General features: G+C 33.4%; 8 protein-coding genes across 28 annotated transcripts in view; 3 read left to right on the forward strand and 5 right to left on the reverse strand.

Moving 5' to 3' along the window:
• Positions 1 to 5,171, reverse strand: part of LOC116340155 (decaprenyl-diphosphate synthase subunit 2) — an 8,588-nt gene extending 3,417 nt beyond the window's left edge. The window contains exons 1-3 of one of the 8 annotated variants that reach the window (XM_031766448.1): positions 4,725 to 5,171; positions 1,537 to 2,202; positions 1,121 to 1,347 (exon numbers count right to left, since the gene is read on the reverse strand). In XM_031766448.1, the coding sequence (XP_031622308.1) occupies positions 1,121 to 1,347; positions 1,537 to 1,743 (434 nt within the window). In that variant the 5' untranslated portion in view covers positions 1,744 to 2,202; positions 4,725 to 5,171. Of the gene's footprint in view, positions 1 to 1,120; positions 1,348 to 1,536; positions 2,203 to 2,279; positions 2,385 to 2,461; positions 2,577 to 2,658; positions 2,683 to 3,364; positions 3,483 to 4,266; positions 4,418 to 4,724 lie in introns of those variants that run through there. The other 7 variants (XM_031766440.1, XM_031766447.1, XM_031766441.1 and 4 more) reach the window with 7 other exon arrangements.
• A 4,944-nt stretch (positions 5,172 to 10,115) lies between these two features.
• LOC116340092 (serine/threonine-protein phosphatase 6 regulatory subunit 3-B) lies at positions 10,116 to 17,614 on the reverse strand. 2 transcript variants are annotated; one of them, XM_031766309.1, is made up of 13 exons: positions 17,516 to 17,614; positions 15,425 to 15,583; positions 15,160 to 15,256; positions 15,006 to 15,085; positions 14,141 to 14,902; positions 13,750 to 13,891; positions 13,547 to 13,665; positions 13,294 to 13,456; positions 13,161 to 13,225; positions 12,355 to 13,079; positions 12,169 to 12,282; positions 11,526 to 11,790; positions 10,116 to 11,439 (listed from the first exon to the last, which is right to left on the reverse strand). In XM_031766309.1, exons 3-13 carry the CDS (start codon positions 15,214 to 15,216, stop codon positions 11,262 to 11,264), a joined length of 2,670 nt encoding a protein of 889 aa, XP_031622169.1. In that variant the 5' UTR covers positions 15,217 to 15,256; positions 15,425 to 15,583; positions 17,516 to 17,614; the 3' UTR covers positions 10,116 to 11,261. The 2 variants fall into 2 exon arrangements, with proteins under 2 accessions (XP_031622169.1, XP_031622171.1); XM_031766311.1 differs by having other exon boundaries at positions 17,525 to 17,542.
• A 431-nt stretch (positions 17,615 to 18,045) lies between these two features.
• Positions 18,046 to 24,736, forward strand: LOC116340121 (protein mahjong). Of its 4 annotated transcripts, none has more exons than XM_031766358.1 (13): positions 18,046 to 18,942; positions 19,113 to 19,398; positions 19,516 to 20,595; positions 20,690 to 20,887; positions 20,977 to 21,143; positions 21,285 to 21,507; positions 21,588 to 23,253; positions 23,327 to 23,424; positions 23,493 to 23,706; positions 23,790 to 24,008; positions 24,131 to 24,256; positions 24,335 to 24,376; positions 24,453 to 24,736. In XM_031766358.1, the coding sequence occupies exons 1-13, from the start codon at positions 18,803 to 18,805 to the stop codon at positions 24,530 to 24,532; spliced, it is 4,539 nt and encodes a 1,512-aa protein (XP_031622218.1). In that variant the 5' UTR covers positions 18,046 to 18,802; the 3' UTR covers positions 24,533 to 24,736. The 4 variants fall into 4 exon arrangements, with proteins under 4 accessions (XP_031622218.1, XP_031622217.1, XP_031622219.1 ...); XM_031766357.1 differs by having other exon boundaries at positions 18,047 to 18,942; positions 21,273 to 21,507; XM_031766359.1 differs by having other exon boundaries at positions 18,047 to 18,942; positions 19,540 to 20,595; positions 21,273 to 21,507.
• Positions 24,737 to 25,483: 747 nt separating this feature from the next.
• Positions 25,484 to 31,051, reverse strand: LOC116340204 (protein argonaute-3-like). The gene is made up of 16 exons (XM_031766537.1): positions 30,703 to 31,051; positions 30,424 to 30,604; positions 30,289 to 30,320; positions 29,000 to 29,741; positions 28,708 to 28,876; positions 28,225 to 28,495; positions 27,847 to 27,895; positions 27,729 to 27,773; positions 27,595 to 27,661; positions 27,299 to 27,497; positions 27,030 to 27,221; positions 26,794 to 26,939; positions 26,536 to 26,736; positions 26,170 to 26,447; positions 26,019 to 26,108; positions 25,484 to 25,934 (listed from the first exon to the last, which is right to left on the reverse strand). Exons 1-16 carry the CDS (start codon positions 30,841 to 30,843, stop codon positions 25,819 to 25,821), a joined length of 2,919 nt encoding a protein of 972 aa, XP_031622397.1. The 5' UTR covers positions 30,844 to 31,051; the 3' UTR covers positions 25,484 to 25,818.
• Positions 31,052 to 31,375: 324 nt separating this feature from the next.
• On the reverse strand, positions 31,376 to 33,498 carry LOC116340125 (nuclear inhibitor of protein phosphatase 1). The gene is made up of 6 exons (XM_031766373.1): positions 33,038 to 33,498; positions 32,852 to 32,945; positions 32,657 to 32,786; positions 32,330 to 32,597; positions 31,782 to 32,054; positions 31,376 to 31,691 (listed from the first exon to the last, which is right to left on the reverse strand). The coding sequence occupies exons 1-6, from the start codon at positions 33,279 to 33,281 to the stop codon at positions 31,582 to 31,584; spliced, it is 1,119 nt and encodes a 372-aa protein (XP_031622233.1). The 5' UTR covers positions 33,282 to 33,498; the 3' UTR covers positions 31,376 to 31,581.
• A 1,426-nt stretch (positions 33,499 to 34,924) lies between these two features.
• On the forward strand, positions 34,925 to 59,330 carry LOC116340345 (serine/threonine-protein kinase Genghis Khan). 4 transcript variants are annotated; one of them, XM_031766803.1, is made up of 24 exons: positions 34,925 to 34,974; positions 43,001 to 43,308; positions 43,492 to 43,907; positions 44,047 to 44,151; positions 44,297 to 44,936; positions 45,011 to 45,765; positions 45,838 to 45,981; positions 46,062 to 46,536; positions 46,630 to 46,801; positions 46,868 to 46,974; positions 51,542 to 51,592; positions 53,530 to 53,639; positions 53,766 to 53,897; positions 54,034 to 54,222; positions 54,323 to 54,727; positions 54,819 to 54,914; positions 54,995 to 55,271; positions 55,343 to 55,771; positions 55,961 to 56,152; positions 56,239 to 56,424; positions 56,569 to 56,662; positions 56,726 to 56,937; positions 57,145 to 57,248; positions 58,474 to 59,330. In XM_031766803.1, the coding sequence occupies exons 2-24, from the start codon at positions 43,266 to 43,268 to the stop codon at positions 58,597 to 58,599; spliced, it is 5,460 nt and encodes a 1,819-aa protein (XP_031622663.1). In that variant the 5' UTR covers positions 34,925 to 34,974; positions 43,001 to 43,265; the 3' UTR covers positions 58,600 to 59,330. The 4 variants fall into 4 exon arrangements, with proteins under 4 accessions (XP_031622663.1, XP_031622666.1, XP_031622664.1 ...); XM_031766804.1 differs by lacking the exon at positions 34,925 to 34,974 and adding an exon at positions 39,659 to 39,815; XM_031766805.1 differs by lacking the exon at positions 34,925 to 34,974 and adding an exon at positions 40,366 to 40,442.
• A 14,160-nt stretch (positions 59,331 to 73,490) lies between these two features.
• Positions 73,491 to 85,855, reverse strand: LOC116340342 (tetratricopeptide repeat protein 39B-like). 2 transcript variants are annotated; one of them, XM_031766795.1, is made up of 13 exons: positions 85,353 to 85,855; positions 82,630 to 82,834; positions 77,410 to 77,453; positions 76,683 to 76,784; positions 76,396 to 76,579; positions 76,132 to 76,289; positions 75,735 to 75,900; positions 75,415 to 75,579; positions 75,180 to 75,343; positions 74,936 to 75,100; positions 74,540 to 74,863; positions 74,328 to 74,468; positions 73,491 to 74,256 (listed from the first exon to the last, which is right to left on the reverse strand). In XM_031766795.1, the coding sequence occupies exons 2-13, from the start codon at positions 82,750 to 82,752 to the stop codon at positions 74,133 to 74,135; spliced, it is 1,860 nt and encodes a 619-aa protein (XP_031622655.1). In that variant the 5' UTR covers positions 82,753 to 82,834; positions 85,353 to 85,855; the 3' UTR covers positions 73,491 to 74,132. The 2 variants fall into 2 exon arrangements, with proteins under 2 accessions (XP_031622655.1, XP_031622656.1); XM_031766796.1 differs by lacking the exon at positions 85,353 to 85,855 and adding an exon at positions 83,441 to 83,659.
• A 2,748-nt stretch (positions 85,856 to 88,603) lies between these two features.
• On the forward strand, positions 88,604 to 125,757 carry LOC116340343 (serine/threonine-protein phosphatase 2B catalytic subunit 2-like). 6 transcript variants are annotated; one of them, XM_031766797.1, is made up of 15 exons: positions 88,604 to 88,792; positions 112,440 to 113,173; positions 113,406 to 113,609; positions 114,914 to 115,038; positions 115,520 to 115,631; positions 117,959 to 118,104; positions 118,219 to 118,358; positions 118,441 to 118,518; positions 118,600 to 118,693; positions 118,772 to 118,897; positions 119,012 to 119,093; positions 122,023 to 122,067; positions 124,480 to 124,555; positions 124,663 to 124,760; positions 124,841 to 125,757. In XM_031766797.1, the coding sequence occupies exons 2-15, from the start codon at positions 113,014 to 113,016 to the stop codon at positions 125,074 to 125,076; spliced, it is 1,722 nt and encodes a 573-aa protein (XP_031622657.1). In that variant the 5' UTR covers positions 88,604 to 88,792; positions 112,440 to 113,013; the 3' UTR covers positions 125,077 to 125,757. The 6 variants fall into 6 exon arrangements, with proteins under 6 accessions (XP_031622657.1, XP_031622660.1, XP_031622662.1 ...); XM_031766800.1 differs by lacking the exon at positions 122,023 to 122,067 and adding an exon at positions 120,290 to 120,295 and having other exon boundaries at positions 124,471 to 124,555; positions 124,841 to 125,756; XM_031766801.1 differs by lacking the exon at positions 122,023 to 122,067 and adding an exon at positions 120,290 to 120,295 and having other exon boundaries at positions 88,606 to 88,792; positions 124,841 to 125,756.
• The last annotated feature ends 13,546 nt before the right edge of the window (positions 125,758 to 139,303 follow it).

Here is a 139,303-nt window from a genome sequence, read left to right on the forward strand (position 1 = left end):
TCTCTCTCTCTCTCTCTCTCTCTCTCTCTCTCTCTCTCTCTCTCTCTCTCTCTCTTTCATTCATCCGTTCACATGAAATGCCAAATGTAAAACTTTTGCGAAGCATATAAATGCGGTGATTAAATATGTGCGATTCTCTTTATACTGGCGTATATTGTCTTGAAGGTTTCCTGATTTTTAGTACAAAAATGTTATGCGCGTCATTCGAAAAATTTAATACTATTTAAAAATTAACATAATTTTTGCGCCGTTTTATTTGCTCATTTTGCATGTGTAGTTTTATTGCCATTGCTGTTGTTTCAGTTCAGATGGCATTGCTTATAAATTGTTAGACACGTATAAATCAAATTTAGCATGTTCATTTCGTATTGGCAATACATTATGGTTTTAAGACAACGGTTCGATCGAATACACACACTCAACCGACCAAATTACTTTTATCGCTGTAAAACAATCGAAAACAATTTCCAGCAACAACAACAGTTAATCATTTAATCTTGCAAATATGCTCCACACCCTGTGTGTATTAATGCAATTTGCGCAAAACCCAACCGGATTCCAACTTACTTTGTATGCATATTGCACACATAAAATGTTCGTTGTCATCGTCATTTTTCGTCGGCAAACAATACGTAGTAGCACACATTTTTATCGTAATGGGCATTCAAAATTGTCAACATAACACTATCTACCTTCTTCTTCTTCTTTTGCACCTAGTTTTGTTTCAAAATCTAAATATTTTTCAACCTGAAATCAGTTCAAGGGAAACGTATCGATATTCAAATCGATTTGTAATGATGAACATTTGAAATTAATCCAAATATCAAATAAAGTACAATGCAAATGTAAATATTGTGCACGCGCCAATGGTTTTTTGTCTTTCTTTGCATTTGCAAGACCTTATCGAACACAGGAACATAACTAATGATTGAATTCCGATTTGTGTGTGTGTGTGTGTGTGTGTCTGAGTATGTTTTGAATTATGACGATTGCAAACACACACATACACAATTGCGTGTGCCAGTTCGACTATCGCCTATTTTGAGCGCGCGCGTGCACTCGCTCCCTCACTCGCATACATATTTAAATTTCGAAGAAAACATATGAACAAAAAACTTACTTGGCCGTTTTGAGTAACGGATGATTATTTCCAACCAATTTCCTTAAATGTAGCGCAACATTGGCCACTTCATCGCTGAGTAGCCAACGTAAGCTTAGAAACGATGTTGGATAACCGACAATTTTTTCAGCTTCGCTTACAGCACGATCCCAATCATGTTTTGGTAGTGCTTTTGTGGCTACCTTCTCCAAATTTGATCCACTGGTCGATGCATACGAACAGCATTGCTGTAGAATATATGGAATACAATCAAAAACAATATCGATGTGTGTTTTTTTGTTGTTGTTGTTATTGTTGTTGTTGCAAATGATAAGAAATCATCGAAAGGAGTGTTTGTCGGTTTTTTTTTTCTTTCGTAAATTATGTTTCTATGGTTTATGGTCTGGCTCATTTGTGTGTGGACACATCATGCTTACCTGATCATTATGGATTTGTTGTGCATTTGATGCCAAATTCCTTTGCAACAATGTATGATGATGACGATTATGTACAGACACTACATTGCGGGCTGGTAATTGATTTGACGTTGTCGTCGACGTTTGCATACAACGCAATCCGTTTACGATTGATGTTGCCTTTGACGAATTTTTTGGCCACAAATATTTTAAACGATAAAACGACATATTTTCGATAAACTTTCTTTTTCTTCTGTTTTGTGTATTGACCGCACTCCGTCCAATGCGACTGTTTCTCTGTTATTGTAACTTGGTTTTTTTCTTCTTCTTTTTTTGAATGAGGTTCAGTGTCAACTCTTTTATTTATATCTATTTTTTATCAATCTCTTTAGGAAACCTCACTTTCACACCCACTTTTAAATTGAGTTCGTCGCCTGTATTTTTTGTTGCTATTTATTTCTAATTTTTGTTGGCTTTCGATGAACCTCAATTCATGGACCGACTTTGATGAATATGTTTGGCATGAAACTCTTTAAACAACAAAAAAAATGATTTTTTTTTTTCACTATTTCGATCACATTGGTGTGACGGTAAACAACTTTCGCGCGGATTGAGTTTTGTTTAAAAAAAAAATAATTGAAAACAAATTAATTGCAGCTTTGATTTGGCCTGTCCTCTGAATCTAATCTGCAAATGAAATATTAGATTGAAATGAATTTAATGCGATTAAGAGAAAAAAAACTTTTTAAAAACAATAATTGTACAGTGTTTCTTTCTTCTGCTACGACGACTAGTGTTAATGTATTAAATAAAACAAAAAAAATCGTTGTGTATTTTTTTTCTTTAGTGAACGAATTGAATGATCCAAACACTTTTCAGTTCAAAGCCAAAAAAAGAAAAATAAATATAGTAAACACATAGAAATGAACAAAAAAAAATGAAATACGTAGTTGAAAGAATGTATGCAATTAACAATCATATAGTATTTCCAAACACACAACTAGTCCATTCATTGAACGTAAATACACTGAAGAAATACCGCACGTTTTTTCGTCTCTCTCACTTTTGGTTTGGTCGAGTCGACGAGAAAACGAAATGGAAAACCAACAGCAACAGCAATTGAGCTGCTGATGAGACACACACCTGAATAAAAACCGAATAATAAACAACAACGTCGACGACGACGACGACCACGATCAATGAGACTACTAAAACCTAATGATTGAAAATCAAAAGTAAAAAAATGTTTTTCTTCTTCTTTTCATTCGTTTGTTTATTCAATATACCTGCACATATTGATCGGATTGCATTTAAAATATCGTCTCATGCACTCTCACACACACACACACACATGTAAACATACCACCCATACAAATTCAGTAAATTTTCATAAATGCCAGCGTGTGGATTGGATCGATGCTGGTAAGTCATGTTGTGCGTTATTCTTCTTACGGTGTTTTCAAATCGAATTATTTTTCTTGCACGCTATACAAAAATTGCATGCGTATGTGCAATCTATCAATAACTTATAAATTCCATGGATTTATCACAATCACACGTACACACATACACAAGCACAAATGTATTGGGAGGACAAAAATCGCTTCGAAAGCTTTTCCTGATCATACGAAATTTTACTGGATTTTGTAAAATGGCTGAGGAAAAACTTTTGAAAATGCGTCGATTTTTTTTTTGCGATCAAAAACAAAAGAAATGCGATTTCAAATTACAAGCACATAAGTTTTATATAAAACTCAAATCAGCTCAAAGCTTCAAAATGTTAACTGAACTCACGCAAAAATAAAAACGACAAAATAATATAGAAATGGAGTGTTAATAATTTGCTCACCACTACGCGACCACCAACAACATTATACTGTATACTGTGTACTATGAATATGGCAATCAACGTCTTTTCATAGTTAACTGTGTACTGTATGAGATCGTTATGTATTTGCGCGTTGAAACTAAAAAAAAAAACGAAGAAATAACTTAACCAACTCCAAATCCAAGCATGCAAAAGTGTGTGTGTTTTTTTTTTCTTTTTAAGATTTAAGCGTGTTTGTGTTTGTGGTATCGTTGTTTGTTTGTAAGTGGTAAGAGTCTCGGCCTATGGAAAAGACGGTTCACGCGATCTACGGCAAAATGAGTAAATACCAATCATTTTGGATACGATAAGTGGCACACACCGATACCAAAGTCATCGTCATTTCACAGTCAGGTGGCAAAAATGAATATACTTCATAAAGGCGCTGGCGCGACCGCGCGCATTCGCTTACCATTGAATGAATCGAGCATGTAAGCTTAAACGAACGATCAAGCTAGAAAGAAAGAGAAAGAACGAGTGTTGCCAGACTGAGAGAGCAAGATCCATAGTAAATGTGTGTATAGTTTTATATGGGAGCCATGCCGAGTGAAATGTAAATGATAGAATACACAGCCAGACCAGACATTAATGCTCAATTCGTACGCACATACGATGAAGACGAAGAAAAAAAAATGCAATGGGAAAAAAGAGAAAAGTGAGAGAAGAGAAAGATACGAAACGAACTGCCACCGAAACGAACCAACCGAAAGAGAAAAGAAGTGGAAGAAAAACAACAAGAAGAAGCAGGCAATGAAATGCCATTTATGAAAATTTATAAAAAAAAGAGAAATTTATTTACATACATATTGAATACACTATTAAAGCAAACCGACTGACTGACTGGAGTCTACCACACTCACATATGATAGAAATCAGACATTTACCTACTTTATGAAGATATACAACACTTTTCACTGATCAGCTCATTTTTACTTGATTTTTTTTTCAATGTGTCATTAGAGTTGGTTCGGTCGCACTCTCGATAACTTATAATATTCGATTTTTTTCTCTTTGCCGTTGTATGAACACTACACACACAGAGAGACACCTGTTTGCATAGATTTTTTTTCAGGTGGGAATAAATATCCAGTGATTTCCAATCAGCCTGATCGCAACGTCGACTCATAAAAGAATCGTAGTTAGCACGAGTTTTAAATAACATCGGCACCAAAAAGACTGGTTCCCTGCATAAATCACATACACATACACAACGACAAAAAATAAGTTCAGCCGATTTGATCGCTTTCAAACGATTTACATCATCAGCCTCTATGCCAGGCAACGATTGGATGATTCAAAGAAAAAACATTCAAAATATACCATTACACAATGTCATGCTTACCGAAAGTGAAGCCGCAGAGAGAAATTGTGAGATATTAAACTATGACCATTCCACACACTTGGGTCTGAATGATAAACTACTCGCACGTATTTCAAACGATCAAAATTCGGGTCTTTTTTTAACATTGTCCATTCGATATGAATATTTAGACATCAGAATATCTCGTATTAACTTGAATGCCGACGAGATTTTTCACATTTTTATCTGTTGTTGTTTACTTTTGCTTTGTTACCATTTAGCACACTTTGTCATTCGCGAAATTTTATAAGTGAAAGTTGTACACAATGTTGGATTTTGTCATTTTTCGGCTAAAATATCGAACGACATGTGCTACACTCTATTGTATTGTTATTATTATTTTTTCTCTTTATTTCTTCAAACAATAAATTAAAGTCTGTACATAAAATAGATTGTGCACTTTGTTTTGAAATTAAAAATTGCTGTTGTTGTTGTCATTTTTTGATTATGACATTTGGAGCTTTGCACGCACATGCATGATAAATAAAACCTGTGCTAAATGTCATACAAATACACATAGAATCCAAGACACTAAGCACGACAGTCATATGGTCGACGAAGTACTCGTACTTTAGCTTAAATACATTTCACATTTTTCTCAATAAGCATATTCACCTTCAGGCAGTAACATGAAAATAAATATAATGATTTATAGCAATGAAACAATTTATATTTCCCGCAAAAAAATTTCTTACTTCATTTGTTGGCAAATTTAGTTTATCTATGATGTTGAGTTTGAATATAATGTCCTATATTTTCTATCTCAGCCTTTTTTTTTGTCAGTAGAAATTCCATTTAGAAAACTATTCAAAGTGCTGAAAACATCACATTTTTAAATCTCACAACTTTACACGATACAAGCTGTAAATATAAAATCAAACAAATTTATTTGTCCATACCAAGTATTAATTCCGTTTATTTGAATTCATCATAACACATAGATGTGACAACTTTTGTTCTTCGAATTAATTTAGTAATCGTCATTATACATTTTTTACTCATAATACGTATTTAGAAAAAATCCACATAATTTGATATTTTTTATTGTTTACATTTTTTTTATTTGCGAAATATAGGTATGTATTGAATGGATCAAACGGTTTCACGTTTTTGTTTTAAATCTAAAATGATTGCAGTTATTTATGAAAAATCACGGAATAAAAAAGGGACGTGTGTGTATGTGTAAAAAACGTGCGAATAGCCACACGCGATTTGTTCGTGCATTTTTGTTTGTTTGTCTGCTTATGCGTATTTTTTTTTAATCAAACATAAAAAATTGTGGCTTTGCTTGTATCGATCAGGTTATGAACGCATTTGGGATTTTTTTGTTTTTCTTAGTGAGATATTTTGTCGATAAATTGATTTAGGATAAGTGATTGAAGCGATTTTCTTCAAAAAAAAAAGTAATTTTTACTATAAATGAGCAAAATTACTGAATAGGAATTTTAATCTCGCTTTCCTTCTTTCTTTGATAAATTCATCAAGTTTCGTTGTATTGGTTTATTTATTTTTTTATTAACGCTACATGAATATGCAGTTTTTTTTTGGATGATGTGACATTCTTCAGTTTTAAGACCAGAAAAAAGCTCTATAAATTTCATTATCATTTGGTTCAAGTTAAGATTTGTTTTCTTTTGCGATGCAATTCGTCTTTTTGTGCTTGTGTGTCTTTTCAAATTAAATTTTGAATACCACATTGATATATACCGGTTTTTATTTTCTCTAAAAAAATTCATTTTTATCACACAATGTCGACATTGAAAAAAAGAATTCACAAAAAATTTGTTCGCACTGGTAATTGTTTGAGCATAAACCATGAGTATCACATTGCAAAAATGAGAAAAAAAAGGTTAACTGCACCATATCACCGATCCAAAACTGATAAGGGAATGATTCATGCGAGAATGAATCTGGCGCGCATTTCAAAATTTCGATTCGGGTTAATTCGGATTTTTGCAGATTTTTGTCATTATCTACCACATAAAATTGCATTATATTTTGTTTAGTTTATATTTACATCAATTATATAAGTCGTCATTTGGGGGATGGGTTTTTTCGATGTGTGCGGAATAATAGTGAAATAACTCAATTGAATATCTTCACAAGTTTTCAAATCTTGTTCAGTACTTTTCGACAATATTTTTACATGCCAAATTGCCACGCATTTAAGAAAATTCAAACAAAACACTTTTTTTCAATAGATGTCTGAATTTTTGTTCAACATTTGACGTGACATTCATTCGCTGTGAAATCTAGCTGAAAAATGGTTTGTGAACAAGATTTAAACGATGTAAAGATTTTCCATGGATATAATCATTATATGGAAATTTTGTCTATATTCTCAAGCTTTTATGTAAAAACAAACACACACACAAACATCGAGACATTGTTTCAATGTTAAATATGGTTGGCTCATCTATTTAAATTTCTTTCATATTGTTTTAGTTCTGTTGTTAATTTTGTTCTATTTATCTTATAACATTTCTCTTAAAAATGAAACACCGTCGTCGCTAAAGCTCGCTAAAATGAATACCATTTAATGTAATATAATGTTTGCAAGAACTAACTCTTTTGTTATTTATATATCACACACATAGAGACAGAGAGATTAATAGATATACAAAGGGCTGTAGTTTATATATATACTTTCTTATTATCGTATTATTATTTTCCATCTAATTTTATCTACGTGTACATTTAAGAAGCAGTTTTAAATGTTTTGAAATTGGTTGTATGTTGTTTCATTTGTGTCTTCATTTTCTCTCTAAATTTTCTTTTGACATCCAACTATCACAGCCCCGCAAACTGTTGAGTTTTAGGTTCAGTAATGCAAATTTGAAATATTAGATTGATGTAGTGTGTGTGTGTGTGTATGTGTGTGTAAATGTATGTGTCCATCCACAATTGATGTGTCTGTCTCTCAAAAAGATGCACTTAGTGCTACATAGTTTTACTACGAAACGATATAAAAAAATGAACAAAAATCGATTGAACATTTATATCAATTTACCTAGAATTATTTTGAACCTGTCAATGATATCGATCCAATTGCTCTGGGTGTCGATTAGTTAATCTATTATTTAATTCTTTGTTTTACTCACAACATTGCATTTGTTTCATTAATTAAAACTGAATTCAGTCTCTCACATTGTTCGGACATCACAACGAAAGAAATGCCTACATAAGAAGAAAAAGATAAGAAAAAACAAACAAATAACAGAAGCAATAAAAAAAACCTCCCTTCGTTTGCACAAGAAACGAAGATTTAAACAGTTCTAAAAATTAAGCGTCACAATGAATTCCTTGCGTCTTCCATGTTCATTTTAATCATAATTACTGATTACTTTTTAAATTATTTGTTTCTTTGTTAGTTTAAAAAAGGCTCGGTTTTTTTTGTATTACAAATATTTACTTCATGTTTAATTGTCATTTGCTTTGACATCAATCGTCCATCGTTCAATGAACACAAATTTTTCGTGTCGATTCCCTTGTTTTTTTTAAATTTAGTTACTTTTCGTATCGAACCGACAAAAGTGAAGAAAAAAAGAGTCGTGCATATTTTTCATCTCTTAAATGGAAGTAAAACAATTCAACAAAGCCTGAAACAATATTCTTATGCTATGTCATGATATTTAAATAATATATTATTTTCCTTCATTTCTATTTCTCTCCTTTTTCATTTTCATTCAAAGGATTTGATGATTAATCAACAACTTTCTGATTCAGAAATTACCACAATTTAAGGCTCAATACTGTTGACTTTTCACAACAATTGAAGAATGTGTGTTTTATATGTAATTTGATTTGATTGGCATTCATGCGTTTGTCATCTCAGCACATTTGCTTCAATAATAATATGTTCAAGTCATCAGTGGGTTTATTTTTGTCTAATCGTCGTTGTCGCTGGTCGTGTTTGCAACAAAAAAAAAATGAACCGTAACAACAGAGAAAACACACACAATATTTCAATGTTCATTCGGTGAGTTGTATATGGTCTATCATCTATAAATGGAAATTAAATGTTTCTATTCATAATTATTTCAAGAGAAATGAAACAAATATGAATATTTAAGATTAAAAAAAATCATAACATCAAACAGAAAAAAATGAATGTACAAAACAAAAGAAACGAAATGCAAGAGAAACAAATAACTAAAAATTATAAATAAAACAAGCAAAAAATGACTCCAATCGGCATTACTCATAGCACAAGAAAGGTATGTATTTTTGTTCTCCCCAATTTTAGCGGTTCGAATGATTTAAGTGTTCTTTTTTTTTTTGTTTTAAATGTAAGTATAATAATTTATAGACAATTTTTTTAATTCATTTTTCCACTAATAATAATAATGTATATATATATTTTTTTGTCTCAAATAATTTGTGTTCAGTTCACATATAATTCTACAAATCTCGGTATTCGATTAATGCACAAGTTTCTTTTTCTTCGCTCATCATCTCGTTTATTTTTCATTATTAAATTTCAATATTTTTCTCTTTCTGTTGTTGTCTTTGAATAGGAAAATAAATTGAACAAAATGAATGAAGAGACGTCCTATTTTTCGTCTGTTCATTTTCGATATTCAACATAAAAAATATTCAGTTGAGAATCAATTTCTTTCTTATGAGATGCTTATAATTTGCCTAAATTATTAAATTCAATTGATCATTTCAACAACATCGGTGATTTTTTTTTTTTGTTTCCGATAATTAATTTACACTGATTATGAACTTTCTGCGAACGAAAACTGTAAGGGTTTTTTGTTTCATTTTGTATCAAAATTGAATGAAGAAGAAATGTTTAGATTGTTGGTTGTCAAAAATCAAATTCAGAAGAGAAACAATAATTGGAAAAATTTATTGAAGCAGATATGTTGGACATGTGGTGTGTGTGTGTGTGTCTAAAGCGAAGACCACACAATTTTCGTTCAGAATGTGATTCAAGTAGGTCACGTTTTTATAACAGCCTTTATAGCATAAAAATATGCAAAAAAATACCAACAAATAAATATGAAGAAATTGCTCCACGTAAACCGTGCATATTAGCTTCTGATGATGTAAACAGGGAATTAAACGTCCCACTCATTGGTTCTTCGTCTATTTTTGATTGTTTTCGATGAATATTTGAATTGAGCCTTCTTTTTGCTATGTACGTATGCTTCTATTAACCAGTGATAATAGAAATGATGCGTGTGAACGTTGAAAAATTGAGAAAAAGGAAAGCGGCGGTGGTGGAAAGTTTGTGTAATGAATTATGTTATGTGAAAGAGAATATGCTGTATAAGTAGTCGTAAAAAATACCTAACATAATCCATTCGTTCTTGTTCTCACAAAAAAGTATATGTACAAAATATTTGTTTCTTGTTTTTTTTTTTCTTCATCTTTTTTTAGGTTTTAAATTTGATATGAACATATCACAAATCATAGTTTAGCTTCATGTTCGTGTATGTTTTGTTTTTGTTCTTTCTCCATTTCGTATTATTTTTTTTTAAACGTTTTGTATGGGCATCGATCGATGTTGAGGTTGTAATTCTTTTTGGAGTTTTTATTGCAATAAGTTTTGAATTAAAAGGTGGAATTTTATAGTTTTTGTTTTGATCGTTTGAATTGAGAATATTTTTGTTTCATTCATTTTTAATATGTGTTCTTTTGCTTTCGACATCCCAACAAGAGTTTAACGGGAAATCAATTGGTATGCACGGTATATAAAAAAATGTTCAAAAAGAGAAAAGGACTGTTTCTCATTTTGTTTATTGGCGCTTGCATGCTTAACGGTCACTCGTAGGTTACATTTTTTTTCTTCTTTTTTTTACAATACACAGGTGTATTTATTTACAAAGTTTATCTTCATTTCAATTCACATGTGTGCGCACACACCTATTGCTGTCTCGCTCACTCCATTGCCATACTTTGTTGTTGATTTTATTTTCTCCATTTTTTTTTATTATATTATTTATCTTAAACGCTTATTTCGTTCATCTATTAAATAAATTCTAACAAATTTTATTTACTAAAAAATTAAGTCTGACCCTAATTGTGTATGCGTTTCATTTTGTGTCTGTTGTCAAATTAATTCATATTAATTTATTTATTTTTTGTTTATCATTAAAAACAATTACAATACTCTTGTATGTGTGTTTCACGTGATTTCGTGTGTTGAGTGTTTTTGTGTGATTTTTTGCTTTTGGTCGTTGTTGCATTTGAATTACTTTTTTTTCACCGGGGGGTGTATATTTGTGTTTGAATTATTTTTTTTTAGTTTTGAGCGTATAAAAAGAGTCCGAAAAATTATAATTGTTATATGTGGAACAGTATACAATGACCTTTAACACATTAATTTGGTCATTGAGTTTTTTTTTACTACTTGTCTTCATTGTTTGTTGTCTTCTATATTTCTTGCTTCTTCTTTTGTTTTGCTTTCAAGAGTGCCTCGAATCAAATCTTACAAAAGATAACGAACGAATCAGCTGCCAAATAACTTGAGTTGACACATTAAAACGGCTTATCGTTTCACAGTATTTTTTATACGTCGCTTATTATATCAGTTGATTGGTCTGTGGGTGACGACGACGAATCTTCTGATGATGATGTTAAATTGGCATCGGAATCTGACACATTCAAATCGTTGATAACCGATGTATTTTCATTGTGTTCGTTGGAAGTGTTATCATTTTTATTATCGATCGTCTCCTTAGCATTTCTATACAAATAAATGACAAAAGACATTGATGTAGCATGAAAATCATTCATACGGAATTGAAAATGGGAAAATGAGTTAATACTCACGATTCATCTGTGAATGGTCCGTTGTTTATGTCAGTCTCGACCGGTGATGTTGTGGTCGTGGACGTGATGGTTGTCATTGTTTCATTTTTTGGTGAAGCCGCATTCGTGGTGCAATCAACTAATTTACTCTCTTTGTCATTTTCATTGTCGTCTAGTTTACTGCTAACTAATTCCTTTTCTTGCAATTCGGCATTATCAATTTGTTCACTCGCTGATGTTGTATAACTGATCGTATTGGCATTTTGTACAGACGCATTTGTCTCTTCTGAAATTTTATTTAAAACAAAAGGTCAGAAAGGAATTCCACTTGTTGCCTATTGATTAATTGATCTTCTTATGAAATAGATAGCTTTATCAGATTTCTTACGTTTTTTTTTTTAAAAAAAAGGTAATTTAACATAGGTATTGATCCAGTTTTCGAGGGTCCTGCTTGATCCTAATTTGTTTTTTTTTTTTTTTTTTGATAATTCTTTCGATATTATTTAGACCAAAAATTTTCTCACCGTAATCACCTTTTATCCGAGTGGAACCAACATTTTTTCACAATTACCCCCTTTGAATTTTTGCCACACCTCTAAAATCTTTGGCATCAACACCTATGACTATTTAAAAAAAAAAAAAAGGTTGAAGAAAATCGTCTTACCCGTCGTTTTCTCCGCATTGAATTCGTCGGTTGTTTGTACGGTGTCTATATCACTAACAACCGAAGCCCATCGTTTGATATCTTTAGTGTTCTGTACTCGAACTGGTGACGAGTCTATAAAGTGAAATTAGACATCTCATTTCTGTCAACTATAAAAATATAAAAATATTAAAATGATCTATTCACCTGATGAGCTTGGATTTTTGTTATTATCGTCGTTCCATGATGAGTACGCGTTTGGATTGTTGCTGTTGGCCATCTCATCGTTTCGATTGTTATGGTTATTTTGTTCAAGTGGCGGAAATGCGATGTTATCGCTTAGCTGAAAATCGCTAAAATGCGAATCAAAATCGGCCCAATCGGTGTCATTTTTTGGTAATATTGAATCACTCAAATTGCTACTCGTTGGAAATGTTGAGCCGCTGCTGCCAAATATATTATTGTCACTGATATCATCACGAAATTCGTTCATCAGCTCATCGAAATTGTATTTGATATCCGAATCACGAATATCGAATGTGCTGAGATTTTGCATACTGCACCTTGCCTCGAATAAACGTGTTGCCGTATCATTTATGTCGTCAACAATATTATGTGAATTTGCTTCAATGTCGTTATAGTAATCGCCGGTAAAACTTTCATCTTGAAAATCTTTTGATGCGCTCGTATCGTAGGAATCACTTTGATTTGGATCGATGCCACCCAAATATGATTTTTGCTGTTTGAGCGCTGACACCAAATATCCATTATTTGGATCCGTTACTAATTTCCAATAAGACAGTTCGTCTTCAGTTAAATTTGATTCAACTAAGGCACGAAATTGGTGTGACACCAATACTAATAAATTTAATGAATCGAACATATAAATTAAATGGCCCATGTAACCAAGTCGACGGCCATTCTCTTTTGATCTACAATAGAAGGTAAAGGACAAACAAAAAATGAACAAATGAATCCATGGAAAATGTCCGTACTAAAGTGTAATCGCTTACTGTGATTCATCGTTGTGCTTCCAGCAATCAATTAACTTAGATGCAACGTTACACTTTACTAAAATCTGTAAAATTACAACCGAATATTTGGTATCAATTATCATGATTAATCAACAATCAACGAAATGCTTACATGAGTTTGTAAGGCAGAGGGTGTGCATGTATTATCATCACCATGCACAAATGCACTAAATGCGTACGAAAAACATTTTTTTACTTGACTATGCAAAATATTGTTCCAACAGTATTGCTTAAATAGGTCGAGCAAAACATTAAAAAAGTCCGTTTCGCAAATTCTAAAGAAAAAAGAAATTAAATCCAGATTTATCCACAGACACCAATAAAGTGAGTGAGAAAAACTTTAAGAAAATGCACAAAGATCTTACGCGTCGATAATATCTTGATTTCCCGTTTCAATTAATACTGATAACAGTGTACATATGTGCAATCTCGTGCTACCGAATGGCGGCGACAATAGTGTTACTGTATTCCTGATGTCAAATTTCTGCCGAAAAAATCACAAAACCGAATGAATTTCATTCGAAATTGATTGATATTTTGAATTCAACATCATATTTACGTCACTTACCGTTGGTGGGTTCACAAGTAGTTCATGTAACTCTTTGACACGTGGTTTAATTTGTTGCACAATGTTTGCGATAATCCGTTTGTGATGCTCTTTTTCCGCATCGGCCAAATACTGTAAAGCCGTGTCCGATGCCGGTTCATTACTAAAAAAAAAGTTACACATTAAAACCATACCAATAATTAATGTCAAAGAATTCAGTAACTTCTTTGAGAATTTTATGCTTTGTTCTCATCGTCATTTATAAGGAATCACCATTGAAATCACAGCGAACGGAAGTGCGCAAGAATCATGAAACCATCACGCGCTATAGTGTTCGCTATGTATTCATGTGAAATTTTGAATACAAATCTTAATCTAGCAGAATGTTTCTTTGTATAATAAATTCACTTACATTATCGGATTTTCCAATAGTTTCAAGATGATGGTGATGCCAGATACAACGGCACTTTCTGTTTTATTCGATAAAATTAAGTCTAACAGTAAATCCGTAGTCGATTCATCTTCCAGTATATGAATGAGTGGATCATTTGAATCCGTGGCACTGTCACTATAACCATAACCTCGTTTCTGTATTTCATTTTGTCGTGCACTTCGTCCAGTTGAAATCAATTCACACAATAAATTGGCAATATTTTGATGTTTATCAGCGTCGGCCTCATTGCCAAGCATACCAATTAAATTGCACACCAATTGTTGTTCGCTAAGCCATTGAAATAGTGAATTTCGCAGTTCATCACCTTCGATCGATGTTATAATTTGAAATAATAAATCAACAACAACAGGTGCGCTCATATGCTTATAAATTGTATTCAAAAAACCCGGACGTGATTTTATAAATTCGAGCATTTGCAAACAAACACATTGATACGAAAACCAATCTTGATCCGATTTCTTTGATAGTAGCATGCCAAATGTTTTACTACAGAATGATGTAAGCAACGGATTCAATGGCGGATCTTGTTCCAAAAAGGCATAAAGTTTCTCCAACGTTGAACGACTGCTTACGAGACGTTCAATTAAAACTGGCACTTCACTGGTTAGAATTTCGCACGCAATGTTCGAATATTTAAAGCGTACATTATCAGCAACATCCGATGGTGGTTCGGTTGTGATCATAGATACCAATTCATCGATGATTTCAGCTCGATGTAAACTACGGATAAAACAACAAACAAAAATTTCAACAAATTTAAACAGTGGCCAAAAAAACTACCGTTTCAAATTACAACAAAGTTATTTTCAAAACAATCACTTACAATTGGGTTAGATTTTTGTTCTGCTCTTTATAATCCTGCAGAATGTCTTCATCGTCAAGCAGTTCTCTCAGCGTCACATCCTATCGATAAAAAAAAAAACAATTTATCACAAATTCTCAAAGCAATTCAAAAAAAAAATCATTCTATTGATTACCTCTTTGTTTAGTAAAGTGTCAATGCTCTTTGAATATGAATTCACTTCCCAAAACATTTTGTTTTACACGATAATAATTCGTTTTAATAACAATTTACTGAAAATGAACAATAAAACAAATGAATGGTTAAGTGTGTGGCGACACATATAAAATATAGGAAGGGGCGGTAGTGGGTAACATATTTCAGTCGATAATTTGAATAAATGATCAATATGTGGTGACAGGAAAAAACAAAAACATAATGCAATTCAAACATAAACTCACCCATTTGAATAATCACAGTAAAATCATTAGCAAATAATTTACTACTTAATTATATAAATTTGAAGACCGAATTTAATACCACAATATTTCCGTTGAAGTTTTTTCTCTTATTTTCTTGTTGTAATTTGTTGTGATTTATTGTTCTTTTTTAGATGCAATCTGAAAATTAGAGACACAGAGAAAGAGATAACAAGACCGGTGGTTAAATCAATGATATGACAAAGAAATATTGTGTAGAACCGAATTTTTGTATTGTCCTTGCAATAAATTAACTGTCGATGTGGAGATAATGAGACTGTAGCGTGCGCTGTCAACACATTAGAAATGGAATATGAGTAAATGATGACAGTGCTCAAGATTGAAACGAAACCAAAAAAACAACAACACCACACAACAACTATGCAACATTTCACAAAATTATGAATTGAAAGTGATTTCTTTGCGCGAATTTAATTCATATTTGCGATAAACAATACGCACACAGATGGTTTATATCATTCTTTTTCTTTCTGTCGCTTTTTTTCACTTCATTTCAATTGTAGGCAGCAATTTTTAATCACACTTAAACACACATACATCGATTCAAGGAAATAGAAAAGAAGTGAGTCAAGTTTTCGGTGTATTTTTTTTTTGTTTCACTTATTGGCGATGAATCGTTGTTCCACTTGTTTTATTGTGTGTGGAAATGTAATCGTATGTGTTGCTATTCTTCTCGTTCATCATCATCAATCAACATTTGATATATTTAATTCAATGTTGCTTTCGGCAATTCAGGCGCTGAATTTTCAATTCTTCTATACATGCTTTCAAATGGTAATGTTGCGTGTGCTCCAGTATTTTTGTGCGAAAGCACACACTCATTCCGTCTGGATACAGCACTAAAAACAAATGAGCAACAAGAAAAATACTATATACACATACATGACCGAAAGATTGTTGTTTCTGATGCTTTTTTTTAGTCATATGTGAGATTTTAATTCAGCTTTATTAGTTTGTGAGCTCTGAATTCATGGAGTGCGCTGAATGGTGTTGTGTTTATACATGACTGTTTATGAAAGTGTGTGTATATGAATTTTTATCGGGGGAACACAGTGTCATGTATATGTATTTGTTGCACATGATATTTTCAAAGTTGAATGCACAAATTCATAACAAAAAAATTTCTTTACAACAAGTGCACTGCACAAAATTCCCTTTCGAAATGCCGTGCATACAAACAATTTTGCTCGATATTTTCTCGATTGCATACGGTGTGATTTTGATATCATAGTTTAATGTTATCCGATCCCATTTGAATTTATCGGTTTCATTGCTTTTGTTCGTTCTCTTTGGCTCACACGGATAGAGCGCAGTGATAACAAGCGAACAAATGGCAACAAAACCATGCTTCAATTTTTTTTTTGTTCAACCATTTTTCTTTTTTCCCCTTTCTTTGTCTCTCAATGGTTGATTTTTTTCGGTGAATCGACTTTCTAATACGATACGGCCAATATAATGGTACATACCTGCACCGATTAGGTTAATTTATTATAATAATGAAATTATAACAATAAGTTTAGGATGAGCTGCATATCGTACGAATAAGCATAGAGCGAGAGAAAGAAAGAAAGAAAAAAGAAGTCAGTGAGAATATTCAACTGAACGATCAATGGCTATTTTTAACACCTCGTTTTTATTATCAAAATGACAAAAAAAATCTGTTTAAAATTGACGAGCTTATGTTTTTCCCTTCCGTATGGATGTATGTGTGCGGAAAAAAGGAGAGAAAGTGTGTGTGTGTGTATGCATTTTATGAGCTGCTATTGCTGTTGTTGATCTCAAAAAAAAAACGACAAAGAAAAGTCGACTGAACTTTTTGCAAGTCTACAAGAGTTTGGTCGTTTTTAGTCGAAGTGTTTTGTGTGTGTTGTGTGTGTTTTTTTTTGTCTCTTTTTCTTTCTCTTGCACAAAATGACGACCGAATTTTTCAATAATACACCATTATTAATTCACTCATTTCACATCGAATGCAATTTATTTCACTCACAACATAATTTAATTGCAACAACAATACACCAAATCACAAATTTAGTTTGAATTGAAACTATTTACGATTTTTACTTATTCGCATAATGGCGCTGTACAATGTATAATTGAAATGTTCTCACATTCGTATATGAAAAACAAGCAGCGCGACCGTTCCACAAGATTAAAAGCAAAAACTTCAGTCAGAAATGACACGGGAACGAAAAAAAAAGATGGGAAACACACGCTGTGGTGTGAAAGTCTTGGATCTAAAGTACAATTGACAATTCGTACTAAAAATATGTAGTGCATGTAAATTCTGAAGTGCGCTTTAAAAGCAAACAATTTTTTTAGATAATTATCGAATGAATTGCATTTGAACATCGGATAGCATTCAAAACAAATTAAACATGGATTATGCTGTTATATACAACCGATATATCCAAAATGAATTTTACCCGCCGAAAATTCAAATCCAAATGTCATTATTCATACCTTGAACATTTTAGTATGTTTATAGTGGATATGCGGTGACAGTTCATAAAATGCGTACTAAAATCGAATGTGATGTTTTGCTCATCAAAGTACTAGCGTTAAGTATAATGTTCTATAAAATGTGATAAATTGGCTCGTGTATTTGCACTTGGTGTATGTGTGTTTTGAATTTCGAGAAAAGTTCGGGCATTTTCCATGGACAAATACATTTTAAATAGAAAATTCGACAGAAAAACAAAACCACATCGTGCGTCTAACTAAATTGACATTTTTTTTCATTCTGATTTTGGTGAATTTTCACAACGATTGTGTGCACACTTGTGTGCAAAGAACAACAGCAACGCAGAAAAAAAACGTGTGTGTAAACGGAATTTTTTTTTGTGTATATCAGAAATTGCGCGAAAGAACAACGAGTTTTGTATTTTGATTTTGGATTGATTTGGTTGCAATTATCATTTAAATCGCACATATATGATGTATATGATGGTGTTTTTTTCCTTGTTATCGAATTGATGTGTTATTGTTTCTTGTGTGTATAACTAGCAGTCGCATTTTCTCATTTGCCAGTGATTGAGTGTATGAAGGAAAAATATATTGTTGTATATAGGCATTGACGACATATGTGAAAAGTGTGGTTAGGTTTGTGACTAGTGTCAAAACCTCGAATTTCATCAAGTGTAGTAATACCGTACCATTGGCTTACGCGCGTATATAGTATATTTATTGCACATATATACGATCCGTATGATTTTGCCGTCATTCATAGAGTTTATTTAAAAAGTGTGATTTAAGTGATAAATGTGAAAAAAAAGAAGTTGAATTTTTGTTGTGTGTTCGTCAAATAATTCCGATAATTGTTCCGAAGGGAGGGAATTGCTAATGGCTGCATCTGGCATAATAATGGCTGCATCGGCTGATGATGAGACTATTTTACAAGGACGAGATTTACAATCCATATTCCAGCTATGGGAACGAAAACACTCAACACCCGGTTTCGATCCAGAAATCATTTTAACCAGGTATTGTGACAATGCTTTCTAAACCAAATTCAATTCAATTCAATTAACGCTGTCAACTGTGATTTATGTGAACGACGCATGCAAAATTCCACGACGATGACACTCTCTTTTTATTTTAAATGAAAATATGTTTGTTTACTGATTTCAATCCAATTTCAATGCCATTTCAGATTGTCCGAAATTTTCGAAGAAGAAACAGAAATTTATATGTGCAAAGATCCTGATCCGTTTGATGAACGACATCCATCGCGTACAGATCCCGAATGTGAATTGGGTCGCATGTTGAAGCTATTATTTCGTAAGGATCATTTCATGACACGTTTGGTCAATGATTACTTACGTGACAATTATTTTACGCGCCAAAGCATTCAAAAGAGTTCACAGTCACTTAACATTGCCGCATGCCGTTTGATTTTATTGATTATGCCTGGTTTGGAGACATCGGCAGTATTTCAGGTAAACTATTTTTATATGTTTGTTCATGAGGCACTTTCAGCCATTACATTACATTTGGAATAAAAGTGAACAATAAAAATCAATTATGATTCAAATCGATTCACTATTCACTGACAGTGTGAATTTTATTTTCGTGTTCAGGCGGAAAATGATAATTTAATCCAGCGTCTGTACAATTGGGCAGAGGAGAGTGCTGAACCATTGCGAAGCTATGCAACAGGTCTTTTGGGTGCTGCAATGGAAGTGCAGGATATTGCAATTGGTTTTCGAGAGAACAATACACGTTTGGTGCCGATTGCATTACGACGATTGCACACCCTTCAAGCTGAAGATCGAACCGCAAAACAGGCGGAAATATTGGCCAATGGTCAAACCGATTATCATCCAACATCAACAAATTCACAACGAACGATATCCAGAAAGAGTTCAACAAATGTTGAAAACAGCAACGATAGCAGTAATGTAACGTTTAATAATTTAACCGATTTATGTCGACCATTTGAAAAATTTGGAACCGATTTGGCATCAAGTGCATCAGTACCAAGTAGCCCAGAAACGCGCAGTCCAAAGCACAACGGTGCCCATGTTCCAATATTTCGGAATACAATCAATGTATCCGCACTTTTTGAAAATAGTCAACAAAGTTGTGATTTTAAATATAACGTACGATATTCGATTCCAATACATCCGTCAACATCGGAAACCTATCAAATGTTAACACTACGGTACTTAGCATCGCTCGGAGAATATCAAGAATTTTTGGGTCAAGTATTTGAACATAATGCACTTCAGTTGATTTTTCGCTATATTGAAAATTTAGATCCGAAAAATACATGCCTCGCATTTGAAGCGCTCAAATATTTGGCATCGTTGTTATGCCACAAAAAATTCTCATTGGAATTTATCAACAATGGCGGTTTGGAACGATTGCTTAAAGTGCCTCGGCCAAGCATATCGGCAACAGCCGTTTCAATTTCACTATACTATTTGGCATACTGTGAAGATGCAATGGAACGAATATGCCTGATGTCACAACAAGTCATACCCGAAGTGGTTAGCTATGGATTGTGGCTGCTATCGAGTGCACATGATTCGGGCAGATGTCATGCAACAATGTTCTTTGGGCTATCATTTCAATTCAAGCTGTTCCTCGATGAATTTGATCGACAAGATGGACTAAGAAAACTGTATAATGTCGTATGTATTCTGATTACTTTTGTGTTTTACATGGATTTAATGCGATTTTGTAGAGTATTTGATTTTGTCATTGTTTTGTCTATTTTCGCTTTAGATATCGGTTCTTCCTATTCTTGGAACAGAAGATCATAATCTTAACGATGACGATGAATGTGCTGCACGTCAAATGGTTCGTCATGTTTGTGTTGCATTAAAACGCTATATGGAGAGTCATTTGTTCTACAAGTACACACAACTATCGCGATTGAATGAACCAACGGTGTCGGCAGCAAATGCAGCACCATTGTTCAGAGTAAGTTAATGACACATTTGAAGAGAGAAATAAATCATGTTCGATTTTGTTTTCTATTATTAATAATTAAACATTGTTCGAACGTGTAGGCTCCGAAATTCACATTGGAAATGATCATGGAACAAGCGACAGCATTGCAAGAACTATTGCCAATTAGAATGCGATGGGAGCCGGTTGAAAAGATTTTATCATTAAATGGTGTTCAATTGATGTTACGTGTAATCGCCTATTCATACGAATGGAGCTTCAGTGGAAGGTAAACAGATATATATATATACTTTTGTAACTGTTTTTTTTTTTTAACTATTTCTTCATTTAAATGATTTTAATGTGTATTTGTGATTGTGTCGTTTCTTTTTTTACACTCTTCTAAATGGCCTATCAGTTTCTCTTCTAGAGCTGAAACCGTGCGTTCAGCCTTAGATGTTTTGGCCATTTGTTGTGTCATACCAAAAGTTCCTGTAGTATTTTGTGAAAAAATGGAGTTACCGGATGAACCATCAGCGGCTGGTATTAATTTCATACTGGGTGCATCGGAAGGTGAAATTGTGGCCGATGCCGAAGTGCAAAAGTCTGCTTTGGCCGTTTTGGTGCATTGCGTATGCGCTCCGATCAATATTGTATGTATCCTTTACTCTTATTTACTTTTTCATCACACTTCAAATATTTAATTTCGATTGTTTGTTCTTTTCCAAATCAGCCACAATCAGCCGTTCGTTATGGTACGAGCAAAACAAAAGCACCAAATAAGATGCTCTTGGATATGATATCAAAAGTATGGGAGAGTGTTCGTTCAAATAATGGTATAATTGTACTGTTACAATTGATGGAAATCAAAGTGCCAATTACAGATGCTGATTGCATACGAGGTTTGGCATGCCGTGCAATGGCCGGTTTGTCACGTTCCGATACGGTTCGTCAGATCGTCGGTAAATTGCCATTATTCACAAATGGCCTCTTACAAAGTCTTATGCGAGATCCAATCTTACAAGAGAAACGTTTCGAACATGTTCAATTTCAAAAGTATGCATTGGAATTACTAGAACGTGTGTCGGGAAAGACAAAAAGTTCCAATCAACTTGATACATCGTTGGCAAATATTCACAAAGCAAATGTCGTTGCACAGACAAAAATCCAATTCAACGATCAACAATTGTATGAATTGATTTACGATCATTTGATGTCGAGGGGCTTAAGTGAGTCGGCAAATATTTTGCAAAAAGAAGCAAATCTTCCAAACAATATTGGTTCATCGAAAGTATCAAGTGCAGCATTTCATTCACCATTTTCATTTCGAACACCAACAACACCGGCAAGTCGTTCGCGTATTCGAAATAAACCAAGCGACTTTAATGCAGCCCTAAATGCGCTCGACGCCCCAACACCAATGGACCAAACAATCACAACGAATGGTGAATTGAATGGTCAACAAAATTCAATTGCTGATCCATTATCGATCGGCATACCACCAATTAAATTAATAAAAAAATCCACCGGACCTCCAACACCCACTCATAATTCACAACAAAATCATCATCCACATTATCAACAGCGATCGTTACAAAAACAAATATCGGCCGTTGAACCAACAACACCAATTTATACGGGTTTTGCGGCCAGAGCGCAACAACCAAATGGCGTTCATACAAATTCATCGAAAAATGTAACGCTCGAGACAATAATCACCGAATATTTAACGAATCAACATGCTTTGTGTAAACATCCAATGTCAACATGCCCACAATTTGATTTGATTGTACCACATAAATGTCCAGATCCACGAACAAATAAAGTATCCGGAATGAGTACGAATTTTGCGGCACGATTTTTCCGTCAACAAGCTGGTTTCAACGGTCGACGACTGGATCGTCGATTAATTCATTCAAATTTCTGTGCAGCCCGAACAATTCGAGCCGAAGATCCAGATCTATTTTTTATTTGCTGTGACATTGCACCGTGCGCAACAAGCGTTGCGGTCGGTTCATACAATGGCGAAGTTAAAGTTTATAATATCAACGAAAGTGGCGAAGAGTTTTCATTCAGTTGTCACGATTCATTTATTAGCAATATTAAATACAGTCGAGATGGAAATTTTATTGCAACATCAACGACATGGCGTCAACCGTTGTCCGCACTGTGGAGCATTGAAAATAAACGATTCAATATGAAATTACGATGGGATGATGATGAATATATGGAATTTGCCAATATAACCAATGATCGAATCTTAGGTACAAAAGGCGAAAAGGCCACCATTTATGACTTAAACACCGGACAGATGGTCAGACAATTTGTGCCAAGTATTTATAATCAATATTCGAAGAACAGAGCCACATACTATCCAACCGATGAATTAATTTTATCAGGTGAGGAAAGGACGGTGAATGGAATTGTCTATTGGAATTATATTTAAATGCATTTTTGCTTTAATTTCACTAGATGGTGTACTATGGGATGTACGATCAGGAAAAGAAATTCATAAATTCGATAAACTTAATCAGGCCATCTCTGGTGTATTCCATCCAAATGGACTTGAGGTAGATTTCACTATTTTTATTTAAAAATAACGATGCCAGTCAGTTCAAACAATTTGTTTGAATTTCAGGTCGTTTCAAATACAGAGGTATGGGATTTGCGAACGTTCCATCTGCTGCGAACTGTGCCAACATTAGATCAATGCCTGGTAACATTCTCACCGCTTGATGTCATCTATGGTATATCATACTCAGAGGTTGAAAACCGATTCGACATGGATCAAGTTAGTTTCAGTTATGAGCCTAGCTTCAAGACGTTAGACAGTTATGACTATTCAAGCATAGGTTGGTTTCACTTAAATCTTCTTTTTTTACCGTTTTCACTTTGATTAAATCGACTTGTTTGTGTCTTTTTGTTTCTATTGCAGCAACTCACGACGTAAAGCGTGACATTTATGATTTAAGCATTAATAAATATGGAAGTCAAATAGCCATTGTGGAAAATCAAGGTGATTACGAATCAGTTCAGGAATCGGCTGTGAGAATTTATTCGGTGGGTCGTCGGAAAAATATGGAAGACGAAGCTGAAGAAGACGATGAAGATATGGGAATGTCGGATGATGGTTCATCAGACAATGATTCAGTTGGTTAGTATAAAAACGATGCTCTCAAATGAAAGCAAATCGGAAATTAATCGATTTCAACCTTTTTTCGTATCTATGTGGAAATATCTTTTTTCAATGTAAGAGTTAAATTTGGTTTTGTCTAGGTAACGAAAGTCGGAGAATGCCATTGGTTCCGTTCTTAGATGGTGACAGCGACGATGATCCCGACGACAATGCTGATGATTCCGACGATTCAGATGACAACTTGGAAGAATGGCTGAATAATTCAGGTATTAAGAATTTTTCTTTCAATTTTTTACGAAATTTTCATTCCTTAATCTGAATGCTAATCGTAAACTATTCTATAGGGAGTGATGATGATATAAATATCTTCAATATTGAGGCCGCAGGTATGTTTGACGCAACATCAAAGATAAACATTGAAATCAATTTATTTAAAAATCATTTTATTTCTGCGCATTTCAGATGGCCAAGGAAACAACGTAGATGATGCTGATGAAAGTGCACAATGGACTACGACCGACGATGAAGATGGCAACGATTAAAATCAGCGAGAACAGATAGATATAGGAAGAGAAAAAAATTGTGCGTCTGCGGGGAGGAAATCGAAAACAGTTGTCAAGAAAGAGAGAACACGAGATTAAAATCAAAATAAATTGTATTCAAATCAACCATTTTGAAAAGTTTTGTTCTTTATCTGTCATTTACTCTGTTAAGTGATTTCAAATAAATTTAACACTTTAGAATAATCTTCAAAAGATTTTTTTACGTTTGTTTGTAATAGGGATTCAAATGTTTTGAATTCAAAGCATCTAAATTAAGTGAAATGATGATTATAAAATAAATGCTTGTAAATTATGAAACAAAAATTACATTGCAAAAAAAGAAGCAAAATACTGAGAAAAACAACACCATTTTCAAGTCATTATAAATAAATATGAATAAATAAAAAAAACAGTACATTTTCTGGGGGTTTTATTTTGACTTTGTTTATTATTAAAATGGTGGAGAAATCATTGGGTATTAATGCCAATCTTCTTACCAACATAGTTTCACACTCGAGAATTTTCAATTTATCAAAAAAAACTACACAATTTATATTTGTTATTCTTTTTTTTACAAAACATGCAGTGTTGTTACGTACTTTTTAAAATAATTAAGAAAAAACAATACTTTATATTCGTTTGAATTGTACCCGAAGAATCAATAAAAATTTAGCGAATCATTTAATGTATAACAAAAAACAAATGTTTTCCAAAAAACCAAGTCACAACAAAGAAAATCATATACATTTTTTTGGGAGATTGATCCTTGTGACACTTAAAACTAAATGTATTATTGAGCTCACATTTGTTCTTGAATTAATTGTCGAAAAAATTGAAACGTGTAAAACAATTTGAAACGAAAATTCACTTTGGAGCATCCTGTAAAAAAAGACTTTTAAAATTAAAAAAAAACGTGTTCTATGATTTTCCAACAATAGATTTAATGGGCTGTTTCTTCGAAATGGCCATAAGTTATTTTTGTTTAACTTAATAATGATTCGATTATAAAAAATGTCTGTTTCCCCATTCTTTTTCATAAAGAATTAATTAAAACAGATTAACTTAAAAGAATTTAATCTACTTGACAAAATTATGCCAAACAGAATGAAAGTCATGTTGAAAGCAAAATGTAATATAATCTTGGAGAAAATGAGTGTTTTCTGTCAACGGTTCATATTCAGTTCGCGTCAAAAGAAATAATTGTAATCAGAATAAATAAAAAAAATTAGATTTTTTGTAATTCATTCTGTTTGGTGGAAGTAAAAAAAGTGATGATGTGAATCTCTTTAGAGGTAAAACAATCGATTGTTGAGCTGCTCGGCTGGTTCACGCTTCAACGAATTTCCAACCAAGAATGCCAATTTGTGTGCATATTGACAACAAGCTGGCACACGAACAGTACCTGAAATATAAGTCATATTTTAAAAAAGCATTCGAAGTAGAATGTAATGAACTTTATCAAAACATGTAACCAATGGCCAATTACCTGGCCAATTGTAGTAAAGGAAGCACAATTTGTACGTGAGCCGTTGTAAAACATCGGGCGGGAAATTACTTTCATCCTCAAGTGCGACACCTATAAAATGATGCGATTTCATTTAGTTGATAACATTTACCGAATGTTTCTTATTACTTACAATGAGTTGGCGTGACTGTACCTTGGCGCACACTTTGTGGCACCAAATAGAAGTCATAAAGACCGCGACGTGTGATTGTGTGATCCAAGACAGCACCTGGGTTTGGATTTTCGGCTTGTGCTCCTTTCTTCACATAGAATCGAGCGTTGATGCGCTTTTGTACCACCACAAATGTGAATGGTGGATTGTAATCTTCCGACATGGTTGAACACGCTTGTTTAAGCTGCGCCAATTCATAATCTTTAACTGCTCGTAGTTGGCCGTCACCAACACCATCGCTAAAGAGAGAAAAGACAGAATAATAATTAAAAAGATTTTTTGCTCATACCAAAGCGTATTTTTCTTTTTTTCTTCAAGAGAAATTACCGGAAAATGATGATTTTGCGAGGTAATTGGTTGTTGTTGACCTTCTTGTAATATTGCAATGCATGTTGCAATGAAACGACTAATCCGTGAACTAATTCCTCGTTCTTCGATTGGACAACAGCTTTGCTGTACCAATTGGTGTATGTGTCGTTGGTGCTGGCAACAAATGCGCTTACCGAGCCGGATTTTTTATCGTGGTGCCTTTAAAATGATGTCATTTAGTTGATAACATTTTATCAGATATTTTAATTTACTTACGTGTCGATGCCAATGATCATACAGTTTGCCAACGGAATTTTAATGCTCCACAAACTTCCGCCAAGCTTACAGTTCATCTGAAGTGCGATCTTTTGCACGATCGACCGATTTTTCTCCTCTTTACCTAATGTGCGAGCATTGATCACCTATTGAATGGGAGTGGTTTTGTTGGATTCAGACAAATTGAAACTTAAAACTGTTGACAAAAGATTCGGCTTATATTAGTTTTTATTTACCTGCGATGGAATCGGAGATTCTGCGCAGCAGATTTTCTTGATCGTATTGTAACGATCATCGCGAGCGGTTGGGCAAAGGCACACCACGATTTGTGTTTGTACATTGAGTGCCTGACGTAGAGTTGATGCATACGTTTCGGTCTTATCATTGTCCAAAATGATGACCTTCGGTTTGCTGGCTGTAATTCCCATCTAATACCATGAAATAAGCATAGCATTATACTTTTGATTTGTAAATTAAAAGACAATTTTTTTTTTGCCAAACCTACCGAACGTATATTCTTTTCCATACAATCCATGAATGATTTGGCAGCCTTTGTATCGTTTTTCACATGAATCAGTAGCCAATTGTGCAAGTTAACCACTGACATCTGTTCATTGTTTGTGCAGTATTTACCGAAATCGGCATTCGGACCAACACCAAATGTTTTGCCATTCGCAAAGATGACTCGCTCCTCTTCCATTTGACTATGGTGTTTCGACGCCGTTGTAATTAATAATGAAGATTTTAAGATTAATTTTTTTTTTCATTTTTTTTTAAATTCAGCATGTTAATCATTCTCACCGTAATGTTACTGCGACGGCGTTATCCATCAGAGACAGACCCCAATTGGCCAATAATTGTTTTGTCTCTAACAAATGCAAAACCAAACGATTTTATTTTGATGTTCATATAAATACTTTAAAAAACCAATTTACCTGGACAGTTGTTCACTCGTTTGCAGAACTGCACCAATTCATTTGCTACACAACAAAAGAAAACAAAATTTATAATAACTAGAAAAAAATTATTACATAAATAAATTTAAGACAAAACCTCGCTGGTTTGGAGAAATGCGTGTGAATGTAGCCACATCTCGCATGACCTGTGGGAATTTTTCGAAATCAATAATAATTTGTTTTAGTTTTGATTCGATTTAAATTGTTGAAAAAAGTTCCCGAGTGAAAAATGGCATTGAATTTTTCAATGCGTAGTGTCAAACGGCATTTAAGCAATGAATCGACACCGCATGGCTATAGCGATGTGGTGTATGCACTCAACGTGCGCACGGACCATGTGGTCTCGATTTATTGCTTAAATGCCGTTTGACACTACGCATTGAAAAATTCAATGCCATTTTTCACTCGGGTTATATTTGAAAAACCATCAAAAAATTTGACGTGATGAACAAAGGAATACACGAAATTAGCTTACCTTGAAGTCGGCACGCTGTTCATCGGTTAAACCTGTCAAGAAACTAATTTCTGGAATGATCGAATAAACGCGTGATTCCTTTTCCGCTTTACCAGCAACACGTTTCTCCTCACGACTGATGAGCAATGGTTGTTTCAAATCTCTGATTTCAATATTATATTGTTGCTTATAATATTGAACGTATGAAACTTCACCGGTTTTTGTTTGAAATGTGTTTGTCGGATTCTGGTCCCAATCAATGTCGTCGATGCGATAGGTTTTGTTGTTGTATCTAAGAAACGGATTTTTTTTTGGTTATAAGTGGAATCGGAATGTTCAATTCTATATTTAAAAAAAAAACTATTCAATAACTTTTTGTTTAAATTTCAATTGAATATTATTTAATGCGATGTTATAAAATAAATTTGATCACTTCGAATACCGTAATTAGAAATTGTGCAATTTATTTGACATTGGTGGTATGAGAACGCAGAAAAAAAATACCTGGTCAAAACGACTGCCCCAAGTAGTGCTTGTGTCACTTTGGTCTTGAAATCCTCGCCTCGAGAATTTCGGTACGCGTGCTGAAAGATATCAAGTACGGCCGTTTGACGTAGAACACGATGTGTTACATCAACACATAGCATCACACCATCGTGACATTCTTCCACCGCTATTTGAAAAACAAAAATTGTAAAAATGTCAATACTCATCCGAATAAAGATAAATTATATTTCCTTTTTTAAAAAATCGTACAAAAAGGTAAAAAAAAATGACATAAAATTTTCGAACAAACCTGTAACATATCCGGGCCAAATTTCCAATTTGTGTTGTGGAATGACCTTTGGCGCAGATGGATCAAAATTCTTCAAACCGAATTGTACAAACTTCAAAATTTTCATGATATTTTTGAAGAGAATACCGTACAGCTGTTGGCATTCAGAAAACTTCTTGCGACCTTTGTAGATTAGTGTGATCGTGACATCAGAGTTATCATTTGGGTTTGCGCTTTGAAGCTGTGTCACCTGATCGGGTAGCTGTATTGGCAAACAGAGTTTGACACCATCGAATGTTTTTGTGCGACCAATTACATCCAACTGTTGATTCATCAATGCATAGCGTAGCTGATTTGAATGAACCGGTGGATCAAACCGCGCTTCATATTCGAACACGCCTTTGTTCGGTTCGGTTTGAAGTCGAATGTAATTGGTAAGTCCCTGAAGCTGTGCACCCTTTGTACCAATTTTTGCTTCAACAACTTCTTCAACGGCGGGCTCGTCGAGAGGAGCGGCCAAAGATACATACTGTTGAAACGTTGTTGCTTCTTTCGATCCGCTTGACTTCGACGATGCCTCTTCACGTCGTTTCAAACGTAGTTGTGCAAGTGCATCGGTTGTTGAAGATATTCCAGATTGTGCTTCATCGACTATGGCTGCTGGCCCTGGTTGTTCTGGCGTTGCCATGGACATCAGCTTGCCGCGTCCACCAATGCTTCCACGTCCAGCCGTTTTTGGTGGTTGATCATGTTCCAAATTGGGCTACATTTTATAAACAATAAAGAAATATGAATAAAAACTTGCAATACCGAAATGTCAAAAATGGCGCTAAAACATGTTCACAGTTTTGAGTTGACATCAATTAAAAATTAAACGGTAAAAATATAGCGTGTTTTTTTATAATTTGACACAGCACAGTATCACTTTGCAAAGGATATGCGACCAAAGTAAAAAAAAAAAACCACACACGAAGCACGACACAGTTCAATAACATCGATGAAAAAATGTGTGTGCACAAATTATGTTGCTTAATTATCTCATATTGCGCGTCTTTAGATAAAACACAATGCTTGATGAAGTGAAATGAGTGTATAAAATCCAAGCATACAATTTTGGTGCGTGTTGTGCTGTTCAAAACACACACTACAAACGATTAGTGAATTTGACATAACTGTACTCTGGCTTGCTTCAAATCAAAACAATATTTTGCGACGCGATAATTTTGTTGTTGTACGTTTGTAAAGCGATATTTTTGATGCTCAATTCGAGGAAAAAACCGTTCAAAGAAAGAAAAAAAATGACGACTTACCTGCACCATAGACAATAATTTTCCACGTCCACCTAGAAATTGAAGCAATAACGACAACAATTATTGTGAAATTATGGAAAATTCTTTGTTACATTGTAATCCGTTTTTTTATTGTTTTGATCTAAATTTTCTCACCTATTCCTGGGCGTTCTGACGAGCCGATGGTGCCTTGCAGTTTTGCTTCTTCGCTTGACTTGGAGAATGATGGATCAATTGATTGGTCAATTGAACTTGTTTGTACCAAAGAGACCAGACGGCCTCTGCCTCTCGACGAACTTGAAGAAGTAGCCGCATCTTGTGGTTCGGTCGGTCTTGTCTTAAAGGATAATTCGTTCAAGATTTTTTTTTTTTTTTGAAAAATGAATTTTATCCCGAAAATGCACGTATCAATTTTTTTTCAAAAATGGATCTTACCATGGCGGCCAAACGCCCGCGTCCAGTAATGCGCGGCGTGTCATCGCTATCGGTTTTTCCTGGAGTGGTATAACCTTCATCAGTTTTTTTGTCGCTTGTGGCTTGGGACAAACGACTGAATGCTTTTCTTTCATCGCTCATTTTCACCGACTCTTTTCGCTTTTCAAATTCACAAATTTTTGATGGTCAAAATAGTTCTTTTTTTATTTTTCTGTAAAAATTTATTCGAAATCTTCGGTTGAACACGTGTTCTATAATGATTTTACACAAATTGCTATTGTTAGAATAATTTAACGGTTAATTTTTTTCATTGGTTTCGATGAGTACACAAAATATACGTCTACACTATCCGATTCCCAAAAATCAAATAAAGGAGAATATCGGATTGTGTTTGCACATTTCATCATAAGCATTGTTGTAGTAGTGGTGTTCGTGTTTGCATCGACATGCAAACATTGAGTGTTGTGTTGGTGCAAAGGAGATGGAATCGTCATATTCCATTCACTCGCATCGTATGATGCTGAGATTGAGTTTTTCGGCACTCGTTGAAAAATATGCAACCACAGCACAAAAATGGCGCGCGATTGTGCTTGTGTGGTGTTTGTTTGTTGTACAGCATCGACGACAAAACTGAAAAAATCTTTTATGCCAACTTTTTGAATTGAAACAATGATTCTCTTTGAAAATGTACTGTATTTTATTGAGTGATTTATTCATTAAAATCGTATATTACAATCAAAAACACTAATGATTGTCATGATGATGGTATTTTTTTGATTTGTACAATCAATAAATGATGACGAAAAAAATTATACGTAAGTCTACTCTGTCAAACATAAAATGAACGTTTTTTACAATGTAAAAGTACAAATGATTGTATTACAGTCCACTCAATAACGGCTTTCGACCTGGCCACTGCTCCTTAGCGTATTTCTTCTTTTTCGGCTCGTTTGGATTTGAAATTTCCATATTGTTGTCTGACATTTTATCTGTACCAATAACAAAATTTAAATAAATAATAAAATAAATTGAAATTTGGTAATTGCAAATGTGCTCTTTTGTTTTGAACGGATATTTACTTTGTGGTCCCATTCCGAATGGTGTCGGTGTCAATGAGATTATTTTGTCTGGATTTGGTGCAACTTCGGGCGCTGGATCGGGTAATAATAAACCAAGTTTCGAACCAAACGATGGTACCACAGACGGTGAAATATTTACATCTAAACTGCCATGACCTGAATTCGATCCAATGCTGCCGTCGTTCAATTTATCTCCAAATTTACTGCCAATCGGCGGAAGATCTTGATACAGATGAGGAATGAACGATGTTGGATTTAAATGCTTTGTCATATCTACTTGCAATGAACGAGAAATAATTAAAGAAAAAACTTTTAGTAAAAATCGGAAAAAATAATTTGACACATTTATGGGTGCGTGCTCCATTTCGATGCATTAGCAAAGCTGAGTAACAACATCTGTTTTTTTTTTATCTCAAATTATAAGCTTTAGTATGACAATTTTATTCTTTTGACTATTTCGTCAAATCGATTTCTTTCGTTATGCTTTTCATTAGAATTGCATCTATTTATCAATACTAAATCATTTCACATATATGCCAAACACCCACCTGCACCGCTTGAACTAGCTGTTGAATAGCCCATGAAATTGTTTTCAATGCGTGAACGCTTTGTTGGTATAACAGTTGTTTGGATTAAATTACGGAAGCGTCCAACATTCGGATCAACATCTTCTGGATTGATAATGCATTCCTCATCATTAAAAGTGACATTGCGTCGCTTGCGTTTGTTATTCTTGTTTTTCTTCGTTTTGACATCGTCCGTGATGCCGAGCATGGATATGCGTCGATTGTGGGCCGTATTGTATTCGGTTAAATTCTGTAAACAATGTCAAATGCGTCAGTTTTTGTTTTTCGTTTCAATTGATTAGTATTTACATCTAAATCGGTTTCGCTTTCAGGCAATCCTAGTAAAGCACCTTCGCCGGTTTCACTCATCGGTATGTCTTCATGAATAATGTTATCGGACCGTGATCCAGCCGATGGTCGTTCGCGTAAAATATAATATCTTAAATAGAACAAATAAAAATATATTAAAAAATAATTTCTCTCGAAAGCCGACAATTCATCTACCTAGTTGAAGCACCAAAATGAAACGTCGAATTAATTTGGAGTTGCGTTGGTTTGTGTGATTCAAGTCGTAGATTTCCGATAAATGTTCCATGAGCTTGTCACAAAAAAACCAAAGAGAACAATAATCTTGCAATAAATCTAATCGAATGAATTTTTTTTTTCAGATAGAATGGATGGAAAACTTACTGCTTCCCAGATCGACCAAATAGGAGATATTCAAATGTTTATGATAGACTAGTGCGGCATGAACTCGAGAACACGATGCATGATCGATACAAAAATCATTTAGCTGCTTGTTTCGTCCAAACAAATAGCATTTTTTTTCATCAATCATAAGTTTTTGAATGAGTTTATCGTCTTTCGTAACATCCAAATGATGGCCGGTGGGTGCCTTACCAGCCCATGATGGGATTTCATAGTGATTTGCCATATTTTGGCTGAAGATTGTAGGGTAGTTGTTTTAAATAAAAACGAAATCAAGCAAAAGAATCAAAACAATTTTCAACTGTTGTAACTTTTTATTTATCTTAACATGCACACACAAGCGTTCGCAAAAAGACAATAAATATTATTGTCCAAAATAAACCGCTTTTTTCAATGCAAACATTTTCAATTCTTCAATATATATACAAAATGTTGTTCTATCGATGCACACTTAAACTGATTACAGAAAGGCGATAGATGAAGTAAAAAAAAAACACACACATAACATTCGGAGCCGATCAAGAACTGTCAAACATACGTAATTTCGACTATCATCCGTTTCGAATGCGTGAGAGACCACCAGTGCATCTGGTTTGTACGACTTTTTGAATTTAAAACAATATTCCATGAAATGAATCAGCTACAGAGATTGAGAGTGAGGGAAGGCAAGGATAAAAGACAAAGAACAACATGTTGTTAATTAATTTAGCTTAATTATAGAATTTATTTATTTTCACATGGGAAAAATGTCATGTTAATTTAAAATTTATTGAATTTAATTGATTCATGGTGGAATTGTGTACCGTTTGGTGTTTGCGGTTCGACATACATACAAGCAAAAAAAATCGGTATATTTACTCTATGAAATGACAGTCTCTCGATGAAGCTTAAAAACAACATTATCGATGTATGAGTACATTCATTGAACATATCATCAAGTATGTGTACTCTCTCTCCTCACACACACACACACACACATCGCGTGCATGTGTGTGTTTGGTGTGTGAATGTTTTGTATTAGTTTCGATTCTAATACGTTTCCAATTTAAATTGCGACAACATAGCAAAATTAAATGAATATATGTTTAATAAAAATCACGTTGGGTGGCGCTATTCTCTATGGGTGAACACACACAAAAATATGCCGCACATACTCTCTTTCACAAACACATATATAAATAGAAATAGGTATGCGGTCGTAAAGACAGAATGTTTCAAATTCATGAATATCAGCAAAATTTCAAAAATGGTCTAGTACAACATAACCAACACATATCCAATTTACGAACGGTGCCAACGGTGAGATGTACACAGACACAGCGTATACAATCGCATCATCAACATGTACACTCACACACATGCACATACACTCAAACCGTTCATCGTTTGGCCAAATGCTTGCTATTCATTGTCGTCGCGCATAGATGCAAATGTATGCGAGAGTACAACTATCCAATCCATTAGAAAAAGACGACAAAACCTCTCTCGTATATCTTTATTTTTCGTTCAGTCAGTCACACAGTAGAGCAAAAAAAAATTTATACAATTAAACAACACACAATATAGAAAAAAAAACACAATTTTTTCGTGTCTATCTATAACATCGTCGTTCGATTTTCAGTGTTTGGTTTTCTTTGATTTTTTGATTATTCTGTTTTTGATATAGTGTTCGGTGTGTATTCCTGCTCTCACCTCTATCGGTTTTGTTCTTCTTTTTTTTGTGTGATCGTGTCGCATAGAATTTCATTTGCCATTTGCTCAAAATAAAACACACGAGAAGTGAAGTGTAGCAAAAAAAAAAAACACAAAATACAACACCACAAGAGTGGAAAAAAGAAATATTTATAACAAAATATTAGTTTCGGAGAAAAAAAATTTGTTTTCATCTTATGTGAGAGGAAGATAAAAAAGCAAATGAAGTAAGTAATTCATGAAAACAACGAAAAAAAAAACTGAGAGAAAAAACAACAACAACAAAAAATAAAATATACCTATCTATCTATCCATGTTATAAATGAAGGAAAAATAGCAAAATACATATATGTGTGTAGAGCGTCAAATAGAAATATAGAAATAAAAAGAAAAACCCCAATTGATATTACATATTTATCTCTCTATGTGTGGCATTTGTATTGTGTTGATGAAAATGTCGCAAAAGATTTTCATCGAAGGAAATTTTACTACAAAGAACTCACTGAATTTTGCTAATAGTGCAAAACAACAACAACAAAAACAATAACAAAAATTTTCTTTTCGAATACATAGTGACGAAGTGACTTTTCAAAAACAAAAGACGATACACAAAAAAATAATAAGTTTTTCAAGCCCAGCAATAAGTACGCAAAAAAATAAAATAAAAAAAATCATCATATAAAACAACAAACACGAAAACGCTATTATTAATATATGGTCGTGTGTATTAATATGCACACATGAATGCGAACAAAACGACGGAACGGGAACGAAAGAAGTAAACATTGAATGTAACAAAAAAGAGAAGATATTGAATTGTATGTGAATGTTTTTTTAATCACAATTTTTTCCTCTTCTCGAAAACTTCTTCTTTTTATCTCTCTCTCTCTCTACATGTCGATGGTTTTGTTTTTTAGAGAAAGACAGAGCCATCGAGAGCAAGAGAGCTTGAGCGAGAGAGGGACAGAGAGAAAGAGTTCTACATTCAAAGTATGCACTGCTAATGTTCGTTATAACAATCGAATTTATCAAAGATCATCCGCGAACCAAACGTTAACTGCACAAACATAACAGTTTTTGTTCGTCATTTTTGCACAGTTAAATTCACCACGCATCGCGCAAATAATCAATATTATCGTTAGTTGAAAGGTTGATATTTGATATGTGTGTGTGTGTGCACAGTTCTATTTTGTGTGGAAGTTTTATAGTTTTTGCGGTGCCACACACACACACACACCGGCCACACTCAATATGTAAAATATTATTGAATTCGATCGAATAAATCGATTGTTTATATGAAAAAGTGTGATTGATCGGAGTTGGCCGCAAAGCCGACTTTAAAATGCATACACCATCTGAAAATTGAAATCATAACAATTGCGACTATTTGAATTTAAATGCTAAAACTTTTTGTACCAATTGCACCGTTTTCATGTGAAATTCCGTCATTTTATTCGGTTTTCTTCGTTGAATGTGCAATTACATTACAATTTTGGCAAGTGCCTTTTGCTATTTGCGAAAAAAAAACACATTTCTTTTATGCATACAGACACACTGGTGTCATATTCTCTTTTCACTGCGATATAATTTTTTTGTTTCATTTTCCGTCACATTCTTTGCTCAGCTCGAATCTGTCTAATCATCAATTTCAAGTTCACAAACACACACACACACACAGAGATAGAGAGAGAGAAAGAGAGAGAGAGAGAGATCAAAATGGCATAGTTTTACTAAAAATTGAACAGGAGAAAAGGAAGAACGGAATAGCGCTTCATTACATTTCGTTTGCAGAAAATGTACAAGCCAAAGAAATGGTGATGTTTTTCTGCATATTTTATACCGATTTTATAAAGTTTTTGTTGGAGAGTGAATCATCGATGCTATCACACACAGCGGCAATTCTAATGGCCATGATAATGACGGTTAATATTATGGTATTTGGCGAGTGTTGTTGTTGTTTTATGCTGTTTTTGTTGCTGTTTTATATATCTGGAATGTGATTTAAGTAATTAAAACGAATACTATTCACATGTACTTACTTACATACATCACACACACCCCAAGTCACACGAGACACACATATATACATATCAAATATGACCCATCAAACATAAAATTGAGTTAAGTAGTCACGAAAATTGTCGATTAACAACGGAAAGTGAATGAAATGCAAACGACTTGATAATTTGTGGTGGCTAAAGAGAAGCGACATGAAGAAAAACGACACATCTAGACGAAAAACACCATCAACAACAACAATAACAATAACGTGCGTAGTAAATGAGAATATTCACAATGCATATAACCGTGGTTTTAGCGGCAACAAGAAAAGAAACGAAAAATTCAAAGAAAAATATGAAAACGAAAAAAAAAGCACAAATGCCATAAACATAGTATCGTTTTCATAATATGATTCATAGTTCGGTTTGCATTAGCTGCGAGAGTCACATAATCCAATTGCCGAACCGAAACGTTGTACGCTGTAAAAGTGCCCAAAATCGACCAATGCAGATAGAGACAGAACGAAGAAGCAAATGGAAAATACACAAAATTACTTTTCTCTCTCTCTCTCTTTTCCGATTTCAAAGTACCAGTGTATATAGATTACACCCGATTACATTCAAACAAAGTCGACTGGCGTTGTCGATTGCCAAGTAAATACACCACGAGTGCAAATTGATAGTTGCAAAACATAAAACAACGACAGACACATAGACTTTACAGAGTAAAAAAAATCAAACGAATTTGTCGGTTTCAATGATTTTTGAGTGTTTGTTGTTGTTGTTGTTCGTTTTATTCCGTCATTCGATTTTCTTGCATTTCATTTTGCAAACATACATATTTGGGGCCGTTTTGTGTGTATAGTTTTCATGCCTTCCCCGTTCACCAAAAACCCCGTTCGGGTGTATACCGCTACTATGATTCTCCGTTGTTGTTATTATTAGGTCACGACTAAAGCATACACAATGGAAAATGAAACTTGTGTACTCGCTCTCTGTGTAAAACGCCACACATGCATTCATTGTAGTGTACAAATAAAGTCAAGTCGAACAACAACAACGCAAAAAAAAAATACAGCACATAGAGAATCTATGGCTCCATTATGAAAGAAGAAGAAAAATAAACAATTCACTATTCAGTGAATAGTATTCACCATATAAAGATCCAAAAGAAATTGATTGTCTTGGTTTGGTGCTGCTATTTCTGTTGCCATTGCTGCTGCCAATGAGCGGTTCAAAGTTAATATGTATGCGGTGGTGTCATTTCTATTTTTTTCTCTCAAAGAATCACCCAAGCCACACAACAACAACAACAACAACGACGACGATCATTCAAAAATAGTAAACTGGACATATTATCTAATTGATGTAAATGAGGGAAGAAGTGTGCGTGTAGTGCGTGTTCAGGTCGAAAATGTGAATGATCATCGTATTGGACGCGCCAATGGCTACCAGTTAACGAGACTAACTATAAAAAAAGCATAAAATGGCGTTCAATTGTTGGTATGCCAATTTGAAATATTGAAAAAGATCTCGTCGTCGTTGTCATACACAAAAAAAAGAACCTAACAAGTTTCACGTGGATGATCGAGTGTGATGTGTGAAGAGAATAGATGTAAAGAGCGGCATTTTTCTTCTACTGACGCACACACTTTTCGGCATTGAATTCTCTGTCTCTCGGTCGTCGGTCGACCGATTGAACAACAAAAAAAACTCTCGAAAAAAAACAAGCATAAAAAGAACAGAGAGACAAAGTATCTAGATAAAAATCACATGCCTGAGTCATGATCTATAGAGTTTAGGATTCGAATGTGAGTAATGCGAAAAACCGAATTTTCGTTAATAGACATTTAATCGATTTGATCCGTGTAGCTATATAGCGCTGAACAATTTTAACTAGCTCCATTTCTAAATGGTTGTTTGTTGGTGCTGTTGTCGCCTTTTGCTGCACTGTGTGTCTTTTCGTCTTGGGTGTAATCTGTGCCAATTTTCATCATCACAGCCGTCGTTGAAGCCTTCAAGCCAGCATTCATCGTCATCGAAGTCAACAACGACGACGACGACGATCTAATGTCTTTGCGATTTCGCGATTTCTTTTTCATTCGACATGCCATTCTTTCCGGCGTTTACAGGTTTATTTTCTACGATGTGCGCTCACAATCGCTCGCGCACGCTTCTCGTCATTTCATTTGCCGCTTCACATCTAATGCGAAATTACTGCTTTCCATATCTTTTTCATTGATTGCAACAAAATACAACGAAAGAGAAAAAAGCAGCAGCAACAACAACAACATCAACCGCAAATCGACCAATCAAATTCATGAGCTCGAAATCTCGAATTTGCATTCATGCGATTACCTTTTTGCATTTTTCCCAATCGGTTATCGTTTTTTTTACAATTTTCTCTCTCTCTCTCTCTGTCTCTCTTTCTTTCCATTTCATTTGGTCGTCAAGTTGCTCATGTTGTGTATGCATTTCGATCCTCTTGCTATATCCATGTATTTGTTTATTTGTTTGTTTGATGTTGTTGATGTCTTGTTTTCTATATTTCTTACGTTGCATCTCTCGTGCACTCTCATCACAAACTCTTCGCCTTTTTTACCATCTGCGAATCAAAGTTTTAAAAATGTTCGAACTTAATTTGCAATGAATGCGTTTTCAATTCAGTGTGCAAAGTGTGCTTGCGCATCAACATACTGTATAAAACATCAATACATACATCACATTGACATTTGGCGATGATGGCTGTTATGTTATTTGTTTTCGAATGCAGTTCGCACGATGGCTGTCGGCTAAAATCAATCTGAACTCGCTTACGGATATTACAAACACACACATACACCAAAAGCATGTGAATTTTTCTTATTCAACGCTCTTTTTTTGGTTAATTTTTTTTCTCTTAGATTTTCGATTCTTCCTCTTGATCTGTTTGTGATTACAGTGCATTTGTTGCACACAGCCATGATTCACGTAATTCAGCGCGTGCGAGAGAGATGTAATTAATTATCCATGCAGACATGCAGACAACGATGTGATTTCAGCCCGAACGTTATATATTGTCTTTACGGGTGCGTGTGTATTTAGTAAATTTTGGACATAACAAAAACCGTCGCAACAAATTGGCTCTCCATGGAATTAACGAAGCACACTCGACATAGATGTTATTTGTTCTTAATCAAATTACGGTTTGTGGCACTAATTTGACGCTTTGTTTTGCCGTATTTTAACTGCTTGCGGTGAAGAATTTCAAAGAAAAGAAACTGTCGTTAACGAAAAAAAAAAGTAGCAAAAGAATGAGCTGAACAAAAAACCACCTCAATTCAAAATCAAATGCTTTTTTTTAACGCAAAAGCACATTTGCATTTCATGTATGTGTATGTGTGTTTGTGAAATGGCAAACTAAAAAAATTTATTACACATTCTATAGCGAAGAGACTGTCGATTTACATTTCAGCAAGCAACAGAAATTAAATTATGCAAACATTCATCAGCTATCAATAATATTGTGGATTTGATTCACGTTGTGAAATAACATAGCGGCAAAATTAACGATACATAACAAAAGAAATATAAAGAGAAACAAAAATCACGTAATTTTCGTGAAAAGTGAACAGTATTTTTTTCTTTCTTCGCCGGTGAATTGCTCATCTTGATCGATCAACAAATTTTTGAGAACGGATATCAAATATGTGGTAGTACGTATGTGTTTAAAAGAAGAGAATGAACTTTTGTGTCAAATTGTTGTGTCTGTTTTTTTTTTTTTGGTTTTGACTTGTAAACAAATTAAGACGCATTTTTTCTTTGTACGTTGAAGTTTCAACCGATGAAAAAGCGGATATCATCTGCTCTGGCGACTGTGTGACTCAATCTATATATACATGCGCAATTGCATTCAATATATGATAATATTTTTGGTGTACAAAAGAAGCAAGTAGACATAACAAAAGAATGCGTTTCAATTTCGTTTTTAATTTGATTTTGGCTCATGCCACTGAACATGATGGTTCAGTAAGTGTTGTGCGCATTGCGGCTAAAGAGAAAGATCTAAAGTGCGCGCATATATTGAATGAATTGAGAGAGAGAGAGAGAGCGCAAAAGACGAAATTTCCTTACAATCAAAAGAAAATAATAATATTGACAACAATTGCCACAGGATCATTTATTTAGTGGAAATTAAACCAAAGAAAATAAACAGATGTGTTGTTGTTGCTTCATTCACTTAAAAATCTTTCAATTTCTTTGTTTCCGTCTCATTCTCTCTCGGTTCAGACAGAATCAAAGCAACTCAATACAGAGCATTGAATGCCATATTAGTCGAAACGTTGTGATATTGGTTGTAGTTCTGAATGTGTATTTTGATGATCGGGATGATGAATTGCAATATCGTGGTTTAGTTTTTCCCTTTGTTGTTATTGTTTACGTTGTTGTCGTTAGCTCGTTATCCAACGATTGTTATTGAGAGCATTCGATTTGAATGAAACGCCAAATACGCAAAAACCAATTCGAGAGATGAGAAAAATGTATCCATAAAAATCGAAACAGCGTCAAACGAGAGTTGTTGAGTACAAAGGAATTTTGCGCGATAGGAAGAAGAGAAAAAAGTGGCAGTGGCAACACGGCACATACGGCAAATAAATTGAATCAAATAGCGCAAAACAACAACGAATAGCGACGTTGTTACACATCGAGATATGAATTCATATCGAAAATTTATTGTATTTTTTTTTTCTTCTTATTTTCTTGTATTATAAAACTAAGGCATTTCAAAAACTAGTGTGAAAATGAATTGACTACCGTACAATGTGCCCATGTATATTGTGGGGTATTCGAGTGCCACACACACAGAGAGATATATATATACTTACAACCACAACAAAATATTAAATTTTCTAAAAATAATCATCTATTTATAAGAGCCGATATATTATATATAAAAAAATATTTCGTTGAATTTTTTTTCTGTTAATATATTTGTTGGATTTTGATGCAACAACAATAACCAAAACGGCAACTGCAACAAAAACAACTGTACTATTCAATTAAATTATTGAAATGTATATTCAATTTTTATTTTTAAATGAGTACGCACACGCATATTACCAAAAATGAATAAATCGTTATGTGAACACAACAAAAAAAAAGTAAAATAAAAAGTGTACAGAATGAAGAGAGAAAGACTAATATCGGAGCGCATTCATATGGCATTCGCATCAAATCACGCACTTTGTGAAATCACACGAATGCTCTGAATGAACGAATCGAAAACAGAAGTGAAAAAAACCCAACATAAATTCAATGAAAATCACTTTTTCTGCGAAATCTTACGGGAGTGAAAGAGCTAGAGAAGTGAGAATATGTGTTGCACGGTACTGGGTAGAATTGTTCGTACAGCGCGTGCACATATACACATAATAATATAAATAAAATTAATTTCAATTTCCTTTTGTCACCATGCCATCGACATTTCAAGCTTCTTTTTCATAAACCACAGAACACACACACACACACACACATCACAGTCAGAATCAAAATCCATGCAATAACAATAATGTACAGAATTGGAGAACAAAAGGAGTGGAAATCGTATGCTTATAGTTGCGCAAGATTAAATGTGCTTCAGCACACACAAAATGTGATTGCAATTCGGGTTGAATTGGTCGCAGATTGCGCGATAAGCACATAAAATAGGATATGTTTCATAGAAATTACTTTTCGTTGATGTTTTTTTCTCCTCGCTCTGTACAGTATGCATTGGAATTCGATTGATCGTTTGAACTGTGGTTGTGTGTGTGTGTTTGCGCGCGCTTTTTGTTGCAATGTGATTTGCATAATTTTCCCTTGCGGCCACAAAATCTTTACATTTTGCGACCAAACAGAGAGAGAGAGAGAGAGGAGCTTAAAGAGACATGGATATACGCGAAACTTTTGGCGTTTGCACAATTCCAACGAGCATTTTAGTGCATCGCTTGTAATAATTTCATTGACGGTTTTGTACAAAGCCAAAGAATTTATACACTTCCATACATATTGTTGTTGTTGTTGATTTTATATTTCTATTTGATATATTTTGCTATCAAGTTCCTTTCGCTGTTGTGCCCTACTTCATAATATAATACATAATTTTATGATTTATTTACTCATGACAAAGAGAAGAGAGAAAAAACCCATGCTCATTCATATCACTGCCACACGTTTCTGTATTTGATGAATAATTTTTTTGTTTCGTTTTCTCTTATTTTGCCCGTGTTGACAGATCACGAACTTTATTGCGAAGACGTGAATTGGACGATCAATTTAGGCCCTGATGTATTCATAATTCGAAAAAAAAAAACCAGCAACCATTTGTACGCGCACCGCACACCAAACAAACAACAAAGCAGCAAACTGTACAAAAGACACATACAACTAGATTTACAAAAAAAAATCATAAATCCCAACAACAAAACAGATCAAATTTAAAAGTGGTGCATTGGTACGGAATACCATACGGAAAATATGTTTAAAAACTTCCGTTCAATATGTCTGATGTAAAAGCCGATAATATTATGAGAGAAATGCCTGGTAAGTGTTGAAAATAGATTCATTATACTGAGTGTTTGTTTTTATTGATGAAAATCATCGATTTTTCACTCACTCGAATCGACTAACCGAAGAAAAAAACCGAAAGAGTTATGACACATTTTTTTTTTTTTAATCGGTGCGTGTGGTTTTTCTTTTCACTCTATTTCATCATCTATTTTGTAGCTGCTGTATCTGGTTTGAAGCGTCTCCGTCAATTAGAATCAATAATCATCGAAAATGGTGCGTCTAGCGTTCTATTAAGCACAAGCGGCAGCAATAACGATGAAAAATGTACCAATGCATCGCTAAATGTCAATCCAGGTAAAACATTATCGGTTGAGGCGCTACTTGATGCCCTAATTGTGCTCTACGATGAGTGCTGTAATTCATCGCTGCGGCGCGAAAAAACTGTCAACGATTTCATTGAATTGGTCAAACCGGTCATTCAATTAATCAAAAATTTACGCTTGAGCCGTGATGATTTTGAGGTGCTGAAAGTGATTGGGCGCGGTGCGTTTGGCGAAGTATGTGTCGTTCGGATGACATCCACCAATCAAGTGTTTGCCATGAAAATTTTAAACAAATGGGAAATGCTTAAGGTAAATGAAACAAAAATTAACAAAACGAACAACCAGAGCAACATTCATTTATTGCGCAAAACTCATTCATTTCACTTCATTTGGAAATGTTCTAATTGGAAATTAATTGTTTTCGTTTGTGTGTTTCTGTGCATTACAGCGAGCTGAAACGGCTTGTTTTCGGGAAGAGCGAGACGTTTTAGTATATGGCGATAAGCAATGGATCACGAATTTGCACTATGCTTTTCAAGATGAAACCAATTTGGTATGTACAAAATACAAAGCAAATGTTGTACGATTTTCTATTCCTGTTGTTTTCATTTGATTTCATAACATCAATTAACATGTTTTATTTAACATTTCTCTCTATCTGCGTCGTCGTCTTGCCTCGCTTTCGTTTTCATTGATAGTATCTTGTAATGGACTACTACTGCGGTGGTGATCTATTGACATTATTGAGCAAATTCGAAGATCGTTTGCCCGAAGACATGGCCCGATTTTATATCACCGAAATGGTGCTTGCTATAGCAAGCATTCATCGATTGCGTTATGTGCATCGTGACATAAAACCGGATAATTTAGTATTAGATGTAAGTGGACACATTCGCTTGGCCGATTTTGGATCGTGTTTGAAATTAGGTGCAAACGGAACTGTGCAATCGAATGTAGCGGTCGGTACACCCGATTACATTTCACCCGAAATATTGCGTGCCATGGAAGATGGACAGGGTCGTTATGGGCCGGAATGTGATTGGTGGTCGTTGGGCGTATGCATGTATGAAATGCTATACGGTGAAACGCCATTTTATGCCGAAAGTCTTGTGGAAACCTATGGAAAAATTATGAATCATAAAAATTGCTTTGATTTTCCCGCCGACGAAGGCACCGACTATCAAGTTAGCGAAAATGCAAAAGATTTAATGCGACGATTAATTTGCCCGCCCGAATTTCGGCTGGGACAAAATGGTATCGATGATTTCAAATCGCATGCATGGTTTGAAGGTGTCGATTGGGAAAATATTCGATTGGGACAAGCGCCATATATACCTGGTAAGTATTGTTTTATCAAACAAAAATATTATTTAAAATGAAAAACTATCTAATTTACTATTGAACATTTGCAGAAGTATCAAGTCCAACGGATACATCAAATTTTGATGTCGATGATAATGATGTACGTTTATCGGATGCTGTACCACCAGCAGCAAACCCAGCGTTTAGCGGTCTTCATTTGCCGTTCATCGGTTTCACATTTACACAATCGAGTTGTTTGTCGGACGTTGGTAAAATAACGCGAACCAATGAAATACAAAATGATATTACACAAAATGAATCGGATGCGGTTGACAATAACATTGATATACATTCAAGTTCAGAAGCATTGCGTCATTATAAAGAACAAATTGATTCATTGACCGAACGAAATCGTGAACTTGAGAGTAAAGTTAAAGTACTCGAATTGAATGAAACACAATTGAAGGCTGTATCAAATGCGGCGGCCGATGCACAGGCAAATGGTCAACTCGAGGCTAAAATCAAAGAATTGGAAAAATTGGTGCGTCAATTGAATACGGAAAAAGAGGATTTGGTACGTGATCGCAGCGAATCACATGATCGCCTCAATGTTCAGGATAAAGAATTAAATGATGCACTTAGTCAACGGAAAATTGCAATGGCCGAATATGCTGAAGTTACCGATAAACTCTCTGAGCTACGAAATCAAAAGCAAAAATTGTCGCGTCAAGTACGTGACAAAGAGGAGGAGCTCGAAAATGCAATGCATAAAATTGATACGCTTCGCAATGATATGCGCAAAATGGAGAAGAGCCGTCGGGAATATGAGAGTCGGATCGAAGACGTTATTGCGGAAGCAACAAAGGTATGTAACTAATGGCTATTCTCGTCTTTTTTTCATCATCTGAAATTGATTGTCTTTATTTCATTTGGGTAGGAACGCAAACTAAGAGAACGATCCGAAGAGTATTGTCGACAGTTACAAATGGAGGTCAGATCTCGAACTACATCCGATCTAGGCTCATCTTCTTCATTGGGAATGTCATCGGATTCATCACGAATGGAAGTTGAACGATTGGAAGTGAGTTTAATACGATATCTTTACTCCATTACTATCACATGAGCCATTTTTAAATCACATTTTGTTTATCTATGTTGCAGGTGCAATTTAGTGAAAAATTGAATCAACAACAGGCACGCTATAACATCGAATTGACGGCATTGCGTGAGCAATTGCTTGAGGCAGAATCACAACGCGACATGATGCAGCGCGAAATGCAACAAATGCGTGAAAAATTGGATTCATCTCGCCTTGAATCGATTACCGATTCCGAAGAGACAATTTCGGAGTTACGTAAACGTCACGAGCGTGAAATGAAAATATTACTTGACGATAACCGTAAATTAATCAATGAGTTGGATGTTGTAAGCGAAACAAATCGTCGCATGCAAAATGAACGGCTACAAATTGAAAACGATTACGAAGAGCTTCGTAGCAAACGACAAGCAATTCATCAATGGGAACGGCAAATATCTGAAGTTGTACAATGGATATCCGATGACAATGATGCCAGAGCATATTTACAAGCACTGGCTGCTAAAATGAGCGAAGAACTCGATTATATCAAGCACTCAGGTAAGTCAAACATCTCACTGGCATCTGATTTTAGATGATCAAAAACAAAAAGAACACACACGCAAAATACAAAGAATTTCATTCATTTTATAGGTTCACTGCATCAGCATACGTCGGACAAAAATTGGCGTAATCGTCGTTCACAAAAATTAGATAAAATGGAATTATTGAATTTGCAGAGCTCATTGCAAAGTGAAATACAGGCTAAGGCAGCCATATCAGAAGAACTTAGCCGAACTCGAGCCGATTTGATAGCAGCACAAAAGTAAGAACACCCATACCCTACAAAACATACCAATTCCATTTTTACATTTTTTACTTTTTTTTGCAGAGATCTACGCGAAACGAGACAACGATTCGATTCAGTAGGCGGTGAAATAAAGCGAAAAGACAACCAAATCCGTGAACTGCAGCAAAGGCTAGAAGTAAACGAAGGCTGTAAGTGTCCATTTCCCCATTATCATATTACCCTAATCTCTTTCATTTAAACATCAATTTATTTCCTTCAAAATGGTAGTAGTTTTGTTTTTTTTCTCTTCTTCTTACTATTTTATTTTTGGAAAATCAAATCAAGATAAGGGAAATAAGTGTTTCCCAATTAGATACATTTTTTTACTTTAATTCAGCGATTTCAAACTGTCTTAGTTACTCAAAAACAGAAAAAAGTTTACTAGGGTTAGAAATAATTTAAAAGAATTGTCTGCTGTTTATTTTTTTTTGGATAGGTGATTATACTATATTCTTTTGTAGTGCAAATTTTCATGATCTCACTGATCATGAATCTGAAAAAAAAAATGAAGAAAAAAACTCGAGAAAAATAACTAGTAATTGGCTAAATCGCTCGACTTAATCACTTCTCATTCGAACTGTCCCGTTTTCGTGAAAGAAAATTAGTCCCTCAATTCCTCTCCGAATTTTAATCAATGAAAAATTTAATCAAAATATTTCTCTTTGATATGAACAAACAATCAAATCCAAAAACAAAACCAAACACTTCGACACAAATTAAAATAAACAAAAACCTGAAAACAAAATCCACAATCAAACTTGAATTGAAAAAGATATGAGCGGTGAAAATGAGCCGATTCGAGCAAATCGATTGAGTAACCGGGAAGTAATGCTATCAGCGGCCGGACTACATAATATGCCATCAACATCTGGCGGTAGCGGAAACGGTGCTTATTACACATATGGCAATCGGCTATCATCTGTATCTTCCAGTGATATAACGCCCGACCAATCAAAAAGTGACCAAAGTCCAAATGAAGCGACAACACTATCAACATCATCATCATCGGTTGCGGCAAATCGTGTATTCAGCTCAACATCAAAATCGAATGCCGACGAAACTGATACCAATATCGATGACGATGAACTATCTCTCTCCCAATATGAATTAGATATAGTAAATAAATACTTAAATGAAATGTGCGAAAGTGATGATCAGGCACAAATTATTGTTAGCGATGAAGAAAAACATGTTGATGAATCGATGATGATCACTAAACAAAATGACGATTTGGTAATTGTTGATCAATGTAACGACGTTGAATCGGAATCACAGTCACAGTCTCAATCACAATCGCAACCCGCATCTACGCCACCATCATCATCTTCATCATCATCATCATCACTGCCATTATTATCACCGGTGCAAGAAGCATTGCCCACCGTTTCAAATGCTAATGCAAATGATGAAATGCAATACACACAGACAAGTAGGCAATCCGGATTTGATCAATCAAACGCTACAATTAACCAAATAATGCAAAGCAATAATGCATCCGCGACCCATTCGCATATCGGCACGCATAACGATGTTAACAATAATATTAGCTTGAGCAACACTATTGGCAACAATCATAGTGCGTCGGAGGCATCGACAGCGGTAATAGACCATGGACAACGACGCTACCCAAACGATAGTCGTCGGCCATGCAATAATAACAATAATAATAGTCGCAGAGCTAACCCAAATTCAAGCAGCATTAATAGTCATATCAGTGCAAATTTGCCAATCGTTGTTGGCATTACATCATGCATATGGGGCCTTTTTTTCTATGCTGTGAAAAGTTTCTATTCAGACTTGACTTGAAATTATATTGGAATCAATTCATAACCAAAAAAAATCAATCGCTCACTCACTTCTTCGATCTGATTACGTTTTCATAAAACACATTACATCGATTTGGTTTTTGCGTACAAACAGCACCATACGATCATTGAGAAATAAACCAAAAATTCAAACCTCACACAAAATTGATATGATCGATTGATGTCTGTCTATCTCCATCAGCATAATTATGTGTCTGTGTTGCGTGCACAACGCCAGCCACATCAAACACTATCATTTGTTTCCATCGAATTCGAACAAAATATTGCGCGCACACACACACACACAATCAACCTACAACAAAACGCGACCAGAGTTCACATTTTCAATATGCGTAATTGTTCTCAATTAAAATTCAAATGAAAAACCAAAAACACAAATTCCCTACAACGAATTTTGGTGTAGTTTTTTTTATATGTTGATATTTCATTTTGATTTTTTGATGTTGTTTTCTTTTTAGTATTATTATTATTGTAGTAATGAATAAATTGTGTAAAATTCTTTTGTTCGATGCACGATCATTTTAATTGTCTACGAATTGAAAATATAATTCGATATTCTTCATTTTTGGTATCAGCCCTCAAGCGAAGCAAAATTTCAGTAATGTAAAGAAATCTCACTGATCTCCCGTTCATACCATTCACTAACTGATTCGATTGATCGCATTGATTTCGCAAATCTTGGTTCTCGCTCTTAATCTCAATCGTTGATTTAACAAAAAAAAAAAAAAAAACAATTCAATTCCAATTTAAAACCGTTGTATATAATAATTGGGCTTCCCTCCGGCTTCAGGTCATATACGCTCATTAATCATCATTTGGTAGGCATTTGATTGATATCAAATTAAATCATTTTCTAAATCGTGCGTAATTGTCGCTTTTTTATTTTCTCTAACGCTAATGCTACTGCTTCAATTGCAAATTTCAAACATAAGAAATCCAAAACAATGTGCCGTCACAACGAACCATTGGAATTAGATGCATTCATTTGTGTTGTTCTCTTCAACTTTCTCGCTAACCCGAAAAAAGTGTGAAGTTTAAATGTGTTTGTGTGTGTATGGATCTAACGCGTTCCGTTCATCATTGTCAATTAACGATTGTTTTCGTGTCACACACTCAACTAAACAAAAAAAAAAAAAAACCAACAAAAACCATCCAAACACCAAAATGAATGAGTTTCCAATCGAATCCCGTTTTTCTTTTCTCTCTATTCGTTTCAGATGAAGTAAAAAAGAAAAAACGCAAATACAAACGAAGAAATAGGAAAATTAAAATGTAAGCGAAATGTAGTCATAGCGTTTTGTTGAGATTGAGATTTCAACCACAAACAAAACCACGAAAACAAAAAAAATGAAAAAAAAACTGAGAATAGAATACAAAATGAATATTCGGATATTTTTGTAGCAAATAAAATAAATAAGAATATACGAAGAAAGTACTCTACAGCGCGCGCGTGCTTACATCGCGTTATTCACAACGAGATAAAAAGAATGAATGAAAGAAAGAAATTGTTTTCATTACTTTCTGCAGACACCGTGGGGATGTGATTATTTGACTTGACAATTTTTAAGTCAACTTCTTTTTATTTAATAAATTATAATGGAGAAATTAGGAATAAATGGAAAAGAACGAAATAAGAACATTTTTGAAAGTCATTTTTGAATAGATTTGATCAAAAAAACTAGGTATGCGTATCTTTCAATTAGCAACATGTGACTATTGTATTTATAGGCCATAGCTCCTTCAAAAAAAGGCACACACAAAAAATCTAGTCGTATCAACTTTTTGGCCCTATTTATTTTTTTAAACCGAGACGATTTTTTCTTTTCTTTGATAATTGGGAGCTGTGCATGTTTATGAAAAAAATTGCCTTTAAATTCAATTGCAGAACATAGTTACTTCTGTTGTAATGGAATAAACATATTTTTATAATTTAACTGTTACACTTTTATTATTAGAACCATTTTTTTAAAAATTGTTTTTCATTTGTTGAAGAATCGAATTCCGAAAGTGAGCATTAAAAATGTGTTGTACGATTGTCTCGTTTGTTCTTTTATTTGGTTGTTGATATTATATCGTATTATCGTTTATTAGAATATAAGAATCAATGTAACCATCGTTATTAAATACAATGAATTCTGTCGATTATATTCAATCATAAAAAGTATTCTCCTTAAATTTATTGTGTTGTCAATGTGCATGTTGAAATATTTGGAATATCTTTGCAACAACAACGACGACGGCGACGGCTACGGCTACGATTGTAGTTCTCATATTTAATGAGTAAGAAATCGAAATCAAGACACCCTTTAAATGCTGTATACTGAGATAATTTGCTTCAATGAACAATATATCATTGAATTACGAGCTTGCGAGATTTCTCTCATGACTATGTTGAAAAGGCAAAAGTGTAAGCCAAAGTGTTAGCATAAATGGAATTTAATTGCTCCATTTGCCCAAATCAAGAGTTAAACACTCATTATAATTGAAATGATCATATGGTGTGATTCACACACAAATCAAAACCTTAATAAATATATAGAGTGTGTTTGTTCCCACAGCAACAGTTCATAATTATAGAGTTTTTTTTTCGTTCCGATTCTCCCTCTTGTGTCGTTTTTATTTAAAGATTAATCGTTATTTTGTTTTTATTTTTTTATTTCAATGTTCTTGATTGAATTCAAACAACAACATATTTTCGTTCCTCTATACATTTGGACTTGTTTAGTGAAAAGCATTCATCCGAACTATTGATTTTCATCTATTTTTTTTCTCTTTCTCTCTTTTTTTTCTCTTTCTCTTCCCAACCCACGAAATAAATCAAATGTAATGAAAAACGAATAAAAATTCCAAATAATTCGATTTCCGAAATGCATACGAACTTTTGCAATAGCGCACATTTCTGGAAGATCGATGAATGCGTGGCTATCGAAAACCACAAATGGTTTGTGTGCTAACGTAACTTTTTATTTCTCTCTGTCTCTGTTTAATTTCATTCTCTATTTCACATACTCATTTAGTCATTTCAATCAGTCGATTTCAATTTCAATGCATTTCGATTTATTTGTTTTTAATTTAAAAACTTCATGCAAACCAATTTAACTTCTTTTCGTAAAGCAAAAACAAAATTCTTGTTTTTTTTTATACTTCGCCTTTTCTGCAACAACAACAACAACAACAAAAAATTGCTCATTTTATCACGAATGAATCTTTTCTTTATGTAGGAAATGACACAACTTTTTTCTACAACTTTCAGAATCAGTTCGTTTTTTTCTTCTTGTCTATTGATTTTGTTTACATAGGTTTATTTTTATATTTTAAGTGCAATAAAGACAAAACAAAATGCTTTTCGCATAACAAAAGTGCTTGGATTAATATATTATAGCAAATATGCACATTTGCACATAGACTTAAGCAAATGCCTATGTAATAATTTCGTTTTTGTGCGAAATAAAAGCTTTTCTAATTTAAAGACTCGATTCATTCAAAATTCATAAGCAAAATGACTAAAACAATTTTGCCCAACTCATGCTTTGTTTTTGGCTAGAGTAGATATATTTTGTTTTCTTCTTTGGATAGACATACCATACCGCGGTAAAAAATACGATTTTATTGGATTTTGATTATTGATAAAGCTTCTTTCTTACAGAATGTATTTTTTTGTTACTATTTCATCACTAGAATTTATGAATGCCATCATTCACACATGCATTAAAAATGGACAAAACGAAAATTGTTCATTTTTTTCGATTTTTATTGAAAACAGTTTAAATCTAGAAACATATATTTCATTTGAATGCTCATCATCAATTCTGATTTGATTGTTGTCGATATTGAAGCCGCAAGTCACTTGCGGCAAGTGTATTCAGAATTTGTCATCATTTTCAGGGATTTTTTGATATTTTTTTTTTATTGGATGAAACGGCATTTTAAAATTGGCAAAATTCAATGGAAATTCGTACCGCAATTTCATCCAATTCACATTTTTATTTTTGATATTCAAAAGTTTTCATTGAAGATATCTATCATCATAAAACAATCATTTTCGATCGTTTTTTTATAGAATTCATTTTATTGTTGAACATTTTATTTATATCAGCTTATACAATTATACATATAATAATTTGTCCTCTTGTTCAACTCTATCTTACATATTTTTTCTTCTCTTGTTCTATTAATTGTTTTTATTCAATTTTACTTAGTTTCTATACTTTCAAAATTAAGTGCTGTACATTTTAAGTAATATGAACTAACAATGAATTTGTTTTTTTTTTTCTATTTTCATTCTCCATCATGTATTTTGTGAATTTGTGCGCTGTACTTAATCCACTGTTCAATACAAAAAAAAAAACTTTGTGTGTGGCGTCATTAATTTGCGTTTTTCTTCCGCTGACTGCGTGTTTTTTTTTCGTGTGTGTGTGTTTTTTGTGTCACTTTTTCTCTCGAATCGAAAAAACAAACAAACAAATAAAATCGTTCTACAAAATACACACTACATAAAAATAAATTATCGAAATAAAAATTGTTTTCCAACATTTTGATAACACAAAATCAATAATAACATTAACGAAATTGTGTGATTCATTTGCTAACGGCATTTAATTTTGTTTCGTTCATTGTGTAAATTTTTTTTATTATCTCGTTCATTCGTTGTTTTATGCTATATTCAAATGAAAAACAAAAAATAAATACATAAAACGCGCATCTCGTAAACTCTTGACATACGGTCGCAATCGATCGAAATATCAATTATTTTATTCAATGCACACAACAATTAACACAACGCAAAATGTACACACCACAAAAAACACAACGACGACGACAACCATCAATTTTTGCTCTCGCACGCATCTGTGATACAAACAAAATACACAAATACAGTCCTTGAGAGACCGTCGTCACAGATGTCGTATCTGGATCATTTCCTTAAAGAATCGGGCAGCACGACAAATACCACGCACACCACATCATCAACCATTGCTATTAATATGGTAAGTTTTATTGCAACAAACGAGAAAAAAAACCAAATCTATTAAATATTTGAATATTTTCCGAACGGTATTGTTCCGGTTGGTGTAAAAAAAAATTATTTTAACCACATTATGTGTTTTTAACAGCTACCGTCATCGAATTCGATATCACAACCATTTCAAGCAAATCTTCAAAATCAATCGTCAACCAGTTCATCATCGAACAACATCCACAGTCAGCATTATCAATCTCAAACATATGCAAATCAACAGCCAACGGTACGTATGAATGAACTTTTATCTTGCTTCTTTGTTCCCCTTATGTTCTTTGTTTATTCGTCTATTGTGCGCAGTGTTTTTTTCTACAATCATTTTTAATTGATGATGATTGAATATCATTTTGTTTTCGTTACAGCCACAAGCACAACAAAAATTGATTCAACCACAAACACCACAACAACATGCGAATACAAATCCATTTACGCAACCACAAATGATGTTACACCGTTCCGGCTATTCAATGGAAAGTGAAGAAGGTGACATTGATGATAATCCAATACACAGTTTATCCAGCTCAAAGAGTAATTTGAGCGAAAATTCACTGGTAAGCGTATTGTTGAGAGAGAGAGAGAGAGAGAGAGAGAGAGAGAAATAACAATTTCAATTTAATAATGTTTAATAATTTTATTTGTTGTCTTTTTCAGGATCAACATAGTGTACATAGTACAATGATTCAAAAGCCGAAAATGCATCAATTTTTGGTGCGAACGTTCAGCAGCCCAACCAAATGCAATCATTGTACATCGTTAATGGTTGGTCTGACGCGACAGGGTGTTGTTTGTGAACTGTGCGGTTTTGCATGTCATACTGTTTGTTGTCAGAAAGTTCCTACCACGTGTCCGGTGCCATCCGATCAAACAAAACGACCACTTGGAATTGATCCAACACGTGGCATTGGCACCGCATACGAAGGATATGTCAAAGTACCCAAAATGGGCGCAGTTAAACGTGGCTGGGTCCGTCAATTTGTTGTTGTTTGTGATTTTAAACTATTTCTGTACGATATAACAGCCGATCGAAGCGCATTGCCAAGTGTGCATGTGTCACAGGTGAGCGTTGTCAAACCATTCATTTTTGCTCTTTCAATTTGCAAGACGGACCATGAAATTTAAACCAAAAATTCTTCACATCAAAACATAGGTATTAGATATGCGAGATCCAGAATTTGCTGTAACTGGTGTACGTGAAAGTGATGTCATCCATGCGGCTAAGAAAGATGTTCCATGCATTTTCCGAGTATGTAGATTTTTGAGACAAACATTTGAAAATCAATAACATGAACGTATGACAATTTGTTTCTTTTCATTTGCGTATAGATTACGACATCGTTGATCGATGGTGGTCTTCCATCACATACACTGATGTTGGCCGACACCGAATCGGAAAAGGCAAAATGGGTGGTCGCACTAAGCGAATTGCATCGCATTCTGAAGCGTAACAATTTACCAAATACAGCCATATTCCGTGTGCGTGAAGTATTGGACAGTAGTTTGTCGGTGCTTCGTGGTGCTCAAAGTGCGCTTATCATCGATCCAGACAGAATACTACTTGGCACCGAAGATGGCCTGTTCTGTTTGGATTTAGATCGAAGTGGTAAGAATTTGCCTTGTGTTTTCTTCAATTTCATTTGTAACTTTGTCTATGTTTGCTATCGTTCACTATAGAAATGGCGCGCATTGGCGAAAGTAAGAAAATAATTCAGTTATGGCACATCGTTGAGGAGCAAATATTGGTGGTGTTGTGCGGTAAACAACGGCATGTTCGTTTGTTACCAATTCGAGCACTTGAAGCGACTGATGTTGAATGGATTAAGGTGATCGACTCAAAGAACTGTATAACAGCGTGCATTGGCATAATTCGTCGAAATCCTCAGCCGGTTTATTGTATTTGTATTGCATTAAAACGACCAAATAATCAAACGCAAATCATTGTCTATGAAGTGAATCGGAATCGAACGCGTCATCATAAGATGTGCGAATTCACCGTTGCTTATCCAGTACAAGGTCTTCAAATTTTGTCTGACATGCGATTGGCGGTTGGACATCAAAGTGGTTTCACAGCATATTTCCTGCAGGGTGAAGCACAAGCAATGTGTAAGTAGATCACGATCACAATTCAATTTTGTAAAAATGTTAAGCTTTGACAGTCCAATGATAATGCAGTTGATCGTCAAATAACACTGCATTTTCGCCGTTTAACCGAAATAAATTGGTTTTATTTAAACGCGTAGTTAGAAATGTGAGCTTATCGATATTTTTTTCTTTCTGGTTTAAAAAATGCAGCCTTAGTACATCCAGAGAATCAATTATGCGCTTTTCTTAATTACTCGGGCGTTGATGCGTGGCGAGTTATCGAGATTCCAGGCCATGGCGAATTCTTGCTTGTATTTCAAACGCTTGCTATTTATGTAGACCTTCAAGGGCGCAAATCTCGTGATAGAGAAATTATGTATCCTGCATTACCAACACACATAAGTATGTTTTGCATTAAATTTACTTTGAATCAGCAGCGCTAGAACATAGAAATCGAAGTCATTAATAAATGTCTGGTGATTTTTCAGCTTATTGTGATGGTCATTTACTAGTCTTTTCCGAAACACATTTGGATATCTTCAATACACAAACAGCCGATTGGGTTCAATCAATTGGATTGAAACGATCACGTCCATTAAGTAACCATGGTAATGTGGCTGTTACATATATTAACGATCAAGCCATGGTCATCTATTTGGCTAATATGCACACAAGTAAGTTCATTCATGCACACAAGATTTTAATTATATCCAACAGAATTTAATTAATTGTTATTCAAATGAACTTTGTTTTAACTGAATTTGAAAAAAAAAACCGAAATTTCGACCGATTTGTGTAAAATGTTATGTTTTCCATAGGGGAGTTAATTAACACTCAAGGCGACCGAGAAGGTCGAGTGAAACCAAAACGACGATTTTCGTTGAGGGAAACCAATAATCGACCGGCAAGAACGTAAGTGTTTTACATGGATCAACGATGAAAACTGAAATTAATAATCATTTATTTAAATTTCAGAACGGATCGACGATCGAAATTGATTTCAGCGCCAACGAATTTCAATCATATATCACATATGGGGCCCGGCGATGGTATACAAAAGCAACGACTATTGGATTTACCAACGACCATTGAAACGGCCGATCAAACGAACCAAAGAGTTTCAACATCAATGAGACACGCTCCGGCACCACCACGACAAGCACAACGGCCTATTTTACCATACAACGGTGAGTCGCATTTCTAAAAGTTTCGACCTCCTTTGTGTGAGTGTGTGCGATATATATTTAGAACAAAAAAAAAATGAAGGAGTTTATCTACTACCATTTTCTTAACAAAACACAAACAAAAAATCAAATCAAATGACGAAAAACCATATTGTTGTTATTTTTATTCTCCGACAATTTAACGGCATACTTGGACACACAATAATATAGGTGCTAAACGAGCTGCACCGCAACGACCGCGTGAACAACCACCATCTCTACCAAGATCACCTAGTCCATTGGGTAGTATGTCCAGTCTTCATGACGTTTTGAAGGTGAATGATACTTTATAAAAACAAAAATCAAATCTCGCATCGTGTTATATTCTGTTTTGTACTTATAATTTATATAAATTACGATAGAATTATAATAAGAATTTGCGCAACATAAAATGAGACACAAAAACAAACAAATAAGAGAAAATATATTGTTTAGCTAAAAACATAAACAAAAGAAAGAAAGAAAACAAACAAATTTAATAAAACAAATACAAAGAAAAACCTTTGAACTATTTGATCTGTCAGCTATATAACATGAGTTGAATAGAAGTAGTGAATATTATCTATCCCAAGTTTTGTTTTGTTTTTAATGAGATAAAAACATTTATATATTATTTACTCCTCTTTTACTGTGCTATATAAAAACAATATTGAACATTATTTTTTTGATTTTATTTTTATGTAAACGAAAATAGGACAATTTGAAATATTTATTATTGCTTTTTTTTAAAAAAAAATTAGTATTATTTATCTCTTTTTTTATTATTATCAATTATTGTATCAGTGCTTTGTTGAGCTATTTACAGAGGGCATCCAACAGACAAACAAAGATTAAGTAAAGAAAAAAAAAAACAAATTAGAATAAAGTGCCCTGAAATATTTATTATGTTTTTACCGTTTATCATAAATTTTTGTAAACGAAATATTTCGTAAATGTATTTAAAGAAATTAAAATGAATTCTTTTTTACTTTGCTGTTCCGTATACCTTACAACAAAAAAAAACACAAAAATATATGACCTAATTTTTGGCTAATTGTAGTCGCTTCCAAAACCGAAGTTACTTTTAGTTGTTTTCTTTCATTTTATATGCGTGTGTATCTTGATAATTTGATGCTTCTTAAATCCCACCCTTAATTAGTTTTCCTTAGTTTTGTTTTGTGAATCGCTTGCCATTTTGCCTGTTTTGATATTTAGAATTTGGATTTAGTATATTTCCTTTTCTTGATTGCAAACTTCTGAAACCGTCGAGTACACAAAAGTTTCATTCAAAATTTGTCAATATTCACCGACTAGTTTCACTATTTTTTTTATTTCTTACGATGAAGTTTCCAAAAAAAAAAAATCAAGAAGAAACTCATTTATGCACTCGATGGTTAAGTGTTGTCCTCTTCGTGTTTGTTATTTACCTATTTGGAATGCTTAATTCTCTCTTGAATACTTTCCATTAAAAAAAACTATGATGTGTTACTTATCTCCCACTACTAACTGAAAAAAATACAGGTCGTTGATATGCAGTCGACTGGTGGATCTCGTCACAGTGTTGCCAGTAATTCGAGTTCCGTATCAAGTCCACCGTCACCATCACCCCCTTCGAACGATCGTCTCAGCTCATCATATGACTCCTAAGTCACATTCAAATAGGTACATTTCTCCTAATCTCTCCCATCACGCCCAACCTCGCCAACGATTGTGCTTGTGTGTCGTGTTTTCATTGAACTGTTTAGATTTAAATTCACACATTTCAAACAATATGGGAAAATACAAAATAAACCATGAAACTAACAAATGCCATCCATCATACATCAATTCAAATGACCAATCAAAAACGGAACGAGAACAAACCTAGTGAGATAGAGAGAGAGAGAAAGAGAAAGGAAAAAACAATTTACAAAATTATTTCTGTCAACATTTCAATAATATGTAAAGGAATGTGAAATAAGCAACAGCAGCAAGTATTTCGGTTAGATATACACACAGAACAAAAAAAAAACTATTAATTATACAATTCAAAAAGCAAAAATCAATTTCAATTATTAAAATATTTATTACAATAAAATACGATTAAACAAACAAAAATACCCAATGATATCATATTCGCATTCAAAAAAATCATCATAAACAGCAAAATGTAATTCACGCTCGTCGAAAATGATCGATAAAACTAAAATCAATGAACGATAACGAAAATAAGTGAAAAAACCGACAAAAATAGTTTAACTTGCTACAAAATCGAATATCGTACACAGAATAGAGAAATAGATGTATACAACAAATTTATATGACAAAAATGAAACAAAAAGAAAGCGACAAACGATTTTCACTGAAAATGCATCAAAAAAACAATACATATATAAAAACACACACTAACACAAACGAGAAAAGAGATATTGTTTCATCATGCCAATTTGCTAGTTAGCTTTTCATATAAAAAAAATGAATTATTACAATACTCGATGACTATATCAAATCAGCGACTAATGAGACTGACTCACAAGGGAAATTACACCCCATAAAATGAACAATTTTTAATGCACGCACCAACAACAACATTAATTTCATCATCAGCAAACAGCAAATAAGAATACGAGCAATTTGATGGAGAAAAAAAACATGGTTCACATTTGGCAATATTGAGAGAAGCTATGCATCACGCATACACAGTGTTTTTTTGATGGCTCAATGTGATGGTTTCACATCGTTTGAGTATTTTGTAAACTGTTTTTGAAAAAGAAAAAAGAGCGAAACACACCAAAAAATGTTTTTCATTGTTCATTTCATTCATTTTATCGCTCAACCTATCCGAATCGCCGATCGAACATTTTATACAAACCAAATGCAAAAAAAAAAAAATCTTAAATAAAATGGATAAATAAACGAATTTCAATGTTAGCATCACTGATGACGAGAACAGTGATGATGGCTATTAGTTAGTTCAACAATAAATCACATAGCATAAAGCAAGGTAAATCGACATACGACCATATTGAGATTTTATATAGAAAATAAATTGATTAATTTGCTTTTCGCCAAAAATTACAACAATAACTAAACCAAATGGTTCGGATCTTCCTAAATCGATTGTACTGGAATCTGTTAATCAATGATGAATATTATTTATGAAAAAAAAACAGCAACAATTTTCAATACGTCTTTTTTTTAAATAGCAGCAAACGATACAAAATATAAAAGAAACAAAAAAGAAAACCAGTAATGAGCCTTGCATTATGTTGTGATATTTTTAATTCGATTCATTTTGTATATGAAGAACATTTTTTTGTTGTTGTTTTTAAGCATTTCGAAATCGGAAAACATATAAACGACTAAATACAATGAAATAAACAAATTTGAATAAAAAAAAGAGATATACCGAAAACGACACAAATCCATAGTGTAACAAATACACATTTTTTTAAAAACTTAATTTATGCAATAAGATGAATCGAATTTTGTGGCTTAAACAGTGACATTTGCACAAACGCAATTTTTGCTTGAATATCGAGTTTGATCGAGATTTTTCTATATCATCCAGAAAAAAACACATATCAACCCATTCAATGTCACAAACTAAACACTACAAAATACTCCAAAAACTATATTGGCAAATGGTTTATATGAATTGAAATAAAATGATGCAATTGATTATTGACACTTGAAGCATTAAAAAAAAACCTTTTTGTACACCGGAATATAGATGCGAAATTTATTGAAAAAAAAAAAAAAAAGAAATGATCAATGTTTTGCGCAAACTTGCTTCGATTAATTCGAGAGTATGTCGTTTAAATTGTCGTTTAAATGTTGGCATGGACAGATGAATCGAATTTTCATTTAAATAGCAAAACAAACAAATGATTTCAACTTTTAAATTAGTTTGAGATTTTTATTTGACTTACGACTTCTGACAATAAAAGACTTTGTGCAGACTTCATGCTGAAAACACATGAAGTTCGTAGTGTATTTTAGCTTGGTTCATTATTATTATTATTATTATTTTTTAGGTTTCGTTTTAGTTCAAATCATTATAGTTTGAGTCAATACATAGCCAAGATTCGAATATTATAATTTACATTAATAAAATTATTGAAATTGATGGTTTTAGTTAAAAAAAAGATAGTGTTCACAAACACACACAAATACAGTTTTCCGCGATCTTTGTATGTACATACGCATTCAAAGCTATTAATGGGTAAGGAAACCGGTCTCATATGAAAGAAAGAAAAGTGATGTGTGTTTATTCAAACTCGCAATTTTAGATGAATGAAAATGTAAGAAAACAAATTGATGATAAAACTTAGTTCTTTTTTTTAAATTTAAATTAAATATTTTCGATGTCAATCACTTCGATGTCAATTGAATATTTAGAAATCAGTCCAAAAAATGGGAAAAAATGTGGAATTTATTTTCATCTCTTTGTGAAACAAAAAAAAATATATATAAACTCATTTCTAGACTCATATATATATGTATATTTTTGAATTGAAATTCTTATAATCAGGTATATTTAATGAATAGCAACAGTCTTCAAATAAAAAAAGGAGTTTTTGTCTGTTTTCTCTGAGTTTGAGAAACACGAGAAAAAAAAAGAATGAAAGATATGTGAAAAATATAAAAAAATGGAACATTGCAATACCTATAAAAATGCAAACTATATCCCAAAATCCCTTTCAATGTATCCATTTTCTAGAGTATAATCGAGCAATGTTATTTGAAATAATTTTTTGCTCGCGTGCGTGCATTCTTTCACACTTTTATGAATATAAAATTTACAACTAAATATTTATAAATATATTGAAGATGTGCTAGTGTAATTTATTGCTTTGATTTTTTATTCAAAGTTATTTATTCAATTTTTTTCGTTCGTTTCAACTTAAACAAAAAAAAAACACCTATAATGAAGCAAAAAAAAAAAATGAATAAAAAGATAAATTGAGAAAATCGATAAACGTATAGCTCGTCCCGCCACTTGATTCGATCGATCACACTCAACGAACACAATCGATCACCTCCACTCAGGACACAAATCAGTCCCCCGATTTTCGTATCAATTTAGCATAAACCAAACACTGAATAACAAAAGAGTTTATAAAGCCGTTTTTGATCGATCTTCTCGATTTATATGTATATATTCGCAATTTATATATTGAAAACCATAGAACGAAACAACAATAAGAGAACACTCACCACAGACACACACAGAGTAAACAAGAACAACTGTGCATTGTTGATAAAAAAAAAACATTTACATAACAATAATATTTAATGACATGGAAATCATTGACTGAATCTAAGGAATAAATTGAGAATAAGAACTAATAAATGAAATTAAAGAAAAAAAAAACAACAACAACAACAACAATGATACAATTACTAATACTGCGTTCGAAACTATTGCTGCTTAAAGTGATGCTTGCCGTTTTATTTCCCCGCAAACAAACAAAATTGCCTGTGGTGGAATTTGATACAGATGAAAAACGCCATGCTTTACTTTGAAATCAGTTGATTGTCTCGTTGTGACGCATAAACGAAAATAATTAATTATTATTATTATTATTAATTATATTATGGAAAAAATTGAATAGTTACGTATTTATAAAACATATATTACACCATTTGACAAACAAAATGACATGCTCTGTGAATGAATTTTATTCTCAATTGACTCTAAAATTCGACTCAATTGAATTTTTTGAAAAAAAAAAATGGATTTTATTCGAGAGGAAAACCCGTGCTATTTTGTATTGACCCTACCAACTCAACATTTTCGTCCAAGAGCATTTAATTCGCACACAGAACTATTTCACTTCGTTTGCCAAACGATGATCATATATTTAAAATATTTATACAAATAAATGAAGCAAAATCGACAAATAAAACGACATTTTTCATTTTGTTACGATAATATTAACTGCATGGATTGAACGGGATTGGTAATATTTTTAAATTTAACATATTAAGTGTTTTTGAATTGTTTCGTTATTTGGTTTTTGGTTGTTAAGCAAAGCAAACCATGCGATCACCACCGGTTAGGTCCAACGCAAGGTTTTCCAAATAGCAGGGATCTATATGAACATTGTGTAACATGTTGAATATTCTTCCTTTGATTTGGTGTATAAATGTTTGTAATCTTCTTGAAAATAATAGCAATATTGTGAAAAGACAATATGAAAAAGGTAAGTAATTGATTAAGGGGTAAGATGGAAAAACCATTGGAAACCACTTTCGTTTTTTGGAGATTCACTTTTTTCAAGCAAAATCCCTAGCAAATCAAGGTCAAATAATCTAGGGTCCCGATGAATATGTTGAGGGTTCCGTAATTTTTTTGGGGGAGGGGTGATCCGAACCCTAGGAACTCTCATTAACACCGGTCATAATTATGGAAACCCCTAATAAAATAAAATCGATCTTGAAATTTTTTACTTTTAGTGATCCGATCCAAATGATGATCGAATAGCTGTTTCGAAGAGCTTTGTGAAATTCATCCGAATAAAACAATCAAGAAAACAATTCATTGGTTAGAATATAAAACTATACAATTTCAATCAACGACGATAGCGAACAACGAAAATAAGGAAAACCCTTTTTTTCTGGAGAGATTATATTGATGATAATATTTTTGATGATCCCAACATCAACACATTTTATTTGATACATTGTTCGTTTTAACTTAAACAAAACAAAACTATAATGAAGCAACAAAATGAATAAGAAGATAAATTGAGAAAATCGATAAGCTCGAAGTATAATTACTTCGAAATTACATTACTCTACGATTCCTGATCCATTCCTTCGATTCTTTTTCCATTCAGTTTAAATATCATTATTCACATTAATTGTACAATATGTGCAATGAGATTTTCAAATGACAAAGATATATAGTTTGATCATATGAAAGAAACAAAAGTCGCAACAGCAAACAGATTTGGAAGTAGAGAGATGAGCCGTTGTACACAATAGCATCGGAATCACGTCACAGCGACAACATGGTGCAACGAACGGACATACGACAGCAGTAACAAGAACAAAACGAGAGATGAGCGCAGTCAATATTGATTGTATTGTGACGTCACATATCTTACAGAAAAACGCCATCTGTGTAAAACCGGCTTACTACGATGTAAAAGTATAGCGGAAGGAGATGAAGAAGAAGGAGAAACAGATATACGTTTGATTTACACTGTAGTCAGCGTGTTTTACGTAGATGGTGTTATAAGTATCTGTGCAAATTGCGCTTGCCCTTTGGAACAAAAGATAATTATCATATTTTAATAAATCGACATTTTTTGAATATTTTTGCAAAATATCTATTGTGAGTACATTGTGCAATTCAATTTTGTCAAATTAGAACAGAATTTTCGAAACAAATTCTAAAATTTGAGTGCATTGGTAGATTGAGAGATAGAGAAACACATTGAACAAGATCGACGTAATATTAACATTTTGTATGTATATGAACGAACGCGTCACTGCAAATTTATATGATAAAAATTTCAGATTTACAATTTTGCATCGCAGTGGGAACTTCGAAAGAAGTGTTTTATTCTATGATTAAATTAATGTGAGACAGAGAGAAGATGAGAGAAGATGGTTCTAAGCAGTAGAAAATAACCTCACTGTTGATGATATTATTTTATGGCGACTGCTTAGAGGGGAGAGGATAAAGTGACGGTGACGTTAACCCCCGTCATCCAAAAGCGAATTATTCCAAGCGAAATCAATTACACGCGAATTTATTACGAGAGAATTTAAAGCAAAAACTAGATAATCTTCCGAAAATAAAGGTTCCGAAAATGTCTAAATTATGAACATCAATAAGGTCAACCTCAAAAAGCAAAGCGACATTGAATGCAGCGAATGTTGTCGCAGATAGTGAACAGAAACGGCGATTAATTGCAATAATTGATAATGCGGTGATTTAATTACCCGATTTAACCCACTTATCATCGTAATATCTGCACGGCGAATTGAATCGATTGGTGGATGAAGGAAATGATGCGTGAATTCGTTTAAAATTTTTGGCACCGTTTGAAGCCATGCAGGATGAATAACGATGGTTACACGTTGTCCGAGAACGGACTCTTTTTATTCTGTAACTATTAGCACTACATTCATGCCGATTCAGCACTGGCTGTTTCGGCACTTGGGAATTCCAACGATATCTCAGGGAAAATAATATTCCATTGCGGCAAGAAATCAACAATTCAACTCAATCGATCAAATTCGCATACCAGCGCCACAAATATGAAAAACAACATGAATTGCCATGCAAAAGATCACATTCGCAATTATTATTGGCATTATTGACCAGGAAGTCGATGTGTTGATGTTGATGGACTATTTGGATTACGAAGATTCGTACATCATACTAACTGAGGACACTCCTGACCATTTGGATGAATACTGCGATGAGTTGCATCCACTCATACCACTCGACCGTATCGCTCTGTTCAACAATGATCCTGGAAATTTTGAGTTCCAAGGCGATCATCTCATACTAGCTGACGAGGATTGCGACAGATTCGACAAAATACTAAAGACACGTATATGAGCTGATGCATTTGCAGCGATGGATCTAACAGCACAATATGGCCAATTCAAATGATGTTCAGTGGCGGTCGTTCCGTGCTATTCCGCGATCGAAAAACAAAGGCAAACGTCAAATATTCGGCAACTCTTTTACGACCGACGGTGTAACAGCACGCCTAAGATTGATTCGTCGAAAGCGTGACACGAGTGCACCGGCCAAAACCAACACCAAAAAGAGCAAAAGCAAAAGTAAAAAAAATAGTGAGATATCCGGGCGCAAAAGTATCAGGATCTACAGCAAGTCGTGATTTGAAACGGACACTCGAATGGAGCTACAAATTGACAGCGAAAAAAGGGTACGATCTATCCGGTGCACGTAAGCGCAAAAACAAATTGAGGCAATACCAGGCTGTACAGCCGATACCGTAAACCATCAATACACATGCATGAATGCTGCATACACAGTATCGCTATTTCCGCATAATGAACACACACTGTAATCAGGCATCGATTTCAATGCGGTATGCAATGCGTCAAACTTAGGCACAGCCAGTGTTTGGTTAAGATATCTGAAATGTGACGGCCTTAGAAGAAAACAATAACATACAGAACATGCTGCAAATAATACTAATACAAATTTTATGTGAGCAAAAACAAACATATAAAGATACAGCGCAAAAGGCAAAAGTAAAACCAGCCTACTTACATAAGAAACACATGTAAGTAGGCTGGTTTTGCATTTGCCTCTTGTGCTGTCTCTTTATATATTTGGTTTTTGCTCACATAAAATTTGTATTAGTATTATTTGCAGGATGTTCTGTATGTTATTGTTTTCTTCTAAGGCCGTCATGTATCTAGATACTTTTGAGATAGTATCTCAATTTTCCGAAATTCATCTAGATATTTTCAAGATTTTCATCTTATCTTTTTGATAAAAGATAAGATATCTTTTGAAAAGATAAGATAAAAAATAAGATAACGAAAATTATTTGAATAAAATGTTGAAAAATGTCAAGGTGAAAAAAAAAGAATGTTAATTAATATCTGCTATAAACAAACTTCATGCACTGTGGATATTAATCGGTCGGAGTAATCGGGCCCATGAATCGTGCGTTGAAGTTGTCGGAACATGGTACATTTATTGTGCACAATGGTTTTTTTGCAAACATTTTATGAATCAAGTTGCGTTGATTGTCTTCACACGACGCTTGCGTATGATGCGGCATCGAAGCGTATAGCGCTATGCTCACCTAATATGCTTGGGGTAATATCCGCCTAGCGATCGACAGGCGAGCATAACGCTAGGCAAAACCGACACATTGTATTTATCTTAAAAAATAAAGATAAGATACCAAAAAAAGCCCAAAGATAAGATAAAGATAAGATGATTTTTTAAGTTTCTAAAATCATCTAGATAAGATAAAAGATAGTATCTATCTTATCTTATCTCACTATCTCAAACGAGATAAGATATCTTAATCAAACACTGGGCACAGCATAACTATCTCGCTAGAAATAGCAGTGCCTACTGAAATCATACAAAACACTGAATTGAGGCAAATGCGTGAGGACTTGCAGCAACTTTATGGCAAACAACCATCATGCAAAAGCGCAAATCACCAACTATACTTGTACGAGGGTCACTATTTAAGTTTTTTCAAAAACATATATAAGACAATGGGGTTTCATCGAAAATGGTTTTATTGTTTTTCAAAATATTCGCCATGATGATCAATACACTTTTGCATTCGCTCGAACCATTTGTCATAGCATTCATGCCACTCCGAAAGTGATATCTCCAAAACGTGTGTTTTGAACGCATCAACTGCTTCTTCGGGTGATGAAAATCGTTGACCACGCAGTTTATTCTTCACGCTCGGGAATAAAAAGAAATCGTTGGGTGCCAAATCAGGACTGTACGGCGGATGACCCATTAAATCGATCTTTTGACCGGTCAAATAATCGACTGTTTGATGAGATGTGTGAGAGCTCGCATTATCATGATGAAGAATTATTTTGCGACGGCGGTTGTTTTTTCTTATTTCACCAAACACTTCGGGCAAACAAATGGTGGTGTACCAATCAGAATTGACGGTCTTACGAGACTCTAGTGGAACTGTTGCCACATGACCACTTATCGCGAAAAAACAGGCGACCATTTGCTTCGCAACACTTCGAGCTCGAACAACTTTTGTTGGGTTATCTTCACTTTGAAAGACCCATACAGTCGACTGCTGTTTAGTTTCGGGCTCATACGCGTAGATCCATGATTCGTCACCAATGACGATAAAATACACGGATTTTGAAACACCACGATTGAATTTCTTGAGCATTTTTTTACACCAATCGACACGAGCCTTTTTTTGAGCGATTGTCAAATTATGTGGTATCCAACGAGAGCAAATCTTTCTGAAAGCTAAATGTTCATGTAAAATCTTAAATACGCTGGTCGCACTTATGCCCAGGGATGCCTCAATCTCGTGATATGTTACATGACGATCTTCCATTATCATATTTCTGACAGCATCGATGTTTTCTGGTACAACAACTGATTTTGGACGACCTTCGCGGAACTCGTCGATGAGCGATAGGCGACCGCGCTTGAATTCGTTGTACCAATTATAAATTGTCCGAAGACTTGGTACTTCATCGCCAAAGGCCAAATGAAGTTGATCAAAACACTGTTGTTGTGATACACCCAATCGAAAGTGGAAAAAAATAATCGCTCGAAAATTTTCACGAGTAAAATTCATTTTTTGGCTGAGACGCAATTTACAAATTACGGTAAACAATACAAATAACGATCGAATGACAAAACGTTCTGAGAACGTTTATGCTACAAAATGTTAAACTTAACGAATATGACAATGGTTTGCATCGGGCAATACTAAAACATTGTTGAAATATGATTATTTATATTCAATGAGTTAGCTTGGTGAACACATTAACTAAGAACATCATCTTGTGAGATGCAAATTAAACATTGTATGAAATGTCATTAGTGTCACTTTGGCAAAGACATTGCAAAGCAATGCCAAGTAAAATACTTTCTTCTCTAATAAATCGTTCAACACGACGGACGTGTATAAAATAAATTAATTATTTATTAATAAAATTCCATCAATAAATTTCAGGTTATGGGCCCAGATCACCCATAAATAATTAATTTATTTAAGAGAAGCAAAATAATTTAAAATTCCGTGTTTTTGTCGTGGCATTTTTTTTGATAAATTGTTCACTTTGATTCGTTCGAAAGTGAGGTTAGATTTCATTCCGACGGTATATGCATTTACATGAGTAAATCGAACAAAACCACACCGCCAAAGCTCATTGCAAAGACCAGCAACAAAATAACACAAACGATTGATACATATAATCCAGAAACATCGATGGCATCGTCAATTTTAGCATCAATTGAAAAGTTGCGTGGGCGAGAAAATTATTCTTCGTGGAAATTTTCAATGGAAAATTACTTGGCGTTAGAGGATTTATCGAAATGTATAACGGGAGATGAAACGTGTGAGAAAAAGAATGCCAAGGCAAAGGCAGCAATCGCATTGAGTATCGACAAAACAAATATTGTGCACATCAAATCAGCAAAGACATTAAAAGAAATGTGGAATAATTTACAAACAACTTTTGAAGACAAAGGCGCAGTGAGAAAAGTCACATTGATGCGCAAAATAGTCAACACAAAATTGGAAAAATGTGCGTCGATGGATGTCTATGTAAGTGAAATCATTTCTACGTCTCAAAAACTAATTGATGTTGGTTTTGAGGTGCCAGATGAATGGCTGGCAATATTTTTACTAGCCGGATTGACCGATGATTATTTGCCAATGATAATGGCAATGGAAAGTACCGATAAGAAACTTTCAAGTGACAGTGTTAAAACCAAACTGTTACAGGAAACATCGGCAAGTAGTACAACAAACGATGATAGGGCACTTTTCGCAAAGAATCGTGGCTCATTTCGGGGTAAAAATGGATTGATTTGTTACTCTTGTAGACGAAAAGGTCATAAGTCAATTAATTGCCCTGAGAAAACCAAGAAATCGGCTGATAAATTTGGGCAAAGACCCAACAAAAATACTGATAAAAATAACAGTTCGTCTGTGGCATTCAGTGCGGTATTTTTGAGCGGTAAATTCGATAGAAATGATTGGTTTGTTGATTCAGGAGCGACAAGACATATGACAATGAGAAGCGATTGGATAAAGGAATCACGGAATGACGATATATCACCGATACGTGCAGCAAATGATGAGCTGATGGAAGTTGAATGCAGTGGAATGGTTGATTTTAAGGCGAATCTAAATGGAAAACAATCGATTGTGGAGATTCAGAACGTACTTTGTGTACCAAGATTGACAGCCAATTTGCTTTCCGTAAGTGAACTTACTGCTAAAGAAAAATTAGTTATTTTTACTTCCAGAGGTTGTGTGATTCAGGACTCGGATGGAGTAGTGCTAGCAACGGGATCATTGGTGAATGGATTGTATCGTTTGGATGGTATAGGCGGCATGGCTTTGGCAAGTATTGGATCGAACAACACAATGGAAATATGGCATAGAAGAATGGGTCATATTAATCCATCTTATTTGATAAAAATGCGGAATGGTGGTGTAAATGGTATTTCATTCGTTGAAAATGACCGTAAATATGCATGTGTTGCATGTTGTAAGGGTAAACAAGTACGAAAACCTTTTCCCAAAGCAGGATCAAGAGCCAAGCAACTATTGGAAGTAGTGCATGCGGATTTGGCTGGAAAAATAGAATGTAGTTCTATTGGTGGCAATAAGTTTTGCCTGGTAATCGTTGATGACTTTAGTCGAAAAACGTTTGTATATATGCTAAAACACAAGAATGAAGCTTTTGAAAGATTTTGCTCATTCAAAAGACTTGTTGAGAATCAAACTGGATTTCACATCAAGGCTTTTAGAAGTGACAATGGTACAGAATTTGTTTCGAAGCATTTTGAGCATTATCTTGATAGGCATGGAATTCATCATGAAACGTCGGTGGTATACACACCACAACAAAATGGTTTAGCAGAGCGAACTATACGAACATTGAAAGAACGAACCAAATGCATGTTGCATGATGCCAAGTTACCGGAAAAATATTGGGCTGAAGCGATGAATACGGCGGCCTACATAAAGAATCACACAACCTCAACAGTCTTGGGCGATAAATCACCAATCGAAATTTGGACTGGAAAGAAACCGGATGTCAGTCATTTTAGAGTTTTTGGTTCGATGGCAATGGCGATGATACCCAAGGAGAAACGACGTGGATTTGAAGCCAATTCGAAGGAAATGTTATTTGTTGGCTACAGCGAAAATCAAAAAGGATATCGTTTAATGGATCCAAAGACCAACAAAGTAACAGTTTGCAGAGATGTCACATTCTTCGAAAATGGTAACAACATTTTGAACTTAAATAATGATAACCAAGATTTTAGGTATTTTACAGATGAAAATGAGTCTGTAATTGAAAATGGTGACGTCGATGATAACGATACAACAATTGTTGAAAATGTATCGAATGGCGTGCAACATGGCCAAGACAATGTTGCAAATGAATTGCATGATCTAGCCGAACTTGGAGATTTGGGCGTACAGCATGGCCCTGACAATGCTGTTATAAATGAAATTACACTTGATAGTTCGACTGATTTTGAAGACGTTGTAGAGGATGATACGTTTGTACCACCAAGAATGGACTATGCAAGTGATGATAGTAGATTGGAAGACACAACAATCAACGAAAATGAAGAGCAGATAGTACGTCGATCGCAGAGACAACATAGACCAGTTGAACGATATGATGCGGCATGTTTGGCGGAAGCAGCATTAAATGGAGAACCATCAACAGTCGATGAGGCGCTGAATGGACGAGATAAAATTCATTGGAAAGAGGCCATGAACGAGGAATACCAATCATTGATTGAAAATCGCACATGGGACTTGGTACATTTACCTGACTGTGCAAAACCAATTCGAAATAAATGGGTCTTTAAATTAAAAAGAGACTCAAATGGTAAAATTGTACGTTACAAAGGCCGATTGGTGGCAAAAGGTTGTAGTCAACGACCTGGAATTGACTATGAAGAAACGTTTTCACCAGTTGTCAGGTATTCTTCTATTCGAATGTTAATGGCAATAGCAGTTAAAATGAATTTAAACATCGACCAAATGGATGTTGTGACTGCATTCTTGCATGGTGAAATAAAGGAGGCAATATACATGCAACAACCTGAGGGCTATGACGATGATAGCGGACGTGTTTGCAAATTACGAAAATCGATCTATGGTTTAAAGCAAGCAAGTCGACAATGGAATTTAAAACTGAACGACGTTTTGGAAAAAGCTGGTTTCACACGATGTAAAACCGACTCATGTATTTATGTTCGACGATCAGACAATTCAATAATAATTGTAGCAGTATACGTTGACGATATGTTGATTTTTCATAACAACAACGAATGGAAAATTCAATTAAAATCAACACTAACAAAACACTTCAAAATGAAGGACTTGGGAACTGCATCGGAGGTTCTGAACATACGCATTAAATACGATCGTCAGAAAGGTATTTTGAGTTTGGATCAACGAAAGTATGCAGAAGAAATATTGCGGCGATTTAATATGTTTGACTGCGACCCAGTAAAATTGCCAAGCGATCCAAATCAAAAATTGAGTAGTAAAATGTCGCCAACCACGGAAAATGAGCTAAGACAAATGGAAATAATACCGTATCGTGGTGCAGTGGGAAGTATACTACATTTGGCACAGTGTACACGACCAGACCTTTCATTCAGCGTAACCAATGTGAGCCAATTTAACCAAAACCCTGGCCAAGCACATTGGAAGGCAGTGAAGCGTATACTACGTTATATAAAGGGTACATTGAACTGCAAGTTAACATTTGCCAGAGATGGTAAATATGGGGAAATGTGTGCATATTCGGATGCTGATTGGGCATCAAGTTTCGAAGATCGTAGATCATGCACAGGTTACGTTTTCTTATGGAAAGGAGGCGCTATATCTTGGTCATCAAAGAAACAGCGAACAGTAGCACTGAGCACGGCAGAATCGGAATACATGGCACTAACAGCAGCGTGCCAAGAAGCAATTTGGTTTGATCAATTGAAGTACGAGGTCTTGGGAGAAAGAAAACCAAATTTTCAAATTTATTGCGACAACAAAGGAGCGATAGACTTGGCACAAAACGGAGCATACAGTGCACGGACAAAGCACATTGACATTCGGCATCATTTTGTTAGAGATCTCATACGTAATGAAAAGATTAAAATTTGTAAAGTTATAACTGATAAAATGATAGCAGATAATCTCACAAAGGCTGTTCCTTTTAACAAACACGAATTTTGTACCATTGAGATGGGTTTAAATTATTTAAAGTAGTTAATGGTAAATTCAATTTTTTGAACTGATATAATTAAATACAAAGCGAAGTTTATTTTTTTTTTAAATATTGTAACCCATTGATTAAGTGGGAATGTTGAAATATGATTATTTATATTCAATGAGTTAGCTTGGTGAACACATTAACTAAGAACATCATCTTGTGAGATGCAAATTAAACATTGTATGAAATGTCATTAGTGTCACTTTGGCAAAGACATTGCAAAGCAATGCCAAGTAAAATACTTTCTTCTCTAATAAATCGTTCAACACGACGGACGTGTATAAAATAAATTAATTATTTATTAATAAAATTCCATCAATAAATTTCAAACATACATATTGAAGAAACTTAAATAGTCGCCTACGTATTACCACTTGGATATGGAATCACCAACCAAGTGCATTACCAACAGCCTGTGGCCCGACTAGAGCTAGACAAGCATATCCAACGTCCAGTTGCCGCACATCAAGTGGCTCGTGACACGGCCAAAACAAAGCAGCAATAAAACTAAGATAATTTACGCCTTGGCAATCAGTATTATTCTAATAACTCGTATACATTTCGTGTATCTTTTAAAATATTTATTTATGTTAAAAATGATTTGGTTTCAATTACAATTGAAATTGGTACGGTTGAATTTAAAAACTAGAAAAAAAGAAAATGACTACGCGTAGTGTCGTTCAACTAATTCTATATCGACAACACGTTGTCAAAAACAATTTTGGTGTGGCGTTCAACATTGGCATGTGTGAAAAGTTATTTTTGGTACGAAAATAGTTTAAGGATTTATTTGATATATTTAAAATATATAGGTTTTATTTGGAAAGAATTTTATGTAACCACACACTTATTCGTCGTCTGTACTCACAGAAGGCGTCAATTGTAATATTTGTGAACTCTGGTAGTAATTTACTAAATTACCACCATTACAATGTGCGGCATGCTGATTTTTGTATGTATTGTATTTGCTTTGCTGTGACAGCGCTGTACAGTAGTACCACCAACACTGCGTTGAGCGATAGTAATATTGCTCAGCAAAGCAAATACAATACATACAAAAATCACCATGCCACACATTGTAATGGTGGTAATTTAGTAAATCACCACCAGAGTTCGCAAATATTACAATTGACGTCTTCTGTGAGTAGTCTGTTAAACGGTATACCATATTTATATTTGTTATGCATCTAAGAGGGCACATAACAATTTCAATGTGCATGGTCCGGCGATGAATTTTTATCTCTAGATCGATTCTTTGGTTTCAATTCACTTAAGGCATTGTGTATGCGGAAGTGCAAACGTGATTCCAATGAATATCCCGTATAATTTTTCCTAAATTAAAAACATATATCGAATAAATTGAATGGAATAAAAAAAATTGAATAGAATTATGGTAAACATACTTGGCATCTTCAAGTGCACCAATGGCATTGTCGATGCGACCTCCATCAATGTACAGCAGAGCAATTTCAACAATGGCATACGGTACCAAGTATTCATCCTCTTTAATCTCTTTGTGCAGATTTAGCACACCTTCTAAACACCTATGGGTTGAAATCCAAGAAAATGTTTGATCAAAATAAAAATGAAGAGCGGCTATAAAATCAACACTTACTGCAAAGATTGCAATGGACTTTTCATTTGACGTAAGCACGCCCCTTTCAATAGCAAAATTAATGCTCGGTTTTCAACATCATATTTGCTGCGTTCGGTACGTGCTTCCAAATCTTGTTGAGCTTTTTCGATAAGTTTATAAACATTGTCGGCCAAATGAAAATGTTTTCCCAATATTTTGAATGCATTCCACAGGTACATTAGTTCAATGGCCGGTAGCACTAGATTCTTTTTCTGAGCAAAAAAGCGTTCGGCTTTTTTAATTGTGAACTTTTCCATTGGCAACGATTTTCCGGCAATACGTTGCTTGTATTGAGGCACCTCTCTACAACAAAAAACGACACAAATTTAAAAAAAAATTCTATTCCAACAATAAAGAAAATGGAGAGAATCTTACCGCATAAGATTTTCAATAGTTTGCAATTCATCTGGTGTAAGGTCTTTTTTATCTCGCATTATCATCACAACAGCTCGTTGATACGTATAGATTGTACGCGACCATTTGCTGTGCTCACACAACAACGATGCAAATATTTCCGCTTCTTTCCAATCCAATTTTGCACTGAAAAATTTATATTTTTTTATGATTATCACAAACATGACATGGTTAAAGTTTTATCCTAGCCATTTGCTGTACATACCAATTGACCCATAGAATTTCCCAAAAGCACAAGTGATGAAACTGAGGCCAGAGATCCTGTGATTTCCACGATTTCTTGTACCAAGTGAGAGCTTCGTCCAAATTACCTTTCATGAATTCGAGACGACCTTTGAAAAATAGAAACCATACACCTTTTGGATATGCCTGCAATAAAAGACAATTTAATTAGATCCAGTCATTTATTTAGCAAACATTTATTTGAGCAAATGCATTACCTCTAACTGTTTAGTGAGAACTTCATCACAGAAATCAACATCGCCTTCTTGATGACTAAGCACATAGCATACGATCAGATTGTACGCTAACAGGGTCATAACACAAAGTACTTGCCGGATACCATCCATATCATAGCCAAGTTTAAGGTCTTGCAAACCAGTTTGCTATATAGTAAATAAAAAAAGGCAAGCATTTGTATAGCATTAATAATGATGAATCATTATGTGGTACGTGTACAAGTCAGAATTGAATTTGAAGCTAGCTAAAAAAAAATTTAACAAAATAAAAACAAACATTTTTGAACGGAAATAAAGTTTACCTTGTTACCCGAGAATCCAATAAATTCGAGCAATCGAATGACACGACCCGGTAATAGTGATACCATCAAATTAAACGTTCCAACGCCCATTCGAACACCACTCTCAAAGTGCCTCTTTGAACTTGGCTTTTCCCATTGACGTTTTTCCAGTATATGCATGCATTCCCTGAAGTTAAAATACCATTCAACATTTAATTAAAGATTTAATTTTTTTCATTTCACAAGATGATCCGTATTACGTGGGGATGCTTGACTTTTGATTTCACAGTTTGCTGGAAAAACCTCTGGAGTATGGTTTTTCCAGTAATGTACAAGAAACTTTTAGTGCTGAGCATCCCTTTAGTATTTAATTAATGAAGCATCATAGGAAAATGGCAATAATTAATGGCCAACTTACTTATAGCTATTGAAACACGTGCGAATCTTAATACCGCCTTTGATAAGACTTGTTAGAGTTTCATCTTCGATGAATGTCAACAAAGCTTTTAAAAGAAGTGCCTCGGCCGAACAAAGTTCAGCGTGCGCTTCTAATTCGGTGTATTGCTCATAATTATGCTGAAGAGAAAAATCAAAAGCCACATTTATGTTAATTCATAATGGATTAAGTTCCATGCGAATCGTTAAAAATAAACATTTCTTTAAAAGCATTTATGATACTTACCCGTTTGAATGTTTTCCCAATACTTTCGGTGATTGTATTTTTCTTGCGATGTCGATTGCAAACAGCCAAGCATTGGCTTATCGCTTCGGAAGCGCGTACAATGTGTTCGTGTTCAAATGTAAGAACAGCTTCCAAAAATAAAAAAACACAATTTCCAATGGAATGATACATCGACGACTGACACCTATGGCCGTTAAAATTTATAAAACAAAACATGATGAAATCACATTCACGTATCGGCATCCGGACAGCGAAAGACAGCCGAATTATCTAAAGTGAAAACTCACCATGGTTTCATAAGCTGTTTTGCTTCTGTAAATTTGTTGTTGAAAAAGTAATCCACCGCTTGTTTAGCCTCTGCTAATGATGTTTCCAAATCCATGTCACTCCTTTGAAGACACAACAACAACAACAAAAGAAAACGGATTACATAACCACTGACAAAGTGCTTATTAACTGAGGGAAAAAGGAGACTTTAAATTCAGATATACGACAAGCTGGCACGGTTAATTATGAAGAGTTAGGCAATGCGTGAGAGAAAAAAATCCGTCTTAGTCATGTCAATTAATAAAATAGTCAGCGAAAATAAAGGATTTAATTGACCCCAAATAAAGTTAATTCATGTAGTTGGCCAGACGAATTAACATTTGACATCGAAATTGAATATTTAAAAAAAATCATAAACGACCGCGACACAAAAAAATTCACTGAACGCAATTCATAATTCATTTCGAAGTAAAAATTGTCTCCATTGAAAACTTGTTCGCATTAAATGTACAAAATTAATCGAAAGACATTTACGACAGATTAATTGCATGACTTAAGTGATTGAATGAATTGAAGTAGGCCTAAACTCGTTTCAGGTTTAATTGAATCGGTGTGCACTGAAAACGTGCACAAACACAGTTTAATTGACGGTTGTTGTTTTTTTGTGAGCTTTAAGTTTTGCTCGAAAATCCATCGACAATTGAATAATTATCAGAAATAAACTAATCTATCGCATTGCATACTTACATTTTTGGAATGGGATCTTCGCCTTCATCCCAGGCATCTTGAAACTACAAACAAAGAAAAATAAAAGGAATTTTATGTTAAAAATTCCATGCAAATATTCCATTGATATATGTATAAAATGCCGTAGTCGAAAATTAAATTGTTTTTAAATCAAAGATTGATATGTGCACCGAATGGAATCTCGACATTCCAAAGTTTACATTTTTGTATGGATTTATTTTATTGGCAGCGCACAAAGAGTTTCATTCATGTTCCATCTTGAACATGTACTGTAATCATAATTGAATGTATATGAATTTGTGTGTGCTGGGAATAATTGCAGATGCCGTAAATCATTAGCAAAATAATTTTCCATTCAAACAAACGTGTTTTCTTCAATGAAATGAACAGTGTCGGTTGAATGTTTGAAATATTTCTTGTATCTCAAACTTACATGAAAAAAAAAATACGTTGATTTCTCGAAAATGATATCTGCCAAGAGCAAAAATACAAAAACAATAAAAACAAAAACACATTCTTTTACTCTGTCGAATCATTGAAGTATTTGCATTCCATTTTTGGGGGCTTTTGCTTCATCATATCAAAACATAAAAATATCGCTTTTTCCCCTCTCTCTTTCGAACATCAAAATAAATTCCGTACAAAAAAAAAAAACAAATATTTGCCCTTGTTAAATAGTCACATGGATTCATTAATTTACAAAAAAAAACAGCCATGTCAAAATCCATTTTGAATTTTGTTCTTCGTTTTTCTTCTAAATTCTCATTTTTTTTTTTCATATTGATAACAAGAGTTCGAAATATGAAATATGCACATGAAAAAAACTGTTTTTTTTTTTGCTTCGCCGACGAAATATTATGTTAGAAAAAAAACGGTAATTGAATTTGTGTCATTCGTTTGGCTTCCGAGCAGCGACAACAGAAAGAAGACGAGAAAAAAGAAAATTATGTTTGAAAAAAGATTAAGAAAATTGCAAACCAGATTCATATTAGTTCGATGGGCAACAACATCGGCGCCAACCAATATAGGGAATAGTTCGAAAATAGCGGGTAGAAAAATACCGCCGTTCACCGCCTGATTATAAATAGCACCAAAACAAAACATCGATATAAGTCGCACGCAACTTTGGATGATATTACGCGCACACACACACACACACACAAATCGAAAGAGATGATGCGCGAACGCGCTTACATACTCGGACACACTATAAATTGTTTACATGATACACATTGATTTGTGGCCATGATATACTACACGTGACCAAATGCCATCATAGTTTTAACTAATTGTGTATATGTCACCGCCGTCAACTATAGTTATAATTTATGTTGTTATTTTTCGTAAACAATAAATTAAGACTGAATTAGTTTGGACTTGTGATTAGTTTTCATCGTGTTCCGAATTTGAAGAATATTTGCGTAACAGAGTACTTTCACATAACAGAGACAATGTGATTTGGGTAAAAACGGAAGAATTTACATATGGATGAATTGGCATTTCAATGTGAGACAGAAATAAAGAGAGCGAGAAAACAAGTAAATCAGTATATTGCGTAAATGATAAAAAAGATGAACGACATGACTTGTGGAAGCGATTTATCTTCGCGTATCTAAGAATAATCGGCCAATGTTGTTGTCGTTCTTAATCATCATTATCATGTCAGTCAGATCAACCTTCTAAACATTTGCAGCATCATGAATTTTTGTTTCATTGAATTGGTCGTCGGAGCATCATTCCGAATTAAAAATTTTATTTTATTTTTTGTGTAATTGACTATAGTTCCGTCTGTACTTCGTGTTCTTTTGAGTATGTTTAATTTGTGTCTAATATTGAATTGATATGCAAGACATGCTATAGTGTTGAAATGAACATAACCTCGGCGGTACGCTGATCCTTGCACTTTTTATTTTGCCCATATTGTCGTTGCCATCGCTGTCGCCGTTATCATTATCGTTGCATTGAATACGTGCTTAAATTCTATTTCCCATTTCTCGTCTAAAAATGAAACGAAACGGGAACGATAGTCTTTCTATCTCTAGTAGTGAATTTTCAGATTGATATTTGATTCGTTTGTCATTAAAAATGATTTATAGTCTGACGATGAGCTGAATAAAAGCCCTCGAATCTCGTGGTAGATTGGATTCGATGAAGTTGGAAAAGCTTGCTTTTAACATAATTCTGGCATACGTTATCTCCAAGTAGAATTTCTGTCGTCGTTCAGCTTGAGAGTGTATGCTGTTTTTTTCTGTCTCTCTCACGTCGATTCTCATATCTCTTTTTGTGTGCGTAGATGAGTGTGTTATTTTATTCGCCTAATAAGCCACCCCAAGTCCAAGTTGAGTACTTTGATGTGACAAGGGAATAAGGTTGTGTGTCGTTTTATCAGAATGGCTTACAAGTAGTATTGTCGTCACGTTAAATAAGTAGATTCTTTTGAATATATTGTAATTATAGTTTATCATTGGTATTCATCGTCATCATCATCATTAACATCACCGCCATTACTTCGTCATGCGCTGGTCGCCGACCCAATAATAAGTATAATCAACCAGTTGTAGTTGAACCATTATTAACACCAATGAAACGCTCTATTAAATATGATGCCAAAGCACACATACTTGAACCAACCCATATATGTGACACTCATTTATTCATATACTCTCTCTCTCTCTTTCTTCATTTTCTCCCATTTTCCATTCCACCCTGAACATATTAAATATTTCATTCTAATATTTGTGTTGCCAAGCACTTATATTGTACAATGAAATAATTCGGAAAATATTTTTTTTTGACGGTCAATTGGTATGAGAGACAATATAGAATGTTGCTTGCATTATAAAATTTGCATTTTACAAGCATTGCGCTTGTATCTCGCTCAAGAAAACAAAATAAAAACAATGCCATCGCTGTTGTCGGTTGTCGCATAATATAAATTTACATTTTCTACAATGCTCGCGATATTTAATCGCATTCATTTATCGGCCTGTCGCGAACATTTTTTTTTTGCTCTGTCTATATTTGTATGCAAGTTTGTAATCGCTGAAGAAATGGTTTTTTTCCAAACGCAGCATTTTCACGGTGATTGTTTTTGTAATTTCGAAATCATTTTGATTAAACTTCAACATTGCATTTCAATTTGTCGTACGAACACTGAACATGATCAAACTTGTGAAATGCGAAAATTGCATGGTTGCGTTGATTCTATTAGCAATGATGCATAAGAGGTCTAGTGTATTCAAAAACAAACAGATGTTTTCATAATTTACAATTTTCAATTCAATAATTCATCTAACTTCTACTTAAGTAGCACTTGAACCTTCTACACATTTTTTGTTTCTTTCTCTCTCTCTCTCTCTCTCTCTCTCTCGGTTACTTATTTTCTTTGAAAGTGAAAACTTCAATTTGTACATGGTGCTGATTTTCTGTTAAATTGCATTATTTACAAATTTTTTTCGCTTTTTTTGTCGTCATTCTCAATTTGCCGATTTTTTTATTTGTTCAATTTTTAAAATATTTTGATGTTCAGCTAATTTTGTTGCTTTTTTGCGTGCACATAAGTGCCACGGATTAGAATACATTGCACGACCTTATCAAGTAGCTTGATTTAAATCCAAGTAAATGCGTTGCAACGACGTTGGATTGCAAAATGCAATGGCTCAAATGTGCATTGATTGCGAAAAAAAGTTAATATCATTTTGAATTTTTGAGCCACTTGAGCTAACTAAACTTTGATTTGTGGCAAAAAGATTTCTCACATAAAACAATTGATTTTCAGTGGTTTGCTCAGTGCTTTGATTGATGAGCTATACAGAATGCGATTTAGAACTATTCGTCAATTAACGAGCCAATTAAAATATCCAGGCTCAAAGCATAAGAAAAACGACTTTACACAGCCATCAATTGTTTGGTTTGTTTATATTCTAATTTTGCCTTCATTTAACTAAAACAAAAACAAAATCAAGGAAAAGTTGACTATACGCCACCTGGTTGTCCCAAAAATATCATTGCGATGTTACACATAGTGTAACCTGTGTGCCTGGAATATCGTTTAATCGTTTTATGCCTCTTAAGTAGAATACCGAATTGTTTGCGCGGCCAACATCATAACCCAATAAATATGATCATCTTGATTTATCCAATTAAATGAAATTCTAAATCCCATTGAAATCAGCAACGACGACGATTTGCACTAATTGAATTGAAAAAAGAAAATCATTCTAAATCACAACCAATCGGTAGTTAAAAATGAGGCAGTTGCATAATTTATGTTCGCGCTCAAATTCACACACTTGTTTGAACTAGCCTGTTCATCATTGCTCTCAAGCAATTTGCACGATTTTCCATACGTACACATTTCGATTCGATCGCTTGAACTTAAAAAGAATAGTCATGTATGTGTACACAATTCAATGGTTCACTGAGCACAACAATATTGCCGTGTAGTACTCGCGTGACACATTGATTAAAAATATCAAACATCCTCCTTCATACAGGAAATGCATATTTACTCGTCGTACACAATGTATTGTTAAATATCCAGTAGAATTGATACATTGAATGCGCACTTTAAGAATGACTGGGACAATAAATAAAATGCACCGGTGCTTGAGCTATCACATGCCTTTCGATATTGCATAATCGTATATCGAGATATGGGTGAGTGAATATATATCGATAAGATTCCATTTTGCTTTTAAAGCAAATCATCATTCGATCTGTATTTATACAATGTCTAATGTTCTACTTCCGTTCGACCAGTTTATCTTTCTACTTTTCTCTCTCTCTCACTCTCTCTCTCACTCTCTCTCTCTCTCTCTCTCTCTCTCTCTCTATCAATCTATTTGTGTTTCTCTCGAAAATCATTTTTCTCGTACACCTGTTTTGAATCATCATAAATTTTGTCATTTGTTGAAATCGAGAAAAGAAATCAGCATTTACCCGACGCCAATACATTTCGACTATTGTGTCATACGTTTTTTTTTTGTTCGAATTTTTTTTGTAATGATTTAGATAAGATAAAAGTTAAATGAGTTATAGAGATTGTGGAATTAAACGGTGCGCTAAATTTGTCACGCATCGCTCAATATTTGTTTCCCTCTACTGTGTCAATCAAATCATCTAAAATTATGCGAGACATTCAATGAAATACCGACAATTTTCCAGAGAGAGAGAGATGGAGTGGGGGAAAGAGAAGAAAATAAAATTGTGCATACATACCTCATCTTCGTCTTCGTATGATGGTTTTGATGGGTCCAATTCAAGGGATTTTGTTGTGGTCAACGATGATGCATGGGCTTGCGGTATAGTTGGATTCATTTTGTGTGACGCTAATGTATCCATTAGATTGTGAGCGAGTGTGAAAATGATTGAGCGAGGTGATGTTGGACGGTGGCAACTGTTGAAATATAACCACAATATCCACCTTAAATAAGAAAGACACAAAAAGAATTGAAAAAAAATAAGAATTTCGAATAACACATCGATTTTCACACCAAAATCCGTTTTAATTTAATTAAAAAAGCATTTCGATGTTGGGCTTTATGAAAAATGTGTACAATTTCCATTAAAATTTGTAAATACTATTGGATTTTCAACAACAAAAACCCAGAGAAAAAAGCCGTTTGCTTCGATCTTGAACATTTTTTTTTATCGCATGCAATAGAAAAATGTTCGTGTGAATTAAGAAAATAAACAGGTAAATAGTAGTTGATTAGAAAGCGTTACTCGAACGGAAATTGCAATTAATTAGTTTGAAAATAGAAATGTAACTTGAAAACAATTGAAGTAAAACCACAAACAGTGCGAGAATTGTTTTACAAAATTGTCCACCAAAAATTTAACGAACTCTTTTCCACGCCACGAATTTATGCGATCATAGCACACATTTCAGTATCAAAAACTCTAACTCGTTCCTTATTTTCGCTTATGTTGACCATAAAAACACTGTACGAGTAAATTGAGTGCATGCGTGTTATTCTTTTCGAAAACGGTGTTTTTTTTTTAAACTTTAAATGCGGCAAATAATTACTTTTTTGGTTGGAATTTTTGATTGAAATCAATGTAGGTTTTTTTTCCCTAATTCTCGCTATTTTTTCCTATTATAACTGAAACTTTTGATGTTGTCGGTAGTATTGTTATTGTCACAATTCCGAATCCTTTAAAATTTGAAATCAGAATAAACGGCACTGAAGCATGCACGTTTCGTAAAACATGCTTTGCTTTCTGTGCAATGCAAATGATAAATGTCACCGTATTATTTGGTGTATTCGTATAACTATACGGTACTGTGTATTGTGTGTCACGCTTTCGTATTTGTATACACACGGCACTCTCAATGCTATATGAACAGAACCAACGGTCGCTTGTGTTTCATTATAGTTATTACTATTGCTGCGCTTGTTGTTGATGTTGTTGTCGTCACTATTGGCTCGATTTTGATTGTTTGACAAGTGAAAAAAAAAACAGCAACGTAATTTCTTCTTGTATTTTTTTTATGTGTGATAAAAAGTGAGAGACATATACATATCGAATGGAGAGATATTAGAGGCCATACACGCAGTAACACCACATTTGGCAATAATGTGCTGGCATGCGAAATAAAAAGAGTAAAACAACAAGTACAAAGCAAGCAAGTAAATGAACGAGTGAAGCGACCACGCGCGCAGACATAATATACAATGTAGAATATGTACAAAAAACAAATCATAATTCTGACATGATACACATATTAGTTTTTAGGCTAAACTGCACATTTGCACATTTATATTAATTGACGGCATATCGCGTCGCCAATGCGAAACTATGAGAGACACAGAGAGAGAGAGAGTGAACAAAAAAAATGAATTATGAAATAAGCGAAATAAATACAAACTAATATGGGAAAACTGGATATGTTACACATAGTTTGGGGTAATTGAGTTTATGTGTTTTTGCTTGGCCATTATCAATGTCAAGTGAACATTGAATACAATGTTAAATATCGTTGCTTATAAATTAGATGTGATCTTGTTCAAAAGCACGCGCGTGCCAATGCTTGTGCGCTACATGCTGATTAAACAGCCGCCTTTTTTTTCAATGAGAGACAAAAGATGCTTGCGCGTTAAACTATTCAGACACACAGGGAGAGAGACACAGAGAGAATAATGATTGGCACGTGTAATGGTATAAATGAATCCGATTATGTACGAATACAATTCCATTGCAACATCGTCATGATTTGCAATCGGAATGTGACACAAACAAAGAATGAAATTTAAAAAAAAGCAAATTAAAAATATATTTCCAGTTGGTGATTAAATCAAAATTATCAAATGAGGTAATCAGTCGTTTGTAAACATGTTTGAATTCAAATTATTGATGAATCATTTGCAATACATAGACATGATTATGAGAAGTGAAAACAAAGAGTGAGCTCAATTGGGCGGCCCATGTGACTTGGTCGGTTGGACTAACAATTATAATCACTAGATAATTAGTATTTGTTCAATAACACTATTTACTCAATGAACTTTTGAACTCAATAACTCTCTCTTTCTCTCACTCGATTTCTCCATTTGGTCTTATCAACACAACGGCCAAATGTCAAAAGTTCGATTTCATAATCGCAGAGAAAAATTGATGTCTTCCACATCCGAAAAACAATAGCAAAACCAAATATAATTCGAAAATCAGTCTTGGAACATCAAGTATCGATTGAATGCATTGAAAATTGAATATTCAATTGAAAGCGCACTGCTTGAGTAACATGAATGCATATTCAAGAATCGATTCAATGTTGTTCGGTACTTGTTTACGAGATGCAAGAGCCCAATCAAAATTATACGATATTTCGTCGACTCCAATAACAGGGCACGTGCAACTTGATTGCACGCAAACGAAATCCATTAAAAAAAATAGTATTTTATGTTTGATATAGACAAAACGTTCAAATAAATTATCACCTGGACTATGTTTGTTGGTTTCAATGGATTTCCTTCAATTTTAATGTGATGGCATTTTTCCTATTCGTTTTGAATGCGTTTATTTACCAAAAAAGAAGAAGAAGATGTTTATCTACACCTAGAGCCTATGACACAATATGAATTAATTCAAAACACTATGCAGCACACAACGCGTCAACATTAAAACTTCTCTAGGCAGTGACTGATTCGAATATTTGGTTATTTTTCAAAACGTTTCTTTTCCTTCTCTTCTGTTCTCGGTGAAATTCGTTCTTGTTTTTGCGTTGGCCGTTGTGTGTGCTGTGTTTTGTTCGCTTTCACTTCCTAGTTGAACTGGAAATCACGGACAAACCAAACTGAAAAAAAAACACACTCGAATTTAATGTATTTGTTTGTTTTCTGTACTCGGGAAGAAAGAAGCCACAAACAACACTCTTATCGCCGAAGCTTATGAATTAACGCACAGCGAAAACAATCCGTGAAAACACAGCAATAACAAACACACATTTTGACACATATATAAAATCGAATCCAGTGCCTTTAATATTGGTGTGCGTATAAAATGGTATTAGAGGCTATTGTTATTATTGTTGGTGTGTTTTTCTTTTTCATTTTGGTGGTACACAATATGATTTCGATTGTGTGATATCTTGGCAAGTTGTATGAATTGGATGACGTGAAAGGGATAGCGCGAACCGTTGTTGTAAGCAAAACGAACGGTTTTACTCATGTATTTGTGGGTGCGCATTCGTTCGTTCTACACACATACACAATTGTTTTTCTATCTTTCTCGTTTTCTCTAGCATGTGCATCAAATGGGCCGAACGAGAAAATTGTTAATCATGGAAATTATTTGAATAAGCAAAAGTCGTAAACATTGCGCGAGTTTACAGTATAAATATGTTTGCTTGTTTGTGTATTAATACGGTTAGCGCGCACATGCTGTATTGCGGCTCTCTTTCTTTCCTTCTGCCAATATGCGAGCGAGATTTGTCAATTGAGGGATAAAAACGAACATTTTTTTTGCTGTCACTCTTCTCTCATTTTCATCTTGTTCCGTTTTTTTTTTTTTTAAATATATCGTGTGAACGCATTTTCCGTCGTTCGGATAAATCTCTATTGCGCGCGTGGTGGTTATTTTTAGAGGTTAGAAATTTTTAACAGCACCAGCAGCAGCATCAATTTATCTTTCTCGGTCCTTCTCTCCCTCTCTGAGTGCAGAGAGTACGCGCGCCCATTTAAAATTAGTCGACAAAATGATGTGAGTAGGAATTTTGTAAGTGAAACAGGAAAAGTTATTCTCAATTAATAAAAATGACGAAATGATAAAAGAGATGTCATTTATTCAATTGAAAACCAATCGACGCAGGAATATTGACATGTTTCGAATTTAAATTTCAATTAACCGACTCACTTCTTACCGTTATATACATTCAATGTCGCATTGTACATGATCTTGCATAAAAGCAATGTTCACTGAGAGCTGAAAATTCTTTCTTTCTATTGACGGGAATAATCGGCGATAATATCGTGGTCCATTCACGATTTGATTCGAATATTTATATATTCTTTCAGCTCGATCGACATGAAAGGAAAACATATTTGTGCGAGTTATTATCGCCCTCTCAATTGGACCTTGTATTCAAAATGTGATGCGACCGTTGCCGTGAATGTGTTTGTTCGACAAAAAGAGATACATGCACATACGTTTATTCATTTTGATAACAGCACATAAAAACGATTCATGCTGAAGCATCTTAATTTTTTTTGTGTTTCATATAAATATGAGTCGCCTCGAGGAAAAATGGCCATTTCTTTCTTTCTTTCTCGCATTCTCTCACTCGCACTCTTGCTCTCGCTTACTTACTATAGCAACACTCTAGGCAACCGTACATGAGGCATTAACGGCTAAGATTCGTTTCTTGTTCGTACTGTATTGTTAGCAATGCATAGAAATGTGCGGTTGATTTGATGTAAGCAACTGGAAGATATGCGAACAAAAAAAATATTTTTACTGTTTGAGAGAACGTTTGATTTAAGCATAATTGGGTAAATTTGTCGTAATTGAGTTTAAAAACGCTAAACTCTAATCAATCGTTTCGTTTGATTTTTAACGCCTTTTCCAACTCGCACACATTTTCTCTCACCTCATTCGTTACATTCCACCTTTTTTTAATTTTCTTTATTGCATACGCATTATTTGGCATGGAATTTGGTTTCTGTGTGTGTGTTTGGGTGTGAGATTGTATGCGATTGAGTTTTCATATGCAAAACGTCTTCAACGGACATGCTCGGTCGGTCATACCATGCAATGCAAATCCGTTTTCGAATTTGACATTTCGACGACGACGACGACGACGACGATACAAACGAAGGAGAGAAGAGGTAGAAATTCCATCAGATTTATTTAAATAGCCGTTGAGTGTTTTGTTTAAGATTTATGCGACAAACAAAACGATGTAGAACTGATCGAAACTGAAATCGATTAGGATAAATATGTTGGGTTGTTGCGTATTTGGATGACAATCAACTTGGAAATAAAAAAAGCCTGTATATATAGAATTTCTCGTTTTATCGTTCGTTTATTCGGTATTTGTAAATTCAAAGCACGGTGGCGAAGGCTCCACCACATCAACAACATCGATAAAAAAAAGAGTATCCGAGAGCGAGACACACATCTATGTGTTTTCGTGTACTCGTATTGATGTATCCATGTATTTTTTTTTTCGATTTTTTTGATGATGTGCAGTCACGGCGCACACACCAATCGCCCCATATTTGATATACAGATTATATATAGTGTGCATGGCACGAAAAAGAGACAACTAGTTTGTAAAACGGTGTAATAATATGTATGATTGACTCGACTGTGGTCAAGAGTGAGTAAAATATATTCTATCCATAACGAATGTTCCAATACCAATGAGTGGGTAATGTGTGGTGTTGTTTCAATTACGCTCATTTGATGATATTATACCGTACGTTTGTTCGCGCATTTGCTAAATTCACTTCTAGTATCAGTAAATATCATTTCGTGTGCTATACACACACACTCATACAGTCGCGCATGTACATACACATCGTTACTTGTGCCACTGCTTTGTTGTATTTTTTGTAATCATTTCGTTGTATTTCGTTCACTCGTACACCAACACACTCATACATCTGCTGCATTTGTGTGTCGGTTTCGGTTGGTTCACCTGTTTCTATCTCGTTCATTTTCTGATTTTACGCAATGTCAAACACAGTGTAGATGCCTTCGTTCTAATAAGGTTCGCGCGTGTATTTTTTATACGTTCTTCTTTGTCGACATTATTGATTGTCACTTTTTTTTCGTACAATATATACTTCATGTGTATACACACAGAGCAGTTTTTTACATCTCTCTGTCGTACCACACACGAAAAAGCGAAAACGAGAAACAACACAATATTTTATTGGTAAAAGAATCAAAGAATAATAAAAAAATAAATAAATAAATAAATTTCATCCATTCATTCTAACCGAGACGACAACAAGAAGAAGAAAAAAAAATATCCACAAAAAAGCGAAAATTACGAGAGAAAAAAAAATTGAAATTATAATAAAATAAACGGAATTGAATACAACCGTATAAGAAAATAGTAGCGCGCACTAGTGACACAATACTCGCAAAGGGAATAGGCAAAAAGAAGAAAAAGAAGAAGAAGAGAAAAAAATCAGCGAAATTTCTCATTAAAACGGATGCAGTATTTTTTTTTATTTTTGTCAGCATTTGAGATATCTTCATCATCGTCAGCATACCGCGAATATCAAACGTGAACGATTCGAGCAACAACAAAATAATAAAAGAAAATAGTGTGATTTTTTTGCTCACCTTTTTCGTTGATTATCATTTTATAGTTGAATTAACCTAGAGAAAGAGAAGTGACACACACAGAAAGAAATAGAAATACGCAACAGAGTTTCAATAGTGAATATATTTTTTAGTTCATTTTCATTGAAGCAACAAAATAAAACCGAAGAAGCAAAAAAAAAAAAATTGTGTGTGCAAATTAAAACAGTACACGCGCATTAAAAAATAAATAATCACGAAAGAAATGAAGATATAGGATAAAATGAAAGAAGATTTTTTTTTGATATCGGATTCGGATAAAGTGCGATTGTGCGTGTGATAACTATTTCAAAGAACTGAAAACAAAATTTATTTATACACCTTCTGATGATAAAACAGTTTCATTTCTCAGTTGTGGTTATATTTTTTTTTGATTGGTTTGTCATTGGTTCGGTTATGTTGAGAGGCACAAATGTTGAACGAAGTTTTTAAAAAGCAACAATTAAATTTACGCTCAGTGCTAATACGTGTGGCCAACAGTGTATGTGTGCTGAACGGTGTGGTGACACATTCGTAAAACGGGCTAAGTTGAAAAATATATTTAAAAAAAAATTAACCATCAAAACACTTTTTTTCTTACTTCCATTCAACCAATCAATTTTTTCTTATTATAATGAATATATAATATACATTGTTCAATTCTCTATCTGTATTTATAGAGAGATGTCACACATATTTTGTATCGTGTGTGTTTTTTTTAAGAATAAGAATTGACGGAGATCTTTGTTATGTTTACATTGAAATAAGCAAATTTTCTATCATTATTGGTCATCTTTTTTTCACTCTCTTGTTTGCTTGATCTCGTTCGCTCAAATCATTTTTTTTCTCTTCTACTTACGTTTATCTATTTCACAATGCACTTTCAGTCATATTTTCTCATTCTCGTAAAACAACTGACGAGATCGGTCAGGTCGAAGCGGTCTATATGTGCATTACATTGCATTTATCTGTCTATCTCTTTAGTATGAACACGAAAAACAAATTAACTAACTTACAACATCTTCTTTTTTTCATCTAGCTAATGTATGCATTAAGGGCTCTATGTAGTCTTGATGTTTTTTTCATCTTCTTATTCCGAAAACAGTATTTAAATTGAATAATTAAATGTGAACCGATAGAAAGAAAGAGAGAAAATAGCAAAACGCATGCTATCTGAAATGGTGTGTTAAGTACGAAAAACGGCGGCAATAACGGTGCAAATATGGTACAGCCGAAAATAACTTGAGAAATCTCTCAACAACAAAATGTATACACGCAAACTGTACTCCTATTGGCACTTAATCGAAACAAACAACACATCAACTAACTATTCAATTCAATGTTGATCGAATTTGTCGGTTTAATAAATGGTCGACTTTGTTCTTTTATTAATATTATACCATGCGTGCGGTAGCAAAGAAATGCGGGTGCCATATATCAGATGGTTGTAATTTTTACCTCATCTCGTTGTCAATTCATTAAGAATTAGTTTTCTATGCAAGAAATGTGTGTGTGTATGTCATCGTTTGTTTCCTGTTTATCAATAATTCCACAAATCTTGTTCATTCGCTTAATCTGAATTCAAATCGAAATGTTTAAATTGGCAGTTTTCTGATCTTATTCTATTTTCTTATTATGCTGCGATAAATCTATACGATTTATCTTATTAAATCAGATGTTTTTCGCACATCGCCCCCTTTAAATTGGTGAAATGTCTCTTGTCTATTAAATTTAGATTATATCATGTATATTGAACAAAAAAAAATTCGATGCAGCACAATTTTTCAATAAGAAAAAAACAATTTGGCAACTAAATGGATGCAAAATCAACAAAATGTTCGAAATTCGTTCATTCTTTTCAAAGAAATTTTTTTAAATCTAAACAAAGTATATAAGTTCATATGTGTAGTTCTTTACATATACGCTTTGGTATAAATATTTACTTTGGGTGTTTTTTTTTCTACATATTCTCGGCTCTCTTGCTCACTATCGTTAATACGTCGACAACGACAACGACGACGGGGGGACGATAAATGTACAAGCATTTACGATTTTGTACACAAGAAATGAAAAACAACAGGGAAAAAAGGCGAACTCATACGGAAGGGCGAGCGCGTTATTTTTTTTCTATTCTTTTGGTGAATCTTTTAATTGAATTCGCTGCACGAGCGGTATCCATATATGTGATTGCATGTGTGTAAAAGAGAGAGAGAAGAAAAAAGGAGAGAGCGAGAATGTGTAACGATAGTGATGATGGTGGTGTGAGCGTGTGAGCGAACAAGCCATTTCTCTGTTTATTTTAAATGTGAGTCTTTGGAACATCGGTATGCGAAGCTTGTAAATATGTAAATTTTGTATACATAAAGTCACAATATCTAATATGGACACACCATCGGTGTGTAAAATTATGGGTCGCTCTCTCTATATATACCTTTTTGCTGCTCGTTGAGCGCATAAAATGAAAGAGAGCTCTTGTATTGATTATGGATATTAATACGCGCGCCAAAGAACGATTCTATTAAACGGATACGTACCGAAATCCATATATGGACTCTTAGTCAAGTGATATGAGAGTATTTGGAGTGTTGGTTTTCGACATATTTAATAAAGGAGAATGAAAAAGATGTAAACTTTTTCTTAATACAAAATTAAACAAGCCGACGATAGCATTTAATCAAAAACAAAACAAAGTCATATATTTGCTCTTTTCAAATATTCTTACTGATGTTGTTATTCGCTTTTTTTTACTAATTTCCTTGGTTCGTTTTCATTCGGCATATTACTTTTTTTCGGCAAATGGTGTGCACACGTCATATAAGATGACTCAAAGAAAGAGCGAAAGAAAAAGCTATCATATTGTTATCGTAGTGACACTAAGCCAATTGTTGCTATCGAATTTTTTTTTTCCTAATAGCCATATGAGTCAAACAATGTGTGTGGAGAAAGAGAAAAAAAAAAAAACCAAAAAAAAAACCATTTCAAATTCAATTAGAATCCACCTTTTGTGGCGTGTGAGAAAATTACTTTTAAATAATACGAAACATGAGAATTGCTGAGCCAGTTGAGAGTTATAATAATACCAAAGTCGGTTAAAAGCTCGTTTTTTCTCTCTTTTCCTCTCCCCGTTCTCTGTCATTTGACAAATAGAAAAAAATGGATATTTAAACGATTGCCGTGTATGTCTTCGTGCATTGAATACCATGCCATGCACAGAATCTCGCCCGCAGCAATACTGTTGGCACGATTTTCTTAGTTAATTTACTCTTTGGTTGTGTGCACATCAAAGCCATTTTGAGGTTTCGATATTTTTTATTATGCACACACAAATACACACGCTTCGATAGAGAGGTTGGTGAAGTGCATACGCACCATCAATCGCATCAAGCATCTTTGAATTCGATCAAGAAGCGAGATAATTCAACCTAAATCGAATAACATAATATATATATAATTCCAATTTTAGCTGTTAACTGTCCAACCGAAACACTTCAATCGATTTTCTGTGCATCTCTATCTATCGCAATATGTTCGCTCTGTCTTTTGCTGTATTGAATCGATTACGGATTCTGAAAATAAGTTGGCATTCGAATTGGAATTTGATGCTTGTTTGGAATTTTCTAAGTATCACTTGAAAATGTACTTCATTCGTATGGTATGTGCTTTTATGCCATAATTTTCTTTTTCTATGGTTTCGCTACGAATGTTTGTGTGTGTGTAAGTGCTTGAATGTTTGTGCATATTTCGTCCGAGTCCACACAAAAAGCTGTACTTCACTTCATTCTCTCTATCGTTCGCTGTTTCTCTCCCTTTTTATTATTTTCGATTGGTCCATTGCACAAAACTACGCATTTGTTTACCTCAATAATGTTGCACAATCGGGATTATTTCCACTAGAATATCCTTTAAAGTAACAACTTTAATTCCGTTTAACAAACGTCGCACAATTTGCCAATGCAACTGAATCAACGTTTGTTCAATGCATGTCAATGTGGTGTATATTGAATGGCCTCTATTTTTTTTATGGCACTTTTCTCGTTGTATGCGACAATATCTTATGACTTTTTTTGCGTCTAAAATCCAATCGAAAAATGGATAACAATAGATTTTTCTAACGGCTACAGAATTGGCATTGTATGCTTTTTGCCATTTCTCTTTCTTTCTCTCTCTCTCACACACACATACGCTCTCTTTTTGAAGAGATATGTCCGCATTGTGCGAAAAACAATAATATAACAACAACAAAATAAACAAAACTCCAAAATGGCCTTCAACTCGTAATGACTTGATTTTATGCTTTTTGACCGGCGCACTTCTTACCTAAATATTTAATACGGTTTCGATAAAATCATACATACAACCCACCGAATTTCCATTTCGATGAACTTACGATGAAAAGTGAACAAGTATTTCCCATGTAAGACATAAAATAACTGATCGAAATGTGTTATTTATTTTATTGGTTCGAAATATCGTTGCATTTATAATTCGGAATTTTATGTGAAAATCCATTTCCAACAAAAAGCTATCAAAATGTTTTTATTCGAATTCATGCGATTTAAATGCATACATGTTTTAAAAACCAATCCCGATCTGCATTGGAAAATATAAATAAATGAAAGATATTTATCCAAAACAATAGCATTCCAAAAGTTACACCCAAAAAGCTTCAGGCGCCCATCAATAATTAAAATACCTGTAAAAGTTATGTAATGAATCCGTCGAATGTGGAAGAAAAGCGAATTTAAATGTTTTATGTATGTGTGCGCGTAGATTTAGCAAAAAAAAAAAAAATTCATAAAAATGCATCAAGCGCACATATTTGATAATGATGAGAGCCGCTGTAGCATATTGATTTAGCTATTATCGCATTTCATGACTAATATTTGTATTGTTTGAATGAAAAGAGAGATGTATTAAACAAATAACAAAAAAAGAAATCGAAACGGGGCAACGGGACAGTAAAAGGCCAAAGAATCGCTAGACTGATTCAATCAAGCGGTACAACGAATCAGATGACGGTCATATAGCTTGTTGGAGAGAATGAATGCAATTCTCCTTCTCGCTTGGCTTGCCTGTTGAACTTTTCGAATGTAAAGGAAATATGGGTCGGCCTATTGTACATATGTTGTTGATTTTCTATTCAATTAATTCGCAAAAACATCGTTCCGATTCATTTTATCTCATTTATTCGATTGCACACGGCTTTACTTGAGAGACAGCGGACACACACACACACACAAACACCATATCGAAATCAGAACCGAAAACTCTCTTTTTCTTTAGTTGTTGCTTGTTGTTTTATGTATCGCGCCTCTATCGGTATCTATATGTATGTCGATCTGCACATAATTAATTTAATATATGCCGTCAACAAATATTTACATTGTTTTCACGGAGACGGGAGAACGAGAGCAAGAGAGAGACACACACAGGGAGAGAGAGAGAGGGCGCGCTTGTTAATTTTCTACTTACTTATGTACAAATACAAGCCATCTATTCCAACAAGCGCGCCAACACTCTGTATGTGTGTATATTCACATGACAACGATAGAGAATCGCATTCTCGATACCGCCATCGTCACCATCGCCGTAGTCGCCGTTGTCGTTGTTGTTGTCATCGTCATTATCGCGAGTAAAGCGAAAAAAAAGCGAGAGAAATACATTATAAATATGCTCGATATATTAGATACATCGTTAGTTGTTAATTTTTTCTATTTTATTTTTCATTTTATTGTTGTTGGTTTTTTGTTTGTTTGTTTGTTATTTGATTCACGAGCGTTTGCGTTCAAGCCATATGTCTAATCCGAGTGGAAGGAGTGAGACGAAAAGTACGAGAAAGAATATAGAAAAAAATGAAACAGTAAAAACTTGAATAAATAAATGAATATAAATCTAAATCAAAATCATCAGTGAGAAACTGAGCTTCTGTCTCAGAATCGATGTCTTGGGTCTTCGCATTTCTCATTCGCAACCGCATTGTCGTGTTGTCAGTATGTTTTTCAGTGTTTCGTATTCGTTCTCAAATCGTTTTTTTTTTCGTTCTCACATTCAATTTTGATGCGATCCGAGAATAAGCTTACTTTTAATTTATACAGGCGACACAATTGCGAATAATGTGTTGAAACGCGCTCGATCTAGCATACATTATGGCCCATAACAATTTCGTAATTTTAGTGAATTACAACTATCTTATAGACCACCGACTTTTCTCGTTCTCTCTCGTTCTCTCTCCGTTGACAGCGCCAATTTCAGTATATTGAGTTCACAAAGCGCGAATAAACAAACCCAAAAACTTGCGCGCACACACATTACGCACGGTATTCGAATCGATGAGAATGGATGGGCATAGAATCGAACGGAACAACGAGTAGATACAATCTGAATGAAAAAAAAAGAGAACAGAAATACAAAAATAAAAATATTAAATGTGAAACCCTGACGACAACGGCACTGTTGAATCGAAAGCGAAAACAACACCACGGACAATACAGTAAATTAGCACCAAAGCGACCGACACAAACATGTACACACATACACATATCCACCTACAGGTGTTTTATTTTCACCTCCTTGTGATTGCGTCCACTTATTCATCTTAAACGTTTTATTTACATCACAGTGAATAACAATGTGACTTGGATCGTTGGAAGTGCACTGTTACGAACGCATCAGTGTCAAACAATTTGTGTGTGTCACATTTCGACTTTGACATCTTCATTTCCCAGAATAACAAAAATCAAAAGAAAAAGAAGAAAAAAAAAACAAATCGGAAAATTACGCTAAACATCTTTCACAATAAACTCAATGGGCACTAGCCAACACTAGCCATACAGATAATTATTGTAAATGATTTACACTTGAACAATGACATTTTATTGTGATGAAATTAATGCGGCAATTTCAATTTTAAAGCTGAACTCTGATTGATAGCCGTTGTGTGTAGACTGAAACACATATCGCTTGTTGCCTATTTTGTCGTTGTTCGTCTTCTGAAAATGGTTGAGCAAGCATGCTTGCATGCTCATTCAATTTTCGATTGACATACAGTGTGTCATCATGTTATACAGGTGCCGTCGCCATTGCCGCCTGTTTCATATGAAATGCCATTCTTCCTATCATATCCATTAATCAGTTGTAAATGAGACGCGAAGCATAAACGTCAATTTTGAAAGTTTTTATTGTTAAAAACAATGAATGATGTGAATAGTTTTGTTATAAAAAAAAAATTATAAATATATACTGAGAATTTTATGGCTACTTATGGCCCCCTTGGTTGTGTATTGGCCACCTTCGAGCAATCTCATTATTGAGTCATGTACATTCGACAGTGTATTTGTGTGTTTGGCGCACAAAATATCACAGTATTTTTGGTTTGGTACGCCCTGATTTTTCTAAATTTAACAAGAACAAGCAAACAGAAAAAAGAGAAATGAAAATACACTGAGAAAGAAACAGAAGAGAAAAAAAAAGTACAGAAGAAGTTGCAAACAACACATAATATAGAATCTATATCGATCGTGTTGTCCATACAATAACAAAAACAAATACGAAAAATGAACGGAGAGAGAAATCGCATCTTTAGCGTTCAAAACAATCTCATTCGTTTTGTGTGTGTGTGTGTGTGTGTATGTTTGTATTTTCTTCCACATATTGTGGCGTGTTGTTTATCTTTTGACATAGACACAAAAACCAATATATACCTATTTTTTCTACTCCGAAAACATCCAAATTGAATTGTTATCACATATCGTTTCAGTTTCTTTCGCTCACAATCATTCACTTCAACAAAACAGTCCAATTTCATTTGGAAAATTGTGACTCAAACGCTGATTAGTGATTACACCTCACGGTCCTTTTTCGCTCATTTGCTTGCTATGTCCTTTATTTGCGTAAAAATGATTTAATACATTATTAACTTGGATGCATAGGTGATGACGAGGGTTCCTAGGATGACCCCCCCCCCCCCTAATATATTTTACCCTAAACAATTTGGAAAAGGGGGACCTTTTTTTTTTTTTTTGCTCTTCACACTTTTTTTGGCCGAGAAAATTCTTTCGATTTGCTAGGGATTTTCACCTCAAAAAGTGACTTCCAAAAAAAAAAAACGATTTTTGTGTCATTTTTGGATTTGCAAGGCAATTTGAAGTAGGAAAATTCTTTTGATTTGCTAGGGATTTTCGCCAAAAAAGTGACTTCCAAAAAAAAAAAAACGATTTTATCCTCATTTCGTACAAATTGTTGACATCGTCAGGATGGATTTTTCCAGGAACCCCCTACAGAATTTTGCCATCAACACCCCCCCCCCTAAAATTTTTTACGTCATCATCTATGACTTGGATGTGTGTGCGCGTGTGTGTTGTACACAGTTTTTTAGTTCTTTTGTTAACCCAGTTTGACTTGGTTAATTTGAATGAAGGTGGTGAGTGGATGACGGTCGGCCATTGTGTCTACATTATCTTCAGCCCAAAAGCTCAATGATATGAAAAATAAAGTACTTACACGAATCAAGATTCAATGAAATAACACCAAAAAACACGCGAACGATAATTAAAGAGTCATATACACACAACCTTTCACCATCATCACCAGACAATATATTTGGATTTTGTCATCTGGATATTTCAGTTCATCTGGATAACGTTAGGCGATGATACGAAATGAAAACAATAGAAGTGATTGTTGTATTGTATAGGTTTAAAAATACTACCATAACTATAACAATCACTTCTTTTGTGTTCATTTCGTATCATCGCCTAACGTTATCCAGATGAGCTGAAATATACAGATGACAAAATCTAAACATATTGTCTGATCATCACATTCATCAGAATGTAATGTCCATGTAAAAAAGATATTTATAGTCATGTATATATGACGCGCGCGAGAGCATGTTGTTTTTCTCTCTGTTTTTTTTTTTTAATTCATAGCTCTCAATGGTTGTTGGTGCTGTTGTTGTTGATTTCATTTTCCGGAAAAGAGATTGTCGCACACAAAAGGATGTCGAGACCTAAGTGGCACCTGTAGTCGACGACTAAGAATTTTAAGAATTTATTCAAGTCCATTTGAATCGCAGCTAATTTTATCTCCCATTCGTATAGGCGTTTTAATTATTCAAAGGCTCGGCCATTGTCGATTCAATCTCATTTTAAGGAAAATTTTTGTAATGGGTCTCGTACTCTCTCACCTTCTAGCTCTCATTCTTTCTCACTCATTCACTCTTACATTCTCTCGGAGGCGTAAGGAGTAACGCTTATATCTACCGCTCACGCAAAAAAAACCGAAAAAAAACTCTTAATGAATTGAAAGAAAAAATAGAAATAAAAAAAAACAATCTTGCACACATATACAAGCAGCGAGTACGAGAAGAAAGTGAGAAATAACCTACAGAAACAAAGAGACAAAACTGTAGATGCTGTGCCATTCTGTAGTGCTCTGCGTGCTTTATGTACTTGGTTTCATTTGGGTTAATTTTGATCACAGAAAATACAAAGTGTAATTGGACAGGCAACGCACATACTTGATTGCAAACAACCAACAAACTAAACTGAAGACAGAACGATTGAAAGATATTATTTTTGTTCAGTTTCACAAACAACAACAGCAGCCACAACAAGAAAAACAACAAAACATACGAAACATTTATAACACACACCATTAAGAAAAACAGCGAAAAAAGATAAACGAACAATAATATTGACCAATTTTTTGAGCCAAAACAAAAGAAAAGAAACATAAATCAGACACAAACGCCATTGTAAATGGAAAATGTGCATTTCGTTGTCTTATTTGAAAGTAGACAGGAAAACAGAAAATTATCCGATTAGCACTCAAAAAATGGCACAATAATAAAAATAAAGCAGAAAGGAAAAATGAAAAATGGAAAATCGTTAAATTAAGTTTTTTATGACATCCTCAAAATAAAAACGTGTCGGAACTTTTATGCCGCTCTAAAAAACACGTCATTTTTATTACGTTATAGAAATTTGTATTGAATAAATTTGTTTTCTATGCTGCTGCTGCTCTCTCTCTCTCTCTTTCCTGTTTTTGTTTCAATTTCGTTTTCGAATAAAAACTATAGGATGCAAAAAGTTGAATAAAGTAAGACTTACCAAATATCAAAGACCGAACTTGCTCTATCAAATCAAATTCAAAATTATCATAAATCTATTCAATTAAAAAGAATTGCATTATATCATTATGTTTCAATACTAAAATATTCTATTCGCTGAGGAAAAAAAACTGAAAAATCTCTGCGGCTCAGCGCAACCACTCGAGAAGCCGTGATATTATTTGATTTGATTTGGTTTGTGTTATCATTTATCGCACATCGTGTATGCAATAAAAGTATTATAACATGAATGGGATATGCATGGGAATGAGTGCACAATGTGGTATGTATGAGAGTTGTGTGTGGGTTTTTTTTTCTCTGTTCAAGTGGTTAGCCAGAACATTGCGCGATGCAAATACGAGATACAATGTTCTTGAAAAGCTTCGTGTAACGTAACTCACTACAATAAACATTTACAACAGCCACGATGGGAACGATGACGAGAATATACATTATATTTTGACATACAACAAAGGCACCCAACAAAATTCATTGCAAACTAAAAACTTGCCAATGCTTCAATCAGTCTGTCGTCGTCATTCTTCTGTTGTGTGTGCTTGCGTTCGAAGTGCGCTCAAATACGCGCACTCACTTTGTTTTCTTCTTCATCATCATCATCCATTCAGCGCTCTAGCTTCTGTTTACTCACATATTTCGGAACGCCAAGTTGTTCCACAGGCATTCATATTTCGGATGCCTTTCATTGTGTTTATATTTACATTTTATATTGGCCTCTGAAAGAATAAATGAGTGAGCGAGCAAGTGAGAGTTGCTGTGATGTTGAATATCCTTCAGTCATTTTTCACTTCTATATATCGCTTTTATTTGTTTCGTCAAATAACAATGAATGATTTTTGTTTCAGTGTTATTCATTCTGTAGTCAGTCTTTGTGTGTGCAATTTCATTCTTCATCTCTTTATCATTCGTATAAAAGATTACAATCCATACTATTTTGCGGCTATTAAAATGTTTTCGCACTCTATCTTGTATCTATGCGAGTGCTCTTTTCATATTGTTCGATTTTCCTTCCTATCTCTCTCGCTCTATCTAGAGATATATAGATGGATACTCACTTTAAACGGCATGAATGGACGTCACATTGACTTGAAGACGAAAGAGGGTAGCAAATGTTCGATCCCGGTTCAACAGGAACATAGAAAAACGAATCTTACGACTTTTTTTAAAAATATTTTTTCTCACAATCGTACGGTCGTTTTTCGTGTTTGTATGTTTTGTATACAACACGAAAAAAGTTTGTATGACACAACGATTGAATTAATATTTCAATTCTAATTAAACTGATGAGAACCTGTCGATGTCTTTTTGCTTTTGTGTTGGATGTCAATGCCGGAGGGATCAAAAAACGAATTTCAATGTAATTCAAGTTTATTGCTTCCTTGCGAGAAATCAAAGATGGATTTTCCGTGAAGCCTTGTGCCGCACACCATCCAGAGATATTTTTTTTGTGTGATGTTTGTTTTTCTTTTTAACATTTTTCATTTGAACTATCTATCATGGACGTAAACATATTTCATGGTGCATAGCATCGTTATAGCGTATCGACAGGCATTTGTAGCAACAAGAAAGATTAAAATCGGTTAAAATGTATCGGTATTTCTTCTGTTGCTTTTATATTATTATTTTTTTTTACTTCAATCGTTTGATCCCCATCACGCACACACACACACATACTTATCGCTTTCTTCTTTCGCTCAGCTCTTGTGCTGAACATCGACAGCAGGAATAGAAACGACAACGATGACAACGCAACAACAATATAATATTCCCACAGTGAATGAGTGCGCATGCGACATATACAAATGCATACAAATACTATGAAAAAAAGCCCGTTTTGAAAGCTCACACTGACTCGCAGTGTGAACGAATCGTACACTTCAAACTTTTTACTAATACGCTAAAATTCGAATAGTCTTCATCGATGCACAAACATACAAATACATGTTAAATGTACACTGATCAAAATTCAACAACATATTTTTTTCCTCCTCTTTGCAAATGATCTCGCTTACCGTTCTCATCTTGTATCTAAGATTTCATGGGTTGAAATTGTGTTGAGGTTTTCTTCATTTTTCATTTCTTTGCTTCGTCTTCTTTAAATTGAGTAAATGGTTTTAAGGAACATGATAAAAGAGCAAACAAACATAAAAGCTAGACAAATAAAGGGAATATGAAAAGTCCACACCAACTAAGAATTTTTTAAATGCAAAAAAAAATCATTTGGATTTCATTTTCTTCGGTCATTCAAACATTATTATGATTGTATAGAGTAATGGGTCCCTTCTTCGGTGAATATAAATTGGAGAGTAAAAAGGTTTAGTACACCAAATGCTTTCAATTCGAGGCGTACGGTGTGAGAGCGCACCGAGAATACACCACATAGTAAAAATGAGTGTGTACACATATTTATGCGCTTTAGTATATGTTTTTTACAGTCCATTTGTGTTGCTATCCATTTTCTGCACATGTGTACGTGATGTGAGATGTGCACACCGCTTTCGTATCCATGTATTCGTACGTGCTGACTTGATTGATGGTATTGGTAGTGGTAGTGGTGAAAAAGCAGCAGTATTAGCACTGCGATGTTGAAAACACCGAAACAGTATACACAGTACTGACTAAATGGTTAGAAGAAAAACGGTGCGGTAACACAGCGCAGGAAATAGGATTTCTCTTCTCATATTTATTATGTGAACAAGTAAAACAACGAAAAAAAAAGAATATATATACATATTTAACAATATTGAGAAATCAAACACGCCAGTGCCCTGTAACTAATGCTGTTATACGCGCCATGTGCAGTTGTATTTGTGAGGGTATGTGAAATATTGAGACCGAAGACATATACACAGATATAAAAATATCTTATATCTGTTATAACAAAAAAAAAAGAAATATGAAAACGAATTATTTGTTGAACGACCGAAAGGAAAAAAGCGTAAAGAAAAACAAGGGAAGAAGAGAAAGTTGAGACAAAAGCAAAGAATTTAATGAAATGGAATCAAGCTAAAGCCAAAAAAGTGTTGTAAAGTAAATGAAGAACATGAAGTAGGAACGAAAAACAGAAGACACACACACTAAACAGAATGGAATAAGCCGTATAGAGCTGGAATTTTGAGCTTTAAATAAGTTGTTGTTTTTCATTTGTAATTAAAAGTAAAGCCAAAGAAGTAGAGGAATTTGCAAATAGATAAAATGCAAATGACAACGGAATTTACTGAACAAAATGGAACACTGAAATGAAAATTAAGTCAACGATAGCTGACAACGTGTTTTTGTTTTAGCTAAAGGGGCAAAAGATGTAAATTTCATGAAAATTGATGTCGAGTCAAATCGAATCAAGCTCTTCTTTCTCTTACTCTCCCCTCTTTCTCTTTCTCAAATGTGTGATGATAGTTTGAGGCAAATACGATATACATACTAAAAGTGACCTGTCACAAGAGCAATTCTTGATTCTGTGCATACGAGTGAATAAAATGAAAAACGATTTTCCAAAGAAAAACGTGATGTATGCTTGTGTGTGTATTTGTTAGTGTCACGCGGACCATACGCAACAACCAAGTTTAAATTGACAAAAGGAGACAGCGTAAGTCTTTCACGCTACACACGGAATTCTTTCATTGAATTTGTCGCCGCATCACTAAGAAAACCAATAAGAACATTTATATTTACCAAAAAAAAACGAATCGTTGTATTTATCAATGTTGACATTTTTTTGTTATTTTGCTTCTTCATTCCGGAAACTGAAGACAATAACCATCAAGAGCAAATACAATTCGTTCATCAGAAAAGCAAAGTGTTCGCTTTGGTGTCGCGAAAAATGTGTAAAAGACTTTAAAAAAATGAAATTTGATTCGAAACGCAAAAAAAATAGCGAATAAATGAAAGTAGTTGAAATGGACGGTATATTGTGGTTCACATAAATGTACACAATGGAAATAAAGATATTTGCATGAAATGTACGTGGAACAAGTTGATTAACACTGAATAAAGCACAAAATTCAAATATTGATGTTCAAAATAAGTGAATTCGGAATAAATGTATAATTTATTTTGCACACACAAATGCCGTTGTCGCGAATGAATATTTTCTGAATGAGCTGTAATTTTCTGAATGAGATGGTAGCTGAATTTTGAATTGCACACCACCACATTTCGTGTTCTATTTCGATCGTGTGTTTGTAAATGCTATTCAGGTTTTTCGCCAAGCGGAAATAGTTTTGAAATAGTTATGTGTTACAAAAAAGAGTGAATTAATATCAAAGCTTATTTGTGCACTCTAAAAACTTCCAACTTTTCGATTAGATTTCGTATTAAATTAACAGCAGAAATGAGAAAGAAAGGTTGTCGTCGCGATGTGACAATGATACGATGTATCACATACAGTATTTGTGGATTTGTTTCATTATATGCGTGTGTGTGAGAGAGAGAGAGAGAGAGAGAGTGTGTGTTGGTTTTTGTGTGTATTTGTTGTGTAAATGATTTGATGGAAATTAATTTTAATATAGCGAAGCATTTGTCGTCTTTGTATTTCATTCTAAAATATTGAAATACTTATCAAACGCGATGTAGAAAACTTCTATTCATACCGAAACATGTTAGATACACGTCTCTTAACAAAACTATATGGTATACAATGGGAGTTTTTTTACGGTTCTTGTTTTATTTATTTATTTTTATTTTTTCAATTATATCTTTGGAATTGAGAGAGCAAGAGAGAAATTAGATATATTTATATTTCAATGTGAAAATTGTTTGGAACTGTAACGAAACCATGACCGATATCGCGCGTTTAAATCATGTTAAGAAGCTGGATGAGATATGTTCGATGATTGCCTTCATCAAATGCCGTACGTTCCCACGATATGATGAAATAATTTAAAAACACTAAGTACCAACCCCTCTGCATTACAGCGGAAGGATAATCGAATCAAACACACAAACAGTCAACGAAATGAAAGTACTGCAATGACTTCATCACTTGATGAAACCTCAATAGATAAAGAGAAGAAAAAAAAAAAATACACAGTAAAAACACCAATGGAGGAAGAGAAATCAAAGAAAATAGAGAGTGAGAGAGAAAATGTCTGCGAGCAATCTAAATGTGAACAATAATACATGATCTAATGTTTACAGAAAAAAAGTGTTTAAAGTATTTAAAGGGTCATTATTTCAAGTGAAAATGTTCAGACGAGCGAAAATTTGTTGAAAACTTTAGAATTTTCGTCCGTTTTATTGCATTACATATGCTCGTATCCGCATGTGTTATGGGACCTACTTTTTTCCTCTCTTTCTCTCTCTCTCTCTCTCTCTCTCTCTCTATCTTCTCTTCATTTTAACTAAATCACTAAAATGTGCGCGTGCTTCGTTCATTATCGTTTCTAAAGCACTGAATTATGAATTCAGATAGCTAGCGATGCTGCTGCACGTCTCACTTTCTCTCTTCCTTCCTTACGCACAAATACATATACATACATACACCATCGTTTCTCTTTATATTGCTCAATTCAGTTGCCTGCTGCAATATGAAACCTAAATAATAACAAATTCATTCCTTTTCAAGTGCTTTTCAGTGGAGTTTCTCTTTATTATTAATTAAGAGAATCCGATTATTGTTGTTTGTAAAGAAATGTGTTGTTTGTATTTGTATTTTTAATATCAGGCGTTTATAAATAAAAAACCATTTAAACTACACTTTCGATTCGATTTTATGGAGTAATTTGCCAAGAATATATATAGCTTAAAAGTAGGTGTGGAATATAGCAAAATTATTATTTTTTGTCTATAATAAAAGTTATTTGCAATGAAAATATGCCGGCCCTAAAAAAAATACAAGAGCTTTGTAGCTCACTTTGTCGCTACATTTTTTTATGTCAATGGCATTTTGAAGCGTATGATTCTTCAGCTTTGTCTCCAAGCACATATAATTTGACCTACCAATTCGCGTTGATAAGCCAGCGAATCCTTTGAGAGCTTTTGAAACACAAACAAAAAGCAACAACAGCAACAATGAGAGCATTCATATATCATTGATGTATCCACATATACGTACGCACAATCCGACCGTAACATGGTTCACTTCAATTTTACTCATGGTACGAGTATGCGTGCATGTGAATACATTTATATATGAATACCATATCGAACACGCAACAAACCCATATTTATGATGCCAGTAAAATGGTAACAATTTTTTTTTCTTCTGTCTCTCTTTCTCCATCTATCTCTTAATGTGTTTGCTATTGTTGCCAACGCTTTTCGACTTTTCTCCTATGTGACATGAGGTGTGTGATTGTGTGCGTGTGTGTGCTGTCAAGGATGTAGCATGAATCGCGGATTCTACCGCATTCGGTCAAATCGGTCGCGATTAGGGATTCTATTGCATAAAGGAAATCATCGGTTCATGAATCTACTGTATTGAAACCATACCAAAGAGTAAAAGAGTACACATTTGTAAAACACGAAAAATCACTAAAACATACATACACATGAAACGTGTCCAATAAACATTTCTATAGTTCTCTCAATTTCGATGTGTGCATTATGCAAACAACAAAAAAAAATACTCCCAATGATCTCATCCGTAACAAAGCAGAGATATTTAATGTCACATGCAAACGCAACGAGTTTGTCATGTATTGTCAATATTTTAGACGAAAACCGAAATAATTACATTGAAATGTTGAACTTAATTCAATAATTTTAGACCATTTCAAATATTGCATTTTTTGATGATTTTTTGACTTTAAATGATTTCATAGAATCAGATAAAACAATATCAACCGAATTGAAGTGTCGGTGAGAGAAAGAAAAAATAAATAATTAAGTAAACGAAGACTGGTTTTGTTTGGCATATTTATACATTGAAATTGAATATAGACATAAAGGATATGTTAAATGGTGTCGTCATATTTATATAGATATAATATTTACACAGAGGAACACATTCTTACATCTTGCGGTCATAAGTTGGTTTTTTATGCTTTTCGTTTAATTCACAGTCGATAAGCTCTTTTACTCTGTGTCTCTGTTGTTCCATCTCATCTTATACGATGCACATATAAACGAATCACAAATCCGCAAAACAATTGAGAACGAATCAATTAAATGAAAACGATTGTCATACCAAATAATTAGCATGAAATTTATTTGCTGATGATTAGATGAAGCATCGCTTGCATTTATAATTCAGAGAAACTATTAGCGAAGAAATATTCGGTGCGAAAGAAAATTTCATTTAATTTTATTTAGCATTTGTCGAATACGATGCACAAACCGTCTATCATTTCGTTCATAAATAAGATTTTTAAAAATACATGAAATATATACACACCAATTATAAATAATCCGAAAGCATAAAAATCGGATGAAAAAGCATGTTTTGTTCTCTTTTTGGTACTATTTTCACTGTTGGAAATATACGAAGTAAGAAAATGTTGAATTTGATTTCAAGCAGTTTGGCAAAAAAAACTAAAAACACTGGAAATGTTGCGTTTGTCGGGCGCCGCTAGTGAGAAAGAGAATAAAGTTCCAAACGCCACTCTCTCTCATACACACAGAGAAAATAAACGGCCCATAAATTTGTGCTTGCTTTCATGTAAATGAATCATACTGTCGCTAATTAATTATCAAATGAAAGCGATTAAAAAGCGAAGGAATGAACAAGCAATGCAAAACATTTTCAGTCAGGGACAAGAGCAAATATTAATTATTTACTATGTGAAGAAGTTGGTTTGGTTTTCTTCCTTCGTGTTTTTATTTATTTTTTTTTTCTTTTTATTATTGGTGTTGTTGTTCTGTAATATTGTAGAAAATCGCGTAAAAAATAGAATGCCTCGTTTAATTCGCTTTTATACATGGTTATGGTCACATTTAAAGGAATGTGTAATAGTTCACACGCGATGGTTTATAAAATCCGTGAAGTTTTATGAATTCATTTCTTTGTGGTTTAGTTCTCTTTCACGTCGTCGTCTCTCTCTCTCTCTCTCTCTCTCTCTCTCTCTCTCGCACTCTATCGCACACACACAAACAAAATCCACACATACGTAGATATTTTTCGTTCTCTTATTCTCACAGTTTCTTAGCTAGTGGTGTTTAAATGTTGTGCTCTCTTTTCACAACAAAGTGCCTGTGTTTGGGACTTGTTGGCCTACATACTCAATTAGTTTTACACGTTCCGCCTTCATTTGAATGCTCATTTCAAAGTTTATGCCCAAGCGCAAACTGCACATTGACCAATTACTTTAGAGCCCGTCGTAGTGTTTAAAACTTTATGCCAACACACACATAAACGCAAAACATGATGAGAATCAACGAAAATGATTTAATCCTTGAAATGAATTTGCATAACATTCAATACAGTGGAATTGGATAAGGTGGTGGTAAAGAAGCTTACAGTGCTAAATGAGAGGATACACTTGGTTTTTTATTTAAATAATTCTGGTTGATTGTTTTGCATTGATATGCAAACATTTACATATTTTAAGTAAAATGAGAACGAGGAACAGTAATTGGAGCCGAGAGGACGAAGAACATAGAAAAAAAAGGTTGTTGCATATTTTGATGAATTCGGTACATACACCGTTTTTTTTTTATTTCATTCGTGATATTTTAATCACGCATTAAACAATGACCACTTCGAACGTGCGAGTCAAATGAAAAATTAAAAAAAAAAGCAGAAACGCGCTTGCATAGCCCATAAAAAATGGCAATATTTTCTCGTCATCGTTCGTCCGTTTTGAATGATAGCACGCGAATCTATTCACTTCACGCTATCGTCAACCTTGAAGTCAAATTTCCGTGCATGCACTATGAGTGCTAAAATAAGTCACTCTTTTATATACACATACATTTTTTGTGACTCTTAATTTGTTCCATTCCCAACCCAATGAATTTTTTTATCAACCAATGACAATGCTCATGAAATGTAAAAAAATGATCGTAATTCCGATGAAGAACAAAAACGAAGAAGTGCACAGCATAAACTAGCTATTGAATTTTGAACAAGCGTTCAAATTGAAAAGGCAACATAAAAAAAAGAATTCTGTGCAATAAATGAAAAGAGAGTGAACAACTCTTTATATCTTGTGAAAAATCATAATAAAATTTATGCGCGCAATGAGCAGACGATACGCATAAAACGTGTGTGATTGTTTTTTTTGTAACTCTTTTCGATGGCGAATATCATCATTTGTCGAGATTATATCTGCTCTATGAGTGTCAATCGACTATAAGACTCCTTCCTCGTTAATTGCTTTCGAATACATGCGCAGCTAAATCTAACGGAACGATGTCGTCTGACACAGACTTTTTGAGAAAATCGAAATAAAGAAGAAAAAAAAAATACTATAAATAAATGAATGTGGACAAAAATGAATGTTTGCCATATAGCATATACTATATGACAGTGTGCAGAATATAATGATATTTCAAATGAACGCACGTTTATACGTACATACGGCTACAGTGAATTTCGATATAATTGAAGAACAATTACTTGTGCGTTGTCTTATATATCTACGACGAGACATAATTACATGAATATTTTTTTGGGTCTACAATTATATGCATGAATTTATGATATGTGCGCCCGCATCTTTCGATCTATTCAAATGCAATGACATTTTTCGTGAAATATCAACTTCGATTTATGATAATCGTTTGAACATTTTTGTTCTATGATATGATGTGTGATATTATTAATAGTCTCTCTTTCTGTAATAATACAAGACAAATAATATTATTGCTTTTTGAGTATTTTAGTTTGGCTACACTCGAATCAAGACGAAATTTTATTGCCCTTGATATGGGACACAACTGAATAAGAGAAAAAGTTGCGTATATGTGTCATAATCAAAGTGCGCGACAACATGTAATATAATTCCGTCATTTCAGCAAATGTAATAATAAATGGATGAAAATGAAATGATGGTGTCCATGATTCGATTGGGGGTTGGTTGACTCGCTGGCTGGCGACCGACCGAATAAATCACAAACATTATGAAACGATAGAATTACCATTTCTACAATATGTATAAAGCACGAAAATATATTTATTTTTTGCAGAAAATTTCGTGTCGTGCATTGAAAATCGTGCGAGCGAGTGAAAGAGCGTAAAAGAGAGGGCAATAGAAGTGAGAATGGTTTGAGTAAGCGAGAAAAGTACAACTAATAAAATCATTCAGCCAAAATATTACACATAATAATCAAACTGAAACGATACGATCGAATATAATGTGTGCAATGCGAAATACTTTTCAATTATATTATGTATGTATTCTATATAGCATAAATAGTTATACTTTTGGGTTTTTGCGATTGTGTTGCGATTGAGTGCCAACACAGTGTATCAATGGTGTTAAAAATTATCCCGGCAAACTGATGAGATGGAATGAGGTCATTCAAGAGTCACATTATCACAATATGCAATCAAGTCCTCTCGCTCTTTCCACCCTTTTCGTCTCTAATTCACACTAAACTTGCATTGATATTATATACGGTATTTCGGAATGACCCAAGAGATGGATAGAATCTCGTAAAGTAATCACCAAAACGTGTCAAACCGCAAAAATAATCAAAAACTGCTATAAAACTGAAATATCGGCGGTACGATCGAATATTCTTCAGCGCCAAATACACAAACATACACAGATACAATGTTGATGTCCTTTTCAAATCAACGAAGAAGCAGCGTGAAAAATGTGTTAAGATATTTGTATGGTTTTCGATTGTCACTATTTCTAAGAATTCCCATGTAAACAATCGTTTGCGTCATAGAAATCGGTAAATTTGATTGAAGCTCACTCAATGCTATTCATTTATCAAACGAGTTTTGTTGCGTTTGTTTCTATGTATGGAATTACGGTCAATTCCATCTTTACATGTTTTTTTTTTATCGCAAAAAAAAACTAAAACGAATGCGAAAAATAATAAGCTCCAATTACTGTCAATTTTACTATCGCATCAGCAAAGCCTTTCACAACCGCATGTAGACCGATTAAAAAATCACATGGAAAAGTGTTTCAAACCAAACAAACATCGTCAAATGGTATTAACAATTAAAACTATCAAAGAAGCCACACAACGGTGTCAAAATTTTCGAATGAATTGTTGCACACAAACAAATAATAATAAAGTCGCCACCAAATGGCTTTGCATGCTTAACGTAATCATATTACAGTTAGTTAACTGTTGATTATTTCTTGAAGCAGTTCAATCAAATAAATACATTCGAATCAAAAGCAACAAAAGAAAAATTGTTTGAGAGAAATTCTATAATATTTAAATTAATGTTTCCCTTTCGAAGTACGTACACGAAACGTTCACTTCATTTTATCAAATTTTATTTCATTATTTCCCTTTTTTTGTGTGATTAAATGTCGTGCGAGTTGAAGCTTCGGCTATCCACACATGATATCCAATTAAACTTATCGAACAAAACATTTTGATTCACATCACAATGTCAGAGAAGTTTGCACATAAAGTACACAACACGCTGCTGCGTTGACTCCACACATTGAATATATTCATTTCATAGTTCAGTCTTCGTTTGTATTTTAGCTCGGCTTCTTTTTTCACTCTCTTTCTCTCCTGTTTCACTCTCTTCCTTATTTTGGAAGCGAATGAGCGAAAACTTAACGCAAAAGTTTTCAAATCGTACGTCGTTGATAGTAATCGTGTTCTCTTTCTAACGATCTCATCATTAAAATTGTTATTGACTTATCAAGTTACATAGAAAGTTTTTAAGCGTAAGGGTTGACATCTGATGATGTTTTACTCCGACCATCCTCATATGCTTTTGACTGTATATTTATAAATGTGTGTGTACGCTGAAAACCACGTCTTCCCGGATGGCTTGAATGAATTTTTTTTGTGATGAACGTATGATGGAAATGGATAGTTAATTTCGTGGTTGTTGCTTTTTTAACGTTTTTCACACTCGACTATTTCTGGATACATTGAATACAGATATTGTGCATGGCTTACTATAGTTTGCTGTTAACTGAATTTAAGAATAAAAGAATTCAATGGAATCTATTATTCGAATTGTCGCATCTTTTATTTCGCCTGCTAAGTGTATTGAATAAATTTCATTACATTGTATATTGTAAGCGTTAAAAATAAGATTCAGTGTGAAACAAAAAAAAAATAAGAACTTGTTTTGCGACTGCATCACGAGGAAAGTGTGTAAATTTAAGCTATATTTTTTTGTAGTTGGAACGAATTCCTTTTGAAAATCAATAAAATAAGTATTTCACGCAATGGAGTGTAAAAAAAAAAACAATTTAATTTGTGCCTATAATATTGATTGTAGAGTGTGAAATTGTTTAAATATTTTATTGAAGAAAATGCGGTGAATATTTTTTTCTTCTTCTAAATAATTAATGAATTTGCCACACGACCACGCGCACTGCATAAAAAATAACGTTCAACATTTGTAGCAGAATAAAATCGAATCGTTTGTTTGGTGTTTGATCTAGGGGGTAGACACATGGAATATTACTTGAGATATTCACCGAAATTGAAGGTATTCTTGGTATTCTCAGTTTTAGGCGAAATGTCAATGCATTCAGCAACGTCTCACAATGTGCATATATGAATATTATCTTCCAAATATTAAAAAAACTTTTTCAACGCTATCAAGTGTATTATTTCAATTGGTTTAATAAATGCAAAAACAATTTTGATAAAAATGACAGAAAGAAAACAGAAAAAATTAGAATAAATTTCAAAATGGTGAATGTTAGAACGAAATGGAAAAAACTTGAAATCTTTATTACCGATATAAATTTGACATTTGGTAATCACGGTATTCACATTTTTAGTACAAGTAATCTTCAAATAAGTAAGTAATTGTCGTATTTGAAAATAGATAGGTATTATGACAATTCATTGGTATTCATTCATTCTCTATTGTGTCTACCCCCTAGTGTTTGATATTTTTCTTCTTCTTCTTCGCGTTTGAAATTAAATTATACATACGTTTGTCCATAAAAAAGATCCGACGCGAAAAGTTTTTTCTTTGCATTTCTCGGTTGTTGTTTTGTTTTTTTTCTTCTAATTTTTAAATACATTCAACTAATGTGTTTATTTTCCATTTTCATTCTAGTTATTCGCATTGATAGAACGGCCGAAGTAGTGTAAAGTGTGAAGCGAATCACTGCAAAGCAACGTGTAATGCAAAACGAAGGCAAATCGTTCAATTATACGATTTACAATCAACAATTGTAACTAATCCTTGGTAAATAAAAGAAGCTGCAAAAATAAAACGAGAAAAAAACATAGAGAGAAATATATAGAAGTATCATCATCTATGCCTGAGTGTTATTTACAAAACTAAAAAAAAGATTCAAATAAAAATTTTGAAACAAAAAAAAAACATTCATATAAAAGTGCACACACATAGACCAATTCCGAATATAGTGACACAAACAAAACCACATAGAATAGAAAAAAAGTGAAAAACAAAACACCGACATCAACAGTGTGAAAAGTGTGAGACGAACGATTTTTTCAAGACGAAAAAAGAGTTTTAATTTTGGCATCTAGTGGGTGTGAGTGCGCTTGTGTGTTCGTTTGCCGCGAAAAAAGAAGCACACGAGAGTGAGTGAGTGAGAGGCGAGGAATAGAGATAGAAAGTAAGCGCGCGGTATAAAATAAACGGGAATAGAGAATAGTTGAAAATGTCTTCGAATCAGCAACATTCTAGTACAAGTGCATCGGCAACCAATACAACAGGTACCACCACAACGTCGTCGACAACAAATCAACAACAGCCACAGCAAACACAAGATCAACAAGCCACAGAGAAAAAGCACTCGACCACCGATCGAGCTATCGATAGTAAGTTTGAATTTTATAAACACTATTTCACTCTTCGCATACACACAAACACACACACACACCAAAAACCGATTAAAGCAAAATTATGTCAAAATTATAGCCGAAACAAATCTTTGAGAGTACTTTATGTGAACACATGGTTTTAATGATTTTGTTTTAATTTAAATCATTTATTCGCTCGAAATTTTAATTCATTTCAATATACATGAATGTTTTTATTTGATATGCACAGGTGTACCTTTTCCACCAAGCCATAAATTAACCGTAGCAGAAGTGTTCGATGCGCGTAGCGGCAAACCTCAATCCGATGTACTTAAGCAACATTTTATACTTGAAGGACGAATTGAAGAAGCGGCCGCCTTACGTATCATACAAGAAGGTGCCGCTCTACTTAAATCGGAAAAAACAATGATTGATATTGAAGCGCCCGTCACAGGTATGTAGAACCAAACGCAATTATTTGTTTAATTACATGCAATGGGAACGGTGCTTGTTGTTGGTGGCGTTTTCCATTTCCACGAATGGGGAAGAAAAAATATGCGGACATCAATCATAGGAAAATTACGATTAAATTGCAACTGGTGTTTACGCCATTGTACACAATTGAACCTAACACTTGCTCCAAATTCACAATAATAAATTTAAACTCAGTGAACACTGTAATCTTCTTTCGAAAATTCTTCCATGAAATAGCTGTGATTAGAATTTTGACCAGAAAAAGTATCAACTTGTCCCTCTCAACCATTTTCAACTTTAAATTGCATTTTTTTATGGACATTCATTCTCTAGAACCAGAGAATATGAATTCATATTCATATTCGTACTCGTTCGTGTTCGTTCGCATTTGTCACGAATACGAACGAACACGAATGGGGGAAAACTTTCTACGAACGAATGGGAACGAACACGCCGTCTCCTTTAGCGAATACGAACGAACACGAATCAGAAAATTCTTTCGACGAACGAATGCGAACGAACACGCGAATAAGGGAGACGTTAGCGAATACGAACGAACACGAATCAGAAAATTCTTTCTACGAACGAATGCGAGCGAACGCTTGACCTTTAATTTCATAGTGAACACTTTTTCTTTGATTTTTCATAACCTTTGTTTGAATTTTTTTTAAATTTTTCTATTAAAAATGTTTACGAACGAACACGAACGAACATGCTATCTCCTTTAGCAAACGCGAACGAATACGAATCGGAAAATTTTCCTGCGAACGAACAGTTTTTATACAAACGCGTTCGTAGACATCTCTAGCCCAAAGTCGTTCACGTTTAAAGTTCAATCAATAAATGTCTCACGATCAATGATTCCCTCTTCGTATTGAAATATATTCTCTCCACATTCAGTTGGTGGACCTTCTTTTGATTTTTTTTTATAAATAATGAACGACAACAAATCCGTTCTGACAAAATTTTCACTGCAAAAATACAAATGAATATTTCATATGGAAAAAGGTTCTCAGTTGAAATAAATCGTTTATTCATTTTTCCCAATCAAAATTTCAAATGTTCATTATGTATGCATGGTATTTGTATGCATTGAAATGAAAGACTCAATCGTTTCGAAGATTGGTTAAAATGTCGGATGTCCTGTATTTGCATAAATTGGCACGTAGATGCCATTGTGCTATTGTCGTTGTGTCAACCCGAAAACCAATCCAAACAATAAGTATATATATTTATATCGAACAGATTTGATAATTCTTTTATCTTTTCCATTTTAAATTTCAGTATGTGGTGATATTCATGGACAATTTTATGATCTCATGAAACTATTCGAAGTTGGTGGACCGCCTTCATCAACAAAATATCTTTTTCTCGGCGATTACGTTGATCGAGGATACTTTAGCATAGAGGTACGTATAGTCTACAATTCAACATACACATTTTTATGGTGGTAAACATGTTGGAGTAGCTCTTTTTTGTAATGCTTATATCAATAACTGTTTTTTTGTGCATTTTCAAATTTCTCTGTTTTTTTCTCTCCTTTTTACCATGTTTATTCGTGCTCATCATTCCATGCCGCCCGTCAATTTGGATCGTTTACATTTCGTCATTATTCCCGATGATTTTGGGGGACAAAAAAAATGTTTGTGTATATATGGCCATCTCATCAAAAATCAACGCATTTTCATCTGTTGTCATATCGTATTGTTTGCGCGTCCCACACATATGTATTCTTCCTCATACTCGTCAATCGACATAATGACAACAAATAACACCAAAATAATCGAAACAAAACAACATCGAAACAACCAATCAACATCAAACCAATAAACCACATAAAATCAAAACAAATTTAACATGGATACGCCAATACACATTCGATAAATGTAGTGTGTTCTGTATTTATGGGCATTGAAATTATGTTATCCAACTACATTATTTTTACTGCGTGGAAATCACGAATGCCGACATCTCACAGAATATTTCACATTCAAACAAGAATGTAAGTGTAATTCTTCCACAAAAAAAACAAATTTCAAACTATTTTTTTTATCGCTTTAAATTTATTTTTGTTTTAAGTATTTATTTTTCAGTACATGAAATTTCTCCCGCCCCTTTGTCGCACAATTTACATTTCATTTTGATGCATGCGTATTCATATACGTTCATCGTCTATAATGCACCTGTTTGATATAGATCAAGCAACCAGCAGCAACAACAATAATAATAAACATTCCGCTCGAATAAATTGAACCGAATTTTCTCCGTGTACACAAATTCGTTTGACAAATAATATATTTTTCTGATGCAAAAAGGGTCAACTTCAACCGACATATTACGAAAATTGTGTTTTCCTATTATGCAGAGGTTGATTGAAACATTCGGTTCATTTTGCAACATTCGATTTGAATGAGAAATCAAAATAAATGAAAAGCAGCTTTTTGCCCATGTCTTCATGCACTTCGGAATGACCCCGAATCTTTTACTATTCATCTCAATGTATCTTTCTCAATATCAAATTTCATGTGTATACGTTAAAATGTTATTTTGGATATCAAACAAGGACGAGAAAATGCAAAAGTTTTAGTATTGCAGTTGTTTCGTTGCGTATAGAAGGCGTTGTTGTTGTCGTCACTGAGTATGTTTTCATTCGATCAGAGGCAGGATATTCAAGAAGGCTACGCCAAAAGAAGACCATAAAAAATGAATTTAATCATTCAGCCAAATTGTTAACGCCAACAGAGCGAATATAGAGAAATTCTTTGAACCAATTTTTTCTCGTGTTCGCGTTTCATTTCCAAATATACAAAATAAATGAGTGAAAAGAATGAAAAAAAAACCGAACTAGAAAATATGCATAGCTTTAAAATTGCAATTTAACGTGCGAAAGCATTTTAAAGCTATTCGGTAAACTTTAACGTGGCAAAGTTAAAAATAAAGTTCATGCAATACAGCGATCTAGACTGTCTCACTATTGGTCAGCTACATGCAATTAATTGCAGAAAATTCGTAGTTTTCCCATCGGACACACTTAATATTTTATGCATGCGATTTTGCGACGATCGTCGGACCGCATGAGTCTTTGAAATAAAATCAAAAAACATCGTCAAACCGGGTCGGTCATAATTTTGCAACAGCAAGAAAGATGAAAACAAAAAGGAAATCAAAACACAAAATTCTTCTTAAAAGCGTAATAAACAAAGGCAACAACAAGACACACAGCAAAACATTCCATATGAACCATATAAATATGGGTAGAGTTGCAGTGAAAATAGTTTTTCTCTGCGAGAGCGAATAAAAAATGTTCGACACACGAACAACAACAACAACAGCAACTACATCGACTGTAGAGCCGAATTGAGAGAGAGAGAGAAAGAAAAGTAATTTATTCGGTAAGCGCCGGCTCGAGAAAATGCAAGAGCGCAATATTCAAATTAGTAGTAAAGTGAATAGAGTAGCCGCTAGCCGTTTTTTCTGCCACGTTTTCGTTTTTCGTCATTGTCGACGAGTAAGAATGTTTCCACTTTGGTGGAAATAGAAATAATTGAGCATAACGAAAAAAGAAGCACGACAGCAGTGGCAGCAACGTTCCAAAGTACTTTGAATCATTTGATTCGATCCGTATGCAAGCATTTCTCTTGAAATTACCTTCAAAATCGATTACTCCCATGCGCTCGTAAAATACCAAACATTTTCTCTCTCTCTGTTATTATATCGTTTCTACGATTCACTTCCTGTCGCTCGTCTATCGATTTGAAGATATCTGAGACTGATACACTCGGTCTTTTGCTGCTCTCTTGGTCTGTTCGATACAGTTGCCGAAATGGAATTGTTAACCCAGAAAAGTGAGTGATTAAATGCGCTCAACATAATCTCGGCACAGGCATACCGATGCATATAAGCACACATAGCGAGAGAGAGAGAGAGCATATCTGATGCATGATATATAATTTTTGCTGCATAAAAGAGCAAATTCAATTTTAAAACAATCTTTTAAATTTGATTCACTTATGCAGCAAGTGGCTTTTTATCGAAATATTTCATAAAATTATCGGAATTTCATTAGCAAGTGCTATCCAATTATTGCGGTAATAAAAATGATATATCCCAGCGAAAAATGCAGTGTGTGGGAACAAAGTGGCGGATACAAAATTATATGAAAAAAAAAAAAACCATAGAGCCGGGAAATTGCAACTCGTTTTGCTGCTGCTTGAAAATTGATTTATAGATTTTTTTTCTAGTGTTCTGTTTGCCCCGTTGGTCTTTAAAATGATTGAATTGAATGACATTAAATTTTTTTGTTTGTCTCTTTGCCCATTTTGTTTGCAGGTCGAATAAAGTATTCGGAACGTGTGTACATCGCGTGTATGGAAGCATTCGACTGCTTACCGTTAGCTGCATTAATGAATCAACAATTTCTATGTGTACATGGTGGTTTATCGCCCGAGATTCATGATTTAGATGATATTAGAAAGGTAAATATCCATTTTTTGTTTTAATTTTACAATTTTCTGTATCCAATCATTGTATTTCCGCTCAACAAAGAAACAATATTTTAAATAAAACGTTTGATTTTTCTCTTAATTTAGCTGGATAGATTTAAGGAACCACCAGCCTATGGTGCAATGTGTGATCTATTGTGGTCAGATCCATTAGAAGATTTTGGCAACGAGAAAAATTCAGATTTCTTTTCGCATAATTCTGTAAGAGGTTGTTCGTATTTTTACAGGTAAGAAAATTAAAATGTTTTGCATTTCAACTCAATAATTTTGATTATTTTTCATTCACAATTGTATTCAATTTATTTTCAGTTATGCGGCGTGTTGCGATTTTCTTCAAAACAATAATTTACTATCAATAATTAGGGCACATGAAGCACAAGATGCCGGGTAAGATAATTTTACACAAAAACTTGATCAAAATCAAATAATCGATATCGTTTCTCATGGATAATTGTTTTAATTTACCAGATACCGAATGTACCGAAAGAGTCAAACAACAGGTTTTCCATCGTTGATTACGATATTTTCGGCGCCAAACTATTTGGATGTTTACAATAACAAGGTAAAATCATAAACGATAATAACATCGAAATTCTATTTCACATCGTTCACATTGTCTGTGTGTTTTTGTTTTCGACAGGCCGCTGTATTGAAATATGAAAACAATGTAATGAATATTAGACAATTTAATTGCTCACCTCACCCGTACTGGCTTCCAAATTTCATGGATGTGTTTACATGGTCATTGCCATTTGTCGGTGAAAAGGTTCGTTACACCGAATCACATATATCCTCGCTAATATATATGTTATTCGATTTTTTTTTTGGTGACTGATGACTGTTTGATTGTTTTGGTGGTGTTTTTTTTTGTCTTTTGTAGGTAACCGAAATGCTGGTCAATGTGTTGAACATTTGTTCGGATGATGAACTGATGTCGGATACTGACGATGCGCTCGAAGAAGGTAAATTCATCGCATGTACAGTGTGTTTTATTGTATCAGACCCTCAATCGTGCTCAACTTTGTATACCCGAGAAAAAAGGAGAAAACTTTATTATGTTCAAAGTTCTTCTTCTTTTGTGTTTTTTTTTCTTAAAACCTTTGAATTCTTTCGTTCATTTCAATCAAATCCGTGTTTTTCTCTCCTACGATTACATTTATATTATGTTAACTGTTTTCTTCTTTACTTACTTTAAATGCGAATTTCTAGTTTCAACGCTTTTGTGTTCGGGTTGGATGCGAAAAGCGATTTATTTGTCGAATTCAAAATGACTTGTCGAATGTGAAATATCCATATCTATTGTGGGGAATCCGCGATTAGGAATGAATTGCAATTCGATTAAATCAAACGTTTTTCGACCAACTCACTTCAGTTTTTTTTTTTTGCTCGTTTGACGTGTTCCTTTTTTACTTATTTTTAAGTGTTTTTTTTTATTCATTCAATATTTCTGTGATTGTTTGCTTTTTTCAGTGCTATTTGCATTTCATGATAATTTTGATTAAAATCGCGATTTTATTTTTTCTTCATTTCAAGCGTTGAAATTGTAAAAGATTTTTTTCCGTCGATTCTTACATCGAGTCTTTTCGAATATATCTTCCTTTATAAAAAAAAAACCTTTTTCACTTAGTTTTTCGGTTCAGTTTTATTTATTTTTGTTTCAAAAGCTTGAAAAATAAAAATTTCAACTAACATAAGTTAAAACATTGTAAACGTTCCTTAGTCTTGTTGGTTTTTAACTTGAGGGTATAAGTGTCGACGTCAAATTCGTACCAACAATATTACAATATCTACTATTCATTGCTTTGACTTAACTAAAATTAAATTCTCTGTTTTTTCTCTCTTTTTTCTTCCATTTTTTTTCTCTTCAATGTATTTATATATACTTGTGTATTCTGTATCGGTCTGTGTCCGTGTATGTGTCACCATAATTCCAAACTGATCCAACAAATAACAAACAAACAAAAAAATATCTTTTTTAAACACGTAAACCAAATGGAATTCGAAACAATTCAAATCCACTCCATACTACCACATAAACAAAACGCTACCGAATTTCAAACGGAATTGGATGTATCGAAAAATGAACCAAAAAAAAAAACAATTATTTTTGTAAACTAAAATTTGCCACACATACAAATATTTATTTGCCTGAGTACAGCCGACGGTAAGATATTCTTCAACAACATATTTTCCCCAATCACATTTTATTTTTGTACCTCAAATTCGTTTTAATTTCTATATTTAAATTTTAGTTAGTTTCCCAAAAGTTCCCGAACAAATTTTGTTTCCCTCCTAACATTATTTCAAGGTGTTAGATCTAATGATTTGTTGTTTTTTTTTTACTTCTCATACGGTTGAAAACAGTTTAGAATTCCATTTTTCCGTTGTCATTTCGTTTTACAATGGAATACTATTGTAATGTCTCTTTTCGTTTATTCCCAGAACTATTTTTCTATTTCTGCATTTTCTCTAAATGCTTTCTTCAATAAGTTCACTCGCAAACAATTTTTTAACTATTTTTTTTTGCTTTTTGATTTCTACAAATTGCAAAAGAAACAACAAAACTGTTTTCCTACTCAGCTTTTATTCCCTATCAAGCTTCTATATCTCTATATCTTTCTCTTTTTTCTCTATCTATATCTCGCTCTCTATTTTTTTAAAAATATTTTTTGAATGGTCCGTTTTATTTTAAATTTTTTGAAACCTTGATTGAGCAAAAACAAACCAAAAAATGCCAGAAATGCACTTAAACACACACACACACCCTGAACACAGATAAAATCAATTTAAACATGGTTCAGTCCATTGTTTTACAAATTTCGTTTCAATCGAACATTTTTGGTTTTACTCTTGGATGAAATGTTTCCACCTAAACAAAAAAAATAAACAAATGAAATGCAATAAAATACAATCAGGAAATTAAACGGATATCCAAGGATCTCGTTTTAAAAAGTGAACTTGAAAAATAATCAATGGCATTTTTCAAAAGCTAAATATCACACGCTTTGCAATATAAAACGATTGAATTTTGAATGAAAACATTTTTTCATTTACTACATCCGATTGAATGTTATTCGAACGTTTTTTTTAATTAATTATTTTCAAAATGTGTAAGCGTTTTTATGATTGAAACGTGTTGAACTATTATTTTATTTAAAAAAATTGTTCGGCTAAAAATAATCGGCATTTGTAGATAAATGATTCCTTGTCACGGTAAAACACAACACATACATTCAACGAGTATTATCAGATCAAAAAAATCACTAGCCCAAACCAGTTTCATCCGACTAGGTTCGATTGATCGAACAAATAATATACACGCTTTTTCGTCAGAAAATAAATTCTTCTTCTGCATACTTACTGATCAATGGCGCTTTTTTCCAGTGTTTTTTTTTTCTTTGAAATTGTCGAAAATGACATTGTAACAAGTTTTTCGCCTAACATTTTGATTGAAATGGTCATATTATTTCTATCCGAATGATTTTTGTTTTATGAATTTATTCGTTTTTAATGTAATTTATTTATCTTTTTTTTACTCGTTTATTGTTCTCTTTATTACTATTCGAAACGAAACCAATCTATAAACAATTAACATCCCCGGGTGTGTAAAACACACATGACAATGCCTGTTTAAAAAAACACATCTATATATATAAAAACCACGATAAAATTTGGTAATCAAACCATGTCTCTCATCCCGACACCAAAACAAAACAAACACGAAAACGGTATTGTGTATTGTGCGATGCGAACAACTTGAAATATGAATTATAATGAAACGAAAACTCATTGCACGCAAATTCGTCATCACAAAACCACTTTCTATATCCCAAAACAAAAAATATACCGCAATAACAAATGATATAAAAAAAAATCAAATCAAACCAAAAGTAATCCGACAAAAGCTCGTTGTCAGACCGCCGGTTAAGAAGATGTGTAAGTTAAAAGGCGATTGATGCGTTGCGTGTGTATGTGTGCGTGTGCCAAACGATAACATATCTTTACTGATTTCGTTTTTTCGTTAAAAATTTCAGTTTTAAATCCCAAACAATGTGTGATTTTCATTTAATAAAAACATAAGTTGACATTTTGTTTTTCTAAAAGCAAACGACAGCAAATGTTTATTTTCTCGTGTGTTAAAATCACATGTATTGTTGATTTTCAAGCCGTTAATCAACTAAACGATTTTCTAATGCATTTTTCATTGCTTTCATTCATTTGTGTGTGTTTTTTAAGCCCCATCTCGTTAGTTTTAATGTGAAATTCATTTAAGATTTAGATAATAAAAAAAAATGTATGTGAAATACGCTGACATGCATTGCATTTTTATTCAGTTTTTGCTCTATCGCGTGCCCCTTTATTTATATCTATCTTTTATTAAACCAATTTTATTCCATAGTAATGAAGCTTTTTTAGAGAAAGAAAAACCGTAGAAATAATTTTTCTTCCCAATACGCTTAATTATTCAGACGAGTGACATGAAATTTGCACCGTATTGTTACAAAATTAGAAAAATAAAAGCATTTTAGATGAATCGGAAATTGACATTGCAAAAAATGATTTTATTATGAAAAAAAAAAAATATCTCTCACTTCGCTCGACTGATATAGCTAAACGCTCCATATTTCTAATTTTTAATTTTCTTTGTTTCAATATTTCGTTAAAAACTCCAAGTTCTTTGTTTTAAAAAATATTTTTCCATTATATTTCGAACTAAAACTTTGAATAGAACAAATCAATATATTTCATATTTTCAATTTTGAAATACTTACAATATTTTTCTTTTTTCCTTTCTTATTTTCAACTTTCAAAAACCAAAATAAATAACAAAAAAAAAAAAAATTCTAATAATAAAACCATTGAACAATGTTCTCATGCGACGCTTATCACCACAACACGTAACAAATTCGACATCACAATTTAATTTAATTATATAAACGAAAACATAATTACAAATCAATTTCTTCAATTTGTGCACCAAAATCCTACTATCCCAAAACTAATTCTCAAAAATCACCACTGCCACTAAAACTAACACCATCACAATCTTATCCCCAAAAATATAAAAACCTCAAACCTGATCTATCACATTTATTTTTATATTTGCCTTATGCATTTTCTTTTCATTATATTTATTATAAAAACAAATTTAATCAAATATTTTTACTTTTTATTTTACTAATCGTAATATTGTGTTTCTTTTTTAATATTTTTTATTCTTGTCGTTTGTTTAATTTTTTTTTTTCTAATTTGCGTTCATGAAATTATTTTTGAAACAAAAAAAATATGTTCTAATTTCGGTTTTGTTTTCTTTTTTCTTCTTCTTTTAAATCACATTCCACAAATACACGAAAACCAAAAATGCAAATCAATAAAAAAACTATTAAATATGATGGTTTTTCGACACGGCCAAACCACAACACCAAATCAAATACACGCAATACTACAATAAATTGAACGAAACAAAAATAAATATATAAAAAAAAATCAACTATAAATCAATGACCGACGTGAATTTTTGATGCGTGTGTCCATTGTTCTTCTGCTGCCTGCAACTTTAATTTACCTATATCAAAACAAAAAACGCACTCAACCAATTCACCAACACTGAAAATATCAATAAAATAAAACATGATTCGTTTTGATCAAACAATCGGTCGATCCGATCGCAATGACGACACGCTCAAAACAAATTCGATTCAATCAAAACAAAAAAAAAATCAAAACCAAAATACCAAATAACTCTGTCAATGAATGACAAACAAAAATAAAATAAAATTCCAAAAAATTTTGTTTTTCTTCTTCGATTGCCGGTAAGTATTCAAATGCAAATTATTTAGCTATAAAAAATCTCAAATTTTTTTCTCGCTTATTATTACTTTGTTACTTATAAATCAATTTCTTTTTTTATTAATGTTGTTGTTCTGGTTCTCGTTGATTGTTTCAATTTAATTACTTTTTTCGTTATTCTATCTTTTTATTGGGATAGAATGAAAACTGTTTTCAAGACATTTTTTTCATTCATTTATATTTTTTTCTTGGAGGAAAATATAAAATCAATAATAAAATTAAAGAAAATGAACAACAATTCTTGTATTTAGATAAAAACAAATTGCTAATTATATGATTTTTTTCTCTGTCTCTCTCATTTTGTGTTATATTTTCATCTTTGGCTGTCTATTTCTCTGTGTGGTGCATATTGTGACATGCCCTAAATACACTATCCACACACTATGGTCAATTACGTGTACTCTGTGCTATCTAACGCTGTGCCACATTGTGTCGGACTAATTGGGATTGATTTTTTTCTGATATTTATCGTATCGAACCGGATGACAGGCAATGCAGCCAATTTGCGCAAGGAAGTTATTCGAAACAAAATTCGTGCTATCGGTAAAATGGCACGCGTATTCTCGGTACTCAGGTCAGTTTTATGCACGATGGAAGTCACATTAAACATTCCATTTCCGATGCTTATTACAGATGGTTTTTATTGATTTCACATATATCGCAATTACTTTAACATTACAGAGAGGAATCCGAATCGGTTTTACAATTGAAAGGTCTCACACCAACAGGTGCATTACCATTGGGTGCTTTATCCGGCGGAAAAACTTCACTCAAAAATGGTAAGTTCGTATCGTATTGCACCAAATTAATTGCTAATACAAAAATTCTCTTCAATTCTAAAAAAAAAAAAAACATGTAGCACTGCAAGGATTCTCGCCGAATCATAAAATAACCTCATTTGCTGAAGCAAAGGGCTTGGATGCGATCAATGAACGAATGCCACCACGAAAAGATGCGTTTATGCATTGTGCGTCACCAATTGGTGGTCCAACTGGTGGAGGTGGCGGTGGCGGCGGTCCAATCGGCGGCGGTGCAACCAGTCAAGGTGAAGATAGCGATAAAATTGGCATCAGTGTAAAAACGGAATCATCGTGAAACGATCAGCCCACGATTAATGTTCCACGATAGTCGTAATAAGTTTGCTTGATGAAAGTATTTCGCCTCGTTTGCGAACATCCCCCGATTTATGAAAACCCTGGTTGGAAATCATATGAGGAATACAAACAAACTAACTAATACACAAAAAAAATCAGTCATATAAAATCTACAATAAATGTGTAGATAAAAAATTTATTTCGAAAAATTGCCATTTAAAAAAAATCAAATTAATCAATACACATAAAAACACACATCCAAATGTTTTTTTTTTAACAAGAAAATGTGAAAGAGTTCGTTATCGTTGCCAAATAATTTTGTCAAGTAGTTTTATTGCCACTTCTTGGATCTCTCGGTGTATGCTCGTAACCGAATCTGCCATCATTTTATATGGGCTAAAAAATCACAAGAACAGCAAATTTAGTCATGTATTGTGGCGAACAGCAACCATTCAGATCGCTTCGACGAAAAAGGAAATTTAGAGAAAAAAAACGTTTTCATCGTCGCAACATTAACAATATTTTAAACAAAAAAAAACACTTTAAAAAGAATCTTTAAATAGCAAATATATTTAAAAACACTCGAAATGAAAAACCACTTCAACATCAGAATATTGAGATATAAGACAAACAACAACAAATTTAGTGAGAAATGTTTTTTTTTTTTTTTTTTGAAACAGTTAAAAAATTTAAGAAAAAAGGGCAAATAAACAACAAAAAAATATTTACAGCGGTAACAGCATAAAAAAAATTAAAAGAAGAAATTTCTATAAAATGAGAAGTAAAAAATGAAATAATGTATTAATGACTAAAATTATTTCTATATATACATGTATTGAATAAGTAGCACTTTCAACAATTTTTTTCTCTCTTTAATTCATTAAAACAAAATACAAAAGCAAATAAAAAAAACACACAAAAAACATAAATTGATTAAGTAAATAATCTAAAAAATGTGTATACAACTTTCGATACATATTATATCTAATAAAAAATGAAAAGTAATAATCCAATTGATGAAAAAAATACGCACTTAATTAAATTGAAATGAGAAACAAACAAAAAAAATTTTTTGAGAAAAAAACTTCTATAAGCATATTTAATGAAATTCAGAAAAAAAAACATTTTTTTTTTAAATCATTGAAAAAACAAAATAAAAAAAAAACAACAAAAAATAATTATAATCAAAGTATGAAGCGACCTCAAAATTTATGAGATCATCACACTCACATACACATACACACGATTTTTCTGTTCTTATTTCGGTACATCCATTTCAAAGGAGAAGTAGAAGAGGAAAAGGGAGAAAAACGAAACCACAAAAAAGAATGACATCAATAAAATATTGCAATGTGAAATCTTATTTACCACTTTCATTGTTATCCAACAGCCGCATCCAAATACACTGTTAGAAATCGAAAAAAGGAGAAGAATGAAATAAAAGAGAAAATAATAGTTTATGGATTTAAAATATAAACAAAAGTCAATGAAAATTGTACATGATTTTGAGAGAATCCAGTTGATAAACGATTGTCGACGATAGTCGGTGGTGTCATTGATTGAAAACAAAAAGAAAACTGGATGAAAAAGAACATATAAATGTCGAGAAACGTTTATAAATATACACATATATTTTTTTTTCTTTTTGCGTAATTTTATCATATAATTATGAAGTTAGACACTCGAATGTAAAAGGCAAAAAAAAATGAATAATATAAATGTCTCTTTAAAATCCGAATTGATGCAAATTTTATTTGACATGGGCAACAGCAACAACAATTTTAACCAAAAAAAAAGAAATTACGACTTATCATTTCTTAATGATTTATTGAATGAAAAGTATTCTAAATTTAAACAAAATCAAAACAAGAAGAAAAAATTCTCAAAAAAAAACATTTAAAAATATCTTTAAAAACACATACACACATATGAAACGTAAAATTGAGTAAATGCACCGTGCCATCATCGTACACACACAAAAACAAAAACGTTTTTTTTCGCAGACAAAACTCTTATATGTTCATAATCGTGTTTAAGTCACACATTCTCTGTGCACATACGCCTTTTAGTGTTTTTAGAGAACATTCACAATCTGCGCGATCCGTTTGAATTCGTTTTTTTTCTTTCGTTTTCTTCCAAAATGCTCTTTCCTTTTACTCAGGGCCAGAAATGCTCACACCGTCTTTAACATACACACTTCATTTCGTATGTTTTAAGTATCAAAACTAATCAAATTTATCATCGCAGTATGTGTAACAATGTGACTCTGGCATTGACCTCATTTCAATCGGATCGGTTATGAGTGTTTCTGCCACCGATCGCAGTGGTATTGTATCCTGAACACTTGTCGTATGTTAAAACAAAGACAGCTTTTTTCCACTGTGCGCATTCGAGCATTCAACGCTCTCCTTGAGAAACGTATGTAAAAACTAAATTATTGAAGAAAAAAAATAAGCGAAATCAAAAAGTATTAAACTTTTCAAAAACAAAATATTTGTAATTTATTCCAATAATGATGAGTGTTTTTAATCGAAATTTATGTGAAATCTCTTTAATTGAAACAAAAATAAAAAAATTAATTGGATTGTGTGTTTTTTCCATCACAGCAGAATTGAGATGACACAATTTAAGCAGTTGAGAGAATAGAAAAGAAAAATGATAATGTTTTTTTGTCAAAAACTAATACAAACCAAACCGCACGACACTCACATCAGTTGATTTTATATCTATGTATAAAGGTATAGTTTGAGATGAAATGATGCAAAAAAGAGAGAGAAGAGTTTAAAAAAATCATCACACATCAATAAACGCCGAACGTCGAATCTAATTTTCTATCTAAATCTATTTCATTCACAATATTCGTAACGTAATTTCATTTTATCACAATTTCATCTCATCGACAAAAACTCTGCAAGCATTCGGAATGGCATACATTTATGCGATGCATAGATCATTCAATCCATCGCATAAATGTATGCCATTCCGAATGCTTGAGAAAAATGAAATGCAAACAAATAAAAAAGCATTCATGAGAAACAACAAATTAATTAAAAAAAAAAAGAAATACAAAAACAAAATCTATTATTTAAATAAAAAAATTATTGTAAAGAGAGAATTTATTAAACTTACGATTTAAATTGAAAAGAATCAACATCTTTATCATGAATAAATATTATATTGAAGAGTTACATTGAGGTAAATAAAATAATGCATTCGCACGTAAAATAAATTTAAAAAAAAAAATCACACAACAATTTATCTAACAAAAGTGATGCAATGAATATATTTAACAAATAAAAGAATATGGTATATGCTTACGAAGCAACAAAAAAAAACAAGAAATAAATAGAGAGTAAATAAGATAAATTTCATTAATGCAAATGAAATGAAAATCAGACAAAAACAACAACAACAACAGTTCAACAAAATAGCTAAATATCAATAATTTGCAAAGGAACATATATTATTAAAATTATATTAATAAAAATATATTGTGTGGTTAATGCGTAAGATGAACAAATTTATAAACAGAAATGGCAAGCGCGATTAAAATTTAGAGAAACAAATATTTTGATGCAGATTGCAAATGAACATTTACCAGAGAAACGAAGTTAAACACAAATTTACTGTATAAAAATAGCAACAAACAGCAACAAAATCAGAAAAAAAACAATGCTCTTTAATTTTCTTTCCATTGAGTGTTTTTTGTAAATGATATAGATTTTTTCTAAACAAGAAGATATTTGTTGGATTGAACACATATTTAAGATATATTTAAAAAAAAAAACAACAATAAAAAACTGTTTTCAAATCAACACACACACACATACAAAGAATATAAGATATATCAGTGTAATACATGAGGCAAAACGTCGAACTGGCTGAATATAAATGGCTTCAAATTGTAAGCTCCTATTCACACATACACCATAAGTTCCCAAGGACTCTATGAAGCCATTTTCATCATCATTATTATATTATCACGAATATGTTACCAATTGCAGTATCCTCAATGAATATTAAAATGTTCTTAACGTTGCAACCATATGAAATCACTCGACAAATTTCCCACTCATTAAATTAAACAAGAAACAAGATACAAACACAAACACAAATATTGAGAATCCAAATATGTGTCCATGTAATTTTAACCTTAAAAAAATTATAAATATAAATATTAAAGAGATTCTTATTTGATGAAAACTTACAAAATATATTTAAAATAGATGAATGTACACCATTGATTTCAAGAAAAACACAAAAACAAAGTACATTTCATAATGAGTCACGCGTGTTTGTAAACATAATGAAAGCTTTGGTATTTGATATAGATTTAATGATACGTCTCCGTTTCCGAATTTCCTTTCTCATTGTCAATTCAAGTATTGAAAAAACAAAAAAAAAAAAACAATGAATTCCTCTCAACTCAATCTTCCATTTTTTTCGCACATACACAAACACACATATGAATCGTTGCGGCGAAAGAGTAGCTCTTATTTTTCTCCAAATAATACTGCAACATAAAGTTTTTTATAAATAGTTTATTTGTTGTATTACAACAAATAAACCGTGTGAAAAAAACTTCATGTTGCAGTATTATTTGGAGAAAAATAAGAGCTACTGTTTCGCCGCAACGATTCATATGTCTGTCTCTTTTTATGCCTCTCTGGTTTACACATTTGTAAGTTCATTGATACATGTGACTGTCCACACATAATCCGAACAAAATCTGTGTCCCCTCCGACACATCAAGGCTCACGCTGCTATATATCAATTCTATCGCTGTCACATCTGTTTCGACAAAGGATTTTAACACAAAATGGTGTGTATTCTCTTCGAATTAAATATTTATTATCAAACTATTTGCCGAAACAAAAAAAAAAATCATAATTAGGAAATACGTTGACATTTTTGAGCGAGATACTAAACATTTGATTTTGAAATCTTCATTTGGTTTTCATGCATCTCGAAAATATCAATCAAAAAATTGACCTGTTAAAATCTCTCCAATAGCTATTTCGGAACATTTAAAAAAAACCAACCCGTTTGAAATTAATTTAAAAAAAAGAGCATAGAACACACATTCACATGCATACAAAATCATTTTTAAGAGCGCATATTGTCTATGAATCTTTTTGTAAATTTATACCTAAACTACGAGCAATAACCGCACACTACTTACAACTTTAATGACTGAAACATTGTGTAATCTAAATTTGAAACAATGTAAACAAAAAAGTAAACATAACAAAAAATGAAATCTAATGTGATGAACACCTCTTCAGCGAGTTTCGAACTGACACGGTATAGATGTGCAGCCGAGAATGAAAATGACTTCTTGAGGAATCCTATCTTCTGCATTTGATTAATGGACATTGACGTGAAGAGGTGAGATATCTTAAGTCATTTTTATTCTCAGCCAAAATGTATGCGGTACGAACGAGGCGTGCACACTGCAAATAAATGACGAGTCATTTCATGTGAAGCTGAAGTTGACCAAGACTGCATCAATTTGTAATTATTATACCATAGTCTTGGGGGTGTTAATCTTAGCCTTATCTGTTTATTCTCTTCACTCTCTCTCTCTATCACTTCTTCTCTATTTTTCTCTTTATATTAAGTGTAATCTGTCGTATAAAATAAATCCATTTCGCATATTAAACAGTATAAATTAACGATCACGCGTATTTTTATCTATTTCTCTCTCTCGACGACTTGACCTAAGTCTTAAATTTTATTTCCTTCTTGAAATTCTTTCAAAAGCTTTCTGTCTCGGATTGATGGCAATGTTTAACTCCATCAGCGTGCCAGTTACCTCTAGAGTCTACAATTTAATTCACGAAATCAGTCTTCATATCTTTCTCTCTCTTTTGCTTTCTATCTCGACCAGTAAAAGGTCTATTTCATCATCAAATTCGCATCACAATATAATATACAACCTAACGACATACTTATTTCGATAATTTCCAAAAATTGAAAAAAAGAAGAATGTATTTAATTTTTATAGTCTTAAACGATTATTTTTCTAGCAAATGTGAAATCCACGCGCGTGCAAGTATATTACTTGAATTAAGATGATCGCAAAAATCAGATAAGATTATAGGCATCGCGGAGGTGTGAGCACTTTTCTTGTAAGTGCTACATTTTTCTTCTTCAATTTAATCAAATCAAAATCATAATAAATGGATTTAGAACGGATATTAGAAAAATGTTGTATGTACAAGTGAAAAGTACTGGGATATATAAAAGTTACGGAACAATTCCATTAGATAAACCTTTTCCGTACCAATGTTCCAAATGTGAAATCGTTTTTCATTAGGTTTTACATTATCCATTCGATTAGCCACTGTTCGATGCGAAAATTAATTTGCTATAAATCAATTTGGGAAGAAATCATTGACGATTGGTTTGTGTGAGGCTCATTTGAAAACGGTTTATGTCATTTATTCATATTCAAGACATTATTTTGATTTTTTTTTAAATACTGCTCTCTCTCTCTCTCTCTCTCTCGCTCTATCTATCTCTTTCTGTCCATTCTAAATTACTAATTAGATAAACAAGAACATAATGCACTAGAGGAAAAGCATACTGCGATGCATATAGTTTCTGTTGATTTTTTTTTTTCAAATTTCCACGAATGAACAATTCTTTTTTATCAAAATAAATAGCGTGAACAAGAAGAAAAATGAGAAAACAATCATATTCAATAATGAAATGGATTACTATTATTTTAATTATTAAACAAAAATCGATAATGAACTATAAAAAGATGGATAACACAAAATAAGGGGCAAAAAATTTATTTCTATTTCACAAACTCATCAATTTTATCACTTCTTAATAAATGAATACTATCAAAATGGACAAACGGAAAAGATTAATTTTAAAATTTAAACTAAAACGATAACCAAGCATAAGCATGGAGATGAATTAAATAAGAATTTAAAATGTAAGATTTTATTTACAGCACGATGAACAATTCGATCATTTGAGCTGATAAAATAAAAACAAAAACTACAACAACAAAAAACCAGCTATTTAAAATAGAGATAAAAATTTTCAGTCTTATAGATAAAATAATTATTTAAAAATGAAATACCAATAAAATGAAGGAAAAAAAAACCACTGCAGAAATTAAAATCTTTACTGATGTGCCGCTTACATGGATGGAATGTTGTCCTTTTGGAAATTGAAAGCAACCATCAAAATTTCGAAACAGAGAAAAACAAAACAGCGCAGATTTTGTTGGTAATTTTATTTTTATTTGCCGGCTCATCATCAGGAACATACAAAATCGATTATAATCGAAATATTTGAATGGCAGGTTGTAAGTAAATAAATTTCATCTTTTATTTTCCATTTGTGCATTTTTCTGTTCGAATTGAATTCATCCAACCGAAACATTTTCATTATTATCATTTTTACTGGAGCTTTTATTGTTTGTCTGTCTCACTAATCATTAGGACTAAACATGAAGCACCAATCGGTGTAAATACACTGTACTGTACATAATGGATTTAATTTGAACCATATTTTTGTATTTTGTTCAACGAGAATCCTTTGTCCAGCTTTTTAATAAGTCTTTTTTATAAATCATGTGTTTTCAACAGGAAGAAAAAAATTGTTTGCTTTTTTGTGTTATTTCCAAAGCAAGTGAAGGTCCAATTACATCATTGAACGCCCATACATGATTGAATTTTATAAAAATCTAAATGAAAAAATGTCTAAAATGGTGAATTGAGTGCACTTTGTATTAAGAAAGGAGCTGATTTTATAAAATTAACCATTTTATCATCATATGCTAACATATGTTTCAATACATATTTTAATTCCGAATTGGTATGGCACCAATGTACATTGAATCTCTTTGAATTCACATTATTTACAAAGAAGATGGCATACAAACGATGAAGAAACCAAAATAGACGAATCGATGCTAAGCTTAGAAATATTCAAATGAATTATAGAAAACTCATACATCTACAATCAACTACAATTGAAATCAATTTGTATACATCTACAAACTACCATGAAATGGACAAATAAATGACTTCCGGTTTCACTGTTTTAACAGAAAGTAAAAACAAAAAAACATTAACACACACAAAAATGTTTAAGGAAATGATTATAAATGTTACATTTTGTACTGTTTAGAATGAACATAGACAAATACATGCATACACTGCCATATTCCAATGATGATAATGAAAGGCAATTGTTATGCGGCTCTCGTTCAATCGAATACTATGAGAGAAGATCATAAATAACTAGATACACATTTTTGGTGTTAAGGCCACACCATTTAGCATTATGATTTCTTGTTCAAATACGCACAAAGCTAATTCATTTTAAATTTGATTTTTCTTCCTTCTACTGTAACATTTTCTCTCTATCTCTATCACGTCAAATGAATAGACCTCTATGTCCGATATTTGTAGTGAATGCCTTTTTCTTCAAATCACTTCAATGGAATTTAATAAGTCGAATTAAAACCAAAATTGTTGCTTAGAGCTCGTATACAAAAAGAAATATAAGTACGTGTCCATTTTCATATCACAAACAATAAGTTTGGCATCATTTAATAAAAATCTATCGAATTTGTCATTTCTTTATATTTTTTCCTTTACCTAAATCCACACGCTTGTATTATAATACTAAATATTTCATGATGATATGGCCAAATAAATATGCCGAGGACATCGTATATTCGTATACTTTTTTATAAAAAAACACTACATTCACCAAACTTGTAATCTCTGATTGCATATCTTAAATCTTCTCAAATGCAAACAAAAAACACACATCTTAACTATTTTCGCCTATATTTGATTTCTATAAAAAAACATACATTTCGCATAAGTTGGAAAGCTGGAGTGTGTAAAATCTCTCATTTCGTATGTTTGGCTTAAAAGCTAAATAAATGTTGCATTTTGGTAACTTAAATTGAGGGAAGAATAAATACATCTCAACTCGGTCGGTCGCCCTCAAAAAATTCAAAGATGTACACGAAACCCGATATTTTCATAAGAAACATTGAATTTAAGTGAATTTCTCGGTTTCAGAAAAATGTATTTCTTTTCCAACTCCACCACATACACATTTTAAATTCATATTCATTTAGTGCAAACAACATCATCATCATTTCTCACTCATGTGTTCTCACACATCTTTAAAATGTGTACTATTAAATTTTGCCATACCGATATTTTCGTTTCGAATGTGCGCTTGAAATAAACACACTGGAACCTATATATGAACGCGACTCTTGAACTATGAGAGAAACAGAGAAAAAAAAAATGAGGAAGGAACAAAAGATATGGTTTTCGCACATTTCTCATTTTGGGTTGCAAATGTATGTTACATACAACAAACCAAAATATATATTGGTGAATATAGTGGAATAATATTGACACTGAAAGAAAGAAAAAAACTTCGCATACTTTATTACCAGAAATGCGTAGGTCATTCTTGCGCGATTTACTGCATGATTCTAGCAAAAACAAATGCCATAGTTTTGTTTCATTTTGTTTTTTTTTTTTCGTTCGAAACTCAAATGAGTTTGAAAAGAGAAAAGTTAAACAAAACCAACATTAGTAATTTAATGAGAACAAAGAAAATGAAAATACAAAACATACACAAACAAGCAAAGTACGGTATTTTCTTTTTCGATTATTTTAAAACAATAAAGAAAAACAAAGCAATTTGCTGTTATCACTCTCAGTATTTAACAAATTTATTCTAGATTACAAAGAAAAAACAAATCTATAAATCTACACATATTTCCCATTTAAAAAAAAAACGTAAAATTGAGATAAAAGAAAAAGTAACAACTTTATTGAATGCCACGACGTTTGAGGATGATATGATCAAATGGAAATGCATGCCTCCTCACAAAATCACCGAAGAATTTCCTCTTTTTCACTCTATCTCACTCTCTCTCTTCTTCTATCTGTCGTCATCGCCTCACTTAACGAGGGGAAGAATGGTACAATCGAATACAAACAAAAATAATGAAAACATAAGATATGAACGAATAAAATACACAGTCGAAATTAGCCCCGAACAAAAAGAGAAATTATTCCCGTGTGCAGATGCACACAAGGAATAATTTAGAGACAAGACTCAAAGAGCTGTACAACACTATTTATGGGGATACATTTATTAATAATTATAATAATAAACAATAAAACTTTAAAACAAAACACACAGAATAATTACTACTATTATGGATATGTATTTGTCAAGGTATATGTGCACGGTCATCTTTTTAATTGAAATTACAACAACAAAAGTACTTTTTACGCTGTAAAGTTATCATATTATATTAAAATGAAAACAACAAAAAAAAAGAGAAGATATAATACAAAATACAATTTATCAAATTTGAACACAAAATTAGACGTTTATATGTGATTTTATTGTGCAAAGCAAAAGAAAATTAAGGTAAGTACACACCAAAGTCTAATTCAAATAATTTGAATTAAACGCCGCCTCAATTCTCTAGAGGGATTAACTAAAACTAAACCATACCATAAATTCATACATAATTTTCATGCGCCGCTGTTCACATGTGTCTGTGAGTTCAAGCTGGCGTAATAAAAACAAATTATTCGCAATAAAAGCTCTTTTTATGTTTATTGCCATTTTTGACACTTTTTATAATACACAATCAAATTATAACATTTCTGTAATACCATTCAGCACCAAATAAAACTCAAGCAGTTTGATATCACGTAATTTTAATTTATCGCGCTGTTTACTTTATAATTTTACTATTCAAAACCTTATTCACCCACTTCATGGATTTAATTTTAAAAAAAATTCACTATGTGAATAATACGTTTAACATGCGTTGGTTATTATTTTATTACGGAACCGTTTCCCCAATAACACTTAAATTACTTTGCGCTGCTGATCCGTATGACCAAAAACTAATAAAAACCTTTTCATTATTGTACATGTACATGTGTAAAGTTCATATATGCTTAAAGGTAAATTAGTTTAGGTAGAGTTATTGAGGATGTAAATAAGAAATGCAATCGTATTAATAAATTAATTTCGGGCATTTTCGATTACTGCCATAATTTTAACGATTGGTTCATTGGGATGACACTCGAATGTATCCATCCATCTGGAGGTATGGACGAACATGAATAATATAAATATATCCGCGGTAGCAGATATGCACCATTTCCTGCCAACTTACGACAAGACACACACCGTTGTTCATTCGATCGATTGCCAAAAACCAAATGATTTTTAATGAGAAGATTTTTTTCGCTTCTTTGTTTGTTTTAATTTGCTTGGTGATGTGAAAAACAGTTGAGTTGATTTTGACTTCGACGGAAATTGACTTATTTTAGTGTGGGTTTCATGCAGTTCAGTGGTGAACATAAAGTACATGGTGTATGGCATGCACTGTCATTGTACTTTCCTAGTTGAAATGAAAATATTTTGTGATCAACCGCAGTACATATTAGTAGAATTTTCGAGATGTCAGGTATTCCATAATACTATAACATATGCATTGAAGCATTAAACCAATATGATATAATAAGTTGTATATTTAACATGTTAGGTACTAGAATATCGAACTATGGTTGTGAGGAATTTTGCAAGCCAAAAGTGAAGTTAAAAAAAATCACAATGAAGAGCATACATTAGAGACAGATAGATATCTGCAGGATAAGAAAATAGCGACTTTTTAACACATTCCTGCACTCGGGCGCTATGTATGCTGGAAAAAATATCGCACCCATGAATGATGTAATTAAATATCTATCTATCTTTAATGTATGATGAAGAGTTATCATAAATCGTGAATCACGAGGGAACTTGACTAACTTTTCAACTCTTGAATTCTGTTGAAAACTAGTGTATAAACACGAGCCACCATATTTATCACTTCTGTATGTATGTCATAAAAACTAATAAATCCGAAATTCAAACATATGCAAAAAACAAATATTCATTCTGTAAGGTTTATATTATTTGAATATCAAAGGCAAAACTAACTTTACCATACCGAAAAAGGATTATGATTTAAATGTATGATTTTATAACATACGACATAAAATCTATCCGTAGCAAAACCAGTGAACATTTTCGGCAATCAAACGCTGGTATGGAAATCCAAATCATGGCTTGTTTTAAATTGAACATCGCATCGATTCATTCCATATGCGTTGGCATCATTTTATTGATAATATTAAGATAATTTCGGTGAGTAAAAAAACTCAATTCAACTTCATTCGTCACGTGGCAACTACGCAACTATGTATTCTAAATATTGTGATTTAAAGCGGCTTAGAGAATTTGTAAACCAATTCAATGCTCTTTAACTCTAATCCGTTTATTTATACGATCTGCAGGTTTATGGACCGATGATAGAAAAAATATCGATAGAGCTAAGTACAGACTGTGCTAATTGATATGTTAAAAATAGTGGCTGCTCCGAAAAAAATAAAAAAAAAATACGATAAACATTTTTTGATGAGCACACTTTAAAAATAGCATCAGAAGTTATGATATACATTAGAAATACCATTTTATTCAAGTCAAATCAAACCGGAGACGATAATAATTAGAAAATGAATAGATTCCAGCGCAGAATGAAAAAGTTAATGTTGTGAATCAAAACAACATTTTTAGAAACAATATTGTCAAATTGGAAAATTTAACTTTTATGTATTACATGTATATAGAAATTAAAACAATGAACACAATTGATATCTGCTGCTCCGAAGTCGAAAAGGCTGGTAGCTGGGTATACGATCGGGTGGTGTTTTAATGGTGAACGATAAATTTTGTGATAAATTCAGTCTGTGATCAGACGGTGAATAAATAAATAAATAACAAAACCAAGCCGATGTCAATAAAATTAATAATTTTCTCTTTTTTTCGTATGTTTTTGTATGTTCCTATCATGATTTTGATTCACTCAACAATTCAATCACATGAAAAGCAAACAATAATTCAATCATACCTGAATTTATAACGTAAAAACGGTTAAGCACTTCCCTAATGTTGATTATAACTAATAATTGATGGGGCATTACTTGTACACCAGACTCATGCCACGACAAACGAATACTTTTACTTGTGTTTACTTTTGTTCAAGTCGAACATATTTATATATAAGAATCAAATTGGTTTTTCGTTAAAAATTCATTCATCATTTGATGAAAGAAAATATGAAGAGCTGTTGTAGGACTCTTTCGTGCCCGCACTTCTACTTTGAATGAAATGACCAATTTTGGTATCTTTAGAGAAGTTTTTACTTCAGTTTTCATTTGTAATTCCTATAACTTTAACCTTTATGTTACTTCATTCATCACTGCCTAGATATATGCTTTGCATAAAAAATCTGCATGCGGTCACACAGCGCTGACGCTTTGTTGCTTGCGTAAACTCCAGCGTGTGATGGAACAGAGCGACGATGTTGCGTTGTGTTACACTGACTGGCTTCTTAGTGTCTCCACTCATTTGTATGTCTTTCAATCTTGACTTATAGTGCGTGGAATTGGTTTAGCCTTCATATAAATACCTTTCGAACTAATATTTTTTCAATTAACTTACCAGCATGCCAAATCGACAATTTACAATATTTTTTCCAACTCTCGAAGGTTTTGAGTTCTTACTAAGACACAACTTGTGTATGACGTATATATTCGTGTTTTTATATTTAAATTTGTATAAATTTTTACTTAAAAGTAAGTCTCAGGAAATTTGTTTATTCCATTGTTTCATTTTTGTCATTGCAAATCAAATTTATTTTAGCTGTAGCTGCACATAATATGCAATTTGAAGATGAGTACGAAAACCGAATTTTTTGACAATTACTTCCTTTATTACCTATTTATCAAACAATATTCTTCCTGCGCATGCTTTTTCCTTGAAATTGTGATCACCGACGAACGCAATAAAACTATTACAACTGAAGTAAGATTATAACCTCACAATTTCATTCGCAGTGTTATTAATGGTATATAAATTTCAGCAATTGGAAACCTATTTGAAAACAAATCAAAATCTTTATTCAATATTTGTTGAAAATTCTCGTTTGGTTTATTTAAAAATGAAAAGCCGACAGCGTTTGGTGACTGGATTAGCCGAATTGATTAGAGATGAATATAGTGGCAATGCAAACGAATTCGAAATGAAAAGTATTTGTCTCGCAACGATTAAACTCTTCAATTGTTTGGAGGGCAAAGACATTGAATTGAACG

Source organism: Contarinia nasturtii, unplaced genomic scaffold (genome assembly GCF_009176525.2).
Source record: "Contarinia nasturtii isolate CC-2019 unplaced genomic scaffold, AAFC_CNas_1.1 Cnas_scaffold_630, whole genome shotgun sequence".
Taxonomy (NCBI): Eukaryota; Metazoa; Arthropoda; class Insecta; order Diptera; family Cecidomyiidae; genus Contarinia; species Contarinia nasturtii.

Excerpts from the sequence above, each read along its gene's own strand:
- LOC116340343 (XM_031766797.1), top strand. The coding sequence starts at position 113,014 with ATGTCTTCGAATCAGCAACATTCTAGTACAAGTGCATCGGCAACCAAT. Across the intron at positions 118,519-118,599 it reads CATGAAGCACAAGATGCCGG|ATACCGAATGTACCGAAAGA; the intron begins GTAAGATAATTT and ends TTAATTTACCAG. Across the intron at positions 124,556-124,662 it reads CGCGTATTCTCGGTACTCAG|AGAGGAATCCGAATCGGTTT; the intron begins GTCAGTTTTATG and ends TTAACATTACAG.
- LOC116340125 (XM_031766373.1), bottom strand. The coding sequence starts at position 33,281 with ATGGCAAATCACTATGAAATCCCATCATGGGCTGGTAAGGCACCCACC. Across the intron at positions 32,598-32,656 it reads AAAGCGAAACCGATTTAGAT|AATTTAACCGAATACAATAC; the intron begins GTAAATACTAAT and ends CATTGTTTACAG. Across the intron at positions 31,692-31,781 it reads ATTCGGAATGGGACCACAAA|ATAAAATGTCAGACAACAAT; the intron begins GTAAATATCCGT and ends TTATTGGTACAG.
- LOC116340204 (XM_031766537.1), bottom strand. The coding sequence starts at position 30,843 with ATGAGCGATGAAAGAAAAGCATTCAGTCGTTTGTCCCAAGCCACAAGC. Across the intron at positions 28,877-28,999 it reads TTGGCCCGGATATGTTACAG|CGGTGGAAGAATGTCACGAT; the intron begins GTTTGTTCGAAA and ends TTTTTCAAATAG. Across the intron at positions 26,109-26,169 it reads TACAGTCACGCCAACTCATT|GTGTCGCACTTGAGGATGAA; the intron begins GTAAGTAATAAG and ends ATCATTTTATAG.
- LOC116340342 (XM_031766795.1), bottom strand. The coding sequence starts at position 82,752 with ATGGATACATTAGCGTCACACAAAATGAATCCAACTATACCGCAAGCC. Across the intron at positions 75,344-75,414 it reads TTCTCACTAAACAGTTAGAG|GCATATCCAAAAGGTGTATG; the intron begins GTAATGCATTTG and ends CTTTTATTGCAG. Across the intron at positions 74,257-74,327 it reads GGTGCACTTGAAGATGCCAA|GAAAAATTATACGGGATATT; the intron begins GTATGTTTACCA and ends TTTTTAATTTAG.
- LOC116340092 (XM_031766309.1), bottom strand. The coding sequence starts at position 15,216 with ATGTTTTGGGAAGTGAATTCATATTCAAAGAGCATTGACACTTTACTA. Across the intron at positions 14,903-15,005 it reads AACAAAAATCTAACCCAATT|TTTACATCGAGCTGAAATCA; the intron begins GTAAGTGATTGT and ends TTTTATCCGTAG. Across the intron at positions 13,226-13,293 it reads CCTCTGCCTTACAAACTCAT|ATTTTAGTAAAGTGTAACGT; the intron begins GTAAGCATTTCG and ends GTAATTTTACAG.
- LOC116340345 (XM_031766803.1), top strand. The coding sequence starts at position 43,266 with ATGTCTGATGTAAAAGCCGATAATATTATGAGAGAAATGCCTG. Across the intron at positions 44,152-44,296 it reads TTCAAGATGAAACCAATTTG|TATCTTGTAATGGACTACTA; the intron begins GTATGTACAAAA and ends TTTCATTGATAG. Across the intron at positions 54,915-54,994 it reads ATGTTCCATGCATTTTCCGA|ATTACGACATCGTTGATCGA; the intron begins GTATGTAGATTT and ends ATTTGCGTATAG.
- LOC116340121 (XM_031766357.1), top strand. The coding sequence starts at position 18,803 with ATGGCTGCATCTGGCATAATAATGGCTGCATCGGCTGATGATGAGACT. Across the intron at positions 20,596-20,689 it reads TAAGAAAACTGTATAATGTC|ATATCGGTTCTTCCTATTCT; the intron begins GTATGTATTCTG and ends TTTTCGCTTTAG. Across the intron at positions 21,508-21,587 it reads TATGCGCTCCGATCAATATT|CCACAATCAGCCGTTCGTTA; the intron begins GTATGTATCCTT and ends TTTCCAAATCAG.